The sequence below is a fragment of the Coregonus clupeaformis genome, unplaced genomic scaffold (genome assembly GCF_020615455.1).
Source record: "Coregonus clupeaformis isolate EN_2021a unplaced genomic scaffold, ASM2061545v1 scaf0108, whole genome shotgun sequence".
Lineage (NCBI taxonomy): Eukaryota > Metazoa > Chordata > Actinopteri > Salmoniformes > Salmonidae > Coregonus > Coregonus clupeaformis.
This window is the reverse complement of record NW_025533563.1, coordinates 576,834-721,012: the sequence shown is the minus strand read 5'-3', so window position 1 is coordinate 721,012 and position 144,179 is coordinate 576,834. Positions and strand designations below refer to the sequence as shown.

At 45.3% G+C, this 144,179-nt stretch overlaps 4 protein-coding genes across 4 annotated transcripts; 1 reads left to right on the top strand and 3 right to left on the bottom strand.

Moving 5' to 3' along the window:
* Positions 1–40,322: 40,322 nt before the first annotated feature.
* LOC121540642 (tripartite motif-containing protein 16-like) lies at positions 40,323–56,607 on the top strand. The gene is made up of 8 exons (XM_045213398.1): positions 40,323–40,453; positions 44,358–44,823; positions 45,257–45,352; positions 55,372–55,605; positions 55,708–55,867; positions 55,993–56,052; positions 56,289–56,359; positions 56,599–56,607. Exons 1-8 carry the CDS (start codon positions 40,323–40,325, stop codon positions 56,605–56,607), a joined length of 1,227 nt encoding a protein of 408 aa, XP_045069333.1.
* A 24-nt stretch (positions 56,608–56,631) lies between these two features.
* Positions 56,632–59,093, bottom strand: LOC123483417 (E3 ubiquitin/ISG15 ligase TRIM25-like). Its single transcript, XM_045213397.1, has 2 exons — positions 58,497–59,093; positions 56,632–56,637 (listed from the first exon to the last, which is right to left on the bottom strand). Exons 1-2 carry the CDS (start codon positions 59,091–59,093, stop codon positions 56,632–56,634), a joined length of 603 nt encoding a protein of 200 aa, XP_045069332.1.
* A 5,390-nt stretch (positions 59,094–64,483) lies between these two features.
* Positions 64,484–74,296, bottom strand: LOC121556699 (tripartite motif-containing protein 16-like). The gene is made up of 6 exons (XM_045213392.1): positions 73,700–74,296; positions 73,194–73,289; positions 65,686–65,919; positions 65,420–65,579; positions 65,235–65,294; positions 64,484–64,998 (listed from the first exon to the last, which is right to left on the bottom strand). Exons 1-6 carry the CDS (start codon positions 74,294–74,296, stop codon positions 64,484–64,486), a joined length of 1,662 nt encoding a protein of 553 aa, XP_045069327.1.
* Positions 74,297–86,145: 11,849 nt separating this feature from the next.
* On the bottom strand, positions 86,146–98,295 carry LOC123483411 (tripartite motif-containing protein 16-like). Its single transcript, XM_045213391.1, has 6 exons — positions 97,714–98,295; positions 97,194–97,289; positions 87,364–87,597; positions 87,088–87,247; positions 86,902–86,961; positions 86,146–86,666 (listed from the first exon to the last, which is right to left on the bottom strand). The coding sequence occupies exons 1-6, from the start codon at positions 98,293–98,295 to the stop codon at positions 86,146–86,148; spliced, it is 1,653 nt and encodes a 550-aa protein (XP_045069326.1).
* Between the last annotated feature and the right edge of the window lie 45,884 nt (positions 98,296–144,179).

Below are 144,179 nucleotides of genomic sequence, written 5' to 3'. Positions count from 1 at the left end.
AGGACAAATTGAGTTTACAGTATGTAAACGCCTTAAAATAACCTACAGTAAGGATGGCATTAAAACAGACCCAGTTGCTAGGGCAACCAAGCATGACATTAAAACAGACCCAGTTGCTAGGTCAACCAAGCATGACATTAAAACAGACCCAGTTGCTAGGTCAACCAAGCATGACATGAAAACAGACCCAGTTGCTAGGTCAACCAAGCATGACATTAAAATAGACCCAGTTGCTAGGTCAACCAAGCATGACATTAAAACAGACCCAGTTGCTAGGTCAACCAAGCATGACATTAAAACAGACCCAGTTGCTAGGTCAACCAAGCATGACATGAAAACAGACCCAGTTGCTAGGTCAACCAAGCATGACATTAAAACAGACCCAGTTGCCATGTCAACCAAGCATGACATTAAAACAGACCCAGTTGCTAGGTACACCAAGCATGACATTAAAACAGACCCAGTTGCTAGGTCAACCAAGCATGACATTAAACAGACCCAGTTGCTAGGTCAACCAAGCATGACGTTAAACAGACCCAGTTGCTAGGTCAACCCGAGCATGACATTAAAACAGACCCAGTTACTAGGTCAACCAAGCATGACATTAAAACAGACCCAGTTGCTAGGTCAACCAAGCATGACATTAAAACAGACCCAGTTGCTAGGTCAACCAAGCATGACATTAAACAGACCCAGTTGCTAGGTCAACCGAGCATGACATTAAAACAGACCCAGTTGCTAGGTAACCTAGCATGACATTAAAACAGACCCAGTTGCTAGGTCAACCAAGCATGACATTAAAACAGACCCAGTTGCTAGGTCAACCGAGCATGACATTAAAACAGACCCAGTTGCTAGGTCAACCAAGCATGACATTAAAAAAGACCCAGTTGCTAGGTCAACCAAGCATGACATTAAAAACAGACCCAGTTGCTAGGTCAACCAAGCATGACATTAAAACAGACCCAGTTGCTAGGTCAACCAAGCACGACATTAAACAGACCCAGTTGCTAGGTCAACGAGCATGACATTAAAACAGACCCAGTTGCTAGGTCAACCAAGAATGACATTAAAACAGACCCAGTTGCTAGGTCAACCGAGCATGACATTAAAACAGACCCAGTTGCTAGGTCAACCAAGCATGACATTAAAACAGACCCAGTTGCTAGGTCAACCAAGCATGACATTAAAACAGACCCAGTTGCTAGGTCAACCAAGCATGACATTAAAACAGACCCAGTTGCTAGGTCAACCGAGCATGACATTAAAACAGACCCAGTTGCTAGGTCAACCGAGCATGACATTAAAACAGACCCAGTTGCTAGGTCAACCAAGCATGACATTAAAACAGACCCAGTTGCTAGGTCAACCAAGCATAACATTAAAACAGACCCAGTTGCTAGGTCAACCAAGCATGACATTAAAACAAACCCAGTTGCTAGGTCAACCTAGCATGACATTAAAACAAACCCAGTTGCTAGGTCAACCAAGCATGACATTAAAACAGACCCAGTTGCTAGGTCAACCGAGCATGACATTAAAACAGACCCAGTTGCTAGGTCAACCAAGCATGACATTAAAACAGACCCAGTTGCTAGGTCAACCAAGCATGACATTAAAACAGACCCAGTTATAGATGAGGATATTGTTTTTATGCAGATTTTTGAAAATTCGCATGAAAATCTGTTTCCATTCGACTGGCGACAGATTTTCATGTAAATATTGTAAAATCTTCATAAAAACGTGAATTTTACCAGCAGAGATGTTTCCATCAAATTGACTTGTTGAGGATAAATGTCTGTGCATGATGATGTAATGCACATAAAAATATATTTTTGGGAAAATACAAAAACCTGTTAAAAACTTTCTGTTAAATGGGTTTCCATCACATTTTCAACTCTACTGATGGCTTTGTCAGATTTGGTTGTGCATTACAGTGGGGGAAAAAATTATTTAGTCAGCCACCACTTGTGCAAGTTCTCCCACTTAAAAAGATGAGAGAGGCCTGTAATTTTCATCATAGGTACACGTCAACTATGACAGACAAAATGAGAAAAAAAATCCAGAAAATCACATTGTAGGATTTTTTATGAATTTATTTGCAAATTATGGTGGAAAATAAGTATTTGGTCAATAACAAAAGTTTCTCAATACTTTGTTATATACCCTTTGTTGGCATTGACACAGATCAAATGTTTTCTGTAAGTCTTCACAAGGTTTTCACACACTGTTGCTGGTATTTTGGCCCATTCCTCCATGCAGATCTCCTCTAGAGCAGTGATGTTTTGGGGCTGTCGCTGGGCAACACAGACTTTCAACTCCTCCAAAGATTTTCTATGGGGTTGAGATCTGGAGACTGGCTAGGCCAGTCCAGGACCTTGAAATGCTTCTCTTACGAAGCCACTCCTTCATTGCCCGGGCGGTGTGTTTGGGATCATTGTCATGCTGAAAGACCCAGCCACGTTTCATCTTCAATGCCCTTGCTGATGGAAGGAGGTTTTCACTCAAAATCTCACGATACAAGGCCCCATTCATTCTTTCCTTTACACGGATCAGTCGTCCTGGTCCCTTTGCAGAAAAACAGCCCCAAAGCATGATGTTTCCACCCCATGCTTCACAGTAGGTATGGTGTTCTTTGGATGCAACTCAGCATTCTTTGTCCTCCAAACACGACGAGTTGAGTTTTTACCAAAAAGTTCGATTTTGGTTTCATCTGACCATATGACATTCTCCCAATCCTCTTCTGGATCATCCAAATGCACTCTAGCAAACTTCAGACGGGCCTGGACATGTACTGGCTTAAGCAGGGGGACACGTCTGGCACTGCAGGACTTGAGTCCCTGGCGGCGTAGTGTGTTACTGATGGTAGGCTTTGTTACTTTGGTCCCAGCTCACTGCAGGTCATTCATTAGGTCCCCCGTGTGGTTCTGGGATTTTGCTCACCGTTCTTGTGATCATTTTGACCCCACGGGGTGAGATCTTGCGTGGAGCCCCAGATCGAGGGAGATTATCAGTGGTCTTGTATGTCTTCCATTTCCTAATAATTGCTCCCACAGTTGATTTCTTCAAACCAAGCTGCTTACCTATTGCAGATTCAGTCTTCCCAGCCTGGTGCAGGTCTACAATTTTGTTTCTGGTGTCCTTTGACAGCTCTTTGGTCTTGGCCATAGTGGAGTTTGGAGTGTGACTGTTTTGAGGTTGTGGACAGGTGTCTTTTATACTGATAACAAGTTCAAACAGGTGCCATTAATACAGGTAACGAGTGGAGGACAGAGGAGCCTCTTAAAGAAGAAGTTACAGGTCTGTGAGAGCCAGAAATCTTGCTTGTTTGTAGGTGACCAAATACTTATTTTCCACCATAATTTGCAAATAAATTCATTAAAAATCCTACGATGTGATTTTCTGGATTTTTTCTCCTCAATTTGTCTGTCATAGTTGATGTCACACCCTGGCTCTGGGACTCTATATGTTGAGCCAGGGTGTGTGCATTCTATGTGTTCATTTTCTATGTTGGGTGTTCTAGGTTGTCTATGTCTATGTTTGCATGTGTGACTCCCAATCAGAGGCAACGAGTGTCAGCTGTCGGCTGGTTGTCTCTGATTGGGAGCCATATTTAAACTGTGTGTTTTCTCTTGGGTGTTGTGGGTTTTTGTTCCGTGTCGGTATGTTAACCGTTGGACTTCACGAGTCGTGTTTTGTTTGTTTGTTAGTACTTTAATTAAATAAAGTCATGTTTCTTTCACACGCTGCGCCTTGGTCCGCTTCCTGTAACGACGATCGTGACAGAAAAACCCACCGTAAAAGGACCAAGCAGCGTGTCCAGGAGCAGGCAGACTGGACAAGAGAGGAGCAGCGGCGTCAGCAGTGCCATCGTCGGACGGACGAGAGGCACCCCCAAGAATTTTTTAGGGGGGGGCACACGTCATGGGCGACTGGGCAGCAGGAGGCTGCCACAGGGCGTATTGGGCGATTTGGAGAGGAGGCCACCAGGTTAAGGGGGCTACTGGCGAAGAGGGAGCAGGAGTTAATGTTGCAGAGGATGGAGCTATTAGAGGCGATTAGGGAAAGGGTGAGAAATGAGGCACGGCGAGAGGAACTCGGTAGGCAGCTGAGGGAGCGGAGGGTTATGATGAAACCCAGTCCCGCTCCTCACACAAGCAAGTGGTGTGCGTCACCAGTCCGGTCCGGCCCGTTCCTGCTTCCGGCACTAAGTGTACGGTGCACGTCGCCAGCCCGGCCCGGCTCGTTCCTGCTCCACGCACCAAACCTACGGTGTGCGTCGCCAGCCCTGCCCGGCCTGTTCCTGCTCCTCGCACTAAGCCTACGGTATGCGTCGCCAGCCCGGCCCGGCTCGTTCCTGCTCCACGCACCAAACCTACGGTGTGCGTCGCCAGCCCTGCCCGGCCTGTTCCTGCTCCACGCACCAAACCTACGGTGTGCGTCGCCAGCCCTGCCCGGCCTGTTCCTGCTCCTCGCACTAAGCCTACGGTGTGCGCCGCCAGCCCGGCCTGTTCCTGCTCCACGCACCAACCCCTACGGGGTGCGTCACCAGCCAGCCCGGCCTGTCCCTGCTCCACGCACCAAGCCTACGGGTGCGTCGTCAGCCCAGCCCGGCCTGTCCCTGCTCCACGCACCAAACCTACGGTGTGCGTCGCCAGCCCTGCCCGGCCTGTTCCTGCTCCTCGCACTAAGCCTACGGTGTGCGTCGCCAGCCCAGCCCGGCCTGTTCCTGCTCCACGCACCAAGCCTACGGGTGCGTCGCCAGCCCAGCCCGGCCTGTCCCTGCTCCACGCACCAAGCCTACGGGGTGCGTCGTCCAGCCCAGCCCGGCCTGTCCCTGCTCCACGCACCAAACCTACGGTGTGCGTCGCCAGCCCTGCCCGGCCTGTTCCTGCTCCTCGCACTAAGCCTACGGTGTGCGTCGCCAGCCCAGCCCGGCCTGTCCCTGCTCCACGCACCAAGCCTACGGGGTGCGTCGCCAGCCCGGCCCGGCCTGTTCCTGCTCCTCGCACTAAGCCTACGGTGTGCGTCGCCAGCCCAGCCCGGCCTGTCCCTGCTCCACGCACCAAGCCCACGGGGTGCGTCCGCCAGCCCGGCCCGGCCTGTTCCTGCCACTCGCACTCAGGCCAGGGGTGCGAGTCGTCAGCCTGGTCCAGCCCGTTCCCGCCACTCGCACCAAGCAAGGGGTGCGAGTCGTCCCAGCCTGGTCCAGCCCGTTCCTGCCACTCGCACCAAGCCAGGGGTGCGAGTCGTCAGCCTGGTTCAGCCCGTTCCTGCTACTCGCACCAAACCCGGGTTGCGAGTCGTCAGCCTGGTAAGACTGGTCAGCTGCTCCACAACGGAGCGTAAGCAATCCGCTCCGTCTATGTCCAGTCCAGATCCAGCCAGCGGGGTCAGACCGGACCAGGGGCGCTACGGGGTATTATGGAGGGTGGTGGTCAAGGCCGGAGCCGGAGCCGCCTCCGAGGAGGAATGCCCACCCAGCCCTCCCTGTTTGGGGTTTGTTAAGACGCGGTCGCAGTCCGCGCCTTTAGGGGAGTCTGTCACACCCTGGCTCTGGGGACTCTATATGTTGAGCCAGGGTGTGTGCATTCTATGTGTTCATTTTCTATGTTGGGTGTTCTAGGTTGTCTATGTCTATGTTTGCATGTGTGACTCCCAATCAGAGGCAACGAGTGTCAGCTGTCGGCTGGTTGTCTCTGATTGGGAGCCATATTTAAACTGTGTGTTTTCTCTTGGGTGTTGTGGGTTTTTGTTCTGTGTCGGTATGTTAACCGTTGGACTTCACGAGTCGTGTTTTGTTTGTTTGTTAGTACTTTAATTAAATAAAGTCATGTTTCTTTCACACGCTGCGCCTTGGTCCGCTTCCTGTAACGACGATCGTGACAGTTGACGTGTAGCTATGATAAAAATTACAGGCCTCTCTCATCTTTTTAAGTGGGAGAACTTGCACAATTGGTGGCTGACTAAATACTTTTTTCCCCCACTGTATATAGCGAACGTGCCCACTCTGGACAGGCTACCTACATGATGACATTATTATGGACAAAAAGACCCTAGATATTTATTGGAAAGGAGCGTCAAGCTCATCACCGTGCACTTTCACCACCCTGTGAAGTTCAGCATAACTTATTTCATCTGTAGCTTAATAAACTGCATGGTTTCCTGAGTCGTAGTGGGAGGACCACACCACATATCATCGTGTGACTCCAAGTTTCCTTCAATATGATGGTTATTATATCAATATTTGTGCATAAAGCCGTTTCCACCGCCATTTCTCGCTTAATTAATTCTACAGAGGTATTTGCACCCCACTGCATCCACACGTTTCTTTACAATTTATGATCATTTTACATGACTGAAAATGAAAGAGAACTTTTGATTTGACATATTCATCATTCACCACTGTGGCTTCTGAATAGGTCACTGTACATTTATGGAACCTTTAAAACGTTGTAATGTTTTACCACAACCTTATATTTGGTTACACGTCACTATGGCTTCCATCCCTATATACCTCAGTGCATCCATCCAGGACTAACGTCTCAAACAGATATAAAAGGCCTCCCCCCACCACTCAGACTTTCAAAGAAATTAAAGTTATCTCTGATACTCTGCTGTGCAGTTTGTTGTATGGACATTGCAGAGGCCCTTTTAAAATATCCACTCTGCTGTCTGGATCTACCAAAGGATCCAGTTACTATTCCCCTGTGGACACAGCTGTATGCAACGTCATCTTCTTAGCTTGACTTCCATCCCCCAAAAACCTGTAGATACAGAGTACACAGTCAAGAGGAAGCCACTCCCTGTCCTCTGGTGTAGAGTTCCATGAAACAGAAAGTCATTTTTGACACCCTGTTGCTCAACCTTCAGGTGAAAGCACTAAAATGGCTGACAATCTAGAACTGTTCTGTTGCTCCGTCTGTCTGGATCCACTGAAGGATCCGGTGACTACTGCCTGTGGACACAGCTACTGTATGGGCTGTATTAAAGAAAGCTGGGATCAGGATGATCTGAAAAGGGGTCTACACCTGTCCCCACACTCTAAAAAATACTGGGTTGTTTGGTTGACCCAAATGTTGGGTTGCAGGCGTTGGGTCACTTAGTTGGGTTGTTTTCTTTAAAAACTGCTGGGTTATGGATGCTGGGTGTTGGGTTATTGTTGCTTGGTTATTGAGATATGACCCATCAGGTCAGATCAGAAGACTGTAGGCATAGTTTAGTAGGGGTGTGGCTTTCAGATAGTTATTTTTAGCCACCCATGAGAGTAAATATAATTCCTGTTCATCTGGTCTGTTGCGTAGTTAGCACATGTTAAGGTTGAACATTGACATTTTTGTTGCTTCAATTATGCTTATAGAGTTTCCTAAAAGTCCACATATGTCTCATTGTTGGGCTATGATACAGTGGTATACCTTATTATAATATGTAATAAATACTCTACATATTATAGAAGAATTTAATAAGGACAAATTGAGTTTACAGTATGTAAACGCCTTAAAATAACCTACAGTAAGGATGACATTAAAACAGACCCAGTTGCTAAGGCAACCAAGCATGACATTAAAACAGACCCAGTTGCTAGGTCAACCAAGCATGACATTAAAACAGACCCAGTTGCTAGGTCAACCGAGCATGACATTAAAACAGACCCAGTTGCTAGGTCAACCAAGCATGACATTAAAACAGACCCAGTTGCTAGGTCAACCGAGCATGACATTAAAACAGACCCAGTTGCTAGGTCAACCAAGCATGACATTAAAACAGACCCAGTTGCTAGGTCTACCGAGCATGACATTAAAAACAGACCCAGTTGCTAGGTCAACCAAGCATGACATTAAAACAGACCCAGTTACTAGGTCAACCGAGCATGACATTAAAACAGACCCAGTTGCTAGGTCAACCAAGCATGACATTAAAACAGACCCAGTTGCTAGGTCAACCAAGCATGACATTAAAACAGACCCAGTTGCTAGGTCAACCGAGCATGACATTAAAACAGACCCAGTTGCTAGGTCAACCAAGCATGACATTAAAACAGACCCAGTTGCTAGGTAAACCAAGCATGACATTAAAACAGAACCAGTTGCTAGGTCAACCAAGCATGGCATTAAAACAAACCCAGTTGCTAGGTCAACCAAGCATGACATTAAAACAGACCCAGTTGCTAGGTCAACCAAGCATGACATTAAAACAGACCCAGTTGCTAGGTCAACCAAGCATGACATTAAAACAGACCCAGTTGCTAGGGCAACCAAGCATGACATTAAAACAGACCCAGTTGCTAGGTAAACCAAGCATGACATTAAAACAGACCCAGTTACTAGGTCAACCGAGCATGACATTAAAACAGACCCAGTTGCTAGGTCAACCAAGCATGACATTAAAACAGACCCAGTTGCTAGGTCAACCAAGCATGACATTAAAACAGACCCAGTTGCTAGGTAAACCAAGCATGACATTAAAACAGACCCAGTTACTAGGTCAACCAAGCATGACATTAAAATTGACCCAGTTGCTAGGTCAACCAAGCATGACATTAAAACAGACCCAGTTGCTAGGTCAACCAAGCATGACATTAAAACAGACCCAGTTGCTAGGTAAACCAAGCATGACATTAAAACAGACCTAGTTGCTAGGTCAACCAAGCATGACATTAAAACAGACCCAGTTGCTAGGTCAACCAAGCATGACATTAAAACAGACCCAGTTGCTAGGTCAACCGAGCATGACATTAAAACAGACCCAGTTGCTAGGTCAACCTAGCATGACATTAAACAGACCCAGTTGCTAGGTCAACCAAGCATGACATTAAAACAGACCCAGTTGCTAGGTCAACCGAGCATGACATTAAAACAGACCCAGTTGCTAGGTCAACCAAGCATGACGATTAAACAGACCCAGTTGCTAGGTCAACCAAGCATGACATTAAAACAGACCCAGTTGCTAGGTCAACCAAGCATGACATTAAAACAGACCCAGTTGCTAGGTCAACCAAGCATGACATTAAAACAGACCCCGTTGCTAGGTCAACCAAGCATGACATTAAACAGACCCAGTTGCTAGGTCAACCTAGCATGACATTAAACAGACCCAGTTGCTAGGTCAACCAAGCATGACATTAAAACAGACCCCGTTGCTAGGTCAACCAAGCATGACATTAAAACAGACCCAGTTGCTAGGTCAACCAAGCATGACATTAAAACAGACCCCGTTGCTAGGGTCAACCAAGCATGACATTAAAACAGACCCAGTTGCTAGGTCAACCAAGCATGACATTAAAACAGACCCAGTTATAGATGAGGATATTGTTTTTATGCAGATTTTTGAAAATTCGCATGAAAATCTGTTTCCATTCGACTGGCGACAGATTTTCATGTGAATATTGTAAAATCTTCATAAAAACGTGAATTTTACCAGCAGAGATGTTTCCATCAAATTGACTTGTTGAGGATAAATGGCTGTGCATGATGATGTAATGCACATACAAATATATTTTTGGGAAAATACAAAAACCGGTTAAAAAACTTTCTGTTAAATGGGTTTCCATCACATTTTCAACTCTACCGATGGTGTTGTCAGATTTGGTTGTGCATTATATAGTGAACGTGCCCACTCTGGACAGGCTACCTACATGATGACATTATTATGGACAAAAAGACCCTCGATATTTATTGGAAAGGAGCATCAAGGTCTTCCCTGTGAACTTTCACCACCCTGTGAAGTTCAGCATAACTTATTTCATCTGTAGCTTAATAAACTGCATGGTTTCCTGAGTCGTAGTGGGAGGACCACACCACATATCATCGTGTGACTCCAAGTTTACTTCAATATGATGGTTATTATATCACTATTTGTGCATAAAGCCGTTTCCACCGCCATTTCTCGCTTAATTAATTCTACAGAGGTATTTGCACTCCACTGCATCCACACGTTTCTTTACAATTTATGATCATTTTACATGACTGAAAATGAAAGAGAACTTTTGATTTGACATATTCATCATTCACCACTGTGGCTTCTGAATAGGTCACTGTACATTTATGGAACCTTTAAAACGTTGTAATGTTTTACCACAACCTTATATTTGGTTACCAGCTCTTGCTGCTGGTGACTCTCAGATCCACCTCTACGCAGACGACACCATTTTGTATACATCTGGCCCTTCATTGGACACTGTGTTAACAAACCTCCAAACGAGCTTCAATGCCATACAACACTCCTTCAGTAGCCTCCAACTGCTCTTAAACACTAGTAAAACTAAATGCATGCTTTTCAATCGAACGCTGCTGGTACCCGCCCACCCGACTAGAATAACCACTCTCGACGGGTCTGACCTAGAGTATGTGGACAACTACAAATACCTAGGTGTCTGGTTAGACTGTAAACTCATCTTCCAGACTCACATAAAGAATCTCCAATCCAAAGTTAAATCTAGAATCGGCTTCCTATTTCGCAACAAAGCCTCCTTCACTCATGCTGCCAAACATGCCCTCGTAAAACTGACTATCCTACCGATCCTTGACTTCGGCGATGTCATTTACAAAATAGCCTCCAACACTCTACTCAGCAAATTGGATGTAGTCTATCACAGTGCCATCCGTTTTGTCTCCAAAGCCCCATACACTACCCACCACTGTGACCTGTACGCTCTTGTTGGCTGGTCCTCACTACATGTTCGTCTGTCAAACCCACTGGCTCCAGGCCATCTATAAATCACTGCTAGGCAAATCCCTGCCTTATCTTAGCTCATTGGTCACCATAGCAGCACCCACCCGTAGTCTGCGCTCCAGCAGGTATATATCACTGGTCATTCCCAAAGCCAACACCTCCTTTGGCCGCCATTCCTTCCAGTTCTCTGCTGCCAATGACTGGAACGAATTGCAAAAATCTCTGAAGCTGGAGACTCTTATCTCCCTCAATAACTTTAAGCATCAGTTGTCAGAGCACCTTACCGATCACTGCACCTGTACACAGCCCATCTGAAATTAGCCCACCCAACTACCTCATCCCTATATTGTTATTTATTTTGCACCAAAGTATCTCTATTTGCACATAATCTCTTGCACATCTAGCATTCCAGTGTTAATACTATTGTAATTATTTTGCACTATAGCCTATTTATTGCCTTACCTCCATAACTTGCTACATTTGCACACACTGTATATATATTTTCTGTTGTATTTTTGACTTTATGTTTTTTACCCCATATGTAACTCTGTGTTGTTTTTATTGCACTGCTTTGCTTTATCTTGGCCAGGTCGCAGTTGTATATGAGAACCTGTTCTCAACTGGCTTACCTGGTTAAATAAAGGTTAAATAAAAAAAATAAAAAAATAAACACGTCACTATGGCTTCCATCCCTATATACCTCAGTGCATCCATCCAGGACTAACGTCTCCAAACAGATCTAAAAGGCCTCCCCCACCACTCAGACTTTCAAATAAATTAAAGTTATCTCTGATACTCTGCTGTGCAGTTTGTTGTATGGACATTGCAGAGGCCCTTTTAAAAATATCCACTCTGCTGTCTGGATCTACCAAAGGATCCAGTTACTATTCCCTGTGGACACAGCTGTATGCAACGTCATCTTCTTAGCTTGACTTCCATCCCCCAAAAACCTGTAGATACAGAGTACACAGTCAAGAGGAAGCCACTCCCTGTCCTCTGGTGTAGAGTTCCATGAAACAGAAAGTCATTTTTGACACCCTGTTGCTCAACCTTCAGGTGAAAGCACTAAAATGGCTGACAATCTAGAACTGTTCTGTTGCTCCGTCTGTCTGGATCCACTGAAGGATCCGGTGACTACTGCCTGTGGACACAGCTACTGTATGGGCTTTATTAAAGAAAGCTGGGATCAGGATGATCTGAAAGCGGTCTACACCTGTCCCCACACTCTAAACAATGCTGGGTTGTTTGGTTGACCCAAATGTTGGGTTGCAGGCGTTGGGTCACTTAGTTGGGTTGTTTTCTTTAAAAACTGCTGGGTTATGGATGCTGGGTGTTGGGTTATTGTTGCTTGGTTATTGAGATATGACCCATCAGGTCAGATCAGAAGACTGTAGGCAAAGTTTAGTAGGGGTGTTGCTTTCAGATAGTTATTTTTAGCCACCCATGAGAGTAAATATAATTCCTGTTAATCTGGTCTGTTGCGTAGTTAGCACATGTTAAGGTTGAACATTGACATTTTTGTAGCTTCAATGATGCTTATAGAGTTTCCTAAAAGTCCACGTATGTCTCATTGTTGGACTATGATACAGTGGTATACCTTATTATAATATGTAATAAATACTCTACATATTATAGAAGAATTTAATAAGGAAAAATTGAGTTTACAGTATGTAAACGCCTTTAAAAATAACCTACAGTAAGGATGACATTAAAACAGACCCAGTTGCTAAGGCAACCAAGCATGACATTAAAACAGACCCAGTTGCTAGGTCAACCAAGCATGACATTAAAACAGACCCAGTTGCTAGGTCAACCAAGCATGACATTAAAACAGACCCAGTTGCTAGGTCAACCAAGCATGACATTAAAACAGACCCAGTTGCTAGGTCAACCAAGCATGACATTAAAACAGACCCAGTTGCTAGGTCAACCGAGCATGACATTAAAACAGACCCAGTTGCTAGGTCAACCAAGCATGACATTAAAACAGACCCAGTTGCTAGGTCAACCAAGCATGACATTAAAACAGACCCAGTTGCTAGGTCAACCAAGCATGACATTAAAAACAGACCCAGTTGCTAGGTCAACCAAGCATGACATTAGAACAGACCCAGTTGCTAGGTCAACCAAGCATGACATTAAAACAGACCCAGTTGCTAGGTCAACCAAGCATGACATTAAAAACAGACCCAGTTGCTAGGTCAACCAAGCATGACATTAAAACAGACCCAGTTGCTAGGTCAACCAAGCATGAGAGTAAAAAATACCCAACTGATGGTTAAATTAACCCTGTGTTCTGTTAATACTAACAACCCAACATATTGGGTTATTCACGCAACCAAACTGTCTGGGTCAAAATAACCCAACATGTTCTTTCCACTACTTAACCTGCGCTGGGGTACTAAATAAACCAGATTGAGTGCAGTGCAGACATACCTTCACCCCAAGGCCTATTCTGAACAGGAGTGCTGTGCTCGCCTAAGTGGTGGAGAAACTGAAGAAGACAGGACTCCAGGCTGCTTCTCCTGCTCACTGTCATGCTGGACCTTTAGATGTGGGGTGTGACATCCTCAGTGCAGACAGACCTTCACTCCAAGGCCTACTCTGAGGATAAATAACATGTTGGCTGAGTTGGTGGAGAAACTGAAGAAGACAGGACTCCAGGCTGCTCCCCCTCCTGCTCTGTGCTATGCTGGACCTGGAGATGTGGCGTGTGATTTCTGCACTGGGACCAGAAAGCAGAAAGCCCTCATGTCCTGTCTGGTGTGTCTGGCCTCTTACTGTGAGACTCACCTCCAACCTCACTATGAATCTCCTGCTTTGAAGAAGCACCAGCTGGTCAAAGCCACCGTACAGCTATAGGACCAGCTTTAACATTGCAGATATATTGGGGCTTCTATCTGTGGAATTGTCTGCATCATTTCCAATCCCCCATATATATGTTTTGTAAATATTATTTTAAATATATTTTCCTTCTTTATTATTTTCCCCTAACCCTACCACCCCTCCTAAACTAATGGACAAACAATACTTAGGCTTCCACTTCCAGCTTATAAATGTACATACTACATACATTTCCCAGACACTACATTTTACATTAGTTATCTTTTGTTTGTTTTTAGTCCCCGCCTTCAGCTACCCGAAGCCCCTCCCATCTATCTCTGAAGACCATCCAGTTTTGTTTTCTAGCTGCCATACAGTGCATTCGGAAAGTATTCAGACCCCTTTGACTTTTTCAACATTTTATTACGTTACAGCCTTATTCTAAAATGTATTAAATAAAACATTTTCCTCATCACTCTACCCACAATACCACATAATGACAAAGCGAAAACAGGTTTTTATTTTTACACACTTATTGAAAATACAAGACAGAAATACCTTATTTACATAAGTATTCAGACCCTTTGCTATGAGACTCAAAATTGAGCTCAGGTGCATCCTGTTTCCATTGATCATCCTTGAGATGTTTCTACAACTTGATTGGAGTCCACCTGTGGTAAATTCAATTGATTGGACATGATTTGTAAAGGCACACAGCTGTCTATATAAGGTCCCACAGTTGACAGTGCATGTCAGAGCAAAAACCAAGCCATGAGGGTGAAGGAATTGTCCGTAGAGCTCTGAGACAGGATTGCGTTGAGGCACAGATCTGGGGAAGGGTCCCAAAACATTTCTGCAACATTGAAGGTCCCCAAGATCACAATGGCCTCCATCATTCTTAAATGGAGGAAGTTTGTAACCACCAAGACTCTTCCTAGAGCTGGCCGCCTGGCCAAACTGAGCATCGGGGGAGAAGGGCCTTGGTCAGGGAAGTGACCAAGAACCCGATGGTAACTCTGACAGAACTCCAGAGTTCCTCTGTGGAGATGGGAGAACCTTCCAGAAGGACAACCACCTCTGCAGCACTCCACCAATTAGGCCTTTATGGTAGAGTGGCCAGACGGAAGCCACTCCTCAGTAAAAGACACATGACAGCCCGCTTGGAGTTTGCCAAAAGGATCCTAAAGTACTCTCAGACCATGAGAAAGAAGATTCTCTGGTCTGATGAAACCAAGATTGAACTCTTTGGCCTGAATGCCAAGCGTCACGTCTGTAGAAAACATGGCACCATCCCTATGGTGAAGCATGGTGGTGGCAGCATCAGGCTGTGGGGATGTTTTTCAGAGGCACGGACTGGGAGAATAGCCAGGATCTAGGGAAAAATGAACAGAGCAAAGTACAGAGAGATCCTTGATGAAAACCTGCTTCAGAGCGCTCAGGATCTCAGACTGGGGCGAAGGTTCAACTTCCAACAAGACAACAACCCTAAGCACACAGCCAAGACGCAGGAGTGGCTTCGGGACAAGTCTCTGAATGTCCTTGAGTGGTCCAGCCAGATCCTGGAGTTGAACCCAATCGACCATCTCTGGAGAGACCTGAAAATAGCTGTGCAGCACTGATAGCAACAACAACCACCGCAGAAAAGTTGGCTGTGTTTACAGACAGACAGACGTACAGACAGACAGACAGAGGTTGTTTACTATGACTGGATGAAGGGATACAGTGCTGAAGGCTTCCTTTAGGTCTTCTGGTCTCTTGGGATTTAAACAGTGAATACAGTGAGATAGTCCTAACCATTCAATCAATGTACAGAACAAACAGTCATCATTAACAGTCTATGGATAGAATATGTTATCAAAGAATATCATACAATATAATTTTATGAATAGAAAATAATAAATGTTCTGACATGAAAGCACAGCCAGATGTTTTGAATTGACAGTGTGTCTCTATACCTCAGTCTCTGAAGACACCCAGCAATGGTTAGGATTATTAGAGAAGCTTTTCCTGCTGAAAGGCAGTTTCATTTCATCTGGTTGCAGAAAACAATTCATTGGATATGTTCATAACCCCGTCCACCTATAAGATGTGGGGGGTTTCTGTCTGACTAAGAAGAGATACAAAGAACTCTGATTGTAAAACGTCTTCTCTTTCTAGTCCTAGATATGGCTAGGGTTAGGGTTACTGCTGAATGTAGTAACTCTAACCCTGACCCTAGGCCTAACAGTAATACCCACACTGTAATGTAAAGTATTACCTCATTCTCAATGATCAGTCAATACATACAGTATTCATTTAAACTACAGTATATTGTATCAATATCAAACCCCCCCATTACAACCACTTATGAATTATTATAGACACTTATAATCAGTGTTATAATACATAGGTGTATTATAAGGCATTATGAAGCTTGTTATAATAATTATAATATGTACTTCATAGGAACTGTTACCCTTTATATATTCTAACAACTCATATTTGTTAGATTTATTCCAAATGAAGGGCCCTAACCTAGAAACTAAAATATTTGTCTCCCTCTCCACGTTGAACGCAGTTCTCTCTCTATCCCTCCCTCCCTCCCTCCCTCCCTCCCTCCCTCCCTCCCTCCATCCCTCCCTCCCTCCCTCTAACCTCACCTATCTGGCAGATCCAGAAAGTCCTCGCCCTCCGAAAAACTCTCTTCTGTGGAAACGAAACTGATCTGAGTCTCTGTGTCGTCTGTCTGTGTGAGAGTGAACAACCATCCAAATGGCTCAGCAGGGAGTTCTGCTGGACCAGGACCAGTTCTGTTGTTCTGTCTGTCTGGATCTACTGAAGGAGCCGGTCAATACTGCCTGTGGACACAGTTACTGTAGGAGCTGTATTGAGGGCTGCTGGGATCAGGATGTTCTGAAAGGGGTCTATAGCTGTCCTCAGTGCAGAGAGACCTTCACTCCAAGGCCTAATCTGAGGAAAAATACCATGTTGGCTGAGATGGTGGAGAAGATCTAGAAGACATAGACATATCATTACATACAGTATAGAACACCATATAGAAGACATAGACATATCATTTCATACAGTATAGAACACCATATAGAAGACATAGACATATCATTACATACAGTATAGAACACCATATAGAAGACATAGACATATCATTTCATACAGTATAGAACACCATATAGAAGACATAGACATATCATTACATACAGTATAGAACACCATATAGAAGACATAGACATATCATTACATACAGTATAGAACACCATATAGAAGACATAGACATATCATTACATACAGTATAGAACACCATATAGAAGACATAGACATATCATTACATACAGTATAGAACACCATATAGAAGACATAGACATATCATTACATACAGTATAGAACACCATCTAGAAGACATAGACATATCATTACATACAGTATAGAACACCATCTAGAAGACATAGACATATCATTACATACAGTATAGAACACCATATAGAAGACATAGACATATCATTACATACAGTATAGAACACCATATAGAAGACATAGACATATCATTACATACAGTATAGAACACCATCTAGAAGACATAGACATATCATTACATACAGTATAGAACACCATATAGAAGACATAGACATATCATTACATACAGTATAGAACACCATATAGAAGACATAGACATATCATTACATACAGTATAGAACACCATATAGAAGACATAGACATATCATTACATACAGTATAGAACCCAGACATAGACATATCATTACATACAGTATAGAACACCATATAGAAGACATAGACATATCATTACATACAGTATAGAACACCATCTAGAAGACATAGACATATCATTACATACAGTATAGAACACCATATAGAAGACATAGACATATCATTACATACAGTATAGAACACCATATAGAAGACATAGACATATCATTACATACAGTATAGAACACCGTATAGAAGACATAGACATATCATTACATACAGTATAGAACACCATATAGAAGACATAGACATATCATTACATACAGTATAGAACACCATATAGAAGACATAGACATATCATTACATACAGTATAGAACACCATATAGAAGACATAGACATATCATTACATACAGTATAGAACACCATATAGAAGACATATACATATCATTACATACAGTATAGAACACCATATAGAAGACATAGACATATCATTACATACAGTATAGAACACCATATAGAAGACATAGACATATCATTACATACAGTATAGAACACCATATAGAAGACATAGACATATCATTACATACAGTATAGAACACCATATAGAAGACATAGACATATCATTACATACAGTATAGAACACCATATAGAAGACATAGACATATCATTACATACAGTATAGAACACCATATAGAAGACATAGACATATCATTACATACAGTATATCATAGATGACATGTATAAATCCTTCCTTTATATTTCCTGTAACACTTTCCATTCCAGTAGCCTTATTACTGGCTAGGGTTACTGCTGCTAGTACAGTGGAAGAATGAGGCATCACAGTACTTTTACACCACTGTACTAACAGGAATAATTACACACCAATAACCACACTGTAATGTAAAGTGTTACATCATTCTCAATGATCAGTCAATACATACTGTATTCATTTCTTATAGTTAGTGTCATAGCACATGAGTTTAAGGCATTACACAATTCATTAAAAGCATTATACATATGTACTTCATAGAAACTGTTACCCTTTACATATTCTAACCACTCTATTTAATTTATTCCATATTAAGGGCCCTAACCTAGGAACACAAATCTTTGTCTCTATTAACATTGCGTACAGTTCTCTCTCTTCCTCTAACCCCTCCCTCCCTCTAACCCCACCCTTCTGGCAGAACCAGGAAGTCCCTCCCCCTCCCACAAACTCTCTTCTGAGGAAACGAAACTGATCTGAGTCTCTGTGTCGTCTGTCTGTGTGAGAGTGAACAACCGTCCAAATGGCTCAGCAGGGAGTTCTGCTGGACCAGGACCAGTTCTGTTGTTCTGTCTGTCTGGATCTACTGAAGGAGCCGGTCACCATCCCCTGTGGACACAGTTACTGTAGGAGCTGTATTGAGGGCTGCTGGGATCAGGATGTTCTGAAAGGGGTCTATAGCTGTCCTCAGTGCAGACAGACCTTCACTCCAAGGCCTAATCTGAGGAAAAATAACATGTTGGCTGAAGTGGTGGAGAAACTGAAGAAGACAGGACTCCAGGCTGCTCCCCCCTCCTGCTCTGTGCTATGCTGGACCTGGAGATGTGGCGTGTGATTTCTGCACTGGGACCAGAAAGCAGAAAGCCCTCATGTCCTGTCTGGCGTGTCTGGCCTCTTACTGTGAGACTCACCTCCAACCTCACTATGAATTTCCTGCTTTGAAGAAGCACAAGCTGGTCAAAGCCACCGCACAACTACAGGAGAAGATCTGCTCTCATCATGACAAACTGCTGGAGGTTTTCTGTCGTACCGATCAGCAGTGTATCTGTTATCAGTGTGTGATGGATGAACATAAAGGCCATGAAACAGTGTCAGCTGCAGCAGAGAGGACTGAGAAACAGGTAAGACCAGAACTACTTGTTGGTGACTGTCTGATAAACAAATAATTAAAGATACAGTAGGAACTAAGGCTGTTTGAATATGAGATCATTCAAATGATATCGATCCACGGCAGAACAAATATGAACACAAACCTTGAGTATATTGTGTTTGCTCCAAATGTATCACCATTTTCTGAAGTCAAACACTATTATCATTCCGAATGCCCTTTTAAGAGTTCAAAGTTCAGTCTCAACCCCTTGATACATGTACACCTACCATAAAAACTATAATCATTAACATAGCAACATAGAAAATGTCATATGGTAAAGGGACTTCCTCAAGATTTTAGACCTTCCTCTCTATGGGCCCTATGTCACATTACTATACTATTGATCTACTGGACAAATAAAGCTTGATAGCTCATTGAAGAGTGATTCTCCACAGAGGCAGCTGGGGATGAGTCAGCAGAAGGTCCAGCAGAGATTCCAGGAGAGAGAGAAGGACCTGAAGGAGCTGCAACAGGCTGTGGAGTCTCTCAAGGTGAGTATTGTTGACCAGAGGAGACATACCATTTCACTTCTCTCCTCCAGTCAGAGAGAGAGAGATGCCCCTATCCAATCCCACTGCTTGGGAACAGGCTGTCTGGACCCCTTTCAGAGAATAGACTGCTTAATGTAACCGGCGGGATATGAACCCGGGTCTACTGAGGAGAGAAACCATCATCTTGACCACAAGAGGACATTCCCTATTGTTGGGCTGACTGATTTTGAAGTCGCAAGAGCGGCTCTACCTCTTCACATAACCATGAGTAACCATGAACGACTCATGTCTGCTATACATTAACATGGAGCTCTCTCTCACATTCAATTCAAATTGGCTTTATTGGCATGGGAAACATATGTTTACATTACCAAAAGCAAGTGAAATAGATAATAAACAAATCAGAAATTAACAGTAAACATTACACTCACAAAAGTTTCAAAGTAATAGAGACATTCAAAATCAAATGTTATAACTCAAGTGCAAACAGAGTGAGCCATTCGCCAGACCGAGTTCTGGAGGTGAAATGGAAATGAATGAGGGAGAGTTAAGTGAGGTAGAAGGTGTGGTGAAGAGCTCAGAACCAGAGCCTGGCATCAATGGACATGATAAAGAAGAATCTGGTGCAGTAGGAGATACATTGTTGGAGAAAGTGGATCCATACCTTTTGGCAGATCCATTTGTGGTTTCAGGGTGGGTGGGAAAGGAGTTGGGTGCAGTTGAATCAGTGAAGGTAACCTGTAGTGGACTTGTGATATTTGTTTGTGTTTCTTCTGACCAGAGGGAGTGGGCGCTCCGTGTCACGCAACTTGGGTCAAGATCTGTTTCTTGCTTTGCTCTTAGGAACAGGGCACCATTGAAAGGAGTGATTTCTGGGGTAGCGTTAAGTGTAGAAGTGGAGCAATTAAGGTTGAAGACTGCTGGTGTTTGTGATTCCCGCGTTTGGTGCAACACAGACCCGGTGGTGAGCGTGGTGAAACAGAGGAGTCACTGTCAGTCCTTTTGAGTTTTGAGTCTTTACCCGACAAAGTCATGTTAGGATATATCAGTTATCCTTAGAACTTTGCTGATTCAAGTGCAACGTTTATGGTCATGTTGCAGCAGTTTGTAGGAGGGAGATTCCAAGATGTGGGAATTGTGCAGGAGGGGATAGAGGATTGTGTAGTTTCGGTGAATAAAGTGTGTGTCAACTGTTGGGATGCCCATGTTGCTGGGGATCTGAAGTGTCCGGTGCGAGAGAGGCAGGTTGAGGTGGCTAGAGTCAGAGTAGTGCAGAAGGTGTCGTATGCTGAGGCAGTGAAGGAAGTAGAGGAGGATGGGTCAAGGGTGAGAGATCCTGAGAGGATCCCTGTGAGTAGTAGATCTGTGCCAGCACAGAGGGATAGGCCAACGAGTGATATATGCTTTAGTAAAGTTAGCTTCTTAGAGTTCATAGCAATGGTTATCAACTGTACCGCAGAAATGGAACGTAAATCACAGAAAATAGATGTTGTGGTGGCAGCTGCAGAGAAGTATTTGGGCATACAAGATTAGACTTCAGAAGAGTTACAGGGTGTGTTGAGTGGTGGTGTCCCGTCCTCCCAGGCCGTTGGCATGGTGCAGGAGCAGATAGGGTCAAAGTAGTGGAATGGGGTAGTGGGTATTTAATGAGTGTAGGGTTAGTTGGAAGGGTGTTTTTTCTGTATCATTATAATTTCCCCTTTTCCCATTTTGTATCACAAAGTATAATGGATTTATATTATAGTCCAGTTGGGGGCGGTAATGCAACATATTGGATGCCAACCACCGTTAAACACCAAAGAAGATGAACCGTTACATTATGTCTATGTACAGTATTGTAACGATGTTCATGTCTCTCTCATTCATTAACTTTCATGGTAGTTGGTTGTGTGGGTCTCTGGTTATGAATAGGGTGCTGACAGACAATTGTTGATGGATATTTATAGAGCTCTGATCAGGACGACAATTGATTACGGGTGCATAGTTTATCGAACAAGGCAAAACTTGGCTTCAGAAGCTGGACACAATCCAGTATATAGCTTTAAGGATATGTACTGGTGCATTTAAATCAACATCTGTATGTGCCTTACTGGTGGAGGCAGGAGAGATGCCTTTGTATGTACGGCGTAAAAAATGGTCATTATCTTATTGGGTTGAAAGGCTGTGAGGTTGAGCATCCCACTGCTACTGTTCTAGATGACTGTTGGGAATATACTAGTAGACAAGGCAGTGGTTTTGGTTGGACAGTTGGAAAGCTTGCTGATGAGAGTGGTTTGAGGGAGTTGGAGGTTGGCCCTTCTGTGGTGATAGGGGATGTTCCTCCATGGTTACTCCCAGACCCTGTTGTTGATCTAACCTTGGTAGAGAAAAGGAAAGATTGGTCAGAAGTCAGTGATATAGTGAAACTGGTTGACAATTACATTGGTAAAAGTTTTCATGCTTTTTTAATGCTTTTCACAGATGGATCAAGGACCAGATAGTGGGCTCACAGGAGCAGGCGTTTACGTTCCTGAATTTGATGTGCAGATATGTAGAAGACTAACAGATGAACTGTCAGTATACTCAGTTGAACTGTTGGTGATAATAGTTGCCCTCCAGTGGGTGGAGGACGTACAACCTGTTAGAATTATAGTATCTCAGATTCTCTGTCTGTATTGAATAGTTTATCATCTGGTAAATCTAATAGGAGTGACCTGCTATTGGAGGTATTAATGTTATTATGGAGAATTGAGAGAATGGGTTTAGTGGTGAGATTCTGCTGGGTTGGACGGGGTTGGGGGGGTTTGGAAGGGATTTTGGGGATGGGGGAGGGTCTATTAGAAGTTAGTAGGGCTCTTCTTTATTTTCTCAGAAGTACTGAGGTAGGTAGGAGGATTTAGAAATGTTGGAAACCGTGATTGACCACACACTCCAGCACAGTAGGTGGCGGCATGCACCTTTAACGTTGGTTTGTGGACCGCCATTATATCATAGAAGAAGAAGTTGTTGCTGTGAGAGATTTGTGGTTCGTGAGGAGGGCTACTATTCTTTTTTCTTTTGGTTCTTGCGTATTTTCTGAATGTATTTTCTCATGGTGGAGGGTTTGTTTATTGGTTTCCACTGTTTATCGTTTAGAGTTGAGGGGGGAGTAGGGGTAGTTTGTTAGGGCGGCGTGATGGCCTCAACCGAGTGGAGAAGAAACGCTGTCGCTTCGGGTCCGTTCCGGAGAAAGGTGTGGAGGAAGTTTTGCTCATGGTCGGCGAACAGGTTGGAGCGGAACATCTGCACTCTGCATCCAGAATGAACAAGGCGGTGGTTGTGTTAATGAAAAAGGTTTGTCTTGTTGTGAGGGGTGTGTTGGTGCAGATGTCGCCTCTTTCGATAAGAGTTGTGGTGGCTAATCTGCCTCCGTTTATTGCTTCCGAACAGACCGCAAGTAGTTGGTTAGTTTTGGTAAATTTGCAAGTGGTTTCCGTGTGCTCTCGGCTGGGTGCCAAGCGGAATCCGTTAAACATGTTCTCTTTTCGTAGACAAGTGTTTGTTTCTTAACAAACCTCAAGGTTACACAGGGGAGGGTGGAACACAGGGTTTGCTAGCACAGATAGTTTTGGGTGTTTCTAGTGTTGGGATCATCAGTTATAGGCTACAAGCAGCAATATGATTGATAGGTAGGACAGGTATTGAACCCAAATAATCCCTACTCAGATGCGCTAACCTCAACCCTAGTAAACATGCATTATAAAACCTTCTATATAAAAATGATCTCATATTGGGAGTAAATAGCCTCTGAATAGAAAAGAAAAAAACACCGCATCTTCCAGCCCACCAATAAATGACATAATGCAACCTTGGCGGTTAGCATATTTACCTCAACATGCCCCTCGCTTGCCTGAGAAGGCAGAGTGCTCGATGCTGGTTGATGAATTTGACAATTAATGTACTAGGAAAATACGTTTTGTCGACCAGAGGTGACTGAATTAATGTTTAGGCGTATTGATAATCATTATAGTAATGAAGTATAATTTCAAAACATGACCATAAAAACAGGTAATAATAAACATGACTCATCATTATATTACTTCACAGTAATGTGTTTTCAGTCCTTCCTCTTGCGTTAGCAGTGTGGAAAGGGACAGTAAAAAGCTCAGGCAGGAGGAGTTTTCCCTGTGAGGTGGAGTGGTGGTGTATCCAGGGAGAGAACTCCTGAGTGGCGCAGTGGTCTAAGGCACTGCATCGCAGTGCTAACTGTGCCACTAGATCCTGGTTCGAATCCAGGCTCTGTCGCAGCCGGCCGTGACCGGAGACTCATGGGGCGCGCACAATTGGCCCAGCGTAGGGGAGGGAATGGCCGGCAATTATTAAGCAACTGCAGTAGTACTGAATAAAGTGTTTTTCCTTACTAATCCGTACTAAAATAGTGATTACTCAGAATTGCAAATAAATGGCAGGGTACCAGGAGGAGGAGAATCACATTTTTTACATTTTAGTCATTTAGCAGATGCTCTTATCCAGAGCGACTTACAGTTAGTGAGTGCATACATTTTCATACTGTCCCCCCATGGGAAACGAAACCCACAACCCTGGCGTTGCAAGCGCCATGCTCTACCAACTGAGCTACACGGTAGTAGTGCATGGCCAAGTGGTGGTGCGCAGGCCGTGGAGAAAGCGGTGGTGGGGAGGGTTGCAGCTGGGCTACATGAGCTGAGGCAGGTTTCTGTAGTAACAGAGACTCCGGTAGGCGAAGGCTTGGTGGGCTCATCCCAGGAAATATTGCCTGTCATTGGGGAAGAGGCTCTGATCAGGGGGGAAGTGCAGGGGGGCAGAGACTGGGGAGGAGGAGGACGGTACCGTGCCAATGGAGGAGGAGGAAGAGGGGGGAGGTGAGTCTGCGGGAGCGGAGGACAAGGCGTCTCGTTTTCAGACGGCTCATTGGATCCAGAGCTGACAGCCAGTCAGGCTGAGGGCCCAGTATATACGGTGAGAGAACTTTCTAGGTTCCTGATGGAGACTAAAGGGGAAAAAGAAGGTTCTGCTGGAGTCTTATTTTATTGATCCTGGAAGGTTTGTAAGGTCAGTACAACACGTGATGAAGAATGAGGGGTTTAGTGTCCTCTCACCCAGGAAGCGGTATAGGCTGAGAAAATGGGTCATGGGTTCTTAAGGGCATGTCTTCAGAATCTGCTTAAATGGATGGTTTTTTCTGGCATGGCGGCTTTATGGGCTTCTCTACTGGTTTCTGATTGTGGTGATTTCCCTCCCACCTCTTATGGAGATTTCACGGTTAGACTTCCTTAACATGAACGCCGGCAAAGAATGGGGGAATATGTCAAACAAAAACATTTAAATGCCATGGCAGAAATCTTAGTGCAGGGGTAGCAAAGAGGTGTGTAAGGGTAGGTTGTTAGTGTTTAGAGCCCAAATAATGACCTTGTCTTTGCTTTCATAAATGTGTCTGCACCTGGTCCTCTGTAGCTCAGCTGGTAGAGCACGGCGCTTGTAACGCCAGGGTAGTGGGTTCGATCCCGGGACCACCCATACACAAAAAAAAATATATATATAATATGCACGCATGACTGTAAGTCGCTTTGGATAAAAGCGTCTGCAAAATGGCACATTATATTATATTATAGTACAGGGCTCAGTTCTCTGTTTCACCAGAGGGTTGGAAAAACAGAGTGGGGAAACCAAGAAAATCCCTTGTTTTACGTTTGTCTGATGGGCGGGTAACTTCTGTTGTGGGGAGATGAGGGAGCCTGATGGGCGTGTAACTTCTGTTGTGGGGAGATGAGGGAGCCTGATGGGTGGGTAACTTCTGTTGTGGGGGAGATGAGGGAGCCTGATGGGTGGGTAACTTCTGTTGTGGGGAGATGAGGGAGCCTGATGGGTGGGTAACTTCTGTTGTGGGGGAGATGAGGGAGCCTGATGGGTGGGTAACTTCTGTTGTGAGGGAGATGAGGCAGCCTGATGGGTGGGTAACTTCTGTTGTGGGGAGATGAGGGAGCCTGATGGGTGGGTAACTTCTGTTGTGGGGGAGATGAGGGAGCCTAATGGGTGGGTAACTTCTGTTGTGGGGGAGATGAGGGAGCCTGATGGGTGGGTAACTTCTGTTGTGGGGAGATGAGGGAGCCTGATGGGTGGGTAACTTCTGTTGTGGGGAGATGAGGGAGCCTGATGGGTGGGTAACTTCTGTTGTGGGGGAGATGAGGAGCCTGAAGGGTGGGTAACTTCTGTTGTGGGGAGATGAGGGAGCCTGATGGGTGGTAACTTCTGTTGTGGGGGAGATGAGGGAGCCTGATGGGTGGGTAACTTCTGTTGTGGGGGAGATGAGGGAGCCTGATGGGTGGGTAACTTCTGTTGTGGGGAGATGAGGGAGCCTGATGGGTGGGTAACTTCTGTTGTGAGGAGATGAGGGAGCCTGATGGGTGGGTAACTTCTGTTGTGGGGAGATGAGGCTGTGGCTGTGGAGTTGTACTCTGATTTATAGAGGGCAGAACTCTGTGGTCCTCTGTAGCTGGAGCATGGCGCTTGTAATGCCAGGGTGTGGGTTCGATCCCGGGACCTATGTAAGATGTATGCACATGACTGTAAGTCGCTTTGGGATAAAGCGTCTGCTAAATGGCATATTATTAATCCTGGGTGTTCTCAGGTTCTGCTCACAGACCTTTCCAAACTCTCTCTGTCACAGATAAATCAAATAGACATTTCCCTGGCCTTTCACAAACTCTCAGCTGCTGTCTCTCAGACGGTCTGCCTGTGGATTTTTATAAAAAGTTCTGGGGGAAATTATTGGACAGGACGTGTGTTGCGTGAGTGCGTCGGGGGTGGGGAGCTGTCGCTAAGCTGTAGACGGGAGGCTTTGACTCTCCAAAAATAGGGATTTGAGCGACTTAAAGAACTGGAGGCCTGTGGCATTGCTCTGTTTGGACTATAAGATCTTTCCAAGTCCTGGACTAAGTACTGATCAAGGGACCCAATCACAGACAATCTGTTCATAATCAGGAGAAAGCCTTTGATAGGGTGGACCATGAATATCTGTTCAATGTGTTGTTTTGGTTGTGGGGAGAATTTTGTGGCCTGTGTTCAAATGCTTTTGCTGTACGCTGGGGGCTTCATGTATGGTCAAGGTGTGGGGAGGGCTCAGTAGGCCAGTCTGGGTAGGGAGGGGCATTCACCAGGGATGCCCTCTGTCAGGGCAGCTACACACTCTTGTTATTGAGCCTTTTCTGGGCCTGCTACGCAGGAGGCTACAGGGAGTGTGGGAGCCAGGCATAGGGTTGGGGACAGGCATAGCAGTGGCAGCATACGCTGATGACGTCTGTGTTGGTTAGGGATGAGCAGAACCTACAGGCCCTGGAGAATAGTTTGAGGGTGTACGAGGGGGCGTCCTCAACTTAGGGAAACTGGGGAAAGAGTTAGGCTCTGTTATGTGGGGCATGGAGGGACAGGGCACCTCCGCAGCTTCCAGGGGGGTTGCAGTGGGTCTGTGAGTGGCTCAAGATGCTTGGGGTGTATCTGGGCTCGGAGGGTTGGGATAGGAAGAACTGGGAAGGAGTGTCACAAGCGGTGGTGTCGAGGCTGACGAAGTGGAGGTGGCTCATCTCCCAAGTGGCATACAGAGGGGCGGTGCTGATCATCAACAACTTGGTGGCATCCTCTCTATGGCTTAAATTGGCCATTCTCAACGCCCCGGTGGTCTGCTTGTGGACCTGCAGCGCAAGTTAGTGAATTTTTTTCTGGTCAGGGTGGCAGCGTTCTGACACAGCAGCACAGAGCCTACTGTACCGTACGGAGGTGGGCTGGAGGGAACCAGCATGTGCTCTGTTGAGGAGGGCTGGTGGTTTGGGGCTGGATCAGCAGCTCTTCATCATGCGGCCGGAGAGACTCAATACAGCAGGGGTCTCTGATTTCTATGCTGCAGTACTGAGGGCTGGAGCAGCCTGAGGAGGGGCCACCACCGTTTCCACCACTGCAAGTGACAGCAGAGACTGGGGACTGGCAGGAGAGTCTAGGAGGACTTACTGACTTTTAACACTCTGAGCCAATATTCTCAGAGAGTGTTATCATCAAGAGTTAGTGGGAGTGAAGGGGCATCAGTGGCAGGGGGTTGTGGGGGCTGAGAGCATGGCAGGGTATAGGTGGAGGGGCTCTATAAGCTCCCAGTGCTGGAAAGGTCAGGGGTCGTCCAGTGGAGGGTATTACATGGAGCCCTGGACACCAATAGCTGGTTGGCTCGGGTTGACCTGGGAGTTGGGGAGGGGTGTCCGTTTTCTGCAATGACAGACTGTTTATCATGTTTTTTCTGTGTTGCCAGGTAATGCCATTACTGTTGACGCCTTAGGGTTGAGTTTGAGGTTGTACAAAATGATCAACAGTGTGGAGATGTTTCAGGAGGTATGGGGGCTCTGGGGGCTGTCTGTACTGCTGGAGAGGAGGGGTTGGATGGACGGTTGGAATGTGGTGCTGGTTGGTGTATTGTACTGTGGTGTTGGGTACTGGATAATGTGATTGTGTGGAGGTTGTGGTGGCACGCAATGTGCTTTTTAGGGGTGGGGGTGTTAGTGTAATGAGGATGGCTCATTAAAGTAAGACAAGTCTCTCTCTCTCTCTCTCTCCTTAACAGCGCTCTGCACAGGCAGCAGTGGAGGACAGTGATAAGATCTTTACTGAGCTGATCCGCTCCATTGAGAGAAGGCGCTCTGAGGTGAAGGAGCTGATCAGAGCCCAAGAGAAGGCTCAAGTGAGTCAAGCTGAAGGACTCCTGGAGCAACTGGAGCAGGAGATAGCTGAGCTGAGGAAGAGAAGCACTGAGCTGGAGCAGCTCTCACACACAGAGGATCACATCCATTTCCTCCAGGTAACTCAACTGCCTTGTTACATGTAATATGAAATTAAAACTCTCAATCATTTGGTTCTGCTCCCTCTCCTCCCAGAGTTATCAGTCTCTCTCCAGTACCAGTGTATCTTCAGACTTACCCAGCATCGTTGTCCGTCCTCTTCAGTACTTTGGAGATGTGAGTAAGACTGTGTCTGAACTGAGAGAGAAACTAGAAAGACGTCCTTAAAGGAGAATGGACCAAGATCTCCACTACAGGTGTGTTGAAAATAATAACAACATCAACTTTAGACCATTGAAAGTTCCCTACTAGTCATATACATGTGGAATATGGTATGATGATAACATTCCCTCTCTCTGTGAATGTGTTTGTGTGTCTGTAGTGAATATAGTGGATGTTGTACTGCCTCCAGAGCCCAAGACCAGAGAACAGTTCTTACAATGTGAGTCTCTTTATTCTGAAGTAACTAACAGTCTCTTTTTACTGACACTCCTAACAATCCCTCTAGAAATATATAGCAATAGTAGATCTAATCAAAGACTGGGTATCTATCTGACTCCTCATATTTCTCTGATTTGATCTCTGTTGTGCTCTAATCAAAGACAGGGTAGATACAGTATCTGACTTCACTTATTGTTCTAACTCCCCTCATTGGTCTCTGCTCAGCTCTTCTCCCAGATTCCTGTCAGCTCACACTGGACCCAAACACAGCAGGCACACACCTCTCTCTGTCTAAAGGGAACAGAAAGGTGACACATACAGACCAAGTCCAACCATATCCTGATCATCCAGACAGATTCACCAACTACAGTATGGTTCTGTGTAGAGAGGGTCTGTCTGGACGCTGTTACTGGGAGGTGGAGTGGAGTGGGGTGTTTGTTGTTACAGCAGTCTTATATAAAGACATCAGCAGAACAGAGACAGATGGTGCATTTGGACACAATAACAAGTCCTGGTGTTTAGAGTACTATAGAGGTGGTTATTTGTTCAGACACAATAATGTTGAGACTAAAGTATCATGCCCTCAGTCCTCCAGAGTAGGAGTGGACCTGGATCACAAGGCAGGTACTCTGTCCTTCTACAGTGTCTCTGACACAATGACCCTCCTCCACAGAGTCCAGACCACATTCACTCAGCCCCTCTATCCTGGGTTTTGGCTCTCTGGTACTGCTGAGCTGGTTAAACTGTAGTAGGGTCCACATAGATACTAGTCATGCTGGTGTAGTCTATAGCTGAGCTGGTTAAACTGTAGTAGGGTCCACATAGACACTAGTCATGCTGGTGTAGTCTATAGCTGAGCTGGTTAAACTGTAGTAGGGTCCACATAGATACTAGTCATGCTGGTGTAGTCTATAGCTGAGCTGGTTAAACTGTAGTAGGGTCCACATAGATACTAGTCATGCTGGTGTAGTCTATAGCTGAGCTGGTTAAACTGTAGTAGGGTCCACATAGATACTAGTCATGCTGGTGTAGTCTATAGCTGAGCTGGTTAAACGGTAGTAGCGTCCACATATATACTAGTCATGCTGGTGTAGTCTATAGCTGAGCTGGTTAAACTGTAGCAGGGTCCACATAGATACTAGTCATACTGGTGTAGTCTATAGCTGAGCTGGTTAAACTGTAGTAGGGTCCACATAGATACTAGTCATGCTGGTGTAGTCTATAGCTGAGCTGGTTAAACTGTAGTAGGGTCCACATAGATACTAGTCATGCTGGTGTAGTCTATAGCTGAGCTGGTTAAACTGTAGTAGGGTCCACATAGATACTAGTCATGCTGGTGTAGTCTATAGCTGAGCTGGTTAAACTGTAGTAGGGTCCACATAGATACTAGTCATGCTGGTGTAGTCTATAGCTGAGCTGGTTAAACTGTAGTAGGGTCCACATAGATACTAGTCATGCTGGTGTAGTCTATAGCTGAGCTGGTTAAACTGTAGTAGGGTCCACATAGATACTAGTCATGCTGGTGTAGTCTATAGCTGAGCTGGTTAAACTGTAGTAGGGTCCACATAGATACTAGTCATGCTGGTGGTGATGGTCCCCAGATGTGATGATTCATTCTGCTCTGTTTTTTATGTACAATGATTTGATTGATTTGATCTTCAGAAGATGTTATGAATTACAATTCAATGCATTCATATTATTTGTAAGTGCAATGTTTTAATCTTATACATTTACATTAATCATGATGTATGCTGTTAATGTATGTTGGTTGTCATTCAGAACCATTGAAATGTTTTCTCAATTGGTTCTCTGTCTCAATGTCATTTTCCTCAGTATCATGGAACAGGTAGTGTTACTTACTTGCTAATTGAACTATATGGGCCGGTTTCCCGGACACAGATGAAGCCTAGTCCTAGACTAAAAAGCATGTTCAATGGAGATGTCCGGGAAACCGGCCCTAAGTTTGGCATCTTTTATTCTCCCATACTGCTCAGTCAAGCAACATTAAACCTGTCCAGCAGGTGGTGTTATTAACCAAACAATAAAAACCCAGCAGATATCTTGACTTGCCACTCAGTATATCAGTAATGTTCAGAATTGTTCTTTATTATCATTGGAGATTGATGGTCTTTTTAATCCACTATCTAGAGTCAGGAACAGATGAAGTTAGGTCTGCTACTGTTCAGTTATTAAATATGATTCATGGTGATGGGAAATAAAAAATCCATCTAGTAGTAGTTTTCCTTTGCTATTTATTCCAAGGTGTGTCTTTAACTTGTAAATGGATTGTGTTGAAGCTGGCATGTGGTGTGGATGATAGAATAGAGTGAATAGAGGAGAGAAGAGAGGAGGAGAGGAGAACATCATATAGAAGACAGATAAGATAGAGAGACAATTCATACCCAGGGGAGTTACTGACTCTGGCCCAAATGACACCCTGTTCCCTACGTAGTGCACTAGGCTACTTCTGACCAGATCTAAAGTAGTGCACTACATAGGGAATAGGTGGACAATTTGCTCACTGTCATTAGAATGAAGATTTCCATACAGGAGTTACTGTCTCTGTCCCAAATCTCTCCCTGTTCCCTACGTAGTGCACTAGGCTTCTTTTGACCAGATCTAAAGTAGTCTTCTAGATTTTACATGTTTTCTCCCTGTCGTTAGAAAATGACAATATGGTAATGACTTTAGTGGTTTCCTCCCCCTTTGTTTTTATTGGTTGTGTGTTATGTGTGTTGTTGTGTTAGGTTTTTCCCCCTGTGTTCCTAATGGAAAGTCCATTAACAATGAATCACAAACAAATTATATTCCAGTTGTGTTTAGACAACTTCATGGCTGACATCCCCCAGTTCTGTTAAGACCCATTGAACTGGGTCACATTCTAAATGGTCACTTGTATTGATAGTCCATACTGGGCCTAACTGGGGTTAACCATACTGGAGGGTTTCTTTCTGCACACATATTCCCTCATCTCCAGAACTTTACCTGATGTCCTCTCTCTCTCTCTCTCTCTCTCTCTCTCTCTCTCTCTCTCTCTCTCTCTCTCTCTCTCTCTCTCTCTCTCTCTCTTCTCTGTCTCTCTCGTCCGCTCTCTCTCTCTCTCTCTCTCTCTTCTCTCTTCTTCTCTCTCTCTCTCTCTCTCTCTCTCTCTCTCTCTCTCTCTCTCTCTCTCTCTCTCTCTCTCTCTCTCTCTCTCTCTCTCTCTCTCTCTCTCTCTTTTTTCTCTTTTTTTTTTTTCTCTCTCTCTCTCTCTCTCTCTCTCTCTCCCCTCAAACCGTATAGAAAGCAGCCAACCTCAATTTGGTTCCATTCCTGTAAGTTATCAGGACACATGGGGTGTGGAACTATTATCTCCTTTCTAAGTGTGAACTTGTCCACTTCCCTTCATGGATTTAAAAGGAAATTACTGGTATATGTAAACTCCCTCTACCCCATGCCAACACCAATCCAATGCTGTACAATTAATTCCATAGCTTAACATGGGAAATGCTCACTGCCTCCCATAAGAGTCATTGAAGCGTTGGATGATATAGGACCCTGCCTTCACCAGGGGATATTTGTTGGACCCGTCACAACAGGTGAGGAGGGCCTCATCCTCCAGCTGCCCAAAGAAAGCCAGGGACTGCCTTGTGCTCCAGTCTCCAGCAGGGGCAGCAAAACCCTATAGACCTGAAAGGGAAAGTGAGGAGTAAAAACCTAAGGTGAATTTACATAGATGTTTCCATAGAGACCTGAGTCGTATTCACTAGGCACCAAACTGAAGATAATTAGCTGAAACAGGGAGGGTCCAACTGAACGAGAAAAGTTTTTGATGTTTGTACTTTTAGGACTTTTCTATTGGTTCCATTACAACAGGCAAACTCAATCAAGCACTGCTTATTAAGTATTCAACATGATTTTAAATAGTAATTGAATGCAGGTCTGTTTCCACATGCAATAAGCCTGTAACATCTTGTATGATCTTATGGAGTTAACAGTGTATCAAATGGAAGGGGCAAGTCTCACCACTGAGAGGAAAACATCACTGGTCCACCTCTGCATCAGGTCAGCTATGTTGATCAGTACTGTCCCAGGGATGCTGGGAGCAGAGATTAACTCCTGACCTGGTACCCACCTATGGAGTTGTCATTTTAATATCAGTTTAACCCCATTACTGCTATAACACACACAAGCCATGTTAATAGAATGAAATGGATCCAGGTTCCATTTATTCTACAATAGATTTACTGCCTGTGGAACACTTCTCAGAAGTGGTCTTAAATCAAGGTGACTGCAAGTCTCAATCCCAAACGAATGGGGGAAGAATTAATCAAATGGCCACCCGGACTATTTACATTGACCCCCCCCCCCCCACCCCCCCCTGCTGCTACTTGCTGTTTATCTATGCATAGTCACTTTACAAATGACCTCAACTAACCTGTACCCCCACACATTGACTGGCAGAGCTACTCCACCTCAAGAATGACCCCCCTGTATATAGCCTCATTATTGTTATGTCATTTTATTGTGTTACTTTTTGATTTGATTTGTTTTTTTAAATTTAGTTTATTTTGTAAATATTTGCTTAACTCTATTTCTTGAACAGCATTGTTGGTTAAGGGTTTGTAAGTAAGCATTTCACGGTAAGGTCTACACCTGTTGTATTCGGCGCATGTGACAAATGTAATTACATTTTATTTTATTTTATTTGAAAATGGCACCATCTAGAAAGATGGCATTTAGAGGTATGGAGAAACAAGAATCACACAACAGAGCTGACAAAAAACTGGACTGGACTGGCTGGGATATTTTCTTTACACATTGTCCTTTCAAGGATGGTTCCAGAACTTGGCTTGACTCAGCTCTGTAGTGTTAGCCAGCCCAGTTTGGCCCTGCTTGACTCAGCTCTGTAGCGTTAGCCAGCCCAGTTTGGCCCTGCTTGGCTTGACTCAGCTCTGTAGTGTTAGCCAGCCCAGTTTGGCCCTGCTTGACTCAGCTCTGTAGTGTTAGCCAGCCCAGTTTGGCCCTGCTTGGCTTGACTCAGTTCTATAGTGACAAACCGTCATCAGTGTGTTGGAGGGGATCAGTCTGATCAAGGAGAGGCGCAGAATCACTGATCTGGACCACTTAGTGAGTCAATATTTGAGATGCAAGTGGATTTGTAGATTAGTGAGTCTGTGCAGTTCACCTTAATAGATTTCATCTAAAACATGCACAATGTCATGAAGACCACTGCTACTCCATAGAATGAAACCATCCCCTATGAGGACTAATGACCAACTCTGAAACTCACCACACTATGCTGTACTGACAGCATCATCATCACACTAGCATTAATGTTCACACTCTGGGGCTCATTTGTCCACATTTAAACTGGTCTTGGTCTCCTTACAGGTGAGACACATTTAAACTGGTCTTGGTCTCCTTACAGGTAAGACACATTTAAACTGGTCTAGGTCTCCTAACAGGTGAGACACATTTAAACTGGTCTAGGTCTCCTTACAGGTGAGACACATTTAAACTGGTCTAGGTCTCCTTACAGGTGAGACACATTTAAACTGGTCTAGGTCTCCTTACAGGTGAGACACATTTAAACTGGTCTAGGTCTCCTTACAGGTGAGACACATTTAAACTGGTCTAGGTCTCCTTACAGGTTGGACACATGGGTCTAGAGGTCTCTAGTGGTTGAGTCTTGATCTGGGTCTCACTGGTTCTGTTCCAATCAGTCTTGTCTCCATCTCTGGTATATTCAGTACCAATACACCAACGTCATACACTCCAGACCTGGGTTCCAGTGCTTAATTTGAGCCGGATCTGGCACCTCTCAGATTTGACCTCATTTGTTCCAGCACCTATTTGCCCGGCTCCCGGTACCTCACGCATTATTTATACAATTTGTTTACTGTTTGCACTGTAAACATTTAAAAAAAGCGATCAGAGTTAAATCAAGTTCCTCCTGGTTATTTCTCCAGCCTCCCAGAAAAACCATAATGTAAAAGTGCGGAGATCCTTCTGTGCAATCATCCTAATCCTTCCCCACTGATTTTAGACCTGCTCTCTTATTTCTACATATGTCCATCCACCAACGAAGTGCGGGGGGGCAGTGCCCGGAGCAGGTGCAATTTGGACAGAGGCTCAGTTCAAGACCAAGCAAACTTATAACCTCTGGCTTGTCAAGCAAAATTCAGAGCTGGGCTGTACAACATGCAAAAAGGTAGGGAGCTTGGGCCCGGAAAAGACTGGAGGGTTGAAACTAGCAAAGGAGTGGGTGGAATGTACAGTAACATGTTCTGCCTCAGAGGTAAAAAAAGCAACAAAGAAACCTCAGAATAAAGGGTTTTGAACATGCCCAAACAATGGCCCAAAAAATGAGAAATTACCCTGCTCTTCACAAGCACTTTGTAGTGTATGATGAATTATGACTTTGCTAATGTTTTCAAGTGGAACCTGAGAGGATGTTTATTCAGTTTCAGAGGGAGCCGTTTTAGAGGGACACCCCATAGAACAGAGGGAGTCTGTGTGTTGTAGACAGGGGGATTGGTCAGTATGGGGAACTCTGCACTTCAACAACTATCTGAATTGTCACTCGAGCTCCAAAAGAGACTACACAATTATTACTGCACACAGGGCAGTCACCAGGGAAGTGAGGGTGTTATTACTGCACACAGGGCAGTCACCAGGGAAGTGATGGTGTTATTACTGCACACAGGGCAGTCACCAGGGGAAGTGAGGTGTTATTACTGCACACAGGGCAGTCACCAGGAAGTGATGGTGTTATTACTGCGCACAGGGGCAGTCACCAGGGAAGTGAGGGTGTTATTACTGCACACAGGGCAGTCACCAGGAAGTGAGGGGTGTTATTACTGCACACAGGGCAGTCACCAGGGAAGTGATGGTGTTATTACTGCACACAGGGCAGTCACCAGGGAAGTGATGGTGTTATTACTGCACACAGGGCAGTCACCAGGAAGTGAGGGTGTTATCTGCACACAGGGCAGTCACCAGGGAAGTGATGGTGTTATTACTGCACACAGGGCAGTCACCAGGGGAAGTGATGGTGTTATACTGCACACAGGGCAGTCACCAGGAAGTGATGGTGTTATTACTGCACACAGGGCAGTCACCAGGAAGTGATGGTGTTATTACTGCACACAGGGCAGTCACCAGGGAAGTGAGGGTGTTATTACTGCACACAGGACAGTCACCAGGGAAGTGAGGGTGTTATTACTGCACACAGGGCAGTCACCAGGGAAGTGAGGGTGTTATTACTGCACACAGGGCAGTCACCAGTGGCCAATACGGGATACAGCCAGTTCATAGAGGAGCTGAAGGTGCTTTATGCTCAATACTGGCCAGAGGATGCGGAGCACTGTATGGAGAAACAGTGATAGAATCTCTCTGCCAGAGGTTTGGCATTGGCAGTCCACGTACGGTCATACGGGCCTACAGGCAGTACAGGGACACTGATGGTAATGATAAAGGAGACTTTCCAGATGGACTTAAAGAGATGTTGATGGAGGTCAGCACCATCCCCATCTCCAGATGGACTTAAAGAGATGTTGATGGAGGTCAGCACCATCCCCATCTCCAGATGGACTTAAAGAGATGTTGATGGTGGTCAGCACCATCCCCATCTCCAGTGCGGAAAGGCCAGCAGGGATTTTCTCAAATGAATCTGATTTGCACCTCAACCCGCGCTCTCTGCATACCTCCACCATATCAGGGCTACTCTTTCTGAACCTTGTTGGCCCACCCTGACCAAATTCAACCCAGTCCCCTATGTGAGGTCATGGATTGCTAAAGGACCCAGATGTGTCACAGACACCAGGAGCAAAACAAGAGATAGGGAGGAGAAGACGCACCAGGAAATGGCCGTGTTGTGGGAGGTTCTGGAAAACTTTACAAACATGTTCTGTCCTGTGAAGTTAATCTGAATATGCGCTTCATATTATCAGATAGGCAGGAGGCCTATATACTATAATATGTGTTCTGCTGTGGCATACATTGATTTATTTTATTTGAAGTATATTCTGATATCAAATCAAATGTTTGTCCTACAGTGATGTCTTGAAAAGTATTTGAAATGTGAGTATTGTAAGCCCCACCTCTGAGTATATGAAATGTGAGTCTTGTAAGCCCCACCTCTGAGTATGTGAAATGTGAGTCTTGTAAGCCCCACCTCTGAGTATATGAAATGTGAGTATTGTAAGCCCCACCTCTGAGTATATGAAATGTGAGTATTGTAAGCCCCACCTCTGAGTATGTGTTGATATGCATATGGAGGGTGTTCTGCAGTGACACCTAAAAATGTTGCTGTACATTGATGTCTTGAAAATTAGGCTGTAAGAAATTCAGACTTGTAAGCCCCACAGCTACACTAGAGTATGTGGGCATAGTATATGTTGGAGACAAACGCGTGGCCGCGCGTGACGGTGGCTGTGTGAGAAGCACGCCTGTATCTCTCACATAACTAGAATGACTGTGATGAGTGTGGTGGAAGGAGTCAGGCGCAGGAGGGTAATCACCGAATACAGAGTTTATTCCTACGTTGACACACAAATGCGCTCCAATAGCGATCAACCGAAACAGGCACAGGGCAAACAAACATCCCTGGCAAATACACTGTAACGGAATCCAATAATACATAGGCACAGGGGGAAATCTACCCTGGCAACACAATGTTATGAGGAGCTCCACCGAGCTACACTACTCTCACAATTTACAATCCCCCCACAAGGACAAGGGTAAAGGAACACTTATACACTGACTAATTAGGGGATAGGAACCAGGTGTGTGTGATTGACAAGACAAGACAATTGTGATGATGATTGGGGCGGCAGTGGTTAGTAAGCCGGTGACGACAACGCCGAAGCCTGCCCGAACAAGGAGGAGAGGCAGCATCGGCCAAGTCGTGACAATGACATTCACTTTCTACGATCTCTCTCCCTCTCTGCTCTGATAAACTGAGTTGAAATGTATTTGGCTAAGGTGTATGTAAACTTCCGACTTCAAATGTAACTAGAATGAGATTCACTTTCTATGATCTCCCTCTCTCTCTGCTCTGATAGACAGGAGCCTGAACTCTCATCTCTCAAGCGTTGCACTTCATCATTTATTTAGACTCTATGCTGGAGGCCACCAAAATATTGGATCAACTTCCAAATATTGTTTTACAAAAGAGAGAGAGAGAGATAGGCTTTTGGCACGAGTGCATCGGCCATCACCAGTGAGGGAGCTGTGCATCATTGGGTGAGTCAGTGAAACTGGAAAGCATTTTTAGGACTATAATTTCCTCCTCATATTGTAGCCTACAATATGTGTCTCCACACACCTAGGCCTCGGCTATTGATGGATTCAAGACAAGGTCGTTTTTATTGATCTCTGATTCTCAGTTTGTCAGTGTAGCCTGCCATTTCCATCATTTGTGTGGTATTAACAAATACTCGACCAAAGTCTTGTCATGTAAAATGACATAGAATTGCATGAAATGCGGTTGTAAAAGGCCAACATTTTCTCGGCCATTATGCTACTAAAAATGTCCCCCATGTGTCCAACTTCTGGAAGTGCCTCTACTCTACTGCTCTATGCCACTACCCAAATGTGATGATATGAATGCAATGCTTTATCATAAAGGATATATATATTTTGATGCATTCCAGTACCTCAGATCCCCCAGGTCACCACCCTCTCCTGCTCACTGTTTGTAAAATAAGGTGCAGGACGGCAGATTAATTCCCTTCAGTGATATTACTTGCTGACACGTTTTGGAGAAAGCTTCTTCGTCAAAGCACTATTGTAATCAGGGTTAGAATGTTACAAATACACATTGACATTGAAAGGGAAGCATGATTATAGATTCATATTTTAAATCCTCAGAATTCATACAGTATAGAACACCATATAGAAGACATAGACATATCATTACATACAGTATAGAACACCATCTAGAAGACATAGACATATCATTACATACAGTATAGAACACCATATAGAAGACATAGACATATCATTACATACAGTATAGAACACCATCTAGAAGACATAGACATATCATTACATACAGTATAGAACACCATCTAGAAGACATAGACATATCATTACATACAGTATAGAACACCATATAGAAGACATAGACATATCATTACATACAGTATAGAACACCATCTAGAAGACATAGACATATCATTACATACAGTATAGAACACCATATAGAAGACATAGACATATCATTACATACAGTATAGAACACCATCTAGAAGACATAGACATATCATTACATACAGTATAGAACACCATATAGAAGACATAGACATATCATTACATACAGTATAGAACACCATATGAAGACATAGACATATCATTACATACAGTATAGAACACCATATAGAAGACATAGACATAACATTACATACAGTATAGAACACCATCTAGAAGACATAGACATATCATTACATAGAGTATAGAACACCATATAGAAGACATAGACATATCATTACATACAGTATAGAACACCATATAGAAGACATAGACATATCATTACATAGAGTATAGAACACCATCTAGAAGACATAGACATATCATTACATACAGTATAGAACACCATATAGAAGACATAGACATATCATTACATACAGTATAGAACACCATCTAGAAGACAGACATATCATTACATACAGTATAGAACACCATCTAGAAGACATAGACATATCATTACATAGAGTATAGAACACCATCTAGAAGACATAGACATATCATTACATACAGTATAGAACACCATATAGAAGACATAGACATATCATTACATACAGTATAGAACACCATATAGAAGACATAGACATATCATTACATACAGTATAGAACACCATCTAGAAGACATATACATATCATTACATAGAGTATATCATAGATGACATGTATAAATCCTTCCTTTATATTTCCTGTAACACTTTCCATTCCAGTAGCCTTATTACTGGCTAGGGTTACTGCTGCTAGTACAGTGGAAGAATGAGGCATCACAGTACTTTTACACCACTGGACTAACAGGAATAATTACACACCAATAAACACACTGTAATGTAAAGTGTTACATCATTCTCAATGATCAGTCAATACATACGGTATTCATTTCTTATAGTTAGTGTCATAGCACATAAGTTTAAGGCATTACACAATTAATTAAAAGCATTATACATATGTACTTCATAGAAACTGTTACCCTTTACATATTCTAACCACTCTATATAATTTATTCCATATTAAGGGCCCTAACCTAGGAACACAAATCTTAGTCTGTATTAACATTGCGTACAGTTCTCTCTCTCTCTCTCTCTCTCTCTCTCTCCCTCTAACCCCTCCCTCCCTCCTTTTAACCCCACCCCTCTGGCAGAACCAGGAAGTCCCTCCCCCTCCCACAAACTCTCTTCTGAGGAAACGAAACTGATCTGAGTCTCTGTGTCGTCTGTCTGTGTGAGAGTGAACAACCGTCCAAATGGCTCAGCAGGGAGTTCTGCTGGACCAGGACCAGTTCTGTTGTTCTGTCTGTCTGGATCTACTGAAGGAGCCGGTCACCATCCCCTGTGGACACAGTTACTGTAGGAGCTGTATTGAGGGCTGCTGGGATTTTTTTATTTTTTTATTTAACCTTTATTTAACCAGGTAAACCAGTTGAGAACAAGTTCTCATTTACATCTGCGACCTGGCCAAGATAAAGCAAAGCAGTGCGATAAAAACAACAACACAGAGTTACATATGGGGTGAAACAAAACAAAAATCAAAAATACAACAGAAATACAATTAATATACAGTGTGCAAATTTAGCAAGTTATGGAGGTAAGGCAATAAAATAGGCTATAGTGCAAAACAATTACAATTTAGTATTAACACTGGAATGATGTGCAAGAGATGATGTGCAAATAGAGATACTGGGGTACAGATGAGCAAAATAAATAACAATATAGGGATGAGGTAGTTGGGCGGGCTAATTTCAGATGGGCTGTGTACAGGTGCAGTGATTGGTAAGGTGCTCTGACAACTGATGCTTAAAGTTAGTGAGGGGAGATAAGTGTCTCCAGCTTCAGAGATTTTTGCAATTTGTTCCAGTCATTGGCAGCAGAGAACTGGAAGGAATTACGGCCAAAGAGGTGTTGGCTTTGGGGATGACCAGTGAGATATACCCGCTGGAGCGCAGACTACGGGTGGGTGTTGCTATGGTGACCAATGAGCTAAGATAAGGCGGGGATTTGCCTAGCAGTGATTTATAGATGGCCTGGAGCCAGTGGGTTTGGCGGACGAATTGTAGTGAGGACCAGCCAACAGAGCGTACAGGTCACAGTGGTGGGTATTATATGGGGGCTTTGGAGACAAACGGATGGCACTGTGATAGACAACATCCAATTTGCTGAGTAGAGTGTTGGAGGCTATTTTGTAAATGACATCGCCGAAGTCAAGGATCGGTAGGATAGTCAGTTTTACGAGGGCATGTTTGGCAGCATGAGTGAAGGAGGCTTTGTTGCGAAATAGGAAACCGATTCTAGATTTAACTTTGGATTGGAGATTCTTAATGTGAGTCTGGAAGGAGAGTTTACAGTCTAACCAGACACCTAGATATTTGTAGTTGTCCACGTACTCTAGGTCAGACCCGTCTAGAGTAGTGATTCCAGTCGGGTGGGCGGGTGCAAGCAGCGTTCGGTTGAAGACTGCATTTAGTTTTACTAGTGTTTAAGAGCAGTTGGAGGCTACTGAAGGAGTGTTGTATGGAATTGAAGCTCGTTTGGAGGTTTGTTAACACAGTGTCCAATGAAGGGCCAGATGTATACAAAATGGTGTCGTCTGCGTAGAGGTGGATCTGAGAGTCACCAGCAGCAAGAGCGACGTCATTGATATACACAGAGAAAAGAGTTGGCCCAAGAATTGAACCCTGTGGCACCCCCATAGAGACTGCCATAGGTCCAGACAACAGGCCCTCCGATTTGACACATTGAACTCTATCTGAGAAGTAGTTGGTGAACCAGGCGAGGCAGTCATTTGAGAAACCAAGGCTATTTAGTCTGCCAATAAGAATGCGGTGGTTGACAGAGTCGAAAGCCTTGGCCAGGTCAATGACACGAGCTGCACAGTACTGTCTATTATCGATCGCGGTTATAATATCATTTAGGACCTTGAGCGTGGCTGAAGTGCACCCATGACCAGCTCGAAACCGGATTGCATAGCGGAGAAGGTACGGTGGGATTCGAAATGGTTGGTGATCTGTTTGTTGACTTGGCTTTCAAAAACTTTTGAAAGGCAGGGCAGGATGGATATGGGTCTGTAACAGTTTGGATCTAGAGTGTCACCCCCTTTGAAGAGGGGGATGACCGCGGCAGCTTTCCAATCTCTGGGGATCTCAGAGCGTTACGAAAGAGAGGTTGAACAGGCTAGTAATAGGGGTTGCGACAATTTGCGGCTAGTTTTAGAAAGAAAGGGTCCAGATTGTCTAGTCCAGATGATTTGTAGGGGTCCAGATTTTGCAGCTCTTTTAGAACATCAGCTGTCTGGATTTGTGTGAAGGAGAAGCGGGGGGCATGGGCAAGTTGCAGCGGAGGGTGCAGAGCTGGTGGCCGGGTAGTGGTAGCCAGGTGGAAAGCATGGCCAGCCGTAGCAAAATGCTTGTTGAAATTCTCGATTATTGTAGATTTATCGGTGGTGATAGTGTTTCCTAGCCTCAGTGCAGTGGGCAGCTGGGAGGAAGTGCTCTTATTTTCCATGGACTTTACAGTGTCCCAAAACTTTTTGGAGTTAGTGCTACAGGATGCAAATTTCTGTTTGAAAAAGTTAGCCTTTGCTTTCCTAACTGCTTGTTGGTTCCTAACTTCCCTGAAAAGTTGCATATCACGGGGGCTATTTGATGCTAATGCAGTACGCCACAGGATGTTTTTGTGCTGGTCAAGGGCAGTCAAGTCTGAGGAGAACCAGGGGCTATATCTGTTCTTAGTTCTGTATTTTTGAATGGGGCATGTCTATTTAAGATTGAGAGGAAATTACTTTTAAAGAACAACCAGGCATCCTCTACTGGCGGAATGAGATCTATATCCATCCAGGATACCTGGGCCAGGTCAATTAGGAAGGCCTGCTCGCTGAAGTGTTTTTGGGAGCGTTTGACAGTGATGAGGGTGGTCGTTTGACCGCGGACCCGATCGGACGCAAGCAATAAGGCAGTGATCGCTGAGATCCTGGTTGAAGACAGCGGAGGTGTATTTAGAGGGTAAGTTAGTCAGGATGATATCTATGAGGTACCCATGTTTACGGATTTAGGGTTGTACCTGGTAGGTTCGTTGATAATTTGCGTGAGGTTGAGGGCATCTAGCTTGGATTGTAGGATGGCTGGGGTATTAAGCATATCCCAATTTAGGTCACCAAGCAGTACGAACTCTGAGGATAGATGGGGGGCAATCAATTCACATATGGTGTCCAGGGCACAGCTGGGGGCTGAGGGGGGATTTTTAGAAGTAAAAGCTCAAACTGTTTGGGCACAGACCTGGATAGTATGATGGAGCTCTGCAGGCTATCTCTACAGGAGATTGCAACTCCACCCCCTTTGGCAGTTCTATCTAGACGGAAAATGTTATAGTTGGGGATGGAAATTTCAGAATTTTTGGTGGCCTTCCTAAGCCAGGATTCAGACACTGCTAGAACATCAGGGTTGGCGGAGTGTGCTAACGCAGTGAATAACTCAAACTTAGGAAGGAGGCTTCTGATATTTATGTGCAGAAAACCAAGACTTTTACGGTTACAGAAGTCAACAAATGATAGCTCCTGGGGAGTAGGAGTGATACTGGGGGCTGCAGGGCCTGGGTTAGCCTCTACATCACCAGAGGAACAGAGGAGGACTAGAATAAGGATACGACTAAAGGCTTTAAGAACTGGTCTTCTAGTGCGTTGGGTACATAGAATAAAGGGGGCAGTTCTCCGGGCGTTGTAGAAAAGATTCAGGGCATTATGTACAGAAAAGGATATGGAAGGATATGAGTACAGTTCAGGTAACCCTAAGCGTTGGGTAACAATGAAAGAGATAGCGTCATTGGAGGCATCGATTGAGCGGTCTCGCGTGTATGGGGGGAGGAACAAAGGAACTATATGAGGCAGTTTGAGAGGGGACTAGGGGTTCTACATTGAAATTGTATAATAAGAACTAACCCAAACAGCAATAGGCAAGGCATAATTGACATGGGAGAGAGGCATAAAGCAGTCACGTGTTATTAGAGAGAGATAAGACACAACTGGAAATAGCGATAACGTTTGGGCTAAGACTAAACAGAATAAACAGGACAGAGTACCGTGTAAAGGAACAGTCCAGCAGGCATCAGCTGTGCAGCTGAGTGATCATAAGGTCCAGTGAACAGCAATATGTGAGTCCGAGAGCAGTTCAAATTGGTGCTTCAGCACAGCTAGCAGGGAGCAAGCAGGCTAGCTCAAGGCTAACTGGTGCTTGCTATAGGGCAATGGTAATGGTAATCAGCCAACAACAGGTTGCAGCTAGCTAGCTGGTTCAGGATGTTCTGAAAGGGGTCTATAGCTGTCCTCAGTGCAGAGAGACATTCATTCCAAGGCCTAATCTGAGGAAAAATAACATGTTGGCTGAGGTGGTGGAGAAACTGAAGAAGACAGGACTCCAGGCTGCTCCCCCTCCTGCTCTGTGCTATGCTGGACCTGGAGATGTGGCGTGTGATTTCTGCACTGGGACCAGAAAGCAGAAAGCCCTCATGTCCTGTCTGGTGTGTCTGGCCTCTTACTGTGAGACTCACCTCCAACCTCACTATGAATATCCTGCTTTGAAGAAGCACAAGCTGGTCAAAGCCACCGCACAACTACAGGAGAAGATCTGCTCTGATCATGACAAACTGCTGGAGGTTTTCTGTCGTACCGATCAGCAGTGTATCTGTTATCAGTGTACAATGGATGAACATAAAGGCCATGATACAGTGTCAGCTGCAGCAGAGAGGACTGAGAAACAGGTAAGGCCAGAACTACTTGTTGGTGACTGTCTGATAAACAAAGAATTAAAGATACAGTAGGAACTAAGGCTGTTTGAATATGAGATCATTCAAATGATATCGATCCACGGCAGAACAAATATGAACACAAACCTTGATTATATAGATATGCTAACCCAGATTCTCCAAATGTATCACCATTTTCTAAAGTCAAACACCATTATCATTCGTTATCAAACACCCAATCAGCTCCCCTGTTTTGTGGGGAGCTCCCATGTTTTGTGCACTGTTAAAACTATAATCATTCACATAACAACTTAATAATATAATTTCACACAGACACTTCCTCAACATATTAATCCCTATCTTCTATGGGCCCTATGTCCCATTACTATACTATTGATCTACTGGACAAATAAAGCTTGATAGCTCATTGAAGAGTGATTCTCCACAGAGGCAGCTGGGGATGAGTCAGCAGAAAGTCCAGCAGAGATTCCAGGAGAGAGAGAAGGAGCTGAAGGAGCTCCAACAGGCTGTGGAGTGTCTCAAGGTGAGTATTGTTGACCAGAGGAGACACACCATTTCACATCTCTCCTCCAGTCAGAGAGAGAGAGAGAGATGCCCCTATCCAATCCCACTGACCCCACTGTTGGGAACAGGCTGTCTGGACCCCTTTCAGAGAATAGACTGCTTAGTGTAACCGACTGGATATGAACCAGGTCTACCGCGGGAGAAAGCAACAGCTTGACCGTTACACCAAGAGGTCATTCCCTGTTGGGCTGAGGGCCGACACTGATTTTGAAGTCGAAGGCGGGGCCACCTCATCACATAACCATGAGTAACCATGACCGACTCATGTCCCCTATACATTAACATGGAGCTCTCTCTCTCTCTCTCTCAATTCAATTGAATTCAAAGGGCTTTATTGGCATGGGAAACATATGTTTACATTGCCACAGCAAGTGAAATAGATAATAAACAAAAGTGAAATAAACCACCAGAAATGAACAGTAAACATTACACTCACAAACGTTTCAAAGGAATAGAGACATTTCAAATGTTATAACTCAAGTGCAAACAGAGTGAGCCATTCGCCAGACCGAGTTCAGGAGGTGAAATGGAAATGAATGAGGGAGAGTTAAGTGAGGTAGAAGGTGTGGTGAAGAGCTCAGAACCAGAGCCTGGCATCAATGGACATGATAAAGAAGAATCTGGTGCAGTAGGAGTTACATTGTTGGAGAAAGTGGATCCATACCTTTTGGCAGATCCATTTGTAGTTTCAGGGTGGGTGGGAAAGGAGTTGCGTGCAGTTGAATCAGTGAAGGTAACCTGTAGTGGACTTGTGATATTTGTTTGTGTTTCTTCTGACCAGAGGGAGTGGGCGCTCCGTGTCACGCAAATTGGGTCAAGATCTGTTTCTTGCTTTGCTCTTAGGAACAGGGCACCATTGAAAGGAGTGATTTCTGGGGTAGCTTTAAGTGTGGAGGTGGAGAAATTGAAGATGAAGATTCCTGGTGTTTGTGATTCCCGCCGTTTGGTGTGACGCAGACCCGGTGGTGAGCGTGGTGAAACAGAGGAGTCAGTCCTTTTGAGTTATGAGTCTTTACCAGAGAAAGTCATGTTATGATATATCAGTTATCTTGATTCAAGCTTTTGTGCCAAATCCATAAATTCAGGTGCAACGTTTATGGTCATTTCGCAGCAGTTTGTGGGAGGGAAATTCCAAGATGTTTTATGTGTGCGGAAGAGAATGGGATAAAGGATTGTTCTGGTGAATAAAGTGTTTGTCAACTGTAGGGATGCCCATGTTGCTGGGGATCGGAAGTGTCCGGTGCGAGAGAGGCAGGTTGAGGTGGCTAGAGTCAGAGTAGTGCAGAAGGTGTCGTATGCTGAGGCAGTGAAGGAAGTAGAGGAGGATGGGTCAAGGGTGAGCGATCCTGAGAGGATCCCTGTGAGTAGTAGATCTGTGCCAGCACAGAGGGATAGGCCAACGAGTGATATATGCTTTAGTAAAGTTAGCTTCTTAGCGTTCATAGCAATGGTTATCAACTGTACCGCAGAAATGGAACGTAAATCACAGAAAATAGATGTTGTGGTGGCAGCTGCAGAGAAGTATTTGGGCATACAGGATTAGACTTCAGAAGAGTTACAGGGTGTGTTGAGTGGTGGTGTCCCGTCCTCCCAGGCCGTTGGCATGGTGCAGGAGCCGATAGGGTCAAAGTAGTGGAATGGGGTAGTGGGTATTTAATGAGTGTAGGGTTAGTTGGAAGGGTGTTTTTTTTAATTATTATAATTTCCCCTTTTCCCATTTTGTGTCACAAAGTATAATGGATTTATATTATAGTCCAGTTGGGGGTGGTAATGCAACATATTGGATGCCAACCGCCGTTAAACTCCAAAGAAGAAGAACCGTTATATTATGTCTATGTACAGTATTGTAACGATGTTCATGTCTCTCTCATTCATTAACTTTTGCGGTAGTTGGTTGTGTGGGTCTCTGGTTATGAATAGGGTGCTGACAGACAATTGTTGATGGATATTTATAGAGCTCTGATCAGGACGACAATTGATTACGGGTGTATAGTTTATGGAACAGAGGTAAAGACTTGGCTTCAGAAGCTGGACAGAATCCAGTATATAGCTTTAAGGATATGTATTGGTGCATTTAAATCAACATCTGTATGTGCCTTACTGGTGGAGGCAGGTGAGATGCCTTTGGATATACAGCGTAAAAATGGTCATTATCTTATTGGGTTGAAAGGCTGTGAGGTTGAGCATCCCACTGCTACTGTTCTAGATGACTGTTGGGAATATACTAGTAGACAAGGCAGTGGTTTTTGTTGGACAGTTGGAAAGCTTGCTGATGAGAGAGGTTTGAGGGAGTTCGAGGTTGGCCCTTCTGTGGTGATAGGGGATGTTCCTCCATGGTTACGCCCAGACCCTGTTGTTGATCTAACCTTGGTAGAGAAAAGGAAAGATTGGTCAGAAGTCAGTGATATAGTGAAACTGGTTGACAATTACATTGGTAGAAGTATTTATGCTTTTTTACCGCTTTTCACAGATGGATCCAAGGACCCAGATAGTGGGCTCACAGGAGCAGGCGTTTACGTTCCTGAATTTGATGTGCAGATATGTAGAAGACTAACAGATGAACTGTCAGTATACTCAGTTGAACTGTTGGTGATAATAGTTGCCCTCCAGTGGGTGGAGGACGTACAACCTGTTAGAATTATAGTATACTCAGATTCTTTGTCTGTATTGAATAGTTTATCATCTGGTAAATCTAATAGGAGTGACCTGCTATTGGAGGTATTAATGTTATTATGGAGAATTGAGAGAATGGGTGTAGTAGTGAGATTCTGCTGGGTCCCAGCACATTCGGGTGTGGAAGGGAATGAAATTGTAGACCAGTTAGCTAAAAGAGCTTTGAAACGAGATATAATTGATATTAATGTTCCACTGGGTAGAGGTGAGTCCAAATGTAAGATCAGAGACATTTTGATAGATGTGTGGCAGAAGAGATGGTACTATTTATATGAATAGTTTACAGTTTTACAGAAAGGTCGATGGACCAAGATTCAAAAGTCCGATTAGGAAGGAAGAGGTGGTGTTTACTAGATTGCGCTTAGGACATTGTACATTGATCTCGTCATTACATCTGGTTGGCAAGCATGTGAATGGTTTGTGTCTGGAGGGTACGTCGATGAAACGGTGGAGCATGTGTTGTTATATTGTTGTAAGTATGTTGAAGAGAGGGAAAGATTGAAGTGTAGGGTCATTGAGGTTGGACGGGGTTGGGGGGGTTTGGAAGGGATTTTGGGGATGGGGGGTCTATTAGAAGTTAGTAGGGCTCTTCTTTATTTTCTCAGAAGTACTGAGTTAGGTAGGAGGATTTAGAAATGTTGGAAACCGTGATTGACCACACACTCCAGCACAGTAGGTGGCGGCATGCACCTTTAACGTTGGTTTGTGGACCGACATTATATCATAGAAGAAGAAGTTGGTTGTGTGAGAGATTGTGGTTCGTGAGGAGGGCTACTATTCTTTTTTCTTTTGGTTCTTGCGTATTTTCTGAATGTATTTTCTCATGGTGGAGGGTTTGTTTATTGGTTTCCACTGTTTATCGTTTAGAGTTGAGGGGGGAGTAGGGGTAGTTTGTTAGGGCGGCGTGATGGCCTCAACCGAGTGGAGAAGAAACGCTGTCGCTTCGGGTCCGTTCCGGAGAAAGGTGTGGAGGAAGTTTTGCTCATGGTCGGCGAACAGGTTGGAGCGGAACATCTGCACTCTGCATCCAGAATGAACAAGGCGGTGGTTGTGTTAATGAAAAAGGTTTGTCTTGTTGTGAGGGGTGTGTTGGTGCAGATGTCGCCTCTTTCGATAAGAGTTGTGGTGGCTAATCAGCCTCCGTTTATTGCTTCCGAACAGACCCCAAGTAGTTGGTTAGTTTTGGTAAATTTGCAAGTGGTTTCCGTGTGCTCTCGGCTGGGTGCCAAGCGGAATCCGTTAAACATGTCTGTTTTCGTAGACAAGTGTTTGTTTCTTAACAAACTTCAAGGTTACACAGGGAGGGTGGAACACAGGGTTTGGTAGCACAGATAGTTTTGGGTGTTTCTAGTGTGGGGATCATCAGTTATAGGCTACAAGCAGCAATATGATTGATAGGTAGGACAGGTATTGAACCCAAATAATCCCTACTCAGATGCGCTAACCTCAACCCTAGTAAACATGCATTATAAAAACCTTCTATATAAAATTATCTCATATTGGGAGTAAATAGCCTCTGAATAGAAAAGAAAAAACACTGCATCTTCCAGCCCACCAATAAATGACATAATGCAACCTTGGCGGTTAGCATATTTACCTCAACATGCCCCTCGCTTGCCTGAGAAGGCAGAGTGCTCGATGCTGGTTGATGAATTTGACAATTAATGTACTAGGAAAATACGTTTTTGTCGACCAGAGGTGACTGAATTAATGTTTAGGTTTATTGATAATCATTATAGTAATGAAGTATAATTTCAAAACATGAAAGTTGTCAAGTGGTGGTGGTACCAAGTGGTGGTGGTACCAGGAGGGAGGAGAGTAGAGCAGGGTCAAGTGGTGGTGGTACCAGGAAGGAGGAGAGTAGAGCAGGGCCAAGTGGTGGTGGTACCAGGAAGGAGGAGAGTAGAGCAGGGTCAAGTGGTGGTGGTACCAGGAGGGAGGAGAGTAGAGCAGGGTCAAGTGGTGGTGGTACCAGGAGGGAGGAGAGGTAGAGCAGGGTCAAGTGGTGGTGGTACCAGGAGGGAGGAGAGTAGAGCAGGGTCAAGTGGTGGTGGTACCAGGAGGGAGGAGAGTAGAGCAGGGTCAAGTGGTGGTGGTACCAGGAGGGAGGAGAGTAGAGCAGGGTCAAGTGGTGGTGGTACCAGGAAGGAGGAGAGAGTGAGCAGGGTCAAGTGGTGGTGGTACCAGGAGGGAGGAGAGTAGAGCAGGGTCAAGTGGTGGTGGTACCAGGAGGGAGGAGAGTAGAGCAGGGTCAAGTGGTGGTGGTACCAGGAGGGAGGAGAGTAGAGCAGGGTCAAGTGGTGGTGGTACCAGGAGGGAGGAGAGTAGAGCAGGGTCAAGTGGTGGTGGTACCAGGAGGGAGGAGAGTAGAGCAGGGTCAAGTGGTGGTGGTACCAGGAGGGAGGAGAGTAGAGCAGGGTCAAGTGGTGGTGGTACCAGGAGGGAGGAGAGTAGAGCAGGGTCAAGTGGTGGTGGTACCAGGAAGGAGGAGAGTAGAGCAGGGTCAAGTGGTGGTGGTACCAGGAGGGAGGAGAGTAGAGCAGGGTCAAGTGGTGGTGGTACCAGGAGGGAGGAGAGTAGAGCAGGGTCAAGTGGTGGTGGTACCAGGAGGAGGAGAGTAGAGCAGGGTCAAGTGGTGGTGGTACCAGGAGGGGAGGAGAGTAGAGCAGGGTCAAGTGGTGGTGGTACCAGGAGGGAGGAGAGTAGAGCAGGGTCAAGTGGTGGTGGTACCAGGAGGGAGGAGAGTAGAGCAGGGTCAAGTGGTGGTGGTACCAGGAGGGAGGAGAGTAGAGCAGGGTCAAGTGGTGGTGGTACCAGGAGGGAGGAGAGTAGAGCAGGGTCAAGTGGTGGTGGTACCAGGAGGGAGGAGAGTAGAGCAGGGTCAAGTGGTGGTGGTACCAGGAGGGAGGAGAGTAGAGCAGGGTCAAGTGGTGGTGGTACCAGAAGGGAGGAGAGTAGAGCAGGGTCAAGTGGTGGTGGTACCAGGAAGGAGGAGAGTAGTGCAGGGTCAAGTGGTGGTGGTACCAGGAGGGAGGGGAGTAGAGCAGGGTCAAGTGGTGGTGGTACCAGGAGGGAGGGGAGGGGTGGAACGCAGGGTTTGCTAGCACAGATAGTTTTGGGTGTTTCTAGTGTGGGGATGTAGGGCATAATGCTAGTGCAGACAAGCGCCACCAGCCGGCTGCGGGGGGCTAGGACTAGGCTGGACACAATACATTTTTAACACATTTTTCTGATAAAATTACTTCATTGCATCCGCCATGGAGCCCAGTTTCGTAATATTACCATATGTCCCAGATGCTTGCCGTAGGTTAGAAATAATAGGGCATGTTTCACCCTGCCAGCTCCTATTAGTTGTATTGAGCTCTGAGTGCTATACAGAAACTTTAACCCTACTAATAACCTATTTTAGCCTTAACCCTAATTCTAGGGTAGGGTAGCCTAGAACACATTTAGAAACTATTTAAGTAATAATATTGTTAGTAAATACCATTATAGTACTAAATAGGTTTTGATGAACAAAATAATCAAAATTCTATCGAAGCACTTTGCTGTTTTTTGTTATGAGTAATTTTTTTCTATTTATTATTGCAAGGCAGAACACTTGATAAAGTGTCATAATGTTGTCCGATGCGCTAACCTCAACCCTAGAAAACATGCATGATAAAAATCAACTTAATATCTCATATTGGGAGTAAATAGAAAAGAGGAGTGCATCTTCCAGCCCACCAATAAATTACATAATGCAACCGTTGCGGTTAGCATATTTACCTCAACATGCCCCTCGCTTGCGTGAGAAGGCAGAGTGCTCGATGCTGGTTGATGAATTTGACAATGAATGTACTAGGAAAATACGTTTTTGTCGACCAGAGGTGACTGAATTAATGTTTAGGCTTGGAACTGCACCATTGACTTTGCTAAAGACAGGAATAGTGAGGGAACTCATTTGGGCTGGGCAGGGGTGTTGAATGATGTTCTGAATCAGTTCCATCTAGTGGACACATGGAGAATTAAGTATCCCACCTCAAAGCAGTATTTGTTGGTGAAGGTGGTTGGGGGTAGGGTGAGCACAGCTCTCCTGGATCGTATCTATACATTCAAGAATCAGCAACAGGCTATTGAGGGCCTCCATTCTCCCAGTTGGGTTTTCAGACAATCATATTGCCATGGCTCAGTTCTCTGTTTCACCAGAGCCCAGGCAGGTGTCCTATTGGAAATTCATTGTAAAGCTCTTCCAAGGTGCCACTTTTTGCTCAAACTTCCAAGGCTTTTGGGAGAGGTGGGGACAGCAGAAGGGGGAGTTTGAGTCTCTCAGTCAGTGGTGGGATGTAGGGAAAGCCCAGATTCAGGTTTTCTGTCAGCACTAAACAGCTTTTTCCTCTTCAGAGGCCAGGAGAGTACTGGGGAGCTTGAGTGGTTCATTTATGAGGTGGAGGCTGAGTTGGTGGGGCAAAGTGGGGCTACAAGATAATTTATCTGAACTACTCAGGGACCTAGTGGCTTTCATTTCAGAGAAAGCAAAAGGATCACTTGTAAGAGCTAGTTTTTCCATGTTGAGGGAGATGGATGCTCCCAGCTCTTTTGGGTTGGAGAAACAGAGTGGGGAAACCAAAAAAATCCCTTGTTTTACGTTTGTCTGATGGGCGGGTAACTTCTGTTGTGGGGAGATGAGGGAGCCTGATGGGTGGGTAACTTCTGTTGTGGGGAGATGAGGGAGCCTGATGGGTGGGTAACTTCTGTTGTGGGGAGATGAGGGAGCCTGATGGGTGGGTAACTTCTGTTGTGGGGAGATGAGGGAGCCTGATGGGTGGGTAACTTCTGTTGTGGGGAGATGAGGGAGCCTGATGGGTGGGTAACTTCTGTTGTGGGGAGATGAGGGGAGCCTGATGGGTGGGTAACTTCTGTTGTGGGGAGATGAGGGAGCCTGATGGGTGGGTAACTTCTGTTGTGGGGAGATGAGGGAGCCTGATGGGTGGGTAACTTCTGTTGTGGGGAGATGAGGGAGCCTGATGGGTGGGTAACTTCTGTTGTGGGGAGATGAGGGAGCCTGATGGGTGGGTAACTTCTGTTGTGGGGAGATGAGGGAGCCTGATGGGTGGGTATTTCTGTTGTGAGGAGATGAGGCTGCGGCTGTGGAGTTGTACTCTGATTTATAGAGGGCAGAACTCTGTGGTCCTTTGTATAGCATGGCCCTTGTAATGCCAGGGTAGTGGGTTCGATCCCCGGGACCACCCATATGTAAAAATGTATGCACATGACTGTAAGTCGCTTTGGATAAAAGCATCTGCTAAATGGCTTATTATTATTATCCTGGGTGTTCTCAGGTTCTGCTCACAGACCTTTCCAAACTCTCTCTGTCACAGAGAAATCAAATAGACCTTTCCCTGGCCTTACACAAACTCTCAGCTGCTGTCTCTCAGATGGCCTGTGGATTTTTATAAAAAGTTCTGGGGAATTATTGAACAGAACGTGTGTTGCGTGAGTGCGTCGGGGTGGGGGAGCTGTCGCTAAGCTGTAGACGGGAGGCTTTGACTCTCCTGCCCAAACAAGTAGATTTGAGCGACTTAAAGAACTGGAGGCCTGTGGCATTGCTCTGTTTGGACTATAAGGTCTTTGCCAAGGTCCTCGTTAACAGACTGAAGTCCCACCTGGACTCTATTGTACACAAGGACCAAACGTACTGTGTACCAGGACGCTCAAACACAGACAATCTGTTCATAATCAGGAGAAAGCCTTTGATTGGGTGGACCATGAATATCTGTTCAATGTGTTGTTTTGGTTGTGGGGAGAATTTTGTGGCCTGTGTTCAAATGCTGTACGCTGGGGCTTCATGTATGGTCAAGGTGTGGGGAGGGCTCAGTGGGCCAGTCTGGGTAGGGAGGGGCATTCACCAGGGATGCCCTCTGTCAGGGCAGCTATACACTCTTGTTATTGAGCCCTTTCTGGGCCTGCTACGCAGGAGGCTACAGGGAGTGTGGGAGCCAGGCATAGGGTTGGGGACAGGCATAGCAGTGTCAGCATACGCTGATGACGTCTGTGTTGGTTAGGGATGAGCAGAACCTACAGGCCCTGGAGAATAGTTTGAAGGTGTACGAGGGGGCGTCTTCTGCTTAGGTAAACTGGGGCAAGAGTGAGGCTCTGTTATGTGGGGCATGGAGGGACAGGGCACCTCCGCAGCTTCCAGGGGGGTTGCAGTGGGGCTGTGAGTGGCTAAAGATGCTTGGGGTGTATCTGGGCTCGGAGGTTTGGGATAGGAAGAACTGGGAAGGAGTGTCACAAGCGGTGGTGTCGAGGCTGACGAAGTGGAGGTGGCTCATCTCCCAAGTGGCATACAGAGGGACGGTGCTGATCATCAACAACTTGGTGGCATCCTCTCTATGGCTTAAATTGGCCATTCTCAACGCCCCCGGTGGTCTGCTTGTGGACCTGCAGCGCAAGTTAGTGAATTTTTTCTGGTCAGGGTGGAAGCGTTCTGACTCAACAGCACAGAGGCTACTGTACCGTACGGAGGTGGGCTGGAGGGAACCAGCATGTGCTCTGTTGAGGAGGGCTGGTGGTTTGGGGCTGGATCAGCAGCTCTTCATCATGCGGCCGGAGAGACTCAATACAGCAGGGGTCTCTGATTTCTATGCTGCAGTACTGAGGGCTGGAGCAGCCTGAGGAGGGGCCACCACCGTTTCCACCACTGCAAGTGACAGCAGAGACTGGGGACTGGCAGGAGAGTCTGGAGGACTTACTGACTTTTAACACTCTGAGCTTGGTGGGAGTGAAGGGGCATCAGTGGCAGGGGTTGTGGGGACTGAGAGCATGGCAGGGTATAGGTGGAGGGCTCTATAAGCTCCCAGTGCTGGAAAGGTCAGGGGTCCTCCAGTGGAGGGTATTACATGGAGCCCTGGACACCAATAGCTGGTTGGCTCGGGTTGACCTGGGAGTTGGGGGGTGTCCGTTTTCTGCAATGACAGACTGTTCATCATGTTTTTCTGTGTTGCCAGGGTAATGCCATTACTGTTGACGCCTTAGGGTTGAGTTTGAGTTGTACAAAATGATTAACAGTGTGGAGATGTTTCAGGAGGTATGGGGGCTCAGGGGGGCTGTCTGTACGGCTGGAGAGGAGGGGTTGGATGGACGGTTGGAATGTGGTGCTGGTTGGTGTATTGTACTGTGGTGTTGGGTACTGGATAATGTGATTGTGTGGAGGTTGTGGTGGCACGCAATGTGCTTTTAGGGATGGGGGTGTTAGTGTAATGAGGATGGCTCATTAAAGTAAGACAAGTCTCTCTCTCTCTCTCTCTCTCTCTCTCTTAACAGCGCTCTGCACAGGCAGCAGTGGAGGACAGTGATAAGATCTTTACTGAGCTGATCCGCTCCATTGAGAGAAGGCGCTCTGAGGTGAAGGAGCTGATCAGAGCCCAAGAGAAGGCTCAAGTGAGTCAAGCTGAAGGACTCCTGGAGCAACTGGAGCAGGAGATAGCTGAGCTGAGGAAGAGAAGCACTGAGCTGGAGCAGCTCTCACACACAGAGGATCACATCCATTTCCTCCAGGTAACTCAACTGCCTTGATACATGTGATATGAAATTAAAACTCAATGTGAAACTCTCAATCATTTGGTTCTGCTCTCTCTCCCTCTCTCTCTCTCCCCCCAGAGTTATCAGTCTCTCTCCGGTACCAGTGTATCTTCAGACTTACCCAGCATCGTTGTCCGTCCTCTTCAGTTATTTGGAGATGTGAGTAAGACTGTGTCTGAACTGAGAGAGAAACTAGAAGACGTCCTTAAAGGAGAATGGACCAAGATCTCCACTACAGGTGTGTTGAAAATAATAAGAACATCAACTTTAGACCATTGAAAGTTCCCTACTAGTCATATACATGTGGAATATGGTATGATGATAACATTCCCTCTCTCTGTGAATGTGTTTGTGTGTCTGTAGTGAATATAGTGGATGTTGTACTGCCTCCAGAGCCCAAGACCAGAGAACAGTTCTTACAATGTGAGTCTCTTTATTCTGAAGTAACTAACAGTCTCTTTTTACTGACACTCCTAACAATCCCTCTAGAAATATATAGCAATAGCAGATCTAATCAAAGACTGGGTATCTATCTGACTCCTCATATTTCTCTGATTTGATCTCTGCTGTGCTCTAATCAAAGACAGGGTAGATACAGTATCTGACTTCACTTATTGTTCTAACTCCCCTCATTGGTCTCTGCTCTGCTCTTCTCCCAGATTCCTGTCAGCTCACACTGGACCCAAACACAGCAGGCACACGCCTCTCTCTGTCTAAAGGGAACAGAAAGGTGACCTATACAGGCCAAGTCCAACCATATCCTGATCATCCAGACAGATTCACCAAATACAGTATGGTTCTGTGTAGAGAGGGTCTGTCTGGACGCTGTTACTGGGAGGTGGAGTGGAGTGGTAATGCTGTTACAGCAGTCTCATATAAAGACATCAGCAGAACAGAGACAGATGGTGGATTTGGACTCAATAACAAGTCCTGGAATTTAGTGTGCTCTAGTTGTGGTTGTTGGTTCAGACACAATAATGTTAAGACTGAAGTATCAGGCCCTCAGTCCTCCAGAGTAGGAGTGGACCTGGATCACAAGGCAGGTACTCTGTCCTTCTACAGTGTCTCTGACACAATGACCCTCCTCCACAGAGTCCAGACCACATTCACTCAGCCCCTCTATCCTGGGTTTGGGCTCTATAATGGTACTGCTGAGCTGGTTAAACTGTAGTAGGGTCCACATAGATACTAGTCATGCTGGTGTAGTCTATAGCTGAGCTGGTTAAACTGTAGTAGGGTCCACATAGATACTAGTCATGCTGGTGTAGTCTATAGCTGAGCTGGTTAAACTGTAGTAGGGTCCACATAGATACTAGTCATGCTGGTGTAGTCTATAGCTGAGCTGGTTAAACTGTAGTAGGGTCCACATAGATACTAGTCATGCTGATGGTGATGGTCCCCAGATGTGATGATTCATTCTGCTCTGTTTTTATGTACAATGATTTGATTGATTTGATCTTCAGAAGATGTTATGAATTACAATTCAATGCATTCATCTTTTTTTAAGTGCAATGTTTTAATCTTATATATTTACATTAATCATGATGTATGCTGTTAATGTATGTTGATTGTCATTCAGAACCATTGAAATGTTTTCTCAATTGGTTCTCTGTCTCAATGTCATTTTCCTCAGTATCATGGAACAGGTAGTGTTACTTACTTGCTAATTGAACTATATGGGCCGGTTTCCCGGAAACAGATGAAGCCTAGTCCTAGACTAAAAAGCATGTTCAATGGAGATGTCCGGGAAACCGGCCCTAAATTTGGCATCTTTTATTCTCCCGTACTGCTCAGTCAAGCAACATTAAACCTGTCCAGCAGGTGGTGCTATTAACCAAACAATAAAAACCCAGCAGATATCTTGACTTGCCACTCAGTATATCAGTAATGTTCAGAATTGTACTTTAATATCATTGGAGATTGATGGTCTTTTTAATCCACTACCCAGAGTCAGGAACAGATGAAGTTAGGTCTGCTACTGTTCAGTTATTAAATATGATTCATGGTGATGGGAAATAAAAATCCATCTAGTAGTAGTTTTCCTTTGCTATTTATTCCAAGGTGTGTCTTTAACTTGTAAATGGATTGTGTTGAAGCTGGCATGTGGTGTGGATGATAGAATAGAGTGAATAGAGGAGAGAAGAGAGGAGGAGAGGAGAACATCATATAGAAGACAGATAAGATAGAGAGACAATTCATACCCAGGGGAGTTACTGACTCTGGCCCAAATGACACCCTGTTCCCTACGTAGTGCACTAGGCTTCTTCTGACCAGATCTAAAGTAGTCTTCTAGATTTTACATGTTTTCTCCCTGTCGTTAGAAAATGACAATATGGTAATGACTTTAGTGGTTTCCTCCCCCTTTGTTTTTATTGGTTGTGTGTTATGTGTGTTGTTGTGTTAGGTTTTCCCCCTGTGTTCCTAATGGAAAATCCATTAACAATGAATCACAAACAAATTATATTCCAGTTGTGTTTAGACAACTTCTTGGCTGACATCCCCCAGTTCTGTTAAGACCCATTGAACTGGGTCACATTCTAAATGGTCACTTGTATTGATAGTCCATACTGGGCCTAACTGGGGTTAACCATACTGGAGGGTTTCTTTCTGCACACATATTCCCTCATCTCCAGAACTTTACCTGATGTCCTGTCTCTGTCTCTGTCTCTGTCTCTGTCTCTGTCTCTGTCTCTGTCTCTCTCTCTCTCTCTCTCTCTCTCTCTCTCTCTCTCTCTCTCTCTCTCTCTCTCTCTCTCTCTCTCTCTCTCTCTCTCTCTCTCTCTCTCTCTCTCTCTCTCTCTCTCTCTCTCTCTCTGTAATTATTATTTGTTTATCAGACAGTCACCAACAAGTAGTTCTGGTCTTACCTGTTTCTCAGTCCTCTCTGCTGCAGCTGACACTGTATCATGGCCTTTATGTTCATCCATTGTACACAGATAACAGATACACTGCTGATCGGTACGACAGTAAACCTCCAGCAGTTTGTCATGATGAGAGCAGATCTTCTCCTGTAGTTGTGCGGTGGCTTTGACCAGCTTGTGCTTCTTGAAACCAGGAAATTCATAGTGAGATTGGAGGTGAATCTCACAGTAAGAGGCCAGACACACCAGACAGGACATGAGGGCTTTCTGCTTTCTGGTCCCAGTGCAGAAATCACACGCCACATCTCCAGGTCCAGCATAGCACAGAGCAGGAGGGGGAGCAGCCTGGAGTCCTGACTCCTTCAGTTTCTCCACCACCTCAGCCAATATGTTACTTTTCGTCAGATTAGGCCTTGGAGTGAAGGTCTGTCTGCACTGAGGACAGCTATAGACCCCTTTCAGAACATCCTGATCCCAGCAGCCCTCAATACAGCTTCTACAGTAACTGTGTCCACAGGGGATGGTGACCGGCTCCTTCAGTAGATCCAGACAGACAGAACAACAGAACTGGTCCTGGTCCAGCAAAACTCCCTGCTGAGCCATTTGGACAGTTGTTCACTCTCACACAGACAGACGACACAGAGACTCAGATCAGTTTCGTTTCCTCAGAAGAGAGTTTGTGGCAGGGGGAGGGACTTCCTGGTTCTGCCAGAGGGGTGGGGTTAAAAGGAGGGAGGGAGGGGTTAGAGGAATGGAGGAAGAGAGAGAGGAACTGCATGCAACAGCAAGAGGGAGACAAATAGTTTTGTTCCTAGGTTACAGTCCTTAACATGGAACAAATTAAATAATGAATCTTAAAATGTGAGTTGTTAGAATATATAAAGGATAACAGTTTCTATGAAGTACATAGGTATAATTATTTTAATGACCTTTATAATGCCTTATAATACACTAATGTGTTCTACTTAAGCAATAAGGCCTGAGGAGGTGTGGTATATGGCCAATATACAATACCACAGCTAAGGGCTGTTCTTAGCCACAACGCAATGCGGATTGAGAATGATGTAACACTTTCAAAAATCAAATCACATTTTATTGGTCGCATAAATATATTTAGCAGATGTTATTGTGGGTGTAGGGTGTTCCTGGCTCCAACAGTGCAGTAATAACTTACAATACACAACAATACACACTAATCTAAAAAGTAAAGGAATGGAATTAAGAAATATGAAAGATTAGGACGAGCAATGTTAGAGTCCGGAGTGTGTGTGTGTATATATATATATATATATATTGATCAGTGTGTTTTTCTGTAACAACTTGGTATCACAATTTTTGAACCCTTAAACAGAATTCCATCAAGTCCAGATAGCTCATCCCTGTATTGACCATAAGGGTATGGTATAGCTTGTACAGACTACCTGCATGTTATGGCTTGAATCACCTTTTGCAAACACTCATCTTCTGCAGCAGCACGTGAAATAACTGTCCACATTTCATCTGAGACTGGGCAACTCTTTCTGATAAGGTTTACATGTATTGTCTCGTCCTGCTCATATATATCTGGTTTGGTTCTGAGCTGTCAAAAGCTCTGGACAATGTGTCTGCCACTAACAATTCTTTCCCTGGCCTGTACTCGAGTTGCAAGTCAGTCCCTGTTCCCTTGGTGGTGTGTGTGTTAGACCCTTCCTTGCAATAGTAACTTAAGGTTGATGATCTGTTTCATCCCACACTGTTTTACCACAGATAAACACACTGCATTTCTCACATGCATATGACAGTGCCAATGCGTCTTTCTCAATCTGAGCATAGTTCCACTCAGAAGTTGGCAGAGCCCTGGAGGCATATGCAACTGGGCGCCATCTAGTGCCATACTGCTGTAACAACACTGCACCTTAACCTGCTTTAGAGGCATCTGCTGAGATTTAGGTTTTGAGCTTTTTATCATAGAACCTCAGTAGTGGAGCATGCATGATGTAGTGGACATTTTAATCAATAATGAGGAGAGACAGGGTCAATCACCAATCAGGATATTACTTTATTCAAAACTTATCAATAAGGTAATAAGTGAGGCTGGTCGACCCAACAGTCTTGACACAAAGAATACTAAAGATCTTTTATAGCAAAGATACACCCTCTTAGTCTACATGACAAAAAACAGATGTATGGAAGGAGTCAAAAGGTGAGACTTGATATATGAGAAAGGAGTATCCCCCAGCCAGAAAGCATTTGCTATGAAGACTGTTCTTACTGTATGGAAATCAGAGTTTAGCCTCCAAAACAAGCTTCCTCTCATCATTCTCCATCCCCAAGCCATCTCTCCCTGGTACCTCATTACACCAACTCATTCTATGGAATGCGTTCTGTAGGTTTTATCACCAAAGGCATCGTTATTCTACTGTCAGTGTTAACAGACACATGAGAGTTCTAAGAACCCTTTTCTACTGCAGAAAACAACCATTTGATGCAATAACAGTATTAGAACATCATCTAGTCATTGTTGTCCTCACAATGATCAATGCCTTGAGCTCCTCAAAACTCTTTCTGATGATTACTGTTCCAACACCAATCTGTAGTTTTACACAGTAGACTTCTCATCTGACTAGTGTGAGTTGCCAGATTAGGTACAAATTAGCCCACATAGTTAACCATCCCTTAGAACCTTTGTCGTCCTCTTGATCGGTAGGCAGTGGCATGTTCTTGATGGCGGTCACTTTGCTCTGGTCTGTCTGAACACCTTCTGTGAAGAGGGCACGACAAAACCTATTCCCCGTCAGGAGACTGAAAATATTTGGCATGGGTCCTCAGATCCTCAAAATGTTCTACAATTGCACCATCGAGAGCATCCTGACTGGTTGCATCACCGCCTGGTATGGCAACTACTCGGCCTCCGACCGCAAGGCACTACAGAGGGTAGTGTGTACGGCCCAGTACGTCACTAGGGCCAAGCTTCCTTCCATCCAGGACTTCTATACCAGGGAGTGTCTGAGGAAGGCCCTAGAAATTGTCTCCAAAGACTCCAGCCACCCTAGTCATAGACTGTTCTCTCTGCTATCGCACGGCAAGCGGTTGAAGTTGACTATCAGTCTGGTGTTCGCCAAAAGGCATGTGGGAGACTCCCCAAACATATGGAAGAGGGTACTCTGGTCATATGAGACTAAAATTGAGCTATTTGGCCATCAAGGAAAACGCTGTCTGACGCAAACCCAACACCTCTCATCACCCCGAGAACACAGTGAAGCATGGTGGTGGCAGCATCATGCTGTGGGGATGTTTTTCATCGGCAGGGACTGGGAAACTGGTCAGAATTGAAGGAATGATGGATGGCGCTATATACAGGGAAATTCTTGAGGGAAACCCGTTTCAGTCTTCTAGAGATTTGTGAATGGGTGAATAGTTATGCACGCTCAAGTTTTCTGTTTTTTTTTGTCTTATTTCTTGTTTGTTTCAAAATAAAAAATATTTTGCATCTTCAAAGTGGTAGGCATGTTGTGTAAATCAAATGATACAACCCCCCAAAAAAATCAATTTAAATTCCAGGTTGTAAGGCAAGAAAATAGGAAAAATGCCAAGGAGGTGAATACTTTCACAAGACACTGTAGTGCACTACTTTATTTTCTAATATTCTAATGAGTCAACCACTAACATTACAGTATGATATTCTAATATTCTAATGAGTCAACCACTAACATTACAGTATGATATTCTAATATTCTAATGAGGCAACCACTAACATTACAGTATGATATTCTAATATGCTAATGAGTCAACCACTAACATTACAGTATGATATCCTAATGAGTCAACCACTAACATTACAGTATGATGTTCTAATATTCTAATGAGGCAACCACTAACATTACAGTATGATATTCTAATATTCTAATGAGGCAACCACTAACATTACAGTATGATATTCTAATATGCTAATGAGTCAACCAATAACATTACAGTTTGATATTCTAATATTCTAATGAGTCAACCACTAACATTTACATCATTTAGCAGACGCTCTTATCCAGAGCGACTTACAGTTAGTGAGTGCATACATAATTTTTTTATTTTTTCATACTGGCCCCCCGTGGGAATCAAACCCACAACTCTGGCGTTGCAAACGCCATGCTCTACCAACTGAGCTACATCCCTGCCGGCCATTCCCTCCTCTACCGTGGACCAATTGTGCGCCGCCCCATGGGTCTCCTGGTCACGACCGGCTTTGACAGAGCCTGGATTCGAACCAGGATCTCTAGTGGCACAGCTAGCACTGCGATGCAGTGCCTTAGACCACTGCGCCACTCAGGAATATCATTACAGTATGATATTCTAATATTCTAATGAGGCAACCACTAACATTACAGTATGATTTTCTAATGTTCTAATGAGGCAACCACTAACTTTACAGTATGATATTCTAATGAGGCAACCACTAACATTACAGTATGATATTCTAACGAGGCAACCACTAACATTACAGTATAATATTCTAACGAGGCAACCACTAACATTACAGTATGAAATTCTAATGAGGCAACCACTAACATTACAGTATGATATTCGAATGAGGCAACCACTAACATTACAGTATGATATTCTAATATTGGAATGAGGCAACCACTAACATTACAGTATGATATTCTAATGAGGCAACCACTAACATTACAGTATGATATTCGAATGAGGCAACCACTAACATTACAGTATAATATTCTAATATTCTAATGAGGCAACCACTAACATTACAGTATGATATTCTAATGAGGCAAGCACTAACATTACAGTATGATATTCTAATATTCTTCATCTGTGTCCGGGAAACCGCCCATATAGTTCAATTAGCAAGTAAGTAACACTACCTGTTCCATGATACTGAGGAAAATGACATTGAGACAGAGAACCAATTGGGAAAACATTTCAATGGTTCTGAATGACAACCAACATACATTAACAGCATACATCATGATTAATGTGAATAAAAACAGAGCAGAATGAATCATCACATCTGGGGACCATCACCACCAGCATGACTACATTTACATTTACATTTTAGTCATTTAGCAGACGCTCTTATCCAGAGCGACTTACAGTTAGTGAATACATATTTTTTTTTATACTGGCCCCCCGTGGGAATCGAACCCACAACCCTGGCGTTGCAAACGCCATGCTCTATCAACTGAGCTACATCCCTGCCGGCCATTCCCTCCCCTACCCTGGACGACGCTGGGCCAATTGTGCGCCGCCCATGAGTCTCCCGGTCGCGGCCGGCGAGCGGCAGAGCCTGGATACGAACCAGGATCTCTAGTGGCACAGTTAGCACTGCGATGCAGTGCCTTGAGACCACTGCGCCACTCAGGAGTAGTATCTATGTGGACCCTACTACAGTTTAACCAGCTCAGCTATAGACTACACCAGCATGACTAGTATCTATGTGGACCCTACTACAGTTTAACCAGCTCAGCTATAGACTACACCAGCATGACTAGTATCTATGTGGACCCTACTACAGTTTAACCAGCTCAGCTATAGACTACACCAGCATGACTAGTATCTATGTGGACCCTACTACAGTTTAACCAGCTCAGCTATAGACTACACCAGCATGACTAGCATCTATGTGGACCCTACTACAGTTTAACCAGCTCAGCTATAGACTACACCAGCATGACTAGTATCTATGTGGACCCTACTACAGTTTAACCAGCTCAGCTATAGACTACACCAGCATGACTAGTATCTATGTGGACCCTACTACAGTTTAACCAGCTCAGCTATAGACTACACCAGCATGACTAGTATCTATGTGGACCCTACTACAGTTTAACCAGCTCAGCTATAGACTACACCAGCATGACTAGTATCTATGTGGACCCTACTACAGTTTAACCAGCTCAGCTATAGACTACACCAGCATGACTAGTATCTATGTGGACCCTACTACAGTTTAACCAGCTCAGCTATAGACTACACCAGCATGACTAGTATCTATGTGGACCCTACTACAGTTTAACCAGCTCAGCAGTACCATTATAGAGCCAAAACCCAGGATAGAGGGGCTGAGTGAATGTGGTCTGGACTCTGTGGAGGAGGGTCATTGTGTCAGAGACACTGTAGAAGGACAGAGTACCTGCCTTGTGATCCAGGTACACTCCTACTCTGGAGGACTGAGGGCCTGATACTTTAGTCTCAACATTATTGTGTCTGAAACAATAACCACCACTATAACAGTGTAAACTCCAGGACTTGTCATTGTCTCCAAATCCACTATCTGTCTCTGTTCTGCTGATGTCTTTATATGAGACTGCTGTATCAACATCCTCCCCACTCCACTCCACCTCCCAGTAACAGCGTCCAGACAGACCCTCTCTACACAGAACCTGATAGTAGTTAGTGAATCTGTCTGGATGATCAGGATATGGTTGTTCTTGGTCTGTAAGTGTCACCTTTCTGTTCCCTTCAGACAGAGAGAGGCGTGTGTGTGCTGTGTTTGGGTCCAGTGTGAGCTGACAGGAATCTGGGAGAAGAGCAGAGCAGAGACCAATGAGGGGAGTTAGAACAATAAGTGAAGTCAGATACTGTATCTACCCTGTCTTTGATTAGAGCACAGCAGAGATCAAATCAGAGAAATATGAGGAGTCAGATAGATACCCAGTCTTTGATTAGATCTACTATTGCTATATATTTCTAGAGGGATTGTTAGGAGTGTCAGTAAAAAGAGACTGTTAGTTACTTCAGAATAAAGAGACTCACATTGTAAGAACTGTTCTCTGGTCTTGGGCTCTGGAGGCAGTACAACATCCACTATATTCACTACAGACACACAAACACATTCACAGAGAGAGGGAATGTTATCATCATACCATATTCCACATATATATGACTAGTAGGGAACTTTCAATGGTCTAAAGTTGATGTTCTTATTATTTTCAACACACCTGTAGTGGAGATCTTGGTCCATTCTCCTTTAAGGACGTCTTCTAGTTTCTCTCTCAGTTCAGACACAGTCTTACTCACATCTCCAAAGTACTGAAGAGGACGGACAACGATGCTGGGTAAGTCTGAAGATACACTGGTACCGGAGAGAGACTGATAACTCTGGGGGGAGAGAGAGCGAGAGAGAGCGAGAGAACAGAACCAAATGATTGAGAGTTTCACATTGAGTTTTAATTTCATATCACATGTATCAAGGCAGTTGAGTTACCTGGAGGAAATGGATGTGATCCTCTGTGTGTGAGAGCTGCTCCAGCTCAGTGCTTCTCTTCCTCAGCTCAGCTATCTCCTGCTCCAGTTGCTCCAGGAGTCCTTCAGCTTGACTCACTTGAGCCTTCTCTTGGGCTCTGATCAGCTCCTTCACCTCAGAGCGCCTTCTCTCAATGGAGCGGATCAGCTCGGTAAAGATCTTATCACTGTCCACCACTGCTGCCTGTGCAGAGCTCTGTTAAGAGAGAGAGAGAGAGAGACTTGTCTTACTTTAATGAGCCATCCTCATTACACTAACACCCCCACCCCTAAAAGCACATTGCGTGACACCACAACCTCTACACAATCACATTATCCAGTACCCAACACCACAATACAATACACCATCCAGCACCACATTCCAACCGTCCATCCAACCCCTCCTCTCCAGCCGTACAGACAGCCCCCTGAGCCCCCATACCTCCCTGAAACATCTCCACACTGTTGATCATTTTGTACAACTCAAACTCAACCCTAAGGCGTCAACAGTAATGGCATTAACCTGGCAACACAGAAAAAACATGATGAACAGTCTGTCATTGCAGAAAACGGACACCCCTCCCCAACTCCCAGGTCAACCCGAGCCAACCAGCTATTGGTGTCCAGGGCTCCATGTAATACCCTCCACTGGACGACCCCTGACCTTTCCAGCACTGGGAGCTTATAGAGCACCCTCCACCTATACCCTGCCATGCTCTCAGCCCCCACAACCCCCTGCCACTGATGCCCCTTCACTCCCACTAAGCTCAGTGTTAAAAGTCAGTAAGTCCTCCAGACTCTCCTGCCAGTCCCCAGTCTCTGCTGTCACTTGCAGTGGTGGAAACGGTGGTGGCCCCTCCTCAGGCTGCTCCAGCCCTCAGTACTGCAGCATAGAAATCAGAGACCCCTGCTGTATTGAGTCTCTCCGGCCGCATGGTCTCTCCTATCATTGCTACGCAGACGACACACAATTATTTTTCTCCTTTTCCCCCCTTCTGATAACCAGGTGGCGAATCGCATCTCTGCATGTCTGGCAGACATATCAGTGTGGATGTCGGATCCCCACCTCAAGCTGAACGTCGGCAAGACGGAGCTGCTCTTCCTCCCGGGGAAGGACTGGCCGCTCCATGATCTCGCCATCACGGTTGACTACTCCATTGTGTCCTATTCCCAGAGTGCAAAGAACCTTGGCGTGACCATGGACAACACCCTGTCATTCTCTGCTAACATCAAAGCGGTGACCCGATTCTGCAGGTTCATGCTTTACAACATTCGCAGAGTACGACCCTACCTTACACAGAAAGCGGCACAGGTCCTAATCCAGGCACTTGTCATCTCCCGTCTGGATTACTGCAACTCGCTGTTGGCTGGGCTCCCTGCCTGTGCCATTAAACCCCTACAACTTATCCAGAATGCCGCAGCCCGTCTGGTGTTCGACCTTCCTAAGTCCTCTCATGTCACCCCGCTCCTCCGCACACTCCACTGGCTTCCAGTTGAGGCTCGCATCTACTACAAAACCATGGTGCTTGCCAACGGAGCTGTGAGGGGAACGGTACCTCCTTACCTTCAGGCTCTGATCAGACCCTACACCCAAACGAGGGCACTACATTCATCCACCTCTGGCCTGCTAGCCCCCCTACCTCTACGGAAGCACAGTTCCCGCTCAGCCCAGTCAAAGCTATTCGCTGCTCTGGCACCCCAATGGTGGAACAAGCTCCCCCACGACGCCAGGACAGCGGAGTCACTGACCACCTTCCGGAGACACTTGAAACCCCACCTCTTTAAGGAATACCTGCAATAGTATAATAGTTATCCTTCTACCCCCCCTTTACTACCACTGTCTTTTGTCTAAACTAACACCTGACTTATTTCACCTGCTAGCACTGACTTGTTTAAAGAAATGTACTTATTGTGATCGAGATGTAGTTGTCCCACTGGCTATCCTAAGTTGAATGCACCAATTTGTAAGTCGCTCTAGATAAGAGCGTCTGCTAAATGACTTAAATGTTAATGAAGAGCTGCTGATCCAGCCCCAAACCACCAGCCCTCCTCAACAGAGCACATGCTGGTTCCCTCCAGCCCACCTCCGTACGGTACAGTAGCCTCTGTGAGCAGAACCTGAGAACACCCAGGATCACAGAGTTATGCCCTCTATAAATCAGAGTACAACTCCACAGCCGCAGCCTCATCTCCCCACAACAGAAGTTACCCACCCATCAGGCTCCCTCATCTCCCCCACAACAGAAGTTACCCACCCATCAGGCTCCCTCATCTCCCCACAACAGAAGTTACTCCCCTTCTGCTGTCCCCACCTCTCCCAAAAGCCTTGGAAGCTTGAGCAAAAAGTGACATCTTGGAAGAGCTTTACATGGAATTTCCAATAGGACACCTGCCTGGGCCCTGGTGAAACAGAGAACTGAGCCCTGTACTAGGTGCAGACACATTTTGTAAAGCAAAGACAAGGTCACTGATTTTGGCTCTAACCACTAACAACCTACCCTTACACACCTCTTTTGCTACCCCTGCACTAAGATTTGTGCCATGGCTCAGCACCTGCGCCCCCTTCCACCAGACCCCCAATACACTTCATTAATCACATCACTGTGTGTCTCTTGCTAAAAAATCACGTTTAAATGTTTTTGTTTGACATATTCCCCCAGTCTCTGCCGCCGTTCATGTTAAGGAAGTCTAACCGTGAAATCTCCATAAGAGGTGGGAGGGAAATCACCACAATCAGAAACCAGTAGAGAAGCCCATAAAGCCGCCATGCCAGAAAAAACCATCAATTTAAGCAGATTCTGAAGACATGCCCTTAAGAACCCATGACCCATTTTCTCAGCCTATACCGCTTCCTGGGTGAGAGGACACTAAACCCCTCATTCTTCATCATGTGTTGTACTGACCTTACAAACCTTCCAGGATCAATCAAATAAGACTCCAGCAGAACCTTCTTTTTCCCCTTTAGTCTCCATCAGGAACCTAGAAAGTTCTCTCAGCGTATATACTGGGCCCTCAGCCTGACTGTCTGTCAGCTCTGGATCCAATGAGCCGTCTGAAAACGAGACGCCTTGTCCTCCGCTCCCGCAGACTCACCTCCCCCCTCTTCCTCCTCCTCCATTGGCACGGTACCGTCCTCCTCCTCCCCAGTCTCTGCCCCCCTGCACTTCCCCCCTGATCAGAGCCTCTTCCCCAATGACAGGCAATATTTCCTGGGATGAGCCCACCAAGCCTTCGCCCACCGGAGTCTCTGTTACTACAGAAACCTGCCTCAGCTCATGTAGCCCAGCTGCAACCCTCCCCACCACCGCTTTCTCCACGGCCTGCGCACCACCACTTGGCCATTCACTACTACCGTGTAGCTCAGTTGGTAGAGCATGGCGCTTGCAACGCCAGGGTTGTGGGTTCGTTTCACAGGAAAACTCCTGCCTGAGCTTTTTACTGTCCCTTTCCACACTGCTAACGCAAGAGGAAGGACTGAAAAAGCATTACTGTGAAGTAACATAATGATGATTCATGTTTATTATTACCTGTTTTTATGGTCATGTTTTGAAATTATACTTCATTACTATAATGATTATCAATAAGCCTAAACATTAATTCAGTCACCTCTGGTCGACAAAAACGTATTTTCCTAGTACATTAATTGTCAAATTCATCAACCAGCATCGAGCACTCTGCCTTCTCAGGCAAGCGAGGGGCATGTTGAGGTAAATATGCTAACCGCCAAGGTTGCATTATGTAATGTATTGGTGGGCTGGAAGATGCAGTGTTTTTTCTTTTCTATTCAGAGGCTATTTACTCCCAATATGAGATCATTTTATATAGAAGGTTTTTATAATGCATGTTTACTAGGGTTGAGGTTAGCGCATCTGAGTAGGGATTATTTGGGATCAATACCTGTCCTACCTATCAATCATATTGCTGCTTGTAGCCTATAACTGATGATCCCCACACTAGAAACACCCAAAACTATCTGTGCTAGCAAACCCTGTGTTCCACCCCTCCCCTGTGTAACCTTGACGTTTGTTAAGAAACAAACACTTGTCTATGAAAACAGACATGTTTAACGGATTCCGCTTGGCACCCAGCCGAGAGCACACGGAAACCACTTGCAAATTTACCAAAACTAACCAACTACTTGCGGTCTGTTCGGAAGCAATAAACGGAGGCAGATTAGCCACCACAACTCTTATCGAAAGAGGCGACATCTGCACCAACACACCCCTCACAAAAATCCCACTCGCAACAAGACAAACCTTTTTCATTAACACAACCACCGCCTTGTTCATTCTGGATGCAGAGTCCAGATGTTCCGCTCCAACCTGTTCGCCGACCATGAGCAAAACTTCCTCCACACCTTTCTCCGGACCGCACCCGAAGCGACAGCGTTTCTTCTCCACTCGGTTGAGGCCATCACGCCGCCCTAACAAACTACCCCTACTCCCCCCTCAACTCTAAACGATAAACAGTGGAAACCAATAAACAAACCCTCCACCATGAGAATATAAATTCATTAAATATGCAAGAACCAAAAGAAAAAAGAATAGTAGCCCTCCTCACGAACCACAAAATTCTCACACAACAACTTCTTCTTCTATGATATAATGGCGGTCCACAAACCAACGTTAAAGGTGCATGCCGCCACCTACTGTGCTGGAGTGTGTGGTCAATCACGGTTTCCAACATTTCTAAATCCTCCTACCTAACTCAGTACTTCTGAGAAAATAAAGAAGAGCCCTACTAACTTCTAATAGACCCTCCCCATCCCCAAAATCCCTTCCAAACCCCCCCAACCCCGTCCAACCTCAATGACCCTAAACTTCAATCTTACCCTCTCTTCAACATACTTACAACAATATAACAACACATGCTCCACCGTTTCATCGACCATACACTCCAGACACAAACCATTCACATGCTTGCCAACCAGATGTAATGACGAGTTCAATGTACAATGTCCTAAGCACAATCGAGTAAACACCACATCTTCCTTCCTAATCTGACTTTTGAATCTTGGTCCATCGACCTTTCTGTAAAACTGTAAACTATTCATATAAATGCCGGCCCTTGTGCTCAGAGTACCATCTCTTCTGCCACACATCTATCAAAATGGCTCTGATCTTACATTTGGCCTCACCTCTACCCAGTGGAACATTAATATCAATTATATCTAGTTTCAAAGCTCTTTTAGCTAACTGGTCTACAATTTCATTCCCTTCCACACCCGAATGTACTGGGACCCAGCAGAATCTCACTACTAAACCCATTCTCTCAATTCTCCATAATAACATTAATACTTTCAGTTCAACTGAGTATACTGACAGTTCATCTGTTAGTCTTCTACATATCTGCACATCAAATTCAGGAACGTAAACGCCTGCTCCTGTGAGCCCACTATCTGGGTCCTTGGATCCGTCTGTGAAAAGCATTAAAAAAGCATAAAAACCTCTACCAATGTAATTGTCAACCAGTTTCTCTATATCACTGACTTCTGACCAATCTTTCCTTTTCTCTACCAAGGTTAGATCAACAACAGGGTCTGGGAGTAACCATGGAGGAACATCCCCTATCACCGCAGAAGGGCCAACCTCCAACTCCCTCAAACCACTCTCATCAGCATGTTTTCCAACTGTCCAACCAAAACCACTGCCTTGTCTACTAGTATATTCCCAACAGTCATCTAGAACAGTAGCAGTGGGATGCTCAACCTCACAGCCTTTCAACCCAATAAGATAATGACCATTTTTTACGGCTTATATCCAAAGGCATCTCTCCTGCCTCCACCAGTAAGGCACATACAGATGTTGATTTAAATGCACCAATACATATCCTTAAAGCTATATACTGGATTCTGTCCAGCTTCTGAAGCCAAGTCTTTACCTCTGTTCCATAAACTGTACACCAGTAATCAATTGTCGTCCTGATCAGAGCTCTATAAACATCCATCAACAATTGTCTGTCAGCACCCTATTCATAACCAGAGACCCACACAACCAACTACCATGAAAGTTAATGAATGAGAGAGACATGAACATCATTACAATAATGTACATAGACATAATGTAACGGTTCTTCTTCTTTGGAGATTAACGGCGGTTGGCATCCAATATGTTGCATTACCGCCCCCAACTGGACTATAATATAAATCCATTATACTTTGTGACACAAAATGGGAAAAGGGGAAATTATAATAATGCAAAAAACACCCTTCCAACTAACCCTACACTCATTAAATACCCACTACCCCATTCCACTACTTTGACCCTATCTGCTCCTGCACCATGCCAACGGCCTGGGAGGACGGGACACCACCACTCAACACACCCTGTAACTCTTCTGAAGTCTAATCTTGTATGCCCAAATAGTTCTCTGCAGCTGCCACCACAACATCAGTAATCAAACAAAGCAGTGGATTCGCCACAAAAGCTCTAACAGGATAACTGATATATCCTACCATGACTTTGTTGGGTAAAGACTCAAAACTCAAATGGACTGACAGTGACTCCTCTGTTTCACCACGCTCACCACCGGGTCTGTGTTGCACCAAATGGCGGGAATCACAAACACCAGCAGTCTTCAACCTGAATTGCTCCACTTCTACACTTAACGCTACCCCAGAAATCACTCCTTTCAATGGTGCCCTGTTCCTAAGAGCAAAGCACGAAACAGATCTTGACCCAAGTTGCGTGACACGGAGCGCCCACTCCCTCTGGTCAGAAGAAACACAAACAAATATCACAAGTCCACTACAGGTTACCTTCACTGATTCAACTGCACCCAACTCCTTTCCCACCCACCCTGAAATCACAAATGGATCTGCCAAAAGGAATGGATCCACTTTCTCCTACAATGTAACTCCTACTGCACCAGATTCTTCTTTATCATGTCCATTGATGCCAGGCTCTGGTTCTGAGCTCTTCACCACACCTTCTACCTCACTTAACTCTCCCTCATTCATTTCCATTTCACCTCCAGAACTCACTCTGGCGAATGGCTCACTCTGTTTGCACTTGAGTTATAATGTGAAATGTCTCTATTACTTTGAAACTTTTGTGAGTGTAATGTTTACTTTTCATTTCTGATTGTTTATTATCTATTTCACTTGCTTTCACAATGTAAACATATATGTTTCCCATGCCAATAAAGCCCTTTGAATTAAATGGAGAGAGAGCTCCATTTTAATGTATAGGGGACTTGAGTCTTTCATGGTTACTCAAGGTTATGTGATGAGGTAACCCTCTTGCAACATCAAAATCAGTGTCAGCCTAATGGGGAATGACCTCTTGGTGAAACAGTCAAGATGTTGGTTTCTCTCCTCAGTAGACCCGGGTTCATATCCCGCCGGTTACATTAAGCAGTCTATTCTCTGAAAGGGGTCCAGACAGCCTGTTCCCAACAGTGGAGCCAGTGGGATTGGATAGGGGCATCTCTCTCTCTCTGACTGGAGTAGAGAAGTGAAATGGTGTGTCTCCTCTGGTCAACAATACTCACCTTGAGACACTCCACAGCCTGTTGGAGCTCCTTCAGCTTCTTCTCTCTCTCCTGGAATCTCTGCTGGACTTTCTGCTGACTCATCCCCAGCTGCCTCTGTGGAGAATCACTCTTCAATGAGCTATCAAGCTTTATTTGTCCAGTAGATCAATAGTATAGTAATGGGACATAGGGCCCATAGAAGATAGTGATTAATATGTTGAGGAAGTGTCTGTGTGAAATTATATTATTATATTGTTATGTGAAAGATTATAGTTTTAACAGTGCACAAAACAGGGGAGCTGATTGGGTGTTTGATAACGAATTACAATGGTGTTTGACTTTAGAAAATGGTGATACATTTGGAGACTCTGGGTTAACACATCTATATAATCAAGGTTTGTGTTCATATTTGTTCTGCTGAGGATTGATTTCATTTGAATGATCTCATATTCAAACAGCCTTAGTTCCTACTGTAATTAATATTTGTTTATCAGACAGTCACCAACAAGTAGTTCTGGTCTTACCTGTTTCCCAGTCCTCTCTGCTGCAGCTGACACTGTTTCATGGCCTTTATGTTCATCCATCACACACAGCAGACAGATACACTGCTGATCGGTACGACAGAAAACCTCCAGCAGTTTGTCATGATGAGAGCAGATCTTCTCCTGTAGTTGTGCGGTGGCTTTGACCAGCTTGTGCTTCTTGAAAGCAGGATATTCATAGTGAGGTTGGAGGTGAATCTCACAGTAAGAGGCCAGACACACCAGACAGGACATGAGGGCTTTCTGCTTTCTGGTCCCAGTGCAGAAATCACACGCCACATCTCCAGGTCCAGCATAGCACAGAGCAGGAGGGGGAGCAGCCTGGAGTCCTGTCTCCTTCAGTTTCTCCACCATCTCAGCCAAAATGGTATTTTTCCTCAGATTAGGCCTTGGAGTGAAGGTCTCTCTGCACTGAGGACAGCTATAGACCCCTTTCAGAACATCCTGATCCCAGCAGTCCTCAATACAGCTTCTACAGTAACTGTGTCCACAGGCAGTAGTGACCGGCTCCTTCAGTAGATCCAGACAGACAGAACAACAGAACTGTTCCTGGTCCAGCAAAACTCCCTGCTGAGCCATTTGGACGGTTGTTCACTCTCACACAGACAGACGACACAGAGACTCAGATCAGTTTCGTTTCCACAGAAGTGAGTTTTTGGGAGGGCGAGGACTTTCTGGATCTGCCAGATAGGTGAGGTTAGAGGGAGGGAGGGAGGGAGGGAGGGAGGAGGGAGGGAGGGAGGGAGGGAGGGAGGAGGGAGGGAGGGAGGGATAGAGAGAGAACTGCGTTCAACGTGGAGAGGGAGACAAATATTTTAGTTTCTAGGTTAGGGCCCTTCATTTGGAATAAATCTAACAAATATGAGTTGTTAGAATATATAAAGGGTAACAGTTCCTATGAAGTACATATTATAATTATTTTAATAAGCTTCATAATGCCTTATAATACACTTATGTGTTATAACACTGATTATAAGTGTCTATAATAATTAATAAGTGGTTGTAATGGGGGGTTGATATTGATACAATATACTGTAGTTTAAATGAATACTGTATGTATTGACTGATCATTGAGAATGAGGTAATACTTTACATTACAGTGTGGGTATTACTGTTAGGCCTAGGGTCAGGGTTAGAGTTACTACATTTAGCAGTAACCCTAACCCTAGCCATATCTATGACTAAAAAGAGAAGACGTTTTATAATCAGAGTTCTTTGTATCTCTTCTTAGTCAGACAGAAACCCCCCACATCTTATAGGTGGACGGGGTTATGAACATATCCAATGAATTGTTTTCTGCAACCAGATGAAATGAAACTGCCTTTCAGCAGGAAAAGCTTCTCTAATAATCCTAACCTTTGCTGGGTGTCTTCAGAGACTGAGGTATAGAGACACTGTCAAGTCAAATCATCTGGCTGTGCTTTCATGTCAAAACATGTATTATTTTATATTCATAAAATTCTATTGTATTATATTCTTTGATAACATATTCTATCCATAGACTCTACTCTGTATAGTGTTAATGATGACTGTTTGTTCTGTACATTGATTGAATGGTTAGGACTATCTCACTGTATTCACTGTTTAAATCCCAAGAGACCAGGAGACCTAAAGGAAGCCTTCAACACTGTATCCCTTCATCCAGTCATAGTAAACAACCTCTGTCTGTCTGTCTGTACGTCTGTCTGTCTGTAAACACAGCTAACTTTTCTGCGGTGGTTGTTGTTGCTATCAGTGCTGCACAGCTATTTTCAGGTCTCTCCAGAGATGGTCGATCGGGTTCAACTCCAGGATCTGGCTGGACCACTCAAGGACATTCAGAGACTTGTCCCGAAGCCACTCCTGCGTCTTGGCTGTGTGCTTAGGGTTGTTGTCTTGTTGGAAGTTGAACCTTCGCCCCAGTCTGAGATCCTGAGCGCTCTGAAGCAGGTTTTCATCAAGGATCTCTCTGTACTTTGCTCTGTTCATTTTTCCCTCGATCCTGGCTATTCTCCCAGTCCATGCCTCTGAAAAACATCCCCACAGCCTGATGCTGCCACCACCGTGCTTCACCATAGGGATGGTGCCATGTTTTCTACAGATGTGACGCTTGGCATTCAGGCCAAAGAGTTCAATCTTGGTTTCATCAGACTAGAGAATCTTCTTTCTCATGGTCTGAGAGTCCTTTAGGATCCTTTTGGCAAACTCCAAGCGGGCTGTCATGTGTCTTTTACTGAGGAGTGGCTTCCGTCTGGCCACTCTACCATAAAGGCCTAATTGGTGGAGTGCTGCAGAGGTGGTTGTCCTTCTGGAAGTTTCTCCCATCTCCACAGAGGAACTCTGGAGCTCTGTCAGAGTTACCATCGGATTCTTGGTCACTTCCCTGACCAAGGCCCTTCTCCCCCGATGCTCAGTTTGGCCAGGTGGCCAGCTCTAGGAAGAGTCTTGGTGGTTACAAACTTCTTCCATTTAAGAATGATGGAGGCCATTGTGATCTTGGGGACCTTCAATGTTGCAGAAATGTTTTGGGACCCTTCCCCAGATCTGTGCCTCAACACAATCCTGTCTCAGGGCTCTACGGACAATTACTTCACCCTCATGGCTTGGTTTTGCTCTGACATGCACTGTCAACTGTGGGACCTTATATAGACAGCTGTGTGCCTTTACAAATCATGTCCAATCAATTGAATTTACCACAGGTGGACTCCAATCAAGTTGTAGAAACATCTCAAGGATGATCAATGGAAACAGGATGCACCTGAGCTCAATTTTGAGTCTCATAGCAAAGGGTCTGAATACTTATGTAAATAAGGTATTTCTGTCTTGTATTTTCAATAAGTGTGTAAAAATAAAAACCTGTTTTCGCTTTGTCATTATGTGGTATTGTGGGTAGAGTGATGAGGAAAATGTTTTATTTAATCAATTTTAGAATAAGGCTGTAACGTAATAAAATGTGGAAAAAGTCAAAGGGTCTGAATACTTTCCGAATGCACTGTATGGCAGCTAGAAATCAAAACTGGATGGTCTTCAGAGATAGATGGGAGGGGCTTCGGGTAGCTGAAGGCGGGGACTAAAAACAAACAAGAGATAACTAATGTAAAATGTAGTGTCTGGGAAATGTATGTAGTATGTACATTTATAAGCTGGAAGTGGAAGCCTAAGTATTGTTTGTCCATTAGTTTAGGGGGGGTGGTAGGGTTAGGGGGAAATAATAAAGAAGGAAAATATATTTAAAATAATATTTACAAAACATATATATGGGGGATTGGAAATGATGCAGACAATTACACAGATAGAAACCCCAATATATCTGCAATGTTAAAGCTGATCCTATAGCTGTACGGTGGCTTTGACCAGCTGGTGCTTCTTCAAAGCAGGAGATTCATAGTGAGGTTGGAGGTGAGTCTCACAGTAAGAGGCCAGACACACCAGACAGGACATGAGGTCTTTCTGCTTTCTGGTCCCAGTGCAGACATCACACGCCACATCTCCAGGTCCAGCATAGCACAGAGCAGGAGGGGGAGCAGCCTGGAGTCCTGTCTTCTTCAGTTTCTCCACCACTTAGGCGAGCACAGCACTCCTGTTCAGAATAGGTCTTGGGGTGAAGGTATGTCTGCACTGCACTCAATCTGGTTTATTTAGTACCCCAGCGCAGGTTAAGTAGTGGAAAGAACATGTTGGGTTATTTTGACCCAGACAGTTTGGTTGCGTGAATAACCCAATATGTTGGGTTGTTAGTATTAACAGAACACGGGTTAATTTAACCATCAGTTGGGTATTTTTACTCTCATGCTTGGTTGACCTAGCAACTGGGTCTGTTTTAATGTCATGCTTGGTTGACCTAGCAACTGGGTCTGTTTTAATGTCATGCTTGGTTGACCTAGCAACTGGGTCTGTTTTAATGTCATGCTTGGTTGACCTAGCAACTGGGTCTGTTTTAATGGCATGCTTGGTTGACCTAGCAACTGGGTCTGTTTTAATGTCATGCTTGGTTGACCTAGCAACTGGGTCTGTTTTAATGTCATGCTCGGTTGACCTAGCAACTGGGTCTGTTTTAATGTCATGCTTGGTTGACCTAGCAACTGGGTCTGTTTTAATGTCATGCTTGGTTGACCTAGCAACTGGGTCTGTTTTAATGTCATGCTTGGTTGACCTAGCAACTGGGTCTGTTTTAATGTCATGCTTGGTTGACCTAGCAACTGGGTCTGTTTTAATGTCATGCTCGGTTGACCTAGCAACTGGGTCTGTTCTAATGTCATGCTCGGTTGACCTAGCAACTGGGTGTGTTTTATTGTCATGCTTGGTTGACCTAGTAACTGGGTCTGTTTTAATGTCATGCTTGGTTGACCTAGCAACTGGGTCTGTTTTAATGTCATGCTTGGTTGACCTAGCATCTGGGTCTGTTTTAATGTCATGCTTGGTTGACCTAGCAACTGGGTCTGTTTTAATGTCATGCTTGGTTGACCTAGCAACTGGGTCTGTTTTAATGTCATGCTTGGTTGACCTAGCAACTGGGTCTGTTTTAATGTCATGCTTGGTTGACCTAGCAACTGGGTCTGTTTTAATGTCATGCTTGGTTGACATAGCAACTGGGTGTGTTTTAATGTCATGCTTGGTTGACCTAGCAACTGGGTCTGTTTTAATGTCATGCTTGGTTGACCTAGCAACTGGGTTTGTTTTAATGTCATGCTTGGTTGACCTAGCAACTGGGTCTGTTTTAATGTCATGCTTGGTTGACCTAGCAACTGGGTCTGTTTTAATGTCATGCTTGGTTGACCTAGCAACTGGGTCTGTTTTAATGTCATGCTTGGTTGACCTAGCAACTGGGTCTGTTTTAATGTCATGCTTGGTTGCCCTAGCAACTGGGTCTGTTTTAATGTCATCCTTACTGTAGGTTATTTTAAGGCGTTTAAATACTGTAAACTCAATTTTTCCTTATTAAATTCTTCTATAATATGTAGAGTATTTATTACATATTATAATAAGGTATACCACTGTATTATAGCCCAACAATGAGACATACGTGGACTTTTATGAAACTCTATAAGCATAATTGAAGCTACAAAAATGTCAATGTTCAACCTTAACATGTGCTAACTACGCAACAGACCAGATGAACAGGAATTATATTTACTCTCATGGGTGGCTAAAAATAACTATCTGAAAGCCACACCCCTACTAAACTATGCCTACAGTCTTCTGATCTGACCTGCTGGGTCATATCTCAATAACCAAGCAACAATAACCCAACACCCAGCATGCATAACCCAGCAGTTTTTAAAGAAAACAACCCAACTAAGTGACCCAACGCCTGCAACCCAACATTTGGGTCAACCAAACAACCTAGCATTTTTTAGAGTGTGGGGACAGGTGTAGACACCTTTCAGATCATCCTGATCCCAGCTTTCTTTAATACAGCCCATACAGTAGCTGTGTCCACAGGCAGTAGTCACCGGATCCTTCAGTGGATCCAGACAGACGGAGCAACAGAACAGTTCTAGATTGTCAGCCATTTTAGTGCTTTCACCTGAAGGTTGAGCAACAGGGTGTCAAAGATGACATATGACTTTCTGTTTCTGAACTCTACACCAGAGGACAGGGAGTGGCTTCCTCTTGACTGTGTACTCTGTATCTACAGGTTTTTGGGGGATGGAAGTCAAGCTAAGAAGATGACGTTGCATACAGCTGGTCCACAGGGAATAGTAACTGGATCCTTTGGTAGATCCAGACAGCAGAGTGGATATTTTAAAAGGGCCTCTGCAATGTCCATACAACAAACTGCACAGCAGTGTATCAGAGATAACTTTAATTTATTTGAAAGTCTGAGTGGTGGGGGAGGCCTTTTAGATCTGTTTGGAGACGTTAGTCCTGGATGGATGCACTGAGGTATATAGGGATGGAAGCCATAGTGACGTGTAACCAAATATAAGGTTGTGGTAAAACATTACAACGTTTTAAAGGTTCCATAAATGTACAATGACCTATTCAGAAGCCACAGTGGTGAATGATGAATATGTCAAATCAAAAGTTTTATTTCATTTTCAGTCATGTAAAATGATCATAAATTGTAAAGAAACATGTGGATACAGTGGAGGGCAAATACCTCTGTAAAATTAATTAAGCAAGAAATGGCAGTGGAAATGCCTTTATGCACAAATATTGATATAATAACCATCATATTAAAGTAAACTTGGAGTCACACGATGATATGTGGTGTGGTCCTCCCACTACGACTCAGGAAACCATGCAGTTTATTAAGCTACAGATGAAATAAGTCATGCTGAACTTCACAGGGTGGTGAAAGTTCACAGTGATGAGCTTGATGCTCCTTTCCAATAAATATCGAGGGTCTTTTTGTCCATAATAATGTCATCATGTAGGCAGCCTATCCAGAGTGGGCGTGTTCACTATATAATGCCCCCAAAACATCTGACAAAACCATCGGTAGAGTTGAAAATGTGATGGAAACGCATTTAATAGAACGTTTTTTACCGGTTTTTGTATTTTCCCAAAAATATATTTGTATGTGCATTACATCATCACGCACAGCCATTTATCTTCAACAAGTCAATTTGATAGATAAATGGAAACATCTCTGCTGGTAAAATTCACGTTTTTATGAAGATTTTACAATATTCACATGAAAATCTGTCGCCTGTCGAATGGAAACAGATTTTCATGCACATTTTCAAAAATCTGCATAAAAACAATATCCTCATTTATAAACAATATCCCAATAGAATTGAATGGTAAATTAAGTATTGAATCATTTTGGAGTCACTTGTATTGTAAATAAGAACATAATATGTTTAAGCGACTCCAAAATGACACAATACATTATTTACCATTCAATTCTATTGGGCACAACATCATCTGAAACACAACGGAAACACACTGCAAATGCATCCAACAAGAGTCCCAAGCCTGATGTAGTCATAGCCTGCTAGGAATATGGGACCAAATACTAAACTTTCTAATGGAGGGCCTAGATACAGATGAAGTCGGAAGTTTACATACACCTTAGCCAAATACATTTAAACTAAGTTTTTCCACAATTCCTGACATTTAATCCTAGTAAAAATTCCCTGTCTTAGGTCAGTTAGGATCACCACTTTATTTTAAGAAGGTGAAATGTCAGAATAATAATAAAGAGAATTATTTATTTCAGCTTTTATTTCTTACATCACATTCCCAGTGGGTCAGAAGTTTGCATACACTCAATTAATATTTGGTAGCATTGCCTTTAAATTGTTTAACTTGGGTCAAACGTTTCGGGTAGCCTTCCACAAGCTTCCCACAATAAGTTGGGTGAATGTTGGCCCATTCCTCCTGACAGAGCTGGTGTAACTGAGTCAGGTTTGTAGGCCTCCTTGCTCGCACACGCTTTTTCAGTTCTGCCAACACATTTTCTATAGGATTGAGGTCAGGCCAATCCAATACCTTCAATTTGTTGTCCTTACGCCATTTTGCCACAACTTTGGAAGTATGCTTGGGGTCATTGTCCATTTGGAAGACCCATTTGCAACCAAGCTTTAACTTCCTGTCTGATGTCTTGAGATGTTGCTTCAATATAGCCACATACTTTTCCTTCCTCATGATGCCATCTATTTTGTGAAGTGCACCAGTCCCTCCTGCAGCAAAGCACCCCCACAGCATGATGCTGCCGCCCCCGTGCTTCACGGTTGGGATGGTGTTCTTCGGCTTGCAAGTCTCACACTTTTTCCTCCAAACATAAAGATGGTCATTATGGCCAAACAGTTCTATTTTTGTTTCATCAGACCAGAGGACATTTCTCCAAAAAGTATGATCTTTATCCCCATGTGCAAATGCAAACCGTAGTCTGGCTTTTTTATGGCAGTTTTGGAGCAGTGGCTTCTTCCTTGCTGAGCGGCCTTTCAGGTTATGTCGATATAGGACTCCCCTGTGGATATATATATATTTTTGTACCTGTTTCCTCCAGCATCTTCACAATGTCCTTTGCTGTTGTTCTGGTATTGATTTGCACTTTTCGCACCAAAGTACGTTCATCTCTAGGAACAGAACGCGTCTCCTTCCTGAGCGGTATGACGGCTGCGTGGTCCCATAGTGTTGATACTTGCGTACTATTGTTTGCACAAATGAACGTGGTACCTTCAGGCATTTGGAAATTGCTCCCAAGGATGAACCAGACTTGTGGAGGTCTACAATCTTTTTCTGAGGTCTTGGCTGATTTCTTTTGATTTTCCCATGATGTCAAGCAAAGAGGCACTGAGTTTGAAGATAGGCCTTGAAATACATCCAAAGGTACACCTCCAATTGACTCAAATGATGTCAATTATCCTATCAGAAGCTTCTAAAGCCATGACATCATTTTTTGGAATTTTCCAAGCTGTTTAAAGGCACAGTCAACTTAGTGTATGTCAACTTCTGACCCACTGGAATTGTGATACAGTGAATTATAAGTGAAATCATCTGTCCTTAAACAATTGTTGGAAAGATTACTTGTGTCACGCAGAAAGTAGATGTCCTAACTGACTTGCCAAAACTATAGTTTGTTAACAAGAAATGTGTGGAGTGGTTGAAAAACTAGTTTTAATGACTCCTAAGTGTATGTAAACTTCCGACTTCAACTGTAAATAAAGTATATTCATTTCTAAACAGTAAAACAGACATTAATCAAAATACACTCAAATAAAAGGTGACATTCTGTACTGTCGCCTCATATAAAACATTTAATGTGAAATCTAAAACGCTGGAGTATAGAGCCAAATTCAAAGTTTAATAAATTCAAAAACCAAGGGTGGGTCAAAATTATTCCCATAATGTAGAATTTTCAGTAGATTAGGAACTGCTTCCTATAAAGCTATGTGGAGTATAATGTAGCTGGACATTGTAAAGTCTGCTTCCTATAAAGCTATGTGGAGTATAATGTAGCTGGACATTGTAAAGTCTGCTTCCTATAAAGTTATGTGGAGTATAATGTAGCTGGACATTATAAAGTTTGCTTCCTATAAAACTATGTGGAGTATAATGTAGCTGGACATTGTAAAGTCTGCTTCCTATAAAGCTATGTGGAGTATAATGTAGCTGGACATTGTAAAGTCATAGACACAATTATATTACTTCTTATTGACATTCAACCTGGGAATGAAAATTTAAGCAATTAATGTACAAACATGTCTAAAACTATTTAAAAATAAATAAAATAAAAATAAATAAAATAAAACAAATCCTGCAACAAAGGACCAGGTGTGAATGTTCTGGGGGGTCTAAGACTACCCCTTACCAGTTTGAATACAATGTTTGATTTCACCCCCAGACCCCAAAACACACCCCATTCAAAACAGTTTTAACAGCCCCCCACCCGATGCAACTCAATATTAAGAAGGCATACAGTCAGTGTACAGACCAATGCACTACCCCCAGGATGACAACAAGCCCCTCACACATTGGACCACACACACACAAGAAAGGGTGTTGGTTATTTTAGTTTTACAAGTAACATTTCTTGGACATGTCCTTACTTTAAAAAGAAGCATGTTTGGTCTTGTTTGAATCAGCCCAATTCTCTGGTTATAAATAAAATAACCATGATTGGCAGAATGTTTAATTCACATCTCTGGCTATTAATAGATTGTGGAACTATGAAAAATAGGGAATAATGTTCCCAACACACCCACCTCACAGTTCCTACACAGACCCTGAGGCACCATGCAGGTCTGACACCAGAGGAGGCTGGTGGGAGGAGCTATAGGAGGACGGGCTCATTGTAATGGCTGGAATGGAATCAATGGAACGTATCAAACACAAACATTTGAAACCACATGTTTGACTGAGTTCCATTTATTCCATTCCAGACATCACAATGAGCCTGTCTGCTATAGCTCCTCCCACCAGACTCCACTGCCTGACAACCATTCTATTGTCTTGAGGACTTTACAACCATTTGGTCTGATCAAAGACCAGGACACCCTTTCAAATAGATACATCCTCTCAGCCTTGATGACTAAACTAATCAAAGACTAACACACACACACACACACACACACACCACAGTAATCTGATCATGGTGACTCCACAGTAATAACATTTATAACTCATAAGTCACCAGGTGTGATTTACCTTTTGACAGATGAAACCCTACATCAACTACTAATGACTTATGGGAGGAAGTGTGCATTTCACATATTAAGATATAATACAAGGATACTTCCTTTGTGTGTTGCACTTAGTCAATTGAAAATGTGCTTAAAGTTTTGAAAAAACAGCCTTTTTGATGATCTGTTTTGAGTTTTGTATTAAGAGTTGTGAAATTTTACCACATACTTGTGAAAATAGTACAAAAGTGATTATAAAATCTATAATACATGGATACTTCCTTAAATGTACTTATTTTGTGTTATGCAGTTATGTTATTGAAACAGAATAAGTCTAATGAGAGAATAAATAAGTCAAGTCCAACCATTACCTCTCTCCTCTTTCACATCCCTCTATCATCACTCCATGGGTGTGTCCCAATAATCTCTCCTTCCTCCTGAAGTATAGCATTCCTTCACTACTCCTCTCAAATGTAAAAACATTGGATTGGTGTTGGCATGGGGTAGAGGGAGTTTACATATACCAGTCATTTCCTTTTAAATCCATGAAGGGAAGTGGACAAGTTCACACTTAGAAAGGAGATAATAGTTCCACACCCCATGTGTCCTGATAACTACAGGAATGGAACCATATTGAGGTTGGCTGATTTCTATACGGTTTGATGGGAGAGAGAGAGAGAGACAGAGACAGAGACAGAGACAGAGACAGAGACAGAGACAGAGAGAGACAGAGAGAGAGAGAGAGAGAGAGAGAGAGAGAGAGAGAGAGAGAGAGAGAGAGAGAGAGAGAGAGAGAGAGAGAGAGAGAGAGAGAGAGAGAGAGAGAGAGAGACAGAGAGAGAGAGAGAGAGAGAGGAGGACATCAGGTAAAGTTCTGGAGATGAGGGAATATGTGTGCAGAAAGAAACCCTCCAGTATGGTTAACCACAGTTAGGCCCAGTATGGACTATCAATACAAGTGACCATTTAGAATGTGACCCAGTTCAATGGGTCTTAACAGAACTGGGGGATGTCAGCCATGAAGTTGTCTAAACACAACTGGAATATAATTTGTTTGTGATTCATTGTTAATGGATTTTCCATTAGGAACACAGGGGGAAAACCTAACACAACAACACACATAACACACAACCAATAAAAACACAAAGGGGGAGGAAACCACTAAAGTCATTACTTCATTCTAATGACAGTGAGCAAATCTCCACCCTATTCCCTATGTAGTGCACTACTTTAGATCTGATCCGAAGTAGCCTAGTGCACTACGTAGGGAACAGGGTGTCATTTGGGCCAGAGTCAGTAACTCCCCTGGGTATGAATTCTCTCTCTATCTTATCTGTCTTCTATATTATGTTCTCCTCTCCTCCTCTCTTCTCTCCTCTATTCACTCTATTCTATCATCCACACCACAGGCCAGCTTCAACACAATCCATTTACAAGTTAAAGACACACCTTGGAATAAATAGCAAAGGAAAACTACTACTAGATGGATTTTTTATTTCCCATCACCATGAATCATATTTAATAACTGAACAGTAGCAGACCTAACTTAATCTGTTCCTGACTCTGGGTAGTGGATTAAAAAGACCATCAATCTCCAATGATATTAAAGTACAATTCTGAACATTACTGATATACTGAGTGGTAAGTCAAGATATCTGCTGGGTTTTTATTGTTTGGTTAATAGCACCACCTGCTGGACAGGTTTAATGTTGCTTGACTGAGCAGTACGGGAGAATAAAGATGCCAAACTTAGGGCCGGTTTCCCCGGACATCTCCATTGAACATGCTTTTTAGTCTAGGACTAGGCTTCATCTGTGTCCGGGAAACCGGCCCATATAGTTCAATTAGCAAGTAAGTAACACTACCTGTTCCATGATACTGAGGAAAATTACATTGAGACAAAGAACCAATTGGGAAAACATTTCAATGGTTCTGAATGACAACCAACATACATTAACAGCATACATCATGATTAATGTGAATATATAAGATTAAAACATTGCACTTAAAATTTTTTTTGCTATTGACTACACCAGCATGACTAGTATCTATGTGGACCCTACTACAGTTTAACCAGCTCAGCTATAGACTACACCAGCATGACTAGTATCTATGTGGACCCTACTACAGTTTAACCAGCTCAGCTATAGACTACACCAGCATGACTAGTATCTATGTGGACCCTACTACAGTTTAATCCAGCTCAGCTATAGACTACACCAGCATGACTAGTATCTATGTGGACCCTACTACAGTTTAACCAGCTCAGCTATAGACTACACCAGCATGACTAGTATCTATGTGGACTCTACTACAGTTTAACCAGCTCAGCTATAGACTACACCAGCATGACTAGTATCTATGTGGACTCTACTACAGTTTAACCAGCTCAGCAGTACCAGTGAAAATAAAATTTAAAAGAAACCCAGGATAGAGGGGATGAGTGAATGTGGTCTGGACTCTGTGGAGGAGGGTCATTGTATCAGAGACACTGTAGAAGGACAGAGTACCTGCCTTGTGATCCAGGTACACTCCTACTCTGGAGGACTGAGGGCCTGATACTGTAGTCACAACATTATTGTGTCTGAACCAATAACCACCTCTATAACACCGTAAACTCCAGGACTTGTTATTGTCTCCAAATCCACCATCTGTCCCTGTTCTGCTGATGTCTTTATATGAGACTGCTGTATCACACCACCCACTCCACTCCACCTCCCAGTAACAGCGTCCAGACAGACCCTCTCTACACAGAACCATCAAGTTGTTTGTGAATCTGTCTGGATGAACAGGATATGGTTGTTCTTGGCCTGTACGTGTCACCTTTCTGTTCCCTTCAGACAGAAAGAGGTGTGTGCCTGCTGTGTTTGGGTCCAGTGTGAGCTGACAGGAATCTGGGAGAAGAGCAGAGCAGAGACCAATGAGGGGAGTTAGAACAATAAGTGAAGTCAGATACTGTATCTACCCTGTCTTTGATTAGAGCACAGCAGAGATCAAATCAGAGAAATATGAGGAGTCAGATAGATACCCAGTCTTTGATTAGATCTACTATTGCTATATATTTCTAGAGGGATTGTTAGGAGTGTCAGTAAAAGAGACTGTTAGTTACTTCAGAATAAAGTGACTCACATTGTAAGAACTGTTCTCTGGTCTTGGGCTCTGGAGGCAGTACAACATCCACTATATTCACTACAGACACACACCACACATTCACAGAGAGAGGGAATGTTATCATCACACCATATTCCACATGTATATGACTAGTAGGGAACTTTCAATGGTCTAAAGTTGATGTTCTTATTATTTTCAACACACCTGTAGTGGAGATCTTGGTCCATTCTCCTTTAAGGACGTCTTCTAGTTTCTCTCTCAGTTCAGACACAGTCTTACTCACATCTCCAAAGTACTGAAGAGGACGGACAACGATGCTGGGTAAGTCTGAAGATACACTGGTACCGGAGAGAGACTGATAACTCTGGGGGGAGAGAGAGAGAGGGAGAGAGAGAGAGAGAGAGAGAGAGGGAGAGAGAGCAGAACCAAATTATTGAGAGTTTTAATTTCATATCACATGTATCAAGGCAGTTGAGTTACCTGGAGGAAATGGATGTGATCCTCTGTGTGTGAGAGCTGCTCCAGCTCAGTGCTTCTCTTCCTCAGCTCAGCTATCTCCTGCTCCAGTTGCTCCAGGAGTCCTTCAGCTTGACTCACTTGAGCCTTCTCTTGGGCTCTGATCAGCTCCTTCACCTCAGAGCGCCTTCTCTCAATGGAGCGGATCAGCTCAGTAAAGATCTTATCACTGTTCACCACTGCTGCCTGTGCAGAGCTCTGTTAAGAGAGAGAGAGAGAGAGACTTGTCTTACTTTAATGAGCCATCCTCATTACACTAACACCCCCACCCCTAAAAACACATTGCGTGCCACCACAACCTCCACACAATCACATTATCCAGTACCCAACACCACAGTACAATACACCAACCAGCACCACATTCCAACCGTCCATCCAACCACTCCTCTCCAGCCGTACAGACAGCCCCCCTGAGCCCCCATACCTCCTGAAACATCTCCACACTGTTGATCATTTTGTACAACTCAAACTCAACCCTAAGGCGTCAACAGTAATGGCATTACCCTGGCAACACAGAAAAAACATGATGAACAGTCTGTCATTGCAGAAAACGGACACCCCTTCCCAACTCCCAGGTCAACCCGAGCCAACCAGCTATTGGTGTCCAGGGCTCCACGTAATACCCTCCACTGGACGACCCCTGACCTTTCCAGCACTGGGAACTTATAGAGCACCCTCCACCTATAACCTGCCATGCTCTCAGCCCCCACAACCCCCTGCCACTGATGCCCCTTCACTCCCACTAAGCTCAGAGTGTTAAAAGTCAGTAAGTCCTCCGGACTCTCCTGCCAGTCCCCAGTCTCTGCTGTCACTTGCAGTGGTGGAAACGGTGGTGGCCCCTCCTCAGGCTGCTCCAGCCCTCAGTACTGCAGCATAGAAATCAGAGACCCCTGCTGTATTGAGTCTCTCCTGCCGCATGATGAAGAGCTGCTGATCCAGCCCCAAACCACCAGCCTTCCTCAACAGAGCACATGCTGGTTCCCTCCAGCCCACCTCCGTACGGTACAGTAGCCTCTGCGCCGCTTTGAGTCAGAACGATGGAACTGTCCCTGGTGAATGCCCCTCCCTACCCAGACTGGCCTACTGAGCCCTCCCCACACCTTGACCATACATGAAGCCCCAGCGTACAGCATTTGAACACAGGCCACAAAATTCTCCCCACAACCAAAACAACACATTGAACAGATATTCATGGTCCACCCTATCAAAGGCTTTCTCCTGATTATGAACAGATTGTCTGTGTTTGAGCGTCCTGGTACACAGTACGTTTGGTCCTTCTGTACAATAGAGTCCAGGTGGGACTTCAGTCTGTTAACGAGGACCTTGGCAAAGACCTTATAGTCCAAACAGAGCAATGCCACAGGCCTCCAGTTCTTTATGTCGCTCAAATCCCCTTTTTTGGGCAGGAGAGTCAAAGCCTCCCGTCTACAGCTTAGCGACAGCTCCCCCACCCCGACGCACTCACACAACACACGTCCTGTACAATAATTCCCCAGAACTTTTTATAAAAATCCACAGGCAGACCGTCTGAGAGACAGCAGCTGAGAGTTTGTGAAAGGCCAGGGAAATGTCAATTTGCTTTATCTGTGACAGAGAGAGTTTGGAAAGGTCTGTGAGCAGAACCTGAGAAAACCCAGGATAATAATAATAATAATAATAATAATATGCCATTTAGCAGACGCTTTTATCCAAAGCGACTTACAGTCATGTGCAAACATTTTTACATATGGGTGGTCCCGGGGATCGAACCCACTACCCTGGCATTACAAGCGCCATGCTCTACCAATTGAGCTACAGAGGACCACGGTATTTAGAAATGGTTAAATACAACAGAGTTCTGCCCTCTATAAATCAGAGTACAACTCTACAGCCTCATCTCCTCACAACAGAAGTTACCCACCCATCAGGCTCCCTCATCTCCCCACAACAGAAGTTACCCACCCATCAGGCTCCCTCATCTCCCCACAACAGAAGTTACCCACCCATCAGGCTCCCTCATCTCCCCCACAACAGAAGTTACCCACCCATCAGGCTCCCTCATCTCCCCCACAACAAAGTTACCCACCCATCAGGCTCCTCATCTCCCCACAACAGAAGTTACCCTCCCATCAGGCTCCCTCATCTCCCCACAACAGAAGTTACCCACCCATCAGGCTCCCTCATCTCCCCCACAACAGAAGTTACCCACCCATCAGGCTCCCTCATCTCCCCCACAACAGAAGTTACCCACCCATCAGGCTCCCTCATCTCCCCACAACAGAAGTTACCCTCCCATCAGGCTCCCTCATCTCCCCCACAACAAAAGTCACCCTCCCATCAGGCTCCCTCATCTCCCCACAACAGAAGTTACCCACCCATCAGGCTCCCTCATCTCCCCCCACAACAGAAGTTACCCACCCATCAGGCTCCCTCATCTCCCCCCACAACAGAAGTTACCCACCCATCAGGCTCCCTCATCTCCCCACAACAGAAGTTACCCACCCATCAGGCTCCCTCATCTCCCCCACAACAGAAGTTACCCACCCATCAGGCTCCCTCATCTCCCCCCACAACAGAAGTTACCCACCCATCAGGCTCCCTCATCTCCCCCACAACAGAAGTTACCCACCCATCAGGCTCCCTCATCTCCCCACAACAGAAGTTACCCACCCATCAGGCTCCCTCATCTCCCCCCACAACAGAAGTTACGCACCCATCAGGCTCCCTCATCTCCCCCCACAACAGAAGTTACCCACCCATCAGGCTCCCTCATCTCCCCCACAACAGAAGTTACCCACCCATCAGGCTCCCTCATCTCCCCACAACAGAAGTTACCCACCCATCAGGCTCCCTCATCTCCCCACAACAGAAGTTACCCACCCATCAGGCTCCCTCATCTCCCCACAACAGAAGTTACCCACCCATCAGGCTCCCTCATCTCCCCACAACAGAAGTTACCCGCCCATCAGGCTCCCTCATCTCCCCACAACAGAAGTTACCCGCCCATCAGACAAACGTAAAACAAGGGATTTTCTTGGTTTCCCCTCTCTGTTTTTCCAACCCCTCTGGTGAAACAGAGAACTGAGCCCTGTACTATAATATAATATAATGTGCCATTTTGCAGACGCTTTTATCCAAAGCCACTTACAGTCATGCATGCATATATATATATATATATATATATATATATATATATATATATATATATATATATTTCTTTATTTTTTGTGTATGGGTGGTCCCGGGGATCGAACCCACTACCCTGGCGTTACAAGCGCCGTGCTCTACCAGCTGAGCTACAGAGGACCAGGTGCAGAAACATTTATGAAAGCAAAGACAAGGTCATTATTTGGGCTCTAAACACTAACAACCTACCCTTACACACCTCTTTTGCTACCCCTGCACTAATGTTTTTGGTTTACATATTACCCCAGTCTTTGCCGCCGTTGATGTTAAGGAAGTCTGACCGTGAAATCTCCATAAGAGGTGGGAGGGAAATCACCACAATCTGAAACCAGTAGAGAAGCCCATAAAGCCGCCATGCCAGAAAAAAACATCAATTTAAGCAGATTCTGAAGACATGCCCTTAAGAACCCATGACCCATTTTCTCAGCCTATATCGCTTCCTGGGTGAGAGGACACTAAACCCCTCATTCTTCATCAGGTGTTGTACTGACCTTACAAACCTTCCAGGATCAATAAAATAAGACTCCAGCAGAACCTTCTTTTTCCCCTTTAGTCTCCATCAGGAACCTAGAAAGTTCTCTCAGCGTATATACTGGGCCCTCAGCCTGACTGGCTGTCAGCTCTGGATCCAATGAGCCGTCTGAAAACGAGACCGCCTTGTCCTCCGCTCCCGCAGACTCACCTCCCCCCTCTTCCTCTTCATCCTCCTCCATTCGGCGATGTCATTTACAAAATAGCCTCCAACACTCTACTCAGCAAATTGGATGTAGTCTATCACAGTGCCATCCGTTTTGTCTCCAAAGCCCCATTCACTACCCACCACTGTGACCTGTACGCTCTTGTTGGCTGGTCCTCACTACATGTTCGTCGTCAAACCCACTGGCTCCAGGCCATCTATAAATCACTGCTAGGCAAATCCCCGCCTTATCTTAGCTCATTGGTCACCATAGCAGCACCCACCCGTAGTCTGCGCTCCAGCAGGTATATCTCACTGGTCATTCCCAAAGCCAACACCTCCTTTGGCCGCCATTCCTTCCAGTTCTCTGCTACCAATGACAGGAACGAATTGCAAAAATCTCTGAAGCTGGAGACTCTTATCTCCCTCAATAACTTTAAGCATCAGTTGTCAGAGCACCTTACCGATCACTGCACCTGTACACAGCCCATCTGAAATTAGCCCACCCAACTACCTCATCCCTATATTGTTATTTATTTTGCTCTTTTGCACCCCAGTATCTCTATTTGCACATAATCTCTTGCACATCTAGCATTCCAGTGTTAATACTATTGTAATTATTCTGCACTATAGCCTATTTATTGCCTTACCTCCATAACTTGCTACATTTGCACACACTGTATATATATTTTTCTGTTGTATTTCTGACTTTATGTTTTTTACCCCATATGTAACTCTGTGTTGTTTTTATTGCACTACTTTGCTTTATCTTGGCCAGGTCGCAGTTGTAAATGAGAACCTGTTCTCAACTGGCTTACCTGGTTAAATAAAGGTGAAAAAAATAAATAAAAATAAAAATAAATTGGCACGGAACCGTCCTACTCCTCCCCAGTCTCTGCCCCCTGCACTTCCCCCCTGATCAGTGCCTCTTCCCCAATGACAGGCAATATTTCCTGGGATGAGCCCACCAAGCCTTTGCCCACCGGAGTCTCTGTTACTACAGAAACCTGCCTCAGCTCACGTAGCCCAGCTGCAACCCTCCCCACCACCGCTTTCTCCACGGCCTGCGCACCACCACTTGGCCATGCACTACTAACGTGTAGCTCAGTTGGTAGAGCATGGCGCTTGCAACACCAGGGTTGTGGGTTCGTTTCCCATGGGGGGACAGTATGAAAATGTATGCACTCACTAACTGTATGTCGCTCTGGATAAGAGCATCTGCTAAATGACTAAAATGTAAAAAATGTACTCTCCTCCCTCCTGGTACCCCTGCCATTTTTTTGCAATTCTGAGTAATCACTACTTTAGTAAGGATTAGTAAGGAAAAACACTTTATTCAGTACTACTGCAGTTGCTTAATAATTCCAATAGATGGCAGCATAAGACCATGAATGACATTTCAGAAGATTAGTTTAGTTCTCTCCCTGGATACACCACCACTCCACCTCACAAGAAAACTCCTGCCTGAGCTTTTTACTGCCCCTTTCCACACTGCTAACGCAAGAGGAAGAACTGAAAACACATTACTGTGAAGTAATATAATGATGATTCATGTTTATTATTACCTGTTTTTATGGTCATGTTTTGAAATTATACTTCATTACTATAATGATTATCAATAAGCCTAAACATTAATTCAGTCACCTCTGGTCGACAAAAACGTATTTTCCTAGTACATTAATTGTCAAATTCATCAACCAGCATCGAGCACTCTGTCTTCTCACGCAAGCGAGGGGCATGTTGAGGTAAATATGCTAACCGCGACGGTTGCATTATGTAATTTATTGGTGGGCTGGAAGATGCAGTGTTTTTTCTTTTCTATTCAGAGGCTATTTACTCCCAATATGAGATAATTTTATATAGAAGGTTTTTATAATGCATGTTTACTAGGGTTGAGGTTAGCGCATCTGAGTAGGGATTATTTGGCCGGGGTTCAATACCTGTCCTACATATCAATCATATTGCTGCTTGTAGCCTATAACTGATGATCCCCACACTAGAAACACCGAAAACTATCTGTGCTAGCAAACCCTGTGTTCCACCACTCCCCTGTGTAACCTTGAAGTTTGTTAAGAAACAAACACTTGTCTACGAAAAGAGACGTATTTAACGGATTCCGCTTGGCACCCAGCCGAGAGCACATGAAAACCACTTGCAAATTTACCAAAACTAACCAACTACTTGCGGTCTGTTCGTACGTAATAAACGGAGGCAGATTAGCCACCACAACTCTTATCGAAAGAGGCGAAATCTGCACCAACACACCCCTCACAAAAATCCCACTCGCAACAAGACATACCTTTTTCATTAACACAACCACCGCCTTGTTCATTCTGGATGCAGAGTGCAGATGTTCCACTCCAACCTGTTCGCCGACCATGAGCAAAACTTCCTCCACACCTTTCTCCGGAACGCACCCGAAGCGACAGCGTTTCTTCTCCACTCGGTTGAGGCCATCACGCCGCCCTAACAAACTACCCCTACTCCCCCCTCAACTCTAAACGATAAACAGTGGAAACCAACAAACAAACCCTCCACCATGAGAAAATAAATTCAGAAAATACGCAAGAACCACAAGAAAAAAGAATAGTAGCCCTCCTCACGAACCACAAATCTCTCACACAACCAACTTCTTCTTCTATGATATAATGGCGGTCCACAAACCAACGTTAAAGGTGCATGCCGCCACCTACTGTGCTGGAGTGTGTGGTCAATCACGGTTTCCAACATTTCTAAATCCTCCTACCTAACTCAGTACTTCTGAGAAAATAAAGAAGAGCCCTACTAACTTCTAATAGACCCTCCCCCATCCCCAAAATCCCTTCCAAACCCCCCCAACCTCAATGACCCTACACATCTTTCCCTCTCTTCAACATACTTACAACAATATAACAACACATGCTCCACCGTTTCATCGACCGTACCCCCCAGACACAAACCCTTCCCATGCTTGCCAACCAGATATAATGACGAGTTCAATGTACAATGTCCTAAGCGCAATCAAGTAAACACCACCTCTTCCTTCCTAATCTGACTTTTGAATCTTGGTCCATCGACCTTTCTGTAAAACTGTAAACTATTCATATAAATGCCGGCCCTTGTGCTCAGAGTACCATCTCTTCTGCCACACATCTATCAAAATGTCTCTGATCTTACATTTGGCCTCACCTCTACCCAGTGGAACATTAATATCAATTATATCTAGTTTCAAAGCTCTTTTAGCTAACTGGTCTACAATTTCATTCCCTTCCACACCCGAATGTGCTGGGACCCAGCAGAATCTCACTACTACACCCATTCTCTCAATTCTCCATAATAACATTAATACCTCCAATAGCAGGTCACTCCTATTACATTTACCAGATGATAAACTATTCAATACAGACAGAGAATCTGACCATACTATAATTCTAACAGGTTGTACGTCCTCCACCCACTGGAGGGCAACTATTATCGCCAACAGTTCAACTGAGTATACTGACAGTTCATCTGTTAGTCTTCTACATAACTGCACATCAAATTCAGGAACGTAAACGCCTGCTCCTGTGAGCCCACTATCTGGGTCCTTGGATCCATTTGTGAAAAGTGGTAGAAAAGCATAAAAACTTCTACCAATGTAATTGTCAACCAGTTTCACTATATCACTGACTTCTGACCAATCTTTCCTTTTCTCTACCAAGGTTAGATCAACAACAGGGTCTGGGAGTAACCATGGAGGAACATCCCCTATCACCACAGAAGGGCCAACCTCCAACTCCCTCAAACCACTCTCATCAGCAAGCTTTCCAACTGTCCAACCAAAACCACTGCCTTGTCTACTAGTATATTCTCAACAGTCATCTAGAACAGTAGCAGTGGGATGCTCAACCTCACAGCCTTTCAACCCAATAAGATAATGACCATTTTCTACGCTGTATATCCAAAGGCATCTCTCCTGCCTCCACCAGTAAGGCACATACAGATGTTGATTTAAATGCACCAATACATATCCTTAAAGCTATATACTGGATTCTGTCCAGCTTCTGAAGCCAAGTCTTTACTTCTGTTCCATAAACTGTACACCAGTAATCATTTGGCGTCCTGATCAGAGCTCTATAAATATCCATCAACAATTGTCTGTCAGCACCCCATTCATAACCAGAGACCCACACAACCAACTACCGCGAAAGTTAATGAATGAGAGAGACAGAGACATCGTTACAACACTGTACATAGCCATAACATAACGGTTCTTCTTCTTTGGAGTTTAACGGCGGTTGGCATCCAATATGTTGCATTACCGCCCCCAACTGGACTATAATATAAATCCATTATACTTTGTTATACAAAATGGGAAAAGGGGAAATTATAATAATACAAAAAACACCCTTCCAACTAACCCTACACTCATTAAATACCCACTACCCCATTCCACTACTTTGACCGTATCTGCTCCTGCACCATGCCAACGGCCTGGGAGGACGGGACACCACCACTCAACACACCCTGTAACTCTTCTGAAGTCTAATCTTGTATGCCCAAATACTTCTCTGCAGCTGCCACCACAACATCTATTTTCTGTGATTTACATTCAATTTCATTCAATTTCTGCTGTACAGTTGATAACCATTGCTATGAACTCTAAGAAGCTAACTTTACTGAAGCATATATCACTCGTTGGCCGATCCCTCTGTGCTGGCACAGATCTACTACTCACAGGGATCCTCTCAGGATCTCTCACCCTTGACCCATCCTCCTCTACTTTCTTCACTGTCTCAGCATACGACACCTTCTGCACTACTCTGACTCTAGCCACCTCAACCTGCCTCTCTCGCTCCGGACACTTCCGATCCCCAGCAACATGGGCAACCCTCCAGTTGACACACACAACTTTATCCACCGAAACTACACAAACCTCTATCCCATGCCCTCCTGCACACTTCCCACATCTTGGAATCTCCCTCCTACAAACTGCTGCAACATGACCATAAACGTTGCACCTGAATCAGCACAGTGGATTCGCCACAAAAGCTCTAACAGGATAACTGATATATCCTACCATGACTTTCTCTGGTAAAGACTCATAACTCAAAAGGACTGACTCCTCTGTTTCACCACGCTCACCACCGGGTCTGTGTTGCACCAAACGGCGGGAATCACAAACACCAGCTGTCTTCAACCTTAATTGCTCCACTTCTACACTTAACGCTACCCCAGAAATCACTCCTTTCAATGGTGCCCTGTTCCTAAGAGCAAAGCAAGAAACAGATCTTGACCAAAGTTGCGTGACACAGAGCGCCCACTCCCTCTGGTCAGAAGAAACACAAACAAATATCACAAGTCCACTACAGGTTACCTTCACTGATTCAACTGCACCCAACTCCTTTCCCACCCACCCTGAAACTACAAATGGATCTGCCAAAAGGTATGGATCCACTTTCTCCAAAAATTTTACTCCTACTGCACCAGATTCTTCTTTATCATGTCCATTGATGCCAGGCTCTGGTTCTGAGCTCATCACAACACCTTCTACCTCACTTAACTCTCCCTCATTCATTTCCATTTCACCTCCAGAACTCGGTCTGACTCACTTCACTTGAATTATAACATTTGAAATGTCTCTATTACTTTGAAACGTCTGTGAGAGTAACGTTTACTGTTAATTTCTGATCATTGATTTCACTTTTGTTTATTATTTATTTAACCTGCTTTGGTAATGTAACATGTTTCCCATGTCAATAAAGCCCATTTAATTGAATTGAGAGAGAGTGAGAGAGAGAGAGCTCTGTTAATGTATAGCGGACATGAGTCACTCATGGTTACTCATGGTTATGTGATGAGGTAGCCCCACTTGTGACTTTAAGACAGCCTGTTCCCAACAGTGGGGCCAGTGGGATTGGATAGGGGCATCTCTCTCTCTCTGACTGGAAGAGAGAAGTGAAATTGTGTGTCTCCTCTGGTCAACAATACTCACCTTGAGAGACTCCAAAGCCTGTTTGAGCTCCTTCAGCTCCTTCTCTCTCTCCTGGAATCTCTGCTGGACCTTCTGCTGACTCATCCCCAGCTGCCTCTGTGGAGAATCACTCTTCAATGAGCTATCAAGCTTTATTTGTCCAGTAGATCAATAGTATAGTAATGGGACATAGGGCCCATAGAGAGGAAGCTCTAAAATCTTGAGGAAGTCCCTTTACCATATGACATTTTCTATGTTGCTATGTGAATGATTATAGTTTTTATGGTAGGCGTACATGTATCAAGGGGTTGAGGCTGAACTTTGGACTCATAAAAGGGCATTCAGAATGATAATGTTGTTTGACTTTAGAAAATGGTGATACATTTGGAGCAAACTCAATATACTCAAGGTTTGTGTTCATATTTGTTCTGCCGTGGATTGATTTCATTTGAATGATCTCATATTCAAACATCCTTAGTTCCTACTGTATCTTTAATTCTTTGTTTATCAGACAGTCACCAACAAGTAGTTCTGGTCTTACCTGTTTCTCAGTCCTCTCTGCTGCAGCTGACACTGTATCATGGCCTTTATGTTCATCCATCACACACTGATAACAGATACACTGCTGATCGGTACGACAGAAAACCTCCAGCAGTTTGTCATGATGAGAGCAGATCTTCTCCTGTAGTTGTGCGGTGGCTTTGACCAGCTTGTGCTTCTTGAAAGCAGGATATTCATAGTGAGGTTGGAGGTGAGTCTCACAGTAAGAAGCCAAACACACCAGACAGGACATGAGGGCTTTCTGCTTTCTGGTTCCAGTGCAGAAATCACACGCCACATCTCCAGGTCCAGCATAGCACAGAGCAGGAGGGGGAGCAGCCTGGAGTCCTGTCTTCTTCAGTTTCTCCACCACCTCAGCCAGCACGATGTTTCTCTTCAGAACAGGCCTTGGGGTAAAGGTCTGTCTGCACTGGGGACAGCTGTAGAAACCTTTCAGATGATCCTGATCCCAGCTTTCTTTAATACAGCCCATACAGTAGCTGTGTCCACAGGCAGTAGTCACCGGATCCTTCAATAGATCCAGACAGATGGAGCAACAGAACAGTTCCTGATTAGCTGCCATTTTGGTGCTCTCTCCCGTAGGTTAAGCAATGGCAGTGTCAAAGATGACTTTCTGTTTCATGGAACTCTACACCAGAGGACAGGGAGTGGCTTCCTTTTGACTGTGTACTCTGTATGTAGAGGGGGTGTGGTTTCTTTGATAAGGAAGTGTGACAGAGTGTTGGGTAGTAGGCAGAGATGGTTAGTATTTACGTTACTTGAAATTCATATTTTAATTACTTCTGAGTATTTTGTCATTTGAATTACACTGGGCTGAACTACACTCCAATGCATTTTTTATTTTTTATTTTCAAAATACTAAATACTTTTCTATACCATTTTTTAAATAGCGATTCACATGTTGTGGCCCACCTTTCACCCTGCATTGGTATCAGAAGTCTGATAGCACTATGGTGTGATAAGAACGTCTGCTAAATGAACTAAATATAAATGAATATGTGAAAATGTTGATAAATACTTTGTTGAGGGAAATTGTACTTGATACGATTGTAATATATTGTTGTCTCACCTAGCTATCTTAAGATGTACTAATTGAAAGTCGCTCTGGATAAGAGCATCTGTTAAATGACAAAAATCTAAATGTAAAAATGTATCATTGCAAAGCATGCTGAGTATTATTCTAATGAGCTCCGCCCCGAAACAAGGCCAATAATAATACCCAGGGCCGGCTACTTGGAAATGTATTTTTGTATTTAAAATTAAATACGTTACATTTAATTAACTACATTACAAAATACAAGTATTTAGTAGTTTATTTTGATACATTGATCTTGATGGTATTTTGTATCTGTATTTTGTAATTGTATTTTGTAGTTTAATCCCATCCCTGGTAGTAGAATACTCTGTCTGCTGGGTGTTTTCAGGACCAGGACACTGGAGGCAAAGGACCGGTTTAAACAGGAAAATGGCCTGGAGTTTTATTAAAAATAAATGTTTCACAAATCACTTTCAAAAGGCATTGAAAAGTCAAAATAAAATACCTATCTCTCCTCAGAGCATAATCACTGGGCAATCACTTAAAAACTCAATGTAAAGGGATTCTTCAGGATTTAGGCAATGAAGCCCTTTATCTACTTCCCCAGAGTCAGATGAACTCATGGACACCATTTTAATGTCTCTGCATCCTGTATGAAGGAAGTTAGAGGTCGTTTTGGGAGCCAATGCCAACTAGCGTTAGAGCAATGACTGGAAGTCTATGGCATGCTAGCAGGTACTATAAACTTCATGGCGCTAACGCTAGTTAGTAATTGCGCTAACGCTAGTTAGAAACGTCCTTCATACTGCACGCAGAGACATAAAAATGGTATCCATTCATTCATTGATTTTTAGAACATTTTCAGGTCGTTGTTTAATTTCAGTGGAAAGTCCAAATACATTATTTTTCAGATGTTGGGGGTAAAACTGGCAAAGCTATAATGTTTATTTATGCTCCATAAAGTTGTCCTAGAATCTGTTGTTAGCCTGACCTCTCCCACAGATTCCATCAGGTTACTACATTCAGACCATGACCTCTAACCTGCACCTGAACAGCTTCCTCCTGCCCATCGGTGCCATGAACGTCATCAGCATCCTACCTCTGCTGCTGCTGGCCCCTCTCATGGAGTGGGTCACCTCCTGCTACCTGTCCATGGAGAAAACACCCTTCTCCCACGCCAGAGTCATCAGTAAGCACACACACACACACACACACACACACACACACACACACACACACACACACACAGAGAGAGACAGACTGTGAGTGACAGAGAGCCAACGTGTATTTCTGACACACCTATTGCTGCTACACTGTTCGTACACAGAGACAAACTGGGTTGGAGATTTACAATGTCAATGGACACCATATGTAGTTGAGATGAAGTTAGAATGTGGAGTGTTGGAACCAACTGCCAACATGGAGGATAGTATTCTGAACTCTGGAAGCTAGGGTTAGGATGCCCCCTACTGGTGTATTAGAGACAGACAAGAGACGTTTGAACCAAATGAATGCTTCTTTCTCTTCCCAGCCTTCCTCTCTTCTCTGTTCCAGGCTCTGTGATCTCCTTCCACCTGACACCCAGTCATATCAGATGCATCTCCCTGCACTTCGTCCCCCTGTCCTACGGAGGGGGCTGTTTCCTGGGAGCCCTCATCATCCAGCTGGTCTACCTACTCTCTGGAGGTAAAGGCTTCACTAACAGATGCATCATCGTAACCATAGAAACTGAAGAGGAACATACATCCATGTTGGAATGGTTGATGGGGTTCTGTCTGCATTATGGTGATTCAGTCCTATGGCCACTGATAGTACTGTTCTCCTGTCCAACTACAGGTAACTTCTACCCAAACACACTGCATGAAGGGAATCTGGAGCATTTCTTCTTCTTCTTAGCCATGTTGATGACCATAAACACTCGGGTGTTCTGGTGGATATCTTCCAGGTCCAGTATGAGAACCTCTCATGTATCAATATAGTCACTGTAGATGAGGCAAAGGACATGAGGATTTTCAGTGATACAAATTTGAGAATTTCCTTGACCCCTTGAGGTGACCTGAACAAAGCATTAATATAGTCTGTGCAGATGAGACAGTTGACAGTATTGAGACAGTTGACAGTATTGAGGCAGGTGACAGTACTGAGACAGGTGACAGTATTGAGACAGGTGACAGTACTGAGACAGGTGACAGTATTGAGACAGTATTGAGACAGGTGACAGTATTGAGACAGGTGACAGTATTGAGACAGGTGACAGTATTGAGACAGGTGACAGTTTTGAGACAGCTGACAGTATTGAGACAGGTGACAGTACTGAGACAGGTGACAGTACTGAGACAGGTGACAGTATTGAGACAGGTGACAGTATTGAGACAGGTGACAATATTGAGACAGGTGACAGTACTGAGACAGGTGACAGTACTGAGACAGGTGACAGTACTGAGACAGCTGACAGTATTGAGACAGGTGACAGTATTGAGACAGGTGACAGTATTGAGACAGGTGACAGTATTGAGACAGGTGACAGTTTTGAGACAGGTGACAGTATTTGAGACAGCTGACAGTATTGAGACAGGTGACAGTACTGAGACAGGTGACAGTACTGAGACAGGTGACAGTATTGAGACAGGTGACAGTATTGAGACAGGTGACAATATTGAGACAGGTGACAGTACTGAGACAGGTGACAGTACTGAGACAGGTGACAGTACTGAGACAGCTGACAGTATTGAGACAGGTGACAGTATTGAGACAGGTGACAGTTTTGAGACAGGTGACAGTATTGAGACAGGTGACAGTATTGAGACAGGTGACAGTATTGAGACAGGTGACAGTATTGAGACAGGTGACAGTACTGAGACAGGTGACAGTATTGAGACAGGTGACAGTATTGAGGCAGGTGACAGTACTGAGACAGGTGACAGTATTGAGACAGGTGACAGTATTGAGGCAGGTGACAGTATTGAGACAGATTACAGTATTGAGACAGGTGACAGTATTGAGACAGGTGACAGTATTGAGACAGGTGACAGTACTGAGACAGGTGCCAGTATTGAGACAGGTGACAGTATTGAGACAGGTGACAGTATTGAGACAGGTGACAGTATTGAGACAGGTGACAGTATTGAGACAGGTGACAGTATTGAGACAGGTGACAGTATTGAGGCAGGTGACAGTATTGAGCCAGATCCACCCTAGCAGTCTCTCCTCCCCTGTGTCCCAGGAACCTAGACCTGAGTGTGGTGCAGAGTAGAGCAGTAGGAAGCAGCCTTCTGGCAGAGAAACTCCTGCAGTACAAGACCTGCCTGTGATTCCACGACACCATGGAACGCTCCTCCACAACAGTCTCCATGGAAACAGTGTTGTGACCTCTACACTACCTTTGTCCCCTGTAGCGCTGGACTAATGCATGTGGACACCTCATCACCGAACATCTCATTCCAACATCATGGGCATTAATATGGAGTTGGTCCCCCCTTTGCTGCTATAACAGCCTCCACTCTTCTAGGAAGGCTTTCCACTAGATGTTGGAACATTGCTGCGGGGACATGCTTCCATTCAGCCACAAGAGCATTAGTGAGGTCGGGGCACTGATGTTGGGCGATTAGGCCTGGCTCGCAGTTGGCGTTCTTATTCATCACAAAGGTGTTCGATAAGGGTTGAGGTCAGGGCTCTGTGCAGGCCAATCAAGTTCTTCCACACCGATCTCGGCAAACCATTTCTCTATGGACCTCGCTTTGTGCATGGGGGCATTGTCATGTTGAAACAAATAAGGCCTTCCCCAAACTGTTGCCACAAAGTTGGAAGCACAGAATCATCTAGAATGTCATTGTATGCTGTAGCGTTAAGATTTCCCTTCACTGGAACTAAGGGGCCTGAGCCATGAAAAACAGCCCCAGACCATTATTCCTCCTCCACAAAACGTAATAGTTAGCACTATGCATTGGGGCAAGTAGGTTTTCCTTGCATCCGCCAAATCCAGATTCGTCAGTCGGCCTGCCAGATGGTGAAGTGTGATTCATCACACGTTTCCACTGCTCCAGAGACCAATAGCGGCGAGCTTTACACTACCAGCCGAAGCTTGGCATTGCGCATGGTGATCTTAGGCTTGTGTGCGGCTGCTCGTCCCACGGATCCCATTTCATGAAGCTCCCGACGAACAGTTCTTGTGCTGACGTTGCTTCCAGAGGCAGTTTGGAACTCGGTAGTGAGTGTTGCAACCGAGGACAGATGATTTTTAAGTGCTACGCGCTTCAGCACTCAGTGGTCCCGTTGTGTGAGCTTGTGTGGCCTACCACTTCGCGGCTGAGCCGTTGTTGCTCCTAGACGTTTCCACTTCAGAATAACAGCACTTACAGTTGACCGGGGCAGCTCTAGCAGGGCAGAAATGTGACAAACTGACTTGTTAGAAAGGTGGCATCCTATGACGGTGCCACGTTGAAAGTCATTGAGCATTTTAGTAAGGCCATTCTACTGCCAATGTTTGTCTCATGGCCCTGTACTCTTTTCAATTTTTACCAGTGACCTTCCACTGGCATTACACAAAGCATGTGTGTCCATGTATGCTGATGATTCAACCATATACACATCAGAAACCACAGCTAATGAAGTCACTGAAACCCTTAACAAAGAGTTGCAGTCTGTTTTGGAATGGGTGGCCAGTAATAAACTGGCCCTGAAAATCTCTAAAACTAAGAGCATTGTATTTGGTACAAATTATTCCCTAAATTCTAGACCTCAGCTGAATCTGATAATGAATTGTGTGGCTGTTAAACAGGTTGAGGAGACTAAATTACTTGGCGTTACCTTAGATTGTAAACTGTCATGGTCAAAACATATAGATTCAATGGTTGTAAAGATTGGGACAGGTCTGTCCGTAATAAAGAGATGCTCTGCTTTTTTGACACCACACTCCACAAAGCAAGTCCTGCAGGCTCTAGTTTTGTCTTATCTTGATTATTGTCCAGTCATATGGTCAAGTGCTGCAAAGAAAGACCTAGTTAAGCTGCAGCTGGCGCAGAACAGAGCAGCACGTCTTGCTCTTCATTGTAATCAGAGAGCTGATATTAATAGTATCCATCCCAGTCTCTCTTGGCTAAGAGTTGAGTAAAGACTGACTATGTCACCTTGTTTTTATAAGAAACATTAATGTGTTGGAAATTCAGTGACACACACACTTATCCCACCAGACATGCCACCAGGGGTCTTTTCACAGTCCCCAGGTCCATGACAAATTCAAGGAAACGTGCAGTATTACAGGATACAGAGCCACCCATGATAGCATGGAACTCCCTTCCATCTTATATAGTGCAAGTGAACAGCAAACTGTGGTCCTCTGTAGCTCAGCTGGTAGAGCACGGCGCTTGTAACGCCAGGGTAGTGGGTTCGATCCCCGGGACCACCCATACGTAAAAATGTAAGCATACATGACTGTAAGTCGCTTTGGATAAAAGCGTCTGCTAAATGGCATATTATATTATATAAAAAACAAATAAAGCAACACCTCACGGCACAACGCCTCTCCCCCATGTGACCTACTTGTTGTGTGTATGTACTGACATGTATGTGGAACTGATAGATACACACACACTACATGTTAATGTATGAAATTGTAAAGTATTTTGTCTGTAATGTATTTTTTGTTATATGTCGGACCCCAGTAAGACTAGCTGTTGCCATTGGTGTGGGCTAATGGGGATCCTAATGAATCAAATCAAGTCTATGGGGATTGGACGGCTGTGTGCTCGATTTTATACACCTGTCAGCAACGGGTGGGGCTGAAATAGCCAAATCCACTAATTTGAAGGGGTGTCCACATACTTTTGTATATATATATTGTATGTACTGTGTATTCATTTAATTGACAGTCAGTTTTAGACAGTCAGTTTAGATCAGTGGTATTCAACAGTCAGTTTAGATCAGCGGTATTCAACAGTCAGTTTTAAACAGTCAGTTTAGATCAGCGGTATTCAACAGTCAGTTTAGATCAGCGGTATTCAACAGTCAGTTTTAGACAGTCAGTTTAGATCAGCGGTATTCAACAGTCAGTTTTAAACAGTCAGTTTAGATCAGCGGTATTCAACAGTCAGTTTTAGACAGTCAGTTTAGATCAGCGGTATTCAACAGTCAGTTTAGATCAGCGGTATTCAACAGTCAGTTTTAAACAGTCAGTTTAGATCAGCGGTATTCAACAGTCAGTTTTAAACAGTCAGTTTAGATCAGCGGTATTCAACAGTCAGTTTTAGACAGTCAGTTTAGATCAGCGGTATTCATCAGAATAAATACATTTACTCAATAATGATCTTTCTCCAAAACGTTTGTATATTGTCCCATCCAATAATCTGTACTCTTCATTTTTTGTTTCCCCCGTGACCCCACTAGGAGTCGCGACCCCGACTTTGAATACCACTGGTTTAGACGGTCATAGACTTCAACCTTTGTGTTCCTTCCTGCTCCAATATAATGTGTGGGTGTATTATGTGTCATCTATTGGTCTAAATGGATGTGATGTGGGAGTGTTTTATGTATCATCTATTTGTCTAAATATATATTGGTACATAGATTACTGGAAATAGCTGATTCATTGTGTCAATCAATTCAATAGTAGAGCAATTCCAATGTCATGATGATGACTTTTATTTTGAAAGACCACATTGATTCAGTAAGCGATTCAGACAACTGAATTGTTTGGATTCATACATGTACATGGGTGATTTAAATATTCTCATCTGATCATAAATGGATCAACAATGATCCCAGTTTCTGATTTGACTGGTTTGCCAGTACTACAGTTTACATCAAGAGAAAAAGAGACACATTTACAGAGGATTGCAACAGCCAAGAGGTGATCAGGTAGACAGTAAAAGGCTGGAGCCTGAGTGTCAGTCTGTATGTGCCATCATGCCATCTGTTTAGCAAGACCACTAACAGATCTGGGACCAGGCTACAAACAATGTGCTATGTCTAAAGAAGTATTTTCTTACAATAATTAAAAAAAAGGGGAATTGAACCAGATCATAGCCCTATTGGAAGACTGTTACAGTTTTTTACAATCACTTTGGCACTAATTTCAGAACCTTGACGTCATTTTTCAAAACTCTAGACACAAAACTCAAAACGATCATCACTTGTAACACAGGCTGTCCAATGTTCAAAACATTGCATTGTGCATTCATATCTTTAAAGAACTTTTGCACTTGCACAATCATTGGTTCAAAAAACAAATGTATTGCGAAATACCAATTAAACGTTAATTTAGATAACCCACACACAAGCAACCGATAGTTTCACTGTGTCATTGTACGAACAATCATTAAATATTGTAGTACAAAATAAGTGATACATGTTTCATTATGGTACTACATGTAAATACATCCCTGTAAAAGTACTGCAGTAATAGAGAGAATACTACAGACACAGTGGAATCATTGAACAAAATCTGAAATATATTGATGAAAAACAATACAGTACTGTAAAACATCAAATGCAGTGTTCCTCAACTTGCTTGCTTGTACTGTAAAAGCAAAACATAGGAGTGATTACTGTACTTCTACATTTTCATCAACTCTGTCTTGTGGATTTGGCCACAGGTTCTCATCTACATCACAATGGATGTTTTCATTAGCCAAACATCTTGGAAAAAACCTTCGGGCATGGCGAATCCAGGCCTGACACTGGTCTGCCGTGATGTCATTGCATGCGTCATCCATGGCCTGGAGAAGAGTGACTTGTTCATGAGGGCGCCTATCATAAACCTTCCATCTCCATGTGGAGAGAAATTCCTCAATCGGGTTAAGGAAAGGAGAGTATGGGGGTAAATACAGGGTGGTAAATTGTGCATGGGCCTGAAACCATGCTTGCACCATATGAGCATGGTGGAACCTGACATTATCCCACACAATGACATAGGTCACGCCACCAGCTCTACAGGCCTGATTGAGCTCATCAAGGAAGGTTACAAGGAGAGCTTCATTATATGATCCAATACGAGGTCTGCGTCCCACCACACCATCTTCTGATATAGCCGCACACATGGTAACGTTGGCCCCACGTTGTCCAGGTACTTGGATGGTTGCCCGCTGGCCAAAGAAATTCGACCTCTTCTCCTTGTTACAAGCAAGCAAGTTGAGGAACACTGCATTTGATGTTTTACAGTACTGTATTGTTTTTCATCAATATATTTCAGATTTTGTTCAATGATTCCACTGTGTCTGTAGTATTCTCTCTACTACTGCAGTACTTTTACAGGGATGTATTTACATGTAGTACCATAATGAAACATGTATCACCTGTTTTGTACTACAATATTTAATGATCGTACGAACAATGACACAGTGAAACTATCGGGTTGCTTGTGTGTGGGTGATCTAAATTAACGTTTCATTGGTATTTCACAATAAATTTGTTTTTTGAACCAATGATTGTGCAAGTGCAAGATTTCTTTAAAGATATGAATGCACAATGCAATGTTTTGAACATTGGACAGCCTGTGTTACAAGTGATGACCGTTTTGAGTTTTGTGTCTAGAGTTTTGAAAAATGACGTCAAGGTTCTGAAATTAGTGCCAAAGTGATTACGTTAATCTCTAGGAGACAGAACGTGTCTCCTTCCTGAGCGGTATGATGGCTGCGTGGTCCCATGGTGTTTATACTTGCGTACTATTGTTTGTACAGATGAGCGTGGTACCTTCAGGCATTTGGAAATTGCTCCCAAGGATGAACCAGACTTGTGGAGGTCTACCATTTTTTTCTGAGGTCTTGGCTGATTTCTTTTCATTTTCCCATGATGTCAAGCAAAGAGGCACTGAGTTTGAAGGTAGGCCTTGAAATACATCCACAGGTACACCTCCATTTGAATCAAATGATGTCAATAAGCCTATCAGAAGCTTCTAAAGCCATGACATCATTTTCTAGAATTTTCCAAGCTGTTTAAAGGCACAGTCAACTTAGTGTATGTAAACTTCTGACCCACTGGAATTGTGATACAGTGAATTATAAGTGAAATAGTCTGTCTGTAAACAATTGTTGGAAAAATTACTTGTGTCATGTACAAAGTAGATGTCCTAACCGACTTGCCAAAACTATAGTTTGTTAACAAGAAATGTATGGAGTGGTTGGAAAATTAGTTTTAATGACTCCAACCTAAGTGTATGTAAACTTCCGACTTCAACTGTATGTGTGGACAAGAGGAAAGAAACAGAACATGCACTATATATATATATATATATATATATATATATATATATATATATATATTGTATATACACAGAACAAAAATATAAACTCAACATACAACCATTTCTAAGATTTTACTGAGTTACAGTTCATATAAGGAAATCATTAGGCACTAATTTATGGATTTCACATGACTGGGAATACAGATATGCATCTGTTGGTCACCGACACCTTAAAAAAAAGGTAGGGGTGTGGATCAGAAAACCAGTCAGTATCTGGTGTGACCACCATTTGCCTCATGCAGCGTGACACATCTCCTTCACAAAGAGTTGATCAGGCTGTTGGTTGTGTCACAAACCAGCAGGGAGACACGTGGAGACAAGGAATACTCAAAATATATATTTATTAACTAAAGTAAACTAAGTATAATTAACAATGGTGTGTGTAATCAGTAATCAGTAGTGTAAGTGAGTGTTTTGCATAAATGTAATAATGCAAGGTGTTGAAAGGTGCCAACGCAAACAACCAAAAAGCCACAAAAATACCACAACAAAAATCAATCAAGGTGTCTGCATGGAGAGAGTCTCCTCAATGAACGTGGAAGAGGTCCATTTATCCTGGGACACACCCGGCCCAGGTGTTTCCCATGTAGCTGACGACCCTCCCAACTCCGCCCACCGGCATCCTAATAAGGAAACAAGAGCAAAGAGAGAATACGGCAGACAGAGTGGGGGGGTCGTCACACCCCCCCCCCATAAGACCGGGGACCAACAAGGACCAAACCGACAAATTGTTACATGTTCACACCTCCACTTGCCCCAGCCGTCATCCTCCTCCCCAGACCTCAGCAACACAGGAAGCAACATTTAAGAGGACAGAAGAACACAAGACTAGGATGGGGACAGACAGGAAAGATAGAACATGACAAAATCAAACAATGGTCAGTCACGTAAACATTCAGGAACAGGGCGCACGAGAGAGCGCATCAGCGATCACGTGATCAGTCCCCCGGATGTGCCGCACATCTAGATGGAAGGATTGTAAAAATAAACACCATCTCATTATCCTCTGATTAGGACACCTCATGGACCTCAAAAAGGTGAGAGGGTTATGGTCGGTGTAGACCACAATAGGTACTACACCCGACCCGACATACACTTCGAAGTGTTGCAGCGCCCATATGAGTGCTAGCGCTTCTTTTTCAATGACCGAACAGTTCAACTGATAACGGATCAATTTTTTGGAAAAGAAACTAACAGGCCTCTCAACCCCAGACACATCTGCTTGCAGCAAAACTGCACCTGCCCCCCCGCATGACTAGCATCCACCTGCAAGGTAAATGACAAATCCACACGAGGAGCAGCCAGCACCGGAGTTGAGGTAAGCAACCTCTTTGCATCTTCGAAAGCCTGTTGACAACGAGAAGACCATACGTACACAGCCTTAGCTTTCAGCAAATCTGTCACGGGAGAGACCACAGTAGAGGAGTTAATACTCAATCATTCCCAAGAAACGCATCAGTTCCTTTTTAGTAGTTGGTGGTGGAAAAGCATCAATAGCTACCACTTTAGCCCGAACAGGACGCACTTCACCCTGCCCAATCACATTTCCAAGGTACAGTGGGGAAAAAAAGTATTTAGTCAGCCACCAATTGTGCAAGTTCTCCCACTTAAAAAGATGAGAGAGGCCTGTAATTTTCATCATAGGTACACGTCAACTATGACAGACAAAATGAGAAAAAAAAATCCAGAAAATCACATTGTAGGATTTTTAATGAATTTATTTGCAAATTATGGTGGAAAATAAGTATTTGGTCAATAACAAAAGTTTCTCAATACTTTGTTATATACCCTTTGTTGGCAATGACACAGGTCAAACGTTTTCTGTAAGTCTTCACAAGGTTTTCACACACTGTTGCTGGTATTTTGGCCCATTCCTCCATGCAGATCTCCTCTAGAGCAGTGATGTTTTGGGGCTGTCGCTGGGCAACACGGACTTTCAACTCCCCTCCAAAGATTTTCTATGGGGTTGAGATCTGGAGACTGGCTAGGCCACTCCAGGACCTTGAAATGCTTCTTACGAAGCCACTCCTTCATTGCCCGGGCGGTGTGTTTGGGATCATTGTCATGCTGAAAGACCCAGCCACGTTTCATCTTCAATGCCCTTGCTGATGGAAGGAGGTTTTCACTCAAAATCTCACGATACATGGCCCCATTCATTCTTTCCTTTACATGGATCAGTCGTCCTGGTCCCTTTGCAGAAAAACAGCCCCAAAGCATGATGTTTCCACCCCCATGCTTCACAGTAGGTATGGTGTTCTTTGGATGCAACTCAGCATTCTTTGTCCTCCAAACACGACGAGTTGAGTTTTTACCAAAAAGTTCTATTTTTGTTTCATCTGACCATATGACATTCTCCCCAATCCTCTTCTGGATCATCCAAATGCACTCTAGCAAACTTCAGACGGGCATGGACATGTACTGGCTTAAGCAGGGGGACACGTCTGGCACTGCAGGATTAGAGTCCCTGGCGGCGTAGTGTGTTACTGATGGTAGGCTTTGTTACTTTGGTCCCAGCTCTCTGCAGGTCATTCACTAGGTCCCCCGTGTGGTTCTGGGATTTTTGCTCACCGGTCTTGTGATCATTTTGACCCCACGGGGGTGAGATCTTGCGTGGAGCCCCAGATCGAGGGAGATTATCAGTGGTCTTGTATGTCTTCCATTTCCTAATAATTGCTCCCACAGTTGATTTCTTCAAACCAAGCTGCTTACCTATTGCAGATTCAGTCTTCCCAGCCTGGTGCAGGTCTACAATTTTGTTTCTGGTGTCCCTCGACAGCTCTTTGGTCTTGGCCATAGTGGAGTTTGGAGTGTGACTGTTTGAGGTTGTGGACAGGTGTCTTTTATACTGATAACAAGTTCAAACAGGTGCCATTAATACAGGTAACGAGTGGAGGACAGAGGAGCCTCTTAAAGAAGAAGTTACAGGTCTGTGAGAGCCAGAAATCTTGCTTGTTTGTAGGTGACCAAATACTTATTTTCCACCTTGTGAAGACTTACAGAAAACGTTTGACCTGTGTCATTGCCAACAAAGGGTATATAACAAAGTATTGAGAAACTTTTGTTATTGACCAAATACTTATTTTCCACCATAATTTGCAAATAAATTCATTAAAAATCCTACAATGTGATTTTCTGGAGAAAAAAAATTCTCATTTTGTCTGTCATAGTTGACGTGTACCTATGATGAAAATTACAGGCCTCTCTCATCTTTTTAAGTGGGAGAACTTGCACAATTGGTGGCTGACTAAATACTTTTTTTCCCCACTGTATGTAACAGTCGCCTGAGCAAACTCACATTTAGCCAAATGTATCGTGAGGCGACCCGCAGCCAGACGTTCGAACAAGGCTTGAATACGGGACAGATGTTCCTCCCAAGTATCGGCATATATCACTACATTGTCCAGATAAACAGCGCACCCGGCCAGACCAGAGACAACCCTGTTCATAAGTCGCTGAAAAGTGGCAGGCGCATTACGCAGGCCGAAACTCATAACCGAATACGAGTACAGACCAAAAGGTGTAATAAAGGCAGAGAAGGACGGGTCGTCACGGTTGTGGCCTGTGGACTGTTGTTCCGCTCCTCTTCAATGGCTGTGTGTAGTTGCTGGATATTGGTGGGAACTGGAACACGCTGTCGTACACGTCGATCCAGAGCATCCCAAACATGCTCAACGGGGGTGACGTCCGGAGCATCCAAAACATCTTGCTTCTTTTTCTCTTTTAGGGGTCTAGTTGATTCAGATCCAAGAACAGACAATGATGCTTGTTTCTGTTGTCCTTGCTACAAGGACAGTCGATCTGCAAACAGGTTAGCTAGCTTGTTGACTTCGTCTGTGATTGTTTCTGGCGGCAGTAGCTGGCAAGTGACTTTCAGTTCCTCTCCAGCTCTGGGGCCACGGCAGCAGGGTCATTAGAGTAAGCAGCATTTAACCCTCCCGTTGTCCTAGGGTCAAAATGACCCGCCACTGTGTTGAACCAACTTTATTTAATTTTTTATATTTTTGGGATCATTTGTGAGAAGGAGGCAGTGATACTTTCTTTAAAGTCTCACTGCCTCCTTCTCACAAATGATCCCAAAAATATAAAAATTAAATAAAGTTGGTTCAACACAGTGGCGGGTCATTTTGACCCTAGGACAACGGTTAAAGCAAAGACACAACTAGCCCAGTTGGCCAGCCCAAAGTGGCTCAGGGCTCAACCCCCTTGTTTTCGTTGAAAGTGAAAGCACTATACAAGAAGAGGGGTGGCATAGGGGTGCCCACGACCTGCAGATTGTTTGCTTTAAATTACAAATTTGAGCAAATTTTGGAAAATCCTGTTTTAACTACATGAAATGTTTTAATCATTTGACAGTCTTTGTAGAGATACATGAGTCAGATTATTATAATTTAATTTGGCTTTAAGACACATTTTTGGGATTATTGTTTATGCAACAGGCAGGATGAAATAATACTTACTAGTCTTCAAAATTATAATAACGCTGGACTTCTCTCTCTCAGAGCCCTAGCAGTGTGTATCGCTAGGTGGAGCTCTGCATACTCAGCAACTGTGGTCAGAAAGACTCCCAAGGATTCCAGGTTCACAGCAATGTTCAATCAATCAATTTTATTTTATATAGCCCTTCTTACATCAGCTAATATCTCGAAGTGCTGTACAGAAACCCAGCCTAAAACCCCAAACAGCTAGTAATGCAGGTGTAGAAGCACGGTGGCTAGGAAAAACTCCCTAGAAAGGCCAAAACCTAGGAAGAAACCTAGAGAGGAACCAGGCTATGAGGGGTGGCCAGTCCTCTTCTGGCTGTGCCGGGTGGAGATTATAACAGAACCATGCCAAGATGTTCAAAAATGTTCATAAGTGACAATGTTCCTTCTTAATGAGACAGACCCACCACAGATGGAACAATGAGACAGATGTTTCACCGGATGTATAAATCTGAAGCGTTTCCACTCACTGACAAATGTGGTGTTGAGAGGAAGCCCGGTGACCGGCAGTGGGAGAAGATGGAGCGAGATGGATTCTGGACGACATTCTGCACATTTTCTCATCCATGAAACATTTGATCTCAATAAAGTTTTTTGTTTTTGTTTTTGTTTTGTGTTTGTTTTTTACATTTAGCAGACGCTCTTATCCAGAGCGACTTACAGGAGTAGGGTTAAGTGCCTTGCTCAAGGACACATCGACAGATTTTTCACCTTGTCGGCTCGGGGATTAGAACCAGCGACCATTCGGTTACTGGCACAACGCTCTTAACCACTAAGCTACCTGCCGCAGGTTTCTGTTCCCAAATCTAGAATCTGTTACAAACAGAATGGACTAAGTCAGCTGACAACGTCACGAAAACAATGTGCACGCTTCGATAGGGCAGAGGTCTGTGTGTTGTTGTGATTCTGGATGACCAGATCGCTAGCAACAATGACAGGAAGCTGCCATGTGGGGAATCGTAAGTGACTCGTTTCAGCTTGTTTGGTCTTGTTCTTTCTACCATGTCTTGTTTTGAGGTGTCTATGCTAATACGGCAAACAATTTGCTAGCTAGCTAGCTAACCAACAACTGTAACAATGTATTTGAGAGACAACAAGTGCTCATTGTGCAAATGTGTTTTTGTTGTCAATATTTCAGCACCCAAAGAATAGCCCGCATTTACACAGGACAATGTAATGTGTAAATGTGATCTAAACTTTATTGGCGCCGCTCAACTCCATCGTAAATTGTGGAGTTTGAGTTTAGTCGGCTACACCCCCATCAGCCTGCAGCGCTCTCTCCAAAATAACCAAGTTTTAGGCCTAGATTCTATCAGTTCTGTGCTAGCTGACAACATGCATAGCGGTTGTTTTGACAGTGTCTGAGGTAGATCTGGGTTAGAGCTGTCAAATCCATGAGCTCCCAGCATTAAACCTAAAGCGGACATTGCCATTGGCTGCACGGAGTCGCATTAAAATAAATCTCAAGCAGCCTAGTTTACACGTTATAACACTGGAATGTGAGATATATTCTTCACCTCAATTAGGCTGATTAAATTTGAGTGTCAACTTTTCTATATAACCTACACTTTCTCGTTGAGGGTGGGATGTGTGTGGCTTCGTGACAATGTCCACAAGAGCAGCTGCTCACCGGTTTGACAGTTCCAACGCAGTTCCCACTTCAACACCGCTAAAACATTACCTTCAACACCGCTAAAACACCACCTTCAACACCGCCAAAACACCACATTCAACACCGCTAAAACACCAACTTCAACACCGCTAAAACATTACCTTCAACACCGCTAAAACACCACCTTCAACACCGCCAAAACACCAACTTCAACACCGCCAAAACACCACCTTCAACACCGCCAAAACACCACCTTCAACACCGCCAAAACACCAACTTCAACACTGCTAAAAAAAACATATTTAACATTGCCAAAACACCTGTTTCAACACCGCCAAAACACCACCTTCTACACCACCAAAACACTACCTTCAACACTGCCAAAACACTATCTTCAACACTGCCAAAACATCTTCCTTCAACACCGCCAAAACACCACTTTCAACACTGCTAAAACACCATCTTCAACACTGCCAAAACACCACCTTCAACACCGCTAAAACACCACTTTCAACACCGCTTAAACACCACCATCAACACCGCTAAAACATTACCTTCAACACCGCTAAAACACCACCTTCAACACTGCCAAAACATCTTCCTTCAACACCGCCAAAACACCACTTTCAACACTGCTAAAACACCATCTTCAACACTGCCAAAACACCACCTTCAACACCGCTAAAACACCACTTTCAACACCGCTTAAACACCATCTTCAACACCGCCAAAACACTATCTTCAACACCGCTAAAACACCACCCTCAACACTGCCAAAACACCAACTTCAACACCGCTAAAACACCAGCTTCAACACCGCTAAAACACCACCTTCAACACTGCTAAAACACCACCTTCAACACTGCTAAAACACCACCTTCAACACTGCTAAAACAACAACTTCAACACCGCCAAAACACCATCTTCAACACCGCTAAAACACCACCTTCAACACCGCCAAAACACCACCTTCAACACCGCCAAAACACTACCTTCAACACCGCTAAAACACCACTTCTCAACACCGCCTAAATACCACCTTCAACACCGCTAAAACACCACCTTCAACACGCTGAAACTTTACCTTCAACACCGCTAAAACACCAACTTCAACACTGCCAAAACACCATTTTCAACACCACCTTCAACACCGCTAAAACACCAACTTCAACACCGCCAAAACAACACCTTCAACACCGCCAAAATACCACCATCAACACCGCCAAAACACAACCTTCAACACGCTAAAACACCACGTTCAACACCGCTAAAACACTACCTTTAACACTGCCAAAACACCACCTTCAACACCACTAAAACACCAACTTCAACACCACTAAAACACCAACTTCAACACCGCTAAAATGCCAGCTAGCCTACTTCCTCTTGTTTTTGTGTTAGTACTTTGATTTGATTATTTTATGATGTGAAGCACTTTGCTACTTGTGCTGAAAAGCGCTATACAAATAAAGTTGTCATTATTAGTAGTAGTACATTTTACATTAAAACATTTTGTCATTTAGCAGACGCTCTTATCCAGAGCGACTTACAGTTATTGAGTGCCTACATTTCTTTTCATACTGCCCCCCCGTGGGAATCGAACCCACAACCCTGGCGTTGCAAACGCCATGCTCTACCAACTGAGCTACACCCCTGGTAGAGGTAGCAGTAATGTTCATGAATAATGCTCTATTATCCAGACAATGACATGGACATTTACACACCTACAGCTGAAGGGCTCTGACGTCACAATGGAGAGAGGGAAATGATCCCCAAATGAATAGAAACAACATTACTGTCTGAACGCAGTCAGAATTAGAATGATCCACTGCTTTGTCCACACTTGATCAAGTGTATCCCAAATGGCACCCTATACCCTATGGGCTCTGGTTAAAAGTAGTGCAGTGTATAAGGAATAGGGTGCCATTTGGGACAAATTAATAGTATGAATTAAAATTCCAGTAATATCATGCATATGGATGCAGCAGTTCTTAGCAGTGGTTCTTAGTCATGTAATTTATGAATTGACTATAATTGACCCCGTCTCCATCCCATCTAAGAGGTTGTAGTAATACACGATAACCACTAGGTGGCCATACACAACCTTTATAAATATCTGTCCAGCTGTGTCACAGGCTTTCAACTGTGATGATATTATACTCAACGATTTCTAAATCAAGCGAGGTGTGGAAATGATGGAAACTACAGGGGTGTGGACTGCATCTCACAAATAAAGACTCACAACAACAAACACAAAAAACAAGCATCCTATAAATGTAACTCAACAGAAAATGTTGCCACTCCTGTATACTGTCCTGACAGCTGAGACCAGGGTGCGTTGAGTTTGAGTCAACGTTCGCTACGGTTTGTACTGAATGACTTGAGCACCGTTCTTCAACAGCCTTTGATGTATAATAGGAAGGAGACGGACAGGAACAGGAGGGACAGGAGGGACAGGAGGGACAGACAGGGACAGGAGGGACAGGAGGGACAGACAGGAACAGGAGGGACAGGAGGGACAGGAGGGACAGACAGGAACAGGAGGGACAGGAGGGACAGACAGTGACAGGAGGGACAGACAGGGACAGACAGGAACAGGAGGGACAGGAGGGACAGACAGGACAGGAGGACAGGAGGACAGGAGGGACAGACAGGGACAGACAGGGACAGGAGGGACAGGAGGGACAGACAGGAACAGGAGGGACAGGAGGGACAGACAGGGACAGGAGGAACAGGAGGGACAGACAGGGACAGGAGGGACAGGAGGGACAGGAGGGACAGACAGGGACAGGAGGGACAGGAGGGACAGACAGGGACAGACAGGAACAGGAGGGACAGGAGGGACAGGAGGGACAGGAGGGACAGGAGGGACAGACAGGGACAGGAGGGACAGGAGGGACAGACAGGGACAGACAGGAACAGGAGGGACAGACAGGAACAGGAGGGACAGACAGGGACAGGAGGGACAGGAGGGACAGACATGGACAGGGGGGAAAGGAGGGACAGACAGGAACAGGAGGGACAGGAGGGACAGGAGGGACAGACAGGGACAGGAGGGACAGGAGGGACAGACATGGACAGGGGGGAAAGGAGGGACAGACAGGAACAGGAGGGACAGGAGGGACAGACAGGGACAGGAGGGACAGGAGGGACAGACAGGGACAGGGGGGACAGGAGGGACAGACAGGGACAGGAGGGACAGACAGGGACAGACAGGGACAGACAGGAACAGGAGGGACAGGAGGGACAGACAGGGACAGAAAGGGACAGGAGGGACAGACAGGGACAGACAGGGACAGGAGGGACAGGAGGGACATGAGTGACAGGAGGGACAGGAGGGACAGACAGGAACAGACAGGGACAGGAGGGACAGGAGGGACAGACAGGGACAGACAGGAACAGGAGGGACAGGAGGGACAGGAGGGACAGACAGGGACAGACAGGGACAGGAGGGACAGAAGGGACAGACAGGGACAGACAGGAACAGGAGGGACAGACAGGAACAGGAGGGACAGGAGGGACAGGAGGGACAGACAGGGAAAGACAGGAACAGGAGGGACAGGAGGGACAGACAGGGACAGACAGGACAGGAGGAACAGGAGGGACAGGAGGGACAGGATCGGACAGACAGGGACAGACAGGAACAGGAGGGACAGACAGGGACAGGAGGGACAGGAGGGACAGAAGGGACAGGAGGGACAGACAGGGACAGGAGGGACAGAAGGGACAGGAGGGACAGACATGGACAGACAGGAACAGGAGGGACAGGAGGGACAGACAGGGACAGGAGGGACAGACAGGGACAGGAGGGACAGGAGGGACAGGAGGGACAGACAGGGACAGGGGGGACAGGAGGGACAGAAAGGAACAGGAGGGACAGGAGGGACAGGAGGGACAGACAGGGACAGGAGGGACAGGAGGGACAGGAGGGACAGACAGGGACTGTAGTGGCTTCCTTTCCTCTTTACCATAGCCACTGCCCTAGCCTGAAGCGGGGTTGTTTCGGACGCATACAGTCCACACTCAACGTTTCCAAACGGCCAAACATTCAATGAGATCCAGGGATATAGTGCAACAAAAAATGTTTATTCTTCTTATCTAACAAAAAGGTATTCTCCAATCAACTTAAAGCAGAGATTACTTGAAATGCAAATACATAATATAATATGACCTGTCTGTCTGTATTTCTGTATGTCTATATGGTCAAAAAACTATACCGCCTCCCGCATCTAGCAAGGACTCCTCCCCCGAAGGCCCAACTTCCTGCCTTTATACTAACACAATTAACACAGTACAATGAATGGGCAAGAGGGGGGGCCAAAAACTGAGTTACACTAATAACAAATGAATATATCTCAATCCAGTAAATAAATCATAAAGGTACGTACCTAATATTTCATCATATACATTAATATTTAATATATTTACACAAATGTACATGGAGCTCAGTATGTTCAGTCTTTTATACAAAATATGCCCAAATCGGCTCTAACATACCGGCCCCTAATTGTTGACTGCACTGAATGCACAACAATTACCTAATATTCAAACGTAGAGCCAATACAAAAACATTCTATACCAGAGCACCATTACAGTTCATAGCTATATACAAATATACAAGGTGCCATATAGGAAAATAGTCCATAGATCTCAGTCTGAGTTGAAGTGTAAAGGTGTTCAACTTCCAAAAAATGTCAAGAGTTTGACGTCCACAAAATGTATGACATCAAAGAATGTAAGAGTACGACATCAACGAATGTAAGAGTACGACATCAACGAATGTAAGAGTACGACATCAACGAATCAGAGGTGCACGTGATTCAAAGATGGAGCTGTGTGTGTGTGTGTGTGTCTCACTTCGTCGCCTCAAGGAGCAGACAGAGTTTATTGATAGGTCTCTGTAGGATATTGGTCTTAGTCTTAACCATGACGCTCCGGACAAGACCTTTGGCCCCTGGCAAAGCCTTCACCACACGCCCCATTAGCCAAGAGTTCCTTGGGGCGGTGTCATCGACGATGACCACAAGGTCACCAGGACTGAAGTTTCTCTTAGTTTTGTTCCACTTGTTCCGCTCCTGCATAAGTGGAAGATACTCCCCTGATCCATCTCTTCCAGAAGAGGTCAGTGATATATTGTACTTGCTTCCATCTCCTTCGTGAGTATAGGTCACTTCTCTGGAATAGTCCTGGTGGCAGGACTGGCTTTGCTTTCAGATGAAGCAGATGGTTTGGAGTCAGGGTTCTAGATCGTTAGGGTCATTTGTTACAGTAGTGATTGGTCTGTTGTTCATAATCGCCTCAACTTCACACAAGGCTGTCTGCAAAGCCTCATCATCCAGTACTTGCTCTTTAAGGACTGAATAGAGGATCTTTTTCACCAGTCGGATCAACCTCTCCCATACCCCCCCATGGTGGGCTCCAGAGGGAGGGTTGAATGACCATGTCACTCCTTCCTTCAGTAATTTATTTTGAATCTTGTTGTGATCCAGCTCTTTCAGAGCTTCTCCTAGCTCTCTGTGTGTTCCAACAAAGTTGGTGCCATTGTCTGTTCTGATACTTGTTACTGGGCCCCTTCGACAGATGAACCTGCGCAGGGCATTGATGCAGGAATCAGTATCCAGATAACTAGCAACTTCTAGATGGACAGCTCGACTCACAAGGCAAGTAAAGATCACACCATACCGCTTCACATGAACGCGGCCTCGCTTCACCTCTATGGGGCCAAAGTAATCTATGCCCACATGGGTGAAAGGCGGCAAATCAGGTGCTACCCGATCTTGTGGAAGGTCAGCCATCTTCTGTTCCCCAGCTCTAGCTTGCATCCGCCTGCAGAAGACACAGCTCTTAAGGATCTTCCTTGCTAAGGAGTTGGCACAGGGTATCCAATATCGCTGGCGAAGTCTAGAAAGCATGTGACCTCTCCCAGAGTGGCCAACCTGCTCATGGATGTGGAGTAAGATCAGTCTGGAGATGTAGGAGTCTTTGGGCAGGATCATAGGATTCTTTAGTTCCGTAGGCATAGCAGCTTTGCTTAACCTTCCTCCTACTCTCAGAATGCCATTGTCAACTATTGGATCAAGCTTACAGATTGAGCCGCTTCTCTTGGCACATTGTTTTCCTTTTACAACTAGTGCAATTTCTTGTTTAAAGTGCTGTCGTTGCTCAAATCGAATGATGACCTTTTCTGCTTCATCTAGGTCATCTACAGACAGACTTTCTTTTCCAAACGTCAGTTTGAACTTGTCAATTTGTTCCTTCAGTGAGTTTGTCAGACTCTGATCTGATCCTGGATCAGTTTGGGTGAGAACTTTCCTTTTCTGGCTTAACTGTAGTAGAAGTCTCTTCAGTTTCAGCATCCAGGCAACTGCTTTCTTCAAGCTGTTCCATGTTGAATAGTACTCAATCAGTTTGCTGGTCGGACTCTTTTCTTCCACACATGTACTGTTTACGATGACGTCTTTTCTCACCTCTGGATCATCTGGAGGGATGGAGCCAAGCTCCTCGGGGACTTTCGGCCATTGTGTTTCTGTTTTCTCCAGGAATTCTGGTCCTTTGCGCCATCTCTTTGAGTTCAGGAAAGTTTCAACATGTAATCCTCTTGAGGCATCATCGGCTGGGTTGTGTTTGGAGTTAAAATACCTCCACTGTTTTGCTTTCGATAGGTCACGGATCATAGCAACCCTATTAGCCACAAAAGTATGGAATCTCTTGGTATCGCTGCGGATGTATTTTAGCACCGACTGGCTGTCTGTCCAGAAAGTTGACTCCTCAAGTTCAATCTGGAGCTCCAACCTTAACATCCTGTCCACTCGCACTGCCAATGTTGCTTGCAGCAAGTTCCAGTCTGGGGATCGTCATCTGCTTGAGTGGAGTCACCCTTTGATTTCCCCAGTATGAATGCGATGTGGACCTTTTCCATAACGTTTGTGAACCTAAGGTAGCTTGCCGTGCCATAACCTTGTTCACTTGCATCACCGAGTGATGCAGCTGTGCGATCTTGATTTGACCAAAGTTCTCCGGCATCATACACCTGTTGATCTGGAATCTGGAGAGCTGGTCCAGCTCTGAGAGCCATCTCTTCCATGAAATAGAGTGTTCTTCAGGGATGACTTCGTCCCATCCACACTTTAGCTTGCAGAGCACTTGAAGAATTTGCTTTGCCTTTAATACGAATGGGGCGAGGAAACCTAATGGATCATAAATAGAGCTGACAGTTGAGAGAATACCTCTTCTTGTAAGGGGTCTGTTCTTGACAGTGACCTGGAAGGGTAAACACATCCCTTTCAATGTTCCATCGGATTCCAAGTGCTCTTTCAACAGGCAGCTTTTCTCTGTCCAGGTCCAGTTCTTTTATCTGCTTGGCTTTGTGTTCATCAGGGATAGAAGCTAGTACAGTGCGGCTGTTGCTGACCCACTTGGTCAATTTGAACCCACCTTGAGAGCACACATCCCTGAGGTTTCTTGTGAGAGCTATGGCTTGTTCTTCTGTGGCCACTGACTTGAGGCAGTCATCAACATAGAAGTTGGACTTGACTGTTTGAATCACCTCTTCATCGTACCCCCTCACAGTTGTCTTCTGCAGTCTTTCGCAGTGCAAAGTTTGCACAACTTGGAGAGGATATAGCACCGAAAAGATGTACTGTCATTCTGTACTCCTCCAATCTTTTGTTAGTATCACCATCCGGCCACCATAGGAATCGCAGGAAGTCTAAGTCATCTTCATGGACACGTACTTGATGGAACATTCCTTCGATGTCTGCCATCATGGCAATGTGCTCTTGCCGAAATCTTAGCAAGACTCCTATAAGCGTGTTTGCCAGGTCAGGGCCTTGAAGGAGTTCACTGTTAAGAGATGTACCTTTATAGGATGATGAACAGTCAAACACCACTCGTATCGTTCCTTTGCGCTTATGGTGAACGCCATGGTGTGGTATGTACCATACCTTGCCTTTCTCTCTGAGGAGCTGTTCTTGTGGTACCTTCTCGGCGTAACCTTTTGTTATCATCTCTTCCATGAAGCCTTTGTACTCTGCAGCGTAACCTTTGTCCTTCTTGAACTTCCTGATAATATTTAGAGCCCGCTGCTTTGCCATGTCACGGTTGTTTGGCAGACTACATCTTTGTTGCGAAAGGGCAACGGTAAGTAGTAGTGATGGTCTTTGAGGGTTATGGAGCTTGATACTATCTCCATAAACCTACGATCCTCAGCTGACATCTCACTTTTCTCTTCATACTCTCTCTCAGGGAAGTCATGGTTGTACTGATTTACAAGAAGAACCCCCAGGTCGGCCATTGAGATACGATTGGCCATCACCGTAGGGACGCCCGGATTCTTCTGCCATGGTACAACTGTTGAGAGGACCATTCATCACCCATCCAAAGAGGGTTTTCACTGCATACGGTCCGTTGCCTTGGCTATTTATGATTTGCCAGGGTTCCATTGCCTTTGGAGCATTTACGCCAATCAGAAGTTCGACGTCAGCATCAATCTCCTTCAACTGAACCTCTTTCAGGTATGGCCACCTTTCGAGCTCTTTCTGAGTGGGAATGTTCTCTCTTGTCACTGGGATCTTATGTTGGGTGTAGACCTTTGGTAATGCAAGAAATGTGTCGCCTTCCACATTGCCAATCTCTAATCCAGATATCTCAAAGCTCTTGGTAGGACTCTCCTGCCCCATTGTGCGTAGCAGAATTTCAGTCGCACTGCCTTTAGCTTGCAACTGCCTCATGAGTCTCTCCGTACAAAATGTTGCTGAGCTACCAGAATCGAGAAACGCATAGGTTAACACAGACTTGCTTCCATTTGCCACCTTTACTTGAACTGGCACAATTGCAAGTGCACAATCTGTACCGCCCCGGTATCTTCACCAGCTTCCAGTGAAACAAGAGCACTGCTGACAGTCTCCTCCCGCTTTACTGCTACACCACTCATATCTGCCTTTTGAGATCTAAATCTCTCTCTTCCTTCAATGTGCAGGATAGTGGGGTGCTTTCTTTGACAGCTCTGACAGGTCATCCTTCTTTTACATTCTCTGCTTAAGTGTCCTCTCATCAAACAGCCAAAACAAAGGCCTTTTGATCTCAGAAACTCAACCTTGAATTCATGTGGCAATGCCTTCACCTGTTGGCAGTCGACCAATAAATGCGCACCAGCACAAAATATACATGAGATACTGGGAGCATCAGAAGGGTAGGTGCCTGGTCTCTTTACTTTGAATGTTTGTTCTTTTAAAGGTTTTTCAGAGTCACAATCTGCCACTACAGCTACTGTAGTGGCAAAGCTGCTTCCCCTACTCTTGGACTTGAACTGCTGTTTAAAGTCAGCTTCTGTTTTGGGTTTTAAAAACCTTTTGTTGTACAGGGGATCTTGAATATCTCCATACAACGGATCCTGCAGTATTTTGGCCTGTTTTTCCATGAACGTTACCAGGTCACTGAACTGGGCCCTCAGGTGACTTCTCTCTAAAATATCACATGCCATAGACCTCCATTTTTCCCTTAGTTTGTAGGGGAGTTTTGACATGATCAGCTTTATGTTGGAGGGAAGATTAAGCTCTTCCATGTTCTGTAGGTCTTGCATAGCGTTACAGCAACCTCTTAGATAGAGTGCACAACCACCCAGTCCCTTTCCATCATCGGGTTTGATGTTTGTCCAGTTCCAAGCCTTTTCCATGTAAGCAGTGGTGACTTTGATTTCATTGCCAAAGTGTTCCTTTAACAACCTCTTAGCTACTGCATAGCCTCTTCTGGCTTCCATATGCAGACAACTACGGACCAGATCCTTGGGCTGACCAGAGGTGTATTGTTCCAGGTAATAGAGCCTATCCTGGTGACTGCTTGTCTTATCTTCTATACCATGCTCAAATGCACGCATGAATGGCCTAAAGTTTAGAGGATCACCGTCAAACATAGGTATCTCCCCTAACAGGGAGTGTGGCTTGTTTGTGCTGTAGTACAAGGAGGTCAGCAATTTCATTCTGCCTTTGCATGACAGTAGAGAGGTTATCATGGCTGGTATTATGGCTGATACCCGCAGTGTTGATTCTGTGTCGATTGCTAGACCTTGCTGTTGGCTGCTGAAGAGTGTGGTTTACGACTGTTTTCGGAATAGGGTTTGATGGCTTTGTGGTCGGTTGTTGTAAAACTCTTTGTAGTGGGGTCTTTGGAACTGCACCTAATGCCGCAAACTCAACAGGTGATGGTTCAGGTTCCACATAGACCTCTGGTTCCTGTTTCTCAAGATAAGAGTTCATTCCATCTTCTTGGCTTAGTAAATGGGCTGCCACAGAATGGGATTGAGAAGTTGACTCGGTACTCTCCAGGACCTTCAGTTTGGCATTATATGCTGCTATGTCCGTTCCAGTGCCATTTTTCCATCCTAACATTCAGTTGAGCTTTCTCCAGTTCCAATGCATGCTTGTCTTGTAATGATGCTTGGCGAGCTAGTAGAGCTGCTCGTTCTGCCTCGGCTTTAAGGCGTTCAGAGGACACTGAGGAAGCAGTCTTAGAATACTTAGTTTTACTTGATATTTTTGACACATTGGAAATGCTGTCATGTGGTTCAATGAGCGTTTGTGGCTCAACTTCAGCCTTTTTCCATATTTCCACCTCTTTCAGGAAATGTTCATAAGTTCTCATTCTTGGTTGATAATAGTTAATGCTCTCCTGTTCCTGTTCCTCCTCTGTGACCAGCTCTAGCACAGATTCATGAGCCTTCTTAAAGTCATTGAGCACAGCATCAAATGCTTCAAGACTCTCATTCACAGTTGCAATGTTTCCTCCATCAACAAGAAGGACTTTTATTTCATTCATTTTCGTGTACACACTCCAAGTTTGCCTCTCCGGGCTGCATAGAGTGAATTTAGATGCTCCTCTGCCCTCTCCAGTGGAGTCTTATTTGGGATTTCCTCCTCCATCATTCACTTTTAGTTCACTCAATTTACAATGACACGGTTGTTGGTTTGATTGTTAAACGTAATGCCCCTTTAGACCTCCTTTAATCTTTAAAAACACAGTCATCCATTTCAGCATATTGACCCATTTTGAATTGCACATGTGCAAGTTTGGCATTTTAGATGCGTTTTAAACATTTCATCCCGTTGAGGTTTTGTCCCTTTAATGAAGTTTTAACACGCAGTCTCTTTAGATCCTTAAGTTGCATTCGTTGCGTTGATGGATTGCATTTCCACGTTAGGCCAAATATTAGATATATGATTAGGCTACATTGTGCATAGGATCTGTGTTTCCCAAACTTAAACTTCTTAATTGTTTTCACAGCGCTGTATTTTGAATTCCATTCCCAAGTTTATCAAACATTCCAATTATAAGCACATTTGCGCTTCCATAATATGCATGATCAAACGATCGCCTTGAACAGGGCAGCTCATTCATTCGCAGTGGTTACTCACGGCTGTCCGAACCGGAGATTTCCTTCCGGTAGTAATCCTTCACGGAGTTTTTTGACTTGAATGTAGTGGCTTCCTTTCCTCTTTACCATAGCCACTGCCCTAGCCTGAAGCGGGGTTGTTTCGGACGCATACAGTCCACACTCAACGTTTCCAAACGGCCAAACATTCAATGAGATCCAGGGATATAGTGCAACAAAAAATGTTTATTCTTCTTATCTAACAAAAAGGTATTCTCCAATCAACTTAAAGCAGAGATTACTTGAAATGCAAATACATAATATAATATGACCTGTCTGTCTGTATTTCTGTATGTCTATATGGTCAAAAAACTATACCGCTCCCGCATCTAGCAAGGACTCCTCCCCCCGAAGGCCCAACTTCCTGCCTTTATACTAACACAATTAACACAGTACAATGAATGGGCAAGAGGGGGGGCCAAAAACTGAGTTACACTAATAACAAATGAATATATCTCAATCCAGTAAATAAATCATAAAGGTACGTACCTAATATTTCATCATATACATTAATATTTAATATATTTACACAAATGTACATGGAGCTCAGTATGTTCAGTCTTTTATACAAAATATGCCCAAATCGGCTCTAACAGGGACAGACAGGAACAGGAGGGACAGGAGGGACAGAAGGGACAGTAGGGACAGGAGGGACAGACAGGGACAGGAGGGACAGGAGGGACAGGAGGGACAGGAGGGACAGACAGGGACAGGAGGGACAGGAGGGACAGACAGGGACAGACAGGGACAGGAGGGACAGGAGGGACAGACAGGAACAGGAGGGACAGACAGGGACAGGAGGGACAGACAGGGACAGTAGGGACAGGAGGGACAGACAGGAACAGGAGGGACAGGAGGGACAGACAGGGACAGGAGGGACAGACAGGGACAGGAGGGACAGGTGGGACAGGAGGGACAGACAGGGACAGACAGGGACAGGAGGGACAGACAGGGACAGACAGGAACAGGAGGGACAGGAGGGACAGACAGGGACAGGAGGGACAGGAGGGACAGACAGGGACAGACAGGAACAGGAGGGACAGACAGGAACAGGAGGGACAGACAGGGACAGGAGGGACAGGAGGGACAGACAGGGACAGGAGGGACAGGAGGGACAGACAGGGACAGGAGGGACAGACAGGGACAGGAGGGACAGGAGGGACAGACAGGGACAGGGGGGACAGGAGGGACAGACAGGAACAGGAGGGACATGAGGGACAGGAGGGACAGACAGGGACAGGAGGGACAGACAGGGAGAGGAGGGACAGGAGGGACAGGAGGGACAGACAGGGACAGACAGGAACAGGAGGGACAGGAGGGACAGACAGGGACAGACAGGGACAGGAGGGACAGGAGGGACAGACAGGGACAGACAGGGACAGACAGGAACAGGAGGGACAGGAGGGACAGACAGGGACAGAAAGGGACAGGAGGGACAGACAGGGACAGACAGGGACAGGAGGGACAGGAGGGACATGAGTGACAGGAGGACAGGAGGGACAGACAGGAACAGACAGGGACAGGAGGGACAGGAGGGACAGACAGGGACAGACAGGAACAGGAGGGACAGGAGGGACAGGAGGGACAGACAGGGACAGACAGGGACAGGAGGGACAGAAGGGACAGACAGGGACAGACAGGAACAGGAGGGACAGACAGGAACAGGAGGGACAGGAGGGACAGGAGGGACAGACAGGGGAAAGACAGGAACAGGAGGGACAGGAGGGACAGACAGGGACAGACAGGACAGGAGGAACAGGAGGGACAGGAGGGACAGGATCGGACAGACAGGGACAGACAGGAACAGGAGGGACAGACAGGGACAGGAGGGACAGGAGGGACAGAAGGGACAGGAGGGACAGACAGGGACAGGAGGGACAGAAGGGACAGGAGGGACAGACATGGACAGACAGGAACAGGAGGGACAGGAGGGACAGACAGGGACAGGAGGGACAGACAGGGACAGGAGGGACAGGAGGGACAGACAGGGACAGACAGGGACAGACAGGAACAGGAGGGACAGGAGGGACAGACAGGGACAGAAAGGGACAGGAGGGACAGACAGGGACAGACAGGGACAGGAGGGACAGGAGGGACAGAAGGGACAGGAGGGACAGGAGGGACAGACAGGGACAGGAGGGACAGGAGGGACAGGAGGGACAGGAGGGACAGGAGGGACAGGAGGGACAGGAGGGACAGACAGGGACAGACAGGGACAGGAGGGACAGGAGGGACAGACAGGAACAGGAGGGACAGACAGGGACAGGAGGGACAGACAGGGACAGGAGGGACAGGAGGGACAGACAGGAACAGGAGGGACAGGAGGGACAGACAGGGACAGGAGGGACAGACAGGGACAGGAGGGACAGGTGGGACAGGAGGGACAGACAGGGACAGACAGGGACAGGAGGGACAGACAGGACAGACAGGAACAGGAGGGACAGGAGGGACAGACAGGGACAGGAGGGACAGGAGGGACAGACAGGGACAGACAGGAACAGGAGGGACAGACAGGAACAGGAGGGACAGACAGGGACAGGAGGGACAGGAGGGACAGACAGGGACAGGAGGGACAGGAGGGACAGACAGGAACAGGAGGGACAGGAGGGACAGACAGGGACAGGAGGGACAGGAGGGACAGGAGGGACAGACAGGGACAGACAGGAACAGGAGGGACAGGAGGGACAGACAGGGACAGACAGGGACAGGAGGGACAGGAGGGACAGGAGGGACAGGAGGGACAGACAGGGACAGACAGGGACAGACAGGAACAGGAGGGACAGGAGGGACAGACAGGGACAGACAGGGACAGACAGGGACAGACAGGAACAGGAGGGACAGGAGGGACAGACAGGGACAGAAAGGGACAGGGGGGACAGACAGGGACAGGAGGGACAGGATGGACAGGAGGGACATGAGGGACAGGAGGGACAGGAGGGACAGACAGGGACAGACAGGAACAGGAGGGACAGACAGTGACAGGAGGGACAGGAGGGACAGACAGGAACAGACAGGGACAGGAGGGACAGGAGGGACAGACAGGGACAGACAGGAACAGGAGGGACAGGAGGGACAGGAGGGACAGACAGGGACAGACAGGGACAGGAGGGACAGAAGGGACAGACAGGGACAGACAGGAACAGGAGGGACAGACAGGAACAGGAGGGACAGGAGGGACAGGAGGGACAGACAGGGACAGACAGGAACAGGAGGGACAGGAGGGACAGACAGGGACAGACAGGAACAGGAGGGACAGACAGGAACAGGAGGGACAGTAGGGACAGACAGGGACAGACAGGACAGGAGGAACAGGAGGGACAGGAGGGACAGGATCGGACAGACAGGGACAGACAGGAACAGGAGGGACAGACAGGGACAGACAGGAACAGGAGGGACAGGAGGGACAGACAGGGACAGAAAGGGACAGGAGGGACAGACAGGGACAGACAGGGACAGACAGGGGGACAGGAGGGACAGAAAGGAACAGGAGGGACAGGAGGGACAGGAGGGACAGACAGGGACAGGAGGGACAGGAGGGACATGAGGGACAGACAGGGACAGACAGGAACAGGAGGGACAGGAGGGACAGAAGGGACAGGAGGGACAGGAGGGACAGACAGGGACAGGAGGGACAGGAGGGACAGGAGGGACAGACAGGGACAGGAGGGACAGGAGGGACAGGAGGGACAGACAGGGACAGGAGGGACAGACAGGGACAGGAGGGACAGGAGGGACAGGAGGGACAGACAGGGACAGACAGGGACAGGAAGGACAGGAGGGACAGACAGGAACAGGAGGGACAGGAGGGACAGACAGGGACAGGAGGGACAGGAGGGACAGGAGGGACAGACAGGGACAGACAGGAACAGGAGGGACAGGAGGGACAGACAGGGACAGGAGGGACAGGAGGGACAGACAGGGACAGACAGGAACAGGAGGGACAGACAGGAACAGGAGGGACAGACAGGGACAGGAGGGACAGGAGGGACAGACAGGGACAGGAGGGACAGGAGGGACAGGAGGGACAGACAGGAACAGGAGGGACAGGAGGGACAGACAGGGACAGGAGGGACAGACAGGGACAGGAGGGACAGGAGGGACAGACAGGGACAGGGGGGACAGGAGGGACAGACAGGAACAGGAGGGACAGGAGGGACAGGAGGGACAGACAGGGACAGGAGGGACAGACAGGGACAGGAGGGACAGACAGGGACAGGAGGGACAGGAGGGACAGACAGGGACAGACAGGAACAGGAGGGACAGGAGGGACAGACAGGGACAGACAGGGACAGGAGGGACAGGAGGGACAGGAGGGACAGGAGTGACAGACAGGGACAGACAGGGATAGACAGGAACACGAGGGACAGGAGGGACAGACAGGGACAGACAGGGACAGACAGGAACAGGAGGGACAGGAGGGACAGACAGGGACAGAAAGGGACAGGAGGGTCAGACAGGGACAGGAGGGACAGGGTGGACAGGAGGGACAGGAGGGACAGGAGGGACAGGAGGGACAGACAGGGACAGACAGGAACAGGAAGGACAGACAGTGACAGGAGGGACAGGAGGGACAGACAGGAACAGACAGGGACAGGAGGGACAGGAGGGACAGACAGGGACAGACAGGAACAGGAGGGACAGGAGGGACAGGAGGGACAGACAGGGACAGACAGGGACAGGAGGGACAGAAGGGACAGACAGGGACAGACAGGAACAGGAGGGACAGACAGGAACAGGAGGGACAGGAGGGACAGGAGGGACAGACAGGGACAGACAGGAACAGGAGGGACAGGAGGGACAGACAGGGACAGACAGGGACAGACAGGAACAGGAGGGACAGACAGGAACAGGAGGGACAGGAGGGACAGACAGGGACAGACAGGACAGGAGGAACAGGAGGGACAGGAGGGACAGGATCGGACAGACAGGGACAGACAGGAACAGGAGGGACAGACAGGGACAGGAGGGACAGAAGGGACAGGAGGGACAGACAGGGACAGGAGGGACAGAAGGGACAGGAGGGACAGGAGGGTCAGACAGGGACAGACAGGAACAGGAGGGACAGGAGGGACAGACAGGGACAGGAGGGACAGACAGGGACAGGAGGGACAGGAGGGACAGACAGGGACAGGGGGGACAGGAGGGACAGACAGGAACAGGAGGGACAGGAAGGACAGGAGGGACAGACAGGGACAGGAGGGACAGGAGGGACAGGAGGGACAGACAGGGACAGACAGGAACAGGAGGGACAGGAGGGACAGGAGGGACAGACAGGGACAGGAGGGACAGGAGGGACAGACAGGGACAGACAGGGACAGGAGGGACAGGAGGGACAGGAGGGACAGACAGGGACAGACAGGGACAGGAGGGACAGGAGGGACAGACAGGAACAGGAGGGACAGGAGGGACAGACAGGGACAGGAGGGACAGACAGGGACAGGAGGGACAGGAGGGACAGGAGGGACAGACAGGGACAGACAGGGACAGGAGGGACAGGAGGGACAAACAGGGACAGACAGGAACAGGAGGGACAGGAGGGACAGACAGAGACAGGAGGGACAGGAGGGACAGACAGGGACAGACAGGAACAGGAGGGACAGACAGGAACAGGAGGGACAGACAGGGACAGGAGGGACAGGAGGGACAGACAGGGACAGGAGGGACAGGAGGGACAGACAGGAACAGGAGGGACAGGAGGGACAGACAGGGACAGGAGGGACAGACAGGGACAGGAGGGACAGGAGGGACAGACAGGGACAGGGGGGACAGGAGGGACAGACAGGAACAGGAGGGACAGGAGGGACAGGAGAGACAGACAGGGACAGGAGGGACAGACAGGGACAGGAGGGACAGACAGGGACAGGAGGGACAGACAGGGACAGACAGGAACAGGAGGGACAGGAGAGACAGACAGGGACAGACAGGGACAGGAGGGACAGGAGGGACAGACAGGGACAGACAGGGACAGGAGGGACAGGAGGGACAGACAGGGACAGACAGGGACAGGAGGGACAGGAGGGACAGGAGGGACAGGAGGGACAGACAGGGACAGACAGGGACATGAGGGACATGAGGGACAGGAGGGACAGGAGGGACAGACAGGGACAGGAGGGACATGAGGGACAGGAGGGACAGGAGGGACAGACAGGGACAGACAGGAACAGGAGGGACAGGAGGGACAGGGGGGACAGGAGGGACAGACAGGGACAGACAGGGACAGACAGGGACAGGAGGGACAGGAGGGACAGACAGGGACAGACAGGAACAGGAGGGACAGACAGGGACAGACAGGAACAGGAGGGACAGGAGGGACAGGAGGGACAGGAGGGACAGACAAGGACAGACAGGGACAGACAGGAACAGGAGGGACAGGATGGAAAGAAGGGACAGACAGGGACAGACAGGAACAGGAGGAACAGGAGGGACAGGAGGGACAGGAGGGACAGACAGGGACAGACAGGGACAGGAGGGACAGACAGGGACAGGAGGGACAGGAGGGACAGAAGGGACAGGAGGGACAGGAGGGACAGGAGGGACAGACAGGGACAGACAGGGACAGACAGGAACAGGAGGGACAGGAGGGACAGACAGGGACAGACAGGGACAGGAGGGACAGACAGGGACAGGAGGGACAGGAGGGACAGACAGGGACAGACAGGAACAGGAGGGACAGACAGGAACAGGAAGGACAGGAGGGACAGAAGGAACAGGAGGGACAGGAGGGATAGGAGGGACAGACAGGGACAGGAGGGACAGACAGGGACAGGAGGGACAGACAGGGACAGGAGGGACAGGGGGGACAGGAGGGACAGGAGGGACAGGAGGGACAGGAGGGACAGACAGGAACAGGAGGGACAGACAGGGACAGACAGGGACAGGAGGGACAGGAGGGACAGACAGGGACAGGAGGGACAGGAGGGACAGAAGGGACAGGAGGGACAGACAGGGACAGGAGGGACAGGAGGGACAGACAGGAACAGGAGGGACAGGAGGGACAGACAGGGACAGGAGGGACAGGAGGGACAGGAGGGACAGGAGGGACAGACAGGGACAGGAGGGACAGACAGGGACAGTAGGGACAGGAGGGACAGACAGGGACAGACAGGGACAGGAGGGACAGGAGGGACAGACAGGGCCAGACAGGAACAGGAGGGACAGGAGGGACAGGTGGGACAGGAGGGACAGGAGGGACAGGAGGGACAGACAGGGACAGACAGGAACAGGAGGGACAGACAGGGAAAGACAGGGACAGACAGGGACAGGAGGGACAGGAGGGACAGACAGGGACAGGAGGAACAGGAGGGGCAGGAGGGACAGACAGGGACAGACAGGAACAGGAGGGACAGGAGGGACAGGGGGGACAGACAGGAACAGGGGATGATGATGTGCTAGATGATGTGCCAGATGTTGTGCTAGATGATGTGCCAGATGTTGTGCTAGATGATGTGCCAGATGTTGTGCTAGATGATGTGCTAGATGTTGTGCTAGATGATGTGCTAGATGATGTGCTAGATGATGTGCCAGATGTTGTGCTAGATGATGTGCCAGATGTTGTGCTAGATGATGTGCCAGATGTTGTGCTAGATGATGTGCTAGATGTTGTGCTAGATGATGTGCTAGATGTTGTGCTAGATGATGTGCCAGATGTTGTGCCGGATGATGTGCTAGATGATGTGCCGGATGATGTGCTAGATGATGTGCTAGATTATGTGCTAGATGTTGTGCTAGATGTTGGGGCTGATTTGATCCTTTCTTGCTGCAGCTTTTTCTTTCTTTTTTTGTTCTCTGGTTGCAGAATCTTTAACACGTATTTTTACCATTATTTCTGATATACTCCTCCTGGAACCATCCCCAGGTACTGGAAGGAGGCCCATATACTCCTCCTGGAACCATCCCCAGGGTCTGGAAGGAGGCCCATATACTCCTCCTGGTACCAGCCCCAGGGTCTGGAAGGCAGCCCATATACTCCTCCTGGAACCATCCCCAAACTTATTTTTCTTCTCACCCTGACTGGTTGTCATCAATGGTTACTGGTCTTGGAACGGTTACTGATCGTGTTCACCAGAAACGGCTTCTGGTAAAACATTGTTACAAGGTTTGCCACAGATTCAAATAGAATCTTGAGAGAATTGTTTGCCTGAAAAAAACCTCTGGCGGAACTGTTTGCCACTAGTGGCAATAAATATAATTGTTGCCAAAAGGTTTGCCGCAAATGTACCACTAGTGGCAAACATTTGCAAACTTCTGGCAACATTTTGTGGCACACTATTTCGTTTGCGTGGAAGTTTGCCGCAACAAATTATTGTCATAAAGGAGATGTGAGCTGGTCATAAGTTCTGTGAAGAACTTTAGCGGAAGCAAAAAACCTCCATGCAAGTTATCATTTCAGTTTGCAACTTTCTGACCCTCATTCCTGTTCCAGTGTAATACCTGCGCCAATCTCCCGAGTGGCGCAGTGGTCTAAGCACTGCATCACAGTGCTAGCTGTGCCACTAGGAGATCCTGGTTCGAATCCAGGCTCTGTCGTACCCTGCCGTGACCGGGAGAACCATGGGCGGCGCACCGTTGGCCCAGGGTAGGGGAGGGAATGGCCGGCAGGGATGTAGCTCAGTTGGTAGGTCATGGTGTTTACAACGCCAGGGTTGTGGGTTCGATTCCCACGGGGGGCCAGTATGAAAAAAATATAAATAAAATAAAATGTATTTACAAAAATAAATACAATTATGCACTCACTAACTGTAAGTCGCTCTAGATAAGAGCGTCTGCTAAATGACTAAAACGTAAATGTAAATAGAAAAACCGGAACTGGATATAACTTCAGAGTTTGTATAGAACATGAAAGACCATTCCTTTGTCTCACCATAATAAACATCTGACTTCTCCTCTCATATCTCACACTTTAGGATCCCTCCCTGATATCCCAGAGCTACAATATGATCACACAAAGACCACGTTTACTAGAATCAACAGCTCCCCTCCCCCCTCCCTGTCTACCCATTGTTAGGACAGCAGTCCAGCTGATTGCTAAGTCTCTCCCCTCCTCCTCCCTCCATCCAGCTTGCTTCCCATGTCCCCGGTGAGGGGTCCAACCCTCACCCACAATACTATTGTTATCCATCGGATCGTCTGCAGTCAGTACCTATTCAGCCAGCTAGTGTGCCTTTTGTCCAATCCATTCTTCCCCATGCACTCTGGCCCTGAGACACGGCCTCTCTCTGCTCAGTACTGCTTTCCCTCTTGTCTCTCTCTCTGCTCAGTGCTGCTTTCCCTCTTGTCTCTCTCTCTCTCTCTCTGCTCAGTGCTGCTTTCTCTCTTATATCTCTCTCTGCTCAGTGCTGCTTTCTCTCTTGTCTGTCTCTCTCTCTCTGCTCAGTGCTGCTTTCCCTCTTGTCTCTCTCTCTCTCTCTGCTCAGTGCTGCTTTCCCTCTTGTCTCTCTCTCTCTCTCTGCTTAGTGCTGCTTTCTCTCTTGTCTCTCTCTCTCTCTCTGCTCAGTGCTGCTTTCCCTCTTGTCTCTCTCTCTCTCTCTGCTCAGTGCTGCTTTCCCTCTTGTCTCTCTCTCTGCTCAGTGCTGCTTTCCCTCTTGTCTCTCTCTCTGCTCAGTGCTGCTTTCCCTCTTGTCTCTCTCTCTTGCTCAGTGCTGCTTTCCCTCTTGTCTCTCTCTCTGCTCAGTGCTGCTTTCCCTCTTGTCTCTCTCTCTGCTCAGTGCTGCTTTCCCTCTTGTCTCTCTCTCTGCTCAGTGCTGCTTTCCCTCTTGTCTCTCTCTCTGCTCAGTGCTGCTTTCCCTCTTGTACCCCGAGTGGCGCAGTGGTCTAAGGCACTGCATCGCAGTGCTAGCTGTGCCACTAGAGATCCTGGTTCGAATCCAGGCTCTGTCATAGCCGGCCGCGACCGGGAGACCCATGGGGTGGCGCACAATTGGCCCAGGGTAGGGGAGGGAATGGCTGGCAGGGGATGTAGCTCAGTTGGTAGAGCATGGCGTTTGCAACGCCAGGGTTGTGGGTTCGATAAAATAATGTTTGCGCTAACTGTAAGTTGCTCTGGATAAGAGCGTCTGCTAAATGACGTAAATGTCTCTCTCAGTGCTGCTTTCTTCTTGTCTCTCTCTGCTCAGGGCAGATGGACTTACACATTATGTCTCTCTCTCTCTCTCTCTCTCTCTCTCTCTCTCTCTCTCTCTCTCTCTCTCTCTCTCTCTCTCTCTCTCTCTCTCTCTCTCTCTCTCTCTCTCTCTCTCTCTCTCTCTCTCTCTCTCTCTCTCTCTCTCTCTCTCTCTCTCTCTCTCTCTCTCTCTCTCTCTCTCTCTCTCTCTCTCTCAATTCAATTTAAGGGCTTTAATGGCATGGGAAACGTGTGTTAACATTGCCAAAGCAAGTGAAATAGATAATAAACAAAAGTGAAATAAACAATCAGAAATTAACAGTAAACATTACACTCACAAAAGTTCCAAAAGAATAAAGACATTTCAAATGTCATATTATGTATATATGCAGTGTTGTAACAATGTGCAAATAGTTAAAGTACAAAAGGGAAAATAAATAAACATAAATATGGGTTGTATTTACAATGGTGTTTGTTCTTCACTGGTTGTCCTTTTCTTGTGGCAACAGGTCACAAATCTTGCTGCTGTGATGGCACACTGTGGTATTTCACCCAATAGATATGGGAGTTTATCAAAATTGGGTTTGTTTTCTAATTCTTTGTGGGTCTGTGTAATCTGAGGGAAATATGTGTCTCTAATATGGTCATACATTTGGCAGGAGGTTAGGAAGTGCAGCTCAGTTTCCACTAGGTCCTGAGGCAGCAAAGCATCCCCATGCTTGACAATTGGTATGATGTTCTTACTGTGGAATGCAGTGTTTGGTTTTCGCCAGGCACAATGGGACCCATCTCGTCCAAAAAGTTGACTCAAGTTTGCCAAAAAGCACCTGGAAGCACCTGGATGATCATCAAGAATGTTCTATGGACAGATGAGTAAAAAGTGTAACGTTTTGGACGAGTTGGGTCCCATTGTGCCTGGCGAAAACCAAACACTGCATTCCACAGTAAGAACCTTATACCAACGGTCAAGCATGGTGGTGGTGGTGTGATGGTTTGGGGATGCTTTGCTGCCTCAGGTCCTGGACGACTTGCCTTAATAAAAGGAAGCATGAATTCTGCTCTGTATCGGAGAATTCTACAGGAGAATGTCAGACCATCCGTCTGTGAGCTGAAGCTGAAGCGCAGCTGGGTCATGCAGCAAGACAATGATCCAAAACACACAATCCAATCTACATGAAAATGGCTAAAAAGCAACACATTTCAAGTTTTTGAATGGCCTAGTCAAAGTCCAGACCTAATCCCATTTGAGATGTTGTGGCAGGACTTGAAACGAGCAGTTCATGCTTGAAAACCCACACGCCACTGAGTTAAAGCAGTTCTGCATGGAAGAGTGGGCCAAAATTCCTCCACAGCGACGTGAGAGACTGATCAACAACTACAGGAAGCATTTGGTTGGAGTCATTGCAGCTAAAGGTGGCACAACCTGTTATTGAGTGTAAGGGGGCAATTACTTTTTCACACAGGGGCATTGTGTGTTGCATAACTTTGTTTATAAAATAAATGAAACAAGTATGTAATTGTTGTGTTATTTGTTCACTCAGATTCCCTTTATCTAATATTAGGTTTTGGTTAAAGATCTGAAAACATTCAGTATCAAAAATATGCAAAAGTAGAGAAAATTAGAAAGGGGAAAAATACTTTTTCACAGCACTGTATTTATCTCTCTCTCACACACACCCTCGCCTCACACACACCAGCCCCCATTGCTCTCGCTTACAAACACACACCAGCCCCCATTGCTCTCACTTACAAACACACACCAGCCCCCATTGCTCTCGCTTACAAACACACACCAGCCCCCATTGCTCTCGCTTACAAACACACACCAGCCCCCATTGCTCTCACTTACAAACACACACCAGCCCCCATTGCTCTCGCTTACACACACACACACCAGCCCCATCTCTCTTTCACACAAACCCACACACACTTCACACCGGCTGTCCTGTCCCAGTCCCTAGGGTGTTAACAGGTCCTACCTGGGTTGGAGCGGTGCAGGCCTCGGGAGACCACTGGGTTGGAGCGGTGCAGGCCTCGGTAGACCACCGGGTTTGAGTGGTGCAGGCCTCGGGAGACCACTGGGTTGGAGCGGTGCAGGCCTCGGGAGACCACTGGGTTGGAGCGGCGCAGGCCTCGGGAGACCACTGGGTTGGAGCGGTGCAGGCCTCGGGAGACCACTGGGTTGGAGCGGTGCAGGCCTCGGGAGACCACTGGGTTGGAGCGGTGCAGGCCTCGGGAGACCACTGGGTTGGAGCGGTGCAGGCCTCGGGAGACCACTGGGTTGGAGCGGTGCAGGCCTCGGGAGACCACTGGGTTGGAGCGGTGCAGGCCTCGGGAGACCACTGGGTTGGAGCGGTGCAGGCCTCGGGAGACCACTGGGTTGGAGCGGTGCAGGCCTCGGTAGACCACTGGGTTTGAGCGGTGCAGGCCTCCGGGAGACCACTGGGTTGGAGCGGTGCAGGCCTCGGGAGACCACTGGGTTGGAGCGGTGCAGGCCTCGGGAGACCACTGGGTTGGAGCGGTGCAGGCCTCGGGAGACCACTGGGTTGGAGCGGTGCAGGCCTCGGGAGACCACTGGGTTGGAGCGGTGCAGGTCTCGGGAGACCACTGGGTTGGAGCGGTGCAGGCCTCGGAGACCACTGGGTTGGAGCGGTGCAGGCCTCGGGAGACCACTGGGTTGGAGCGGTGCAGGCCTCGGGGAGACCACTGGGTTGGAGCGGTGCAGGCCTCGGGAGACCACTGGGTTGGAGCGGTGCAGGCCTCGGGAGACCACTGGGTTGGAGCGGTGCAGGCCTCGGGAGACCACTGGGTTGGAGCGGTGCAGGCCTCGGGAGACCACTGGGTTGGAGCGGTGCAGGCCTCGGGAGACCACTGGGTTGGAGCGGTGCAATATGTTAGGTTGTTAGTATTAACAGAACACGGGTTAATTTAACCATCAGTTGGGTATTTTTTACTCTCATGCTTGGTTGACCTAGCAACTGGGTCTGTTTTAATGTCATGCTTGGTTGACCTAGCAACTGGGTCTGTTTTAATGTCATGCTTGGTTGACCTAGCAACTGGGTCTGTTTTAATGTCATGCTTGGTTGACCTAGCAACTGGGTCTGTTTAATGTCATGCTTGGTTGACCTAGCAACTGGGTCTGTTTTAATGTCATGCTCGGTTGACCTAGCAACTGGGTCTGTTTTAATGTCATGCTTGGTTGACCTAGCAACTGGGTCTGTTTTAATGTCATGCTCGGTTGACCTAGCAACTGGGTCTGTTTTAATGTCATGCTTGGTTGACCTAGCAACTGGGTCTGTTTTAATGTCATGCTTGGTTGACCTAGCAACTGGGTCTGTTTTAATGTCATGCTTGGTTGACCTAGCAACTGGGTCTGTTTTAATGTCATGCTTGGTTGACCTAGCAACTGGGTCTGTTTTAATGTCATGCTTGGTTGCCTTAGCAACTGGGTCTGTTTTAATGTCATCCTTACTGTAGGTTATTTTAAGGCGTTTACATACTGTAAACTCAAATTTTCCTTATTAAATTATTCTATAATATGTAGAGTATTTATTACATATTATAATAAGGTATACAACTGTATCATAGCCCAACAATGAGACATACGTGGACTTTTAGGAAACTCTATAAGCATCATTGAAGCTACAAAAATGTCAATGTTCAACCTTAACATGTGCTAACTACGCAACAGACCAGATGAACAGGAATTATATTTACTCTCATGGGTGGCTAAAAATAACTATCTGAAAGCCACACCCCTACTAAACTATGCCTACAGTCTTCTGATCTGACCTGATGGTGTCACGGTTTCGGCCGAGGCTGCTCCTTTTCCTTGTTCGGGCGGACTTCGGCGGTCGTCGTCTCCGGAGTACTAGCTGCCACCGTTCATAACTCCCTTATTTGTGTCTTGATTGTTCCCCTTATTTAGTTTGTTTGTTTGGGTCAGGTGTTATGCGTGATTGTTGATTGTCAGCCTGCCTCTGTGTAGTTTATTATATTCTCTCGTTGTGTTTACCCGAGAGCTCGCACTGCGTGCGCTTTTCTTGTTTTTGACGCACTGTGTTTTTGTGCGTAATTGTTTGCGCCACCCGGTTGGGTTGGCGACTCATTTTGTTCTCGTGTAATTTGAACATTACTAAACGGTTGAAGTCATCCTGGTTCCTGCGCTTGATTCCTTCCACTCACCTACATACACCACTCTGACAGATGGGTCATATCTCAATAACCAAGCACCAATAACCCAACACCCAGCATCCATAACCCAGCAGTTTTTAAAGAAAACAACCCAACTAAGTGACCCAACGCCTGCAACCCAACATTTGGGTCAACCAAACAACCCAGTATTGTTTAGAGTGTGGGGACAGGTGTAGACCCCTTTCAGATCATCCTGATCCCAGCTTTCTTTAATACAGCCCATACAGTAGCTGTGTCCACAGGCAGTAGTCACCGGATCCTTCAGTGGATCCAGACAGACGGAGCAACAGAACAGTTCTAGATTGTCAGCCATTTTAGTGCTTTCACCTGAAGGTTGAGCAACAGGGTGTCAAAGATGCCTTTCTGTTTCATGGAACTCTACACCAGAGGACAGGGAGTGGCTTCCTCTTGACTGTGTACTCTGTATCTACAGGTTTTTGGGGGATGGAAGTCAAGCTAAGAAGATGACGTTGCATACAGCTGTGTCCACAGGGAATAGTAACTGGATCCTTTGGTAGATCCAGACAGCAGAGTGGATATTTTAAAAGGGCCTCTGCAATGTCCATACAACAAACTGCACAGCAGAGTATCAGAGATAACTTTAATTTCTTTGAAAGTCTGAGTGGTGGGGGAGGCCTTTTAGATCTGTTTGGAGACGTTAGTCCTGGATGGATGCACTGAGGTATATAGGGATGGAAGCCATAGTGACGTGTTTATTTTATTTTATTTTTTATTTCACCAGGTAAGCCAGTTGAGAACAGGTTCTCATTTACAACTGCGACCTGGCCAAGATAAAGCAAAGCAGTGCAATAAAAACAACACAGAGTTACATATGGGGTAAAAAACATAAAGTCAAAAATACAACAGAAAATATGTATACAGTGTGTGCAAATGTAGCAAGTTATGGAGGTATGGCAATAAATAGGCTATAGTGCAAAATAATTACAATAGTATTAACACTGGAATGCTAGATGTGCAAGAGATTATGTGCAAATAGAGATACTGGGGTGCAAAATAAATAACAATATAGGGATGAGGTAGTTGGGTGGGCTAATTTCAGATGGGCTGTGTACAGGTGCAGTGATCGGTAAGGTGCTCTGACAACTGATGCTTAAAGTTATTGAGGGAGATAAGAGTCTCCAGCTTCAGAGATTTTTGCAATTCGTTCCAGTCATTGGCAGCAGAGAACTGGAAGGAATGGCGGCCAAAGGAGGTGTTGGCTTTGGGAATGACCAGTGAGATATACCTGCTGGAGCGCAGACTACGGGTGGGTGCTGCTATGGTGACCAATGAGCTAAGATAAGGCGGGGATTTGCCTAGCAGTGATTTATAGATGGCCTGGAGCCAGTGGGTTTGACGACGAACATGTAGTGAGGACCAGCCAACAAGAGCGTACAGGTCACAGTGGTGGGTAGTGTATGGGGCTTTGGAGACAAAACGGATGGCACTGTGATAGACTACATCCAATTTGCTGAGTAGAGTGTTGGAGGCTATTTTGTAAATGACATCGCCGAAGTCAAGGATCGGTAGGATAGTCAGTTTTACGAGGGCATGTTTGGCAGCATGAGTGAAGGAGGCTTGGTTGCGAAATAGGAAGCCGATTCTAGATTTAACTTTGGATTGGAGATTCTTTATGTGAGTCTGGAAGTTGAGTTTACAGTCTAACCAGACACCTAGATATTTGTAGTTGTCCACATACTCTAGGTCAGACCCGTCGAGAGTGGTGATTCTAGTCGGGTGGGCGGGTGCCAGCAGCGTTCGATTGAAAAGCATGCATTTAGTTTTACTAGTGTTTAAGTTCAGTTGGAGGCTACTGAAGGAGTGTTGTATGGCATTGAAGCTCGTTTGGAGGTTTGTTAACACAGTGTCCAATGAAGGGCCAGATGTATACAAAATGGTGTCGTCTGCGTAGAGATGGATCTGAGAGTCACCAGCAGCAAGAGCTGGTAACCAAATATAAGGTTGTGGTAAAACATTACAACGTTTTAAAGGTTCCATAAATGTACAGTGACCTATTCAGAAGCCACAGTGGTGAATGATGAATATGTCAAATCAAAAGTTTTCTTTCATTTTCAGTCATGTAAAATGATCATTAATTGTAAAGAAACATGTGGATGCAGTGGGGTGCAAATACCTCTGTAGAATTAATTAAGCAAGAAATGGCGGTGGAAACGGCTTTATGCACAAATATTGATATAATAACCATCATATTGAAGTAAACTTGGAGTCACACGATGATATGTGGTGTGGTCCTCCCACTACGACTCAGGAAACCATGCAGTTTATTAAGCTACAGATGAAATAAGTTATGCTGAACTTCACAGGGTGGTGAAAGTTCACAGTGAAGAGCTTGATGCTCCTTTCCAATAAATATCGAGGGTCTTTTTGTCCATAATAATGTCATCATGTAGGCAGCCTGTCCAGAGTGGGCGTGTTCACTATATAATGCCCCCAAAACATCTGACAAAACCATCGGTAGAGTTGAAAATGTGATGGAAACCCATTTAACAGAACGTTTTTAACCGGTACATGGGAATTTAACTGCAAAAATATATTAGTATTTTCTAAAATATATATTTGTATGTGCATTACGTCATCACGCACAGCCATTTATCTTCAACACGTCAATTTGATGGAAACATCTCTGCTGGTAAAATGACCATGTTTTTATGAAGATGTTACAATGTTCACATGAAAATCTGTCGGCAGTCGAATGGAAACAGATTTTCATGCGAATATTCAAAAATCTGCATAAAAACAAAATCCCAATAGAATTGAATGGTAAATGACATATCGAGTCATTTTGGAGTCACTTGTATTGTAAATAAGAACATAATATGTTTAAATGACACCATACATTATTTACCATTCAATTCTATTGCGACCTAGCTTTAACTTCCTGACTGATGTCTTGAGATGTTGCTTCAATACATCCACATCATTTTCCTTCCTCATGATGCCAATTATTTTGTGAAGCGCACGAGTCCCTCCTGCAGCAAAGCACCCCCACAGCATGATGCTGCCGCCCCTGTGCTTCACGGTTGGGATGGTGTTCGTATAGGTGCAGTGCAAGCGACCCCCTTTTTCCTCCAAACATAACGATGGTCATTATGGCCAAACAGTTCTATTTTTGTTTCATCAGACCAGAGGAAATTTCTCCAAAATGTATGATCTTTATCCCCATGTGCAGTTGCAAACCGTAGTCTGGCTTTTTGGAGCAGTGGCTTCTTCCTTGCTGAGCGGCCTTTCAGGTTACATTTTTACATTTACATTTTAGTCATTTAGCAGACGCTCTTATCCAGAGCGACTTACAGTTAGTGATTACATATTTTTTTTATACTGGCCCCCCGTGGGAATCGAACCCACAACCCTGGCGTTGCAAACGCCATGCTCTATCAACTGAGCTACATCCCTGCCGGCCATTCCCTCCCCTACCCTAGACGACGCTGGGCCAATTGTGCGCCGCCCATTAGTCTCCCGGTCGCGGCCGGCTGCGACAGAGCCTGGATTCGAACCAGGATCTCTAGTGGCACAGTTAGCACTGCGATGCAGTGCCTTAGACCACTGCGCCACTCAGGAGTACAGGTTATGTCGATATAGGACTCATTTTACTGTGGATATAGATACTTTTGTACCTGTTTCCTCCAGCATCTTCACAAGGTCCTTTGCTGTTGTTCTGGGATTGATTTGCACTTTTCGCACCAAAGTACGTTCATCTCTCTCTCATCTCCTTCCTGAGCGGTATGACGGCTGCGTGGTCCCATGGTGTTTATACTTGCGTACTATTTGTACAGATGTACGTGGTACATTCAGGCGTTTGGAAATTGCTCCCAATGATGAACCAGACTTGTGGAGGTCTACAATTGTTTTTCTGAGGTCTTGGCTGATTTCTTTTGATTTTCCCATGATGTCAAGCAAAGAGGCACTGAGTTTGAAGGTAGGCCTTGAAATACATCCACAGGTACACCTCCAATTGACTAGAATGATGTCAATTAGCCTATCAGAAGCTTCTAAAGCCATGACATCATTTTCTGGAATTTTCCAAGCTGTTTAAAGGCACAGTCAACTTAGTGTATGTAAACTTCTGACCCACTGGAATTGTTATTAAATGTAGTAATCTGTCTGTAAACAATTGTTGGAAAAATTACTTGTCTCATGCACAAAGTCGATGTCCTAAGCGACTTGCCAAAACTATAGTTTGTTAACAAGAAATTTGTGGAGTGATTGAAAAACAAGTTTTAATGACTCCTAAGTGTATGTAAACTTCCGACTTCCGACTTCAACTGTAAATAAAGTATATTTATTTCTAAACAGTAAAACAGATAGGTATGAAAATAGCCTCAAATAAAAGGTGACATTCTGTA

Excerpts from the sequence above, each read along its gene's own strand:
- LOC121540642 (XM_045213398.1), top strand. The coding sequence starts at position 40,323 with ATGGCTCAGCAGGGAGTTCTGCTGGACCAGGACCAGTTCTGTTGTTCT. Across the intron at positions 44,824-45,256 it reads CAGAGAGGACTGAGAAACAG|AGGCAGCTGGGGATGAGTCA; the intron begins GTAAGGCCAGAA and ends GATTCTCCACAG. Across the intron at positions 55,868-55,992 it reads GACCAAGATCTCCACTACAG|TGAATATAGTGGATGTTGTA; the intron begins GTGTGTTGAAAA and ends GTGTGTCTGTAG.
- LOC123483417 (XM_045213397.1), bottom strand. The coding sequence starts at position 59,093 with ATGGCTCAGCAGGGAGTTTTGCTGGACCAGGACCAGTTCTGTTGTTCT.
- LOC121556699 (XM_045213392.1), bottom strand. The coding sequence starts at position 74,296 with ATGGCTCAGCAGGGAGTTTTGCTGGACCAGGAACAGTTCTGTTGTTCT. Across the intron at positions 73,290-73,699 it reads CAGAGAGGACTGGGAAACAG|AGGCAGCTGGGGATGAGTCA; the intron begins GTAAGACCAGAA and ends GATTCTCCACAG. Across the intron at positions 65,580-65,685 it reads ATCACATCCATTTCCTCCAG|AGTTATCAGTCTCTCTCCGG; the intron begins GTAACTCAACTG and ends CTCTCCCCCCAG.
- LOC123483411 (XM_045213391.1), bottom strand. The coding sequence starts at position 98,295 with ATGGCAGCTAATCAGGAACTGTTCTGTTGCTCCATCTGTCTGGATCTA. Across the intron at positions 97,290-97,713 it reads CAGAGAGGACTGAGAAACAG|AGGCAGCTGGGGATGAGTCA; the intron begins GTAAGACCAGAA and ends GATTCTCCACAG. Across the intron at positions 86,962-87,087 it reads GACCAAGATCTCCACTACAG|TGAATATAGTGGATGTTGTA; the intron begins GTGTGTTGAAAA and ends GTGTGTCTGTAG.